Source organism: Astatotilapia calliptera, chromosome 16 (genome assembly GCF_900246225.1).
Source record: "Astatotilapia calliptera chromosome 16, fAstCal1.2, whole genome shotgun sequence".
NCBI lineage: Eukaryota > Metazoa > Chordata > Actinopteri > Cichliformes > Cichlidae > Astatotilapia > Astatotilapia calliptera.
This window is the reverse complement of record NC_039317.1, coordinates 9,688,311-9,832,032: the sequence shown is the minus strand read 5'-3', so window position 1 is coordinate 9,832,032 and position 143,722 is coordinate 9,688,311. Positions and strand designations below refer to the sequence as shown.

Here is a 143,722-nt window from a genome sequence, read left to right as displayed (position 1 = left end):
GATTTATGCATTGTGGTTTACAAAGATGTGTATCATTTGATTGAGAACTGACAATGCCATTCAGAGTGGACCATTAGGATTTCACTCCACTGTATTCAAGCTGGTGAGTATCAAAGAGAGGAAAAATGTCTCTCGGGGCATTTATTGTGGTAAGAAGGTCCCACAGCCAGCATGCAGGTATTTGGTTTCATCGTGTATTTGTAACTTTCCTTTTTTGTAAAGCTCAAAGTCAGGACTGTAAAACCTCCTTAGTTATGCATTTACATGCACTTTTTCTTTTTCACTGACCTCTTTTCACTCTATATGTGTTTATATGTCACTTCACCTTTAATCATTTGTTATTATTATTTTTGTCTGTCTTTAACAGTGTGTGTTTTGTCCTTTCTCCGCCAGCCTCAACAGATTGTGACAGACTGTAATTTTACACCCAAGTGCTTTCTGTCTAACATCTGCACAGTCATGAAAGTATTGGAGAGCAACTTGTGGTTCAGTATCTCAGTCAAGGATACTTTGGCGCGCAGACCGGAGCAGCCAGGAATCAAACTACCAACCTTCCAATTAGTAGATGACCTTGTCTACCTCCTGAGCTACAGCCACCCCAAGTTTACAGCAGCTAGTATTCCCAGGTGGTCTCGCATCAAAGCCTTCTCAAAGCCAGCTTGGCTTCCGAGATCAGACGAGATTGTGCGTGTTCTGGTTGGTAGGTTTTAAGCCTACAATAATTATTATTATTACAAAGTAAAGACCCTAGAGTAATACAAAGAAAACCCCAACAATCTGATACTCTCCTATTAGCAAGCGCTTGGTGACAGGGGGAAGAAAAAACTCCCTTTTAACAGAAAGAAATCTCCTGCAGGTTTAGGGAGGGGCAGCCATCTGGGGTGGTGGCAGGTGACCCCAAGTTGATCTCTGATGTGTTAACTGGAGTGTCAATGTTATATAGAAAGCACTAGGGTGTATAAGAAGTGCTTCTGTGCATGTGGGTGAAGTAGGGATGTTGTTTAAAGCACTATGTAAAAACCTGTCCTTTTACCATTAATATAAAGCACCACTGTTGCAGTGATTTGGTGATATGTATATAAAATAGAACTGAAAGTGAAATCAAATATATTAGGCCTACTATTACAGCTTTATGCTTTAATAGTAGTCAAAATAATAAATGTTACTAGGCAAATATTCAAATCCTCAAAATGCTCTAGGTTTCTAAAACTTCTTGGCTGTCCTTGATGTGGCTCTAAAGAAATGTATAAGAATTATTCCTAAATTGCTGTGAAAACACAATTCCAATTTTACTTCAGTGCCCATTGACTGAAGCTGTGCAAAACGAACATCTGGAAACCCCCACACAGGACTGTATGCTGTTACATCAAACTCCCCTCTGTGGCATGTGCTATTGAGCAACTTTCCTGACAGGACTGCAGAGAAACAGAACAAGAAATCCTTTTTCTATGTTGAATGAGTGAATATAAAAGATAGAGGCACCATCACGCAAGCCCGTGACACCACCCACTGGTTCTTGACACAGCATTTTAGGGGGAAAAAAAGCAGGTTTTGCTACACTCAGAAAACTAACTAAAATATGATGGGTCCTGATCGCTTTGAAAAACTGGTGAATGGCCTCATCAGCAATTCATCATCAGTGCATCACAGGTATATGAGTTATTTTAACGTGCATCGAATGTAAAGTATACTTTTACCATTTCATAGCAACAGAAAGAAACAGAGCTGTGGTTTTACTCAGAATTTTCTGAAAATTAGTCCAGATAACCAGGAAGTGATTCATACGTCATCAACTACTTTGACCGTCAGTTACTAGTAAATATTACAGGCTCCAGTTGCCTAGGTAACCCATAAACGTTTTTACTACCCTGTCATCAGTCAACCAACCATATGCTTTACTTTAAATTGTCAGTTGTATCTCAACTGCGCACTTTTCGAAAAAACAGTTTACCTCGGGACTTGACCACTTTGTGTTGTGCTGCTCCATCACGTCTTTGACTTGCTGCGGACTTGGTCACCATGCAGCTGTGAATCATCTTCATTGTGGACTCTCCGCTTTAGTAAAGTATCTTCAGGGTAAAATAATTAAATAAATAAAACAAGTCTGTCTTATTTTTTATTGTTTGCAATTTGTGCATATATTTAATGGATACCTCCTGGGTACTGGTGTTTCTTTAATAAGGGTTACACTCACAAATGTTTTGGAAACCTTCAAAGTAGGTTTGTGCTACTGTTAAACATAGTATTATACTTAAATTAAGCACTATATTTAACTCTGAGTGCTGATTTCATTGAATCCATTGGCCACTTTTTGTTAAAAAAACAAAATAAAGTACTTGTGGCCAGTGCAGTAATACTGAAGCTCCACAATGTGAGCCCAATGTGTCCTAAAACAATGTCTAATGTCACAGTGGCTACATGTTTTTGCAGGCTGGGACACCTACCAGTCAAGTAGTCACAACCTTAACATTAAGCCTTGCCACAACACAAATGTTTAAGTTATATACGTATGTAGTTATCCCCCACTGTGCAGTTGTCTTATAGGAGGAAATTAGCGTTAAAGATCCAAACAGATTTTTTTTGTTCTTGAATTCAACATGCTGTAAAGTTGTGTATTTCTCTCACAAACACAACACACACAAACACAGAGTTCAGTGGAGACTGACTCAATTTTGAACCAGCCTTCAGCGGTCATTAGAGGAACTCTAGTTTTTGGCACTAAGTGTTGGAATTGATCCTGTACGTGAGAGTTGGGCTAAAATCTAAAAACACAGCACACAACTTTTCACGAAACTCTCATCTTTATAATTTAAAACTTTATAATTAGTTATTTAGTTCACTGTTCAATGAGAATACAAACACGTAGCTAATGCTGATGACACTCACAGAGAAATATACAGTATAATGGAGCATGACAGCCACATTAATAAAAATTAAAGCAACAATGTTAAAAGTGTTATCAGTTTGAATGACTCCTACATGTTTTCTAAGGCAGTGTAAGTCTTTCTCATAATGAATTCTTATATACAGTAATGTACAGTATTTTATTTATAAATGACTTTTAAAACTCAACAACTGTTTTGTTTAAATCATTAAATATACTGCTCAAAAAATAAAAGGAACACAAATCTGGTCTTTGTGGATTAAAAATTCATGTAAACAGTCCTTACTGACACACAAACTTGTTTAGAACAAAATGATATAACAAAGGTGACTGCAAACCAAAATAATCAACCCACATCAAAAATCAAAGGTAAGATGGTTCAAGTGCTCTCTGACTTTTTATTATGCAGTGTGTAAATATAACTTTACACGCTCCTCTGTTGTTAAACACATTTCCACAAAGTCTAACCCTTTACAAAACCTCTGAATTGACTTGCTTTATTTTTAAGAAGGTCTTTTTCTGACAGCACAAACGTCTGTTGTAGTGAACAGACAAACAGTACTAACTCCAGCATTTATCCTTATTTGTGCTGGATACTGTAAAAGTAGTCACTGGCTGCAGTTAATTATCTCACACCAGACTACTTGATACCTCCCACCTCTCCTGGGAGGCACCAGCAGTCAGCGTTTGGTATATAAAGCCAGAAGCAGCAGAGGGGCATAGGAGAGAACTACTGGAAACATCTGGAGAGAACAGCTGTGCACTGAGGGCTGCAGGATGCGTGTCTTGGCTCTTCTTTGGTTACTCGGGTTTGTGCTAAAGGAGGTGGAGGCATGGAGCTACAGTAACGGAATTTTTCATAATTCAATTTGGCTAGGTAAGACCGAAAGATTCCTTTTTTTCGTGCTGTGGTAGCTAGAAACATTGAAATGTTTTTTCAGAAACTGTTATCCAGTTCAGATAAGAATAACTGCATCCCCTTAGAGCTGCGAAGTCAGTTTTTGGTTATTCATAAAAACTAGTTCAACCTCCAGCTACCTGTGATTATTAGAAAGTTTTCTCCTGTGTTAATCCACAGCAGAGGTTATTTTCACATAAAGGCTTGTTGTCAGGAGGATTAATAGGCTATACAGTAGTCCAGCTGCTTCCCTTGTGCCAAACTGCACGTTTATGACCTGGCAGGAGTGCTGCAGGAGGCCAGTAAACAGGAGGAAATGACTTCATCTCTGGGCTTTCCAAAATGTCCAGATCACAAGAAAGTTCAATACTGTTTCTGCTAATCTGGGAATGTGATTGCTTTCCATTATTGTGACATTAATAATGTTACTGAGGAGTTTTGAGGAGTCTGCAATAATGCTAATCAAACAAACTGCTGTTTTAATATACATACATATATATATGTGTGTGTGTGTGTGTGTGTGTGTGTGTGTGTGTGTGTGTGTGTGTGTGTGTGTGTGTGTATACCTGAACATTTGTTTGGAAAGAAAATATAGATTAATGAATTAAAAAAATTTAAATACATTAAATAGATTCAATATAATAAATGATAGATAAATGAATGATGAATTTGTATGCCATTTATTGTCTGTATATCTTCATAAAATAAAATCATAAAATTCTATTCATTTAAATACTCATTTATTTCCTATGTTTCCAACTTTACTTAGTTTTGATTTAGGCAGTTTCAGTCCTTCATACAGAAGCAAGACTGAAGAAAAAGAATTCATACAATATTTGTTACTTGGTTACATGTTTATATGAACTTTTAAGTCAGTCATTGTTACAGAACATACTGATAAATATATGCACAAAACATTACATTCATTAAAAAGATCAAAATATCAACTGTTGGCTAATTTAGAATGTTTTCTGCCAAGTTTTGCAGTCAAGCATGCGTAAAAGCACAGGATCAGCAGAAGACTCCCTGTTGATAGGACGAAATTGTTGGTGGCCTTCCAATTTCCAATTTGAAAAAGAAAGAGAGAAAGAATCACACAGTCTTTTTCATTCTCTCTCACAATAAAAACATGGTGTCCAAATTGGCTGTAACCACTGGGTCCTTTTAAACATGCCTCAGGCACAAAATGACTATGCTATGTAGATGACCTAGTCTTTATCTCTGTATGCAGAGAATCCCAAGGCTTAGACTTCCTTTTCTGTTCTCTGTCTTTGACAGAACAAGCAGCTGGAGTTTACCACCGGGAATCACGCAAAGGAAGATACCAGTTGACGTATAAAGAGGCCAAGGCTGTCTGCAAGTATGAGGGAGGGACGCTGGCCACTTACGAACAACTGGAGGCAGCTCGTCAAATAGGTCTGCAGCAGTTCATCCGCAAACACAACACACACACGGAGTTCCTTCCAGAGAAAGAAAGTGTGTGTGGACTGTAATTCATCAGAAGTGATTCACTCAAAACACATGCAGGTGCTTCCTTAATGTGTAGTCCATCAAACATCCTGATGTAACATCTTAACCGCCTGGAATGCTTTTAACTTGTAGGAAAAGTGGTGCATGTGCTGACATGGTAAAGGTCAAAAGGAAGAAGTGAGTGAAACAATTCTTTCCATGAGTGTTTCTATGGGTGCCTGTTGCCTTAATCCCATCTCCCATCTCGCCTAATTTTAAACACTCCCTGTATATTGTAAAAGTCTGTTAGCAACTTCTTTGGTGGGTAGTGTCACTGTTCCCACAGCACAGAAATGGACTCTGCCTCTGGCCTTACAATCAGCCTTACTGTCAGCTATTACAGCTGAGTTTCTCCACAGGAGTCTACCCAGGAGGCCATGTTTTATCTGGCCTGCTCTGGGGGGGCTGCTGATTGTGACTCTAACTTAAATTCCTCTGTGTGCGCACACATAGGAAAAACAGCCAAATCTTGGTCCCCAACAGGTTTTGACCAGCTGTTCTCTGGTTCTTAGCAGAGTTAAAAGACTTCTCATACTTTGTAGCATACAGTAGTTTCTTTGTGTCAGTTGGGGAAAAAAACATATTTCTTCTCATGTTCAGGCTTTCATGTCTGCGCTGCTGGATGGTTTGACAAAGGACGCGTTGGCTACCCAATCGTTAAATCCGGATCCAACTGTGGTTTTGGGAAGGTTGGCATAATTGACTACGGATACAGGCTGAACAAAAGTGAGAAATGGGATGTTTACTGCTACAACCCAAACTGTGAGTATGACGTTCCCTTTCTGTTGTGCACTGTTTAATATTTTAACATCATTCATTAATCAAATGACTATGTATAATTAGAAAGGGTGGCTCTCAGTCCCGCATAGAATTATCACCAGGTTATGAAGCAGCAGCAGAGCTGCCAAAAAGATACAAATGTGCCAAAAACAATTCCTCTGGAGATCACTTGAGGTTGGCTCCAGAAGTGAGACAGACTCCTGTTAAAATAGAAAAAGTTTACAGTAGAAATAAACATTTTTACAGCCTTTAACCAAAACCAGTTTTATCATCAATAGCTAATTTTAACCTTCATAACAACTGCACAGTTTATAATTTTACTTAAACTCATCCATTTGGATACTGGTAAAACTTGCACCATGTTCCAGTAACCTCAAAACATGGAACAGGGTTTGTATCACTACAGCACAATACTTGGTGCTTAAAAACACAGCTGCACATTCATGGATAGAGTCTGGTCAGTGCTCTGCATATTGTTTATTTAGTGAGTCAGTACAGATTAAAACCTTTACAGCTTTACCACTGTTTATCTTTAATGCTGTCATCTTGAGGTGCCTCAGATTTAGCACAGTTTTGTGTCAACCATGGAGGACCATAAAGGCAACTAGTGCAGATGAGACCATAGTGGGACCATTTTTTGTCTTGACTCACAACCATAATTTCAGTCATGGTCAGAAAATGAATAAACCTGGTGGATGCCAGTGGAGCTGATGAATAACAGATAACTAAAACACATTCTGGCTTATGAGCTCTAACAGCTCAATGTTGACCCTGAATAATGCTGCATCATTTTCTATTGAAAGTTTAGTTTCTCTCCAGTTTAATGTCTCATTGTACTCTGAAATAAAAGGATAGTACAAATAAGCAATCGGAAAAACCCAAAAAACCAAATAAATTTGCACACTAAAACTTTTGACTCATCAAAGTAGCCACCTTTGGCAGATGTAACAGCTGAACACACCCGTGGCATTCTTTCTACAATAGACATCAAATATTCTTCATAAAGTTTTTCCGGTATCTCTAACAGAAGTTCCCATAAATGTGGCACTTGTAGGTTGCTTTGCTTTCACCCTTCTGTCCAGTTAATCCCAAACCAGCTCGATGAGGTTTAAGTCTGGAGACTGCGGTGACTGTTTGTTTAAGCATGTTTTCAAGCTTACCCTCTTGTTCTTTTTTCCTGAGGTAGTTCTGGCTTGGACTTATGTTTTGGGTCATTATCTTGCTGTAGGATGAACCCCTGACCAACTAAACGCATATCAGAGAGCATGCCAATGCAGAATGCTGTAGTAGCCGTTTTGGTTGAGTCTTTCTCTCAATCTGTAAGTTCACCGACCCTCAATCCAGCAAAACAGTCCCAGACCATCACAGTTCCTCCTCCATGTTCGACAGTTGACGCCGCACACTGTGGAACCATCCTTTCGCCTACTTCACGGGGTACAGAGATCCTGCATGATGAAATGAAGATTTCAAATTTTGATCCATCAGTCCATAATACCTTCTTCCAGTCTGCAGTAGTCCAATGATGGTGTTTCATGGCCCGGGCAAGCCTCTTTGCCTTACGTCTTAGTAATGGCTTTCTTGCTGCAACTCGTCCTGTCAAACCTGCAGCTCAAAGTCTTCTCTTCACAGCTGAAACTGAGACTTGCTTACTACGACCACTATTAAGCTGTGCTTGAAGCTGTTGTCCTGTGAGCCCGCCAATCATGTAAGCTGTTAACTCTCAGAAACTTGTCCTCTGATTCAGTGGTGTCTTTGGGTCTGTCAGACCTCTTCCTGTCACAGTTTGTTTCTGAGTGCCTTTTGATGGTGAAGGAAACTGTACTCACTGACACCTTGACTTTCTTTGAAATTTCTCTATAGAAAAGACCTTTTTAAGTGTCATGATGGCCTGCCTCTTTTCCATTGTTAATTGCCTTTTTTCTTGCCATTTTTGTAGCAACACACTACTTTCTGCAGTGGAGTACTGTTCAACTGATACAAGGGTTTGGTACCATAGTGTGTTCTAACACTGCTTTTATGCAGGCAAAGGGGTTGTAACTAACCCAGAAACGTAGGAAAACTGTAGGAATTAGCTGCTTTCAAGGCTTGATCAACCTCCATATTTGAGGAAATGTTCAGTTGCTCCATAATATATCTCACCTACTTACAGGTGTCACGATCAAGGGATAATTAGCGTCATTCATTTCACCTCTTGGTGGTCATGATGCCTGTGTATGTGTGTGTATATACACACACATCAAAATTTGTATCCTTGGTGAAATTTTGTTCAAGTCACCACTAAATACGTAATGAAGAATTGGAATTGAGACAACCTTAGAAAGAAGCAACACTTAAGTGGCACTTTAGTAGAAAACAAACTGTTGCAGGACTGTCTCTTGCTCTCTTACTCCTAGCTAAGAACATGTTGTCTTATATAATGTATATGACAATACACACACTAATATGCAGAATAATAACATACTGATGGAATTTAATGTTTCTTTTAGAAAATATTAATTTCATTTAAACCAGTTTATGAAACTGGTTATAGTTCTCTCATCCCAAAATTTGGCAGTTTAGATCACCAGGTCAGCCAGCTGTGGAATCCCTCTCACCATGTCTGGATCAGACATTTTGGCTAAACTGTACCCTTTGATAGATGTTAGCTTACTGTTGCAAATCTGAACAAAAAACGAAAGATTCTGTAAGACATTAATTTTGTGTCGCTCAAAGCAGTGATTGTCACCGTCTCAACATGTGTGTTTGATTTTTGTCTTGCTCAACAACAGGATTCCTTTTCTCTGTTTTGAATTTATTCAGAGCTCACATGAAAGGGACATCCCAAACTTAAATGTTTCATATGCTGAGGCACAGTCCCAGCAACAGACTAAAAGAATAAATTGTTGACACTACATTCTTCCTCCCCATTGGGTTATATTACCCAGTTACCTTTTTGTAAAGTCAAATCCGTTTTTTTAAAGTAGGTAAAATCATATATTGCATGAGTATATTCTAGAATAGTCATGTGCTGCTTTTTACAGGTGTAAAATAAAGTATAGAAGGGAAATATGCAGCGAACATTGATTTTAATTTCAAAAGCCACCATATATCAATGTACTGCAAGAGCTCCTACCAGCCTTCTTCAGTGCTGGTGTACCCTACGATAACAGATGCTTGCCTTGCTATTAAAGTGATACAGAATTGCTATATTGAGGTTATGTTCTGTAGTGCCCAGCACAAGAATACCACCAAAGAACAGTTTTTACCAGTGGAACATTCAGCTGAGCTCGGTGAGCTGTGAAAGATGTTGACTTAAAGTATTAAACTAACTGTAACCATGTTTGAGTAAATTCTCAAAAAAGTAATGAGTATAATAAAGTATTACACATCGCTTCTTACCTACACAACAGTTGTAGACTACTCCACTATTTTCCTTCTACTGAAAATTAACTGAAATCATTTGATTGTAGCCAAAGTGCAGAAAGAAAAAGGCTGATTTGTTTGAATTTTATTTCAGTCCACCCAGGGTTAAGATAACTGAAGAACCATTGTGATGCGAGTAAGGACATTTGTGACTGTAATGTAATTACTGAATTAAGTACATGTACACATACATGTACTAAATACTGCATGCTGAAAAATATAATGTGATTAATGTTATGCATTACTTTAGAAAGCAAAGTGTAACTTTGTAACTAGCAAACATGGAGTGTTTAATAGTTTAGTCCCAGTTATAGTCAGCTAGCACTCTAAAGGTTCATGCAAAAAAAAAAAGAAAAAAGACAGTAATCTATTATGGTGAAGGTTGGGGGTGTTTATAGCTGCTGGTTCTCAGACTGATTAAACAGAAATAAAAAATTTAGAGTAATAGCTGAATTTTATTTCCTTTATATAAATATATTCTCATATTATATTTTCTGAAAACCTTGATCCACTCATGTCACTTCTTATAGCCAAGGAGTGTGGCGGGGTCCTGACAGAGCAGCAGAAGATCATCCAGTCTCCTGGGTTCCCTGAGGAGTATGAAGATGAACAGATCTGCTACTGGCACATCCGAGTCCGCCTGGGCCAGAAGATCCGCCTCCACTTCATGGAGTTTGATGTAGAGGATGATACAGAGTGTCTGGCAGATTACTTGGAGGTTTACGACAGCTACGATGACGTATCGGGCTTTGCTGGGAGGTGAGAAAAACTAGCTGGGTAGTTATTTAGCACAGAAGATGTCCGAATTTAGGAAAAATGTCAGTTAAATGTTTTAAGAACCCAAGGTAACATTTTCACAGCCTCAAATGCCAAATCTTTTAATTACAAGAAAAACAATGCAAGAAAGTGTCTGACTTTATAAAATCTATTTCCAGGTTCTGTGGTGATTATTTGCCAGATGATATAATCAGCACAGGTGAGAGCCCTCACATTTTCACATCAAAAGAACACAAAGAAACATTTGGATTTAAAGCAATACAAAACATTTGTTTGTGATGTTTTCCAGGGAACGTGATGACACTGAAGTTCCTCTCTGATGCTTCGGTTACAGCTGGGGGCTTCCAGTTACAGTATATTGCTTTTAATGCATCTCTCCCACATAAATAAAGCCCCTCCTTTGACTGATGGTTTAATACACTGATATAATCCTGTTGCTGTATTTATGATGTTACCTTATGTACTTGATTAAAAATTCTCTGTAGCTGATTAAAGGAATAATTATTTGAGAAAAATAAGGATACATTCTTTTTTTTTGTCAGAGCTGGTGAAAGACAGGAGAAGATAATAACATAAAGACAAGAAGGAGGAATTGAAAAAGTAAAGGGACAAAAAGAGAGAGAGAGAAAGACAAAAGTCGTTGATAGACCAAACAGATCTGTGTCAAACACACAATAAACAAACAGCACCTAAAAGACAAAACTGAGACAGGTACACAACCAAACAGAATTTAGCTGTTGCAGTGAGGAGGTGATTGAGACCGCAAGGTGAGGAAAAACAGACCCAGGACCCATGTCAACAGCCCCCACTGTCCCGACTGACGAGCCCAAATTGGGGGCCCAGCAGGACATGGGAACAGTAACCCACTCAATCAACAATGCTAAAATATTACATTTGCAGCATTCTTCATCTGTTCTAACCACTAATGGGTTCTGTGTTCATTCCAAGTTTAGTTTCAGGCATAAAATTTTATTCAAAAAACAAAAACAACACTGGCTGTTACATAGGGTGACTGTAACTCAGGTGGTAGAGCAGAAGGTTGCTGGTTTAAAACCTTGGCTACTCCAGACTGCATGCTTGGGCGAGACCCAATAAGCACAGATAAAGTGCTTTGAGTGCTCAGGAAGAATAAAAAAGCTCTATATAAGAACTACCTTAAAGTATAATGTTTTGTGCTGTCTGTTTTGTTTTTTTGTTTTTTGTTTTTGTCTGTATACTTAAATACAGCAACCCACCCCGGATAAGCAGAAGAAGATGGATGCATGGATAGTTAAATAAATATCTACCATATTAGCAAAACATTTTTATTATTAGCTGTCAATGTATTTTTTAGAACCATTCCTTAAAAAAAAAAGAACATAAAAGAATAAGCAATAAAACACTACACTTAAAACTGCCCATATGGAAAAGATATATATAAATCTTACAAAGTTTGTATCTGTCTTGTGTGAAACTTGTATGAAAAGCATACAAGAGTAAAAACAGATACAAGATCCCTTGAAAAATCATATCAATGAAACTTGTATGTTTTTGGATACTTACTAAAACAATATATAAAAATGTAATGAGAAAGTGGCCACTTTCATGAGTAAATCATATAAGTCTTATATGATTCACTATATGAAGTAGGCCTCATCTTATGTCAGTCTTTCATAAGTTTTTACTATTTCTTTTCCATATGGGTGTATTATTGGCAAAATGCACATAAATTATCAAAACTAAAAGGCTAAAACTATCACGTTTTTCCTTGATAATGTGCTAAAGGACTTATTAAGAGTTTCACACTGCACTCCAAATTGGTCAGGAAGGAAAAAACTGTCTATTTGCTAATGCTAGTTTTGTTCCACACAAAATGTGGTTTGTAACTGATCTCAGAACAGTGAAAACAGAGCCAGCTTTAGCTTTCCTAGCCTGCTAATCTCCCAACGTTTTCCTGTTAGACACTGATTTACAATGCACATGCTCAAACAAGGAAAAAGCTGCGAGCTGTTATCCTCTCGGCTTGACAAGCTGAAGTCATTGATTACAGGAGATGGACACTTTTATACAGTCACTGAGATGGAGATGCCCGTGAAATGGAGCCATGCTCCAGTTTCCAGTAAGAGCCAAGAGAAATATGCTTTCAGTGACAACAGTTAACTAAGGCAAAATAATAACAGTAATGTAAAGGACTGATAACGGACTCACACATTCCCACAGAGCTTAAAATATCAAACTGCTGTACAGAGCTTTTCCTCTCACACCACTTATTTATCTGCAGCAGCTGTCTTGCTTTCAAGCTGTGTGTGTAACGCTTCTATTTTTTTAAAATTCATTGTGCCAATGCAATTGCATTGAGGTGCACTACAATTATTTGTCAGACTTATTATTTGATTTATTATTATGGTCATTTTTTTATTATTCTCCTTCTTTGAAGGTTCTGGCTTTTCTGGATATAATGAACTCCTCGTGCATTCTGTGGACAATATGGCATCACACTCTGGAATGCGAGTGCGTGCCTGAGTAGTTCCTGTTGGCTATTTCCAGTTTAAGCATTACTGCACTGCTTATAGAAACATGTAAGGATGAGCAGATTTAGGGTTAGAGGAAGGCAACTGGCATTTCAGCAAGTTAAAAAAAAAAGTTGTTGTCACAGTCTGGCTGCGAAGCTGACTGTGTGAGGAGTGGAAGAGGACCAAATTGCAGTCACGCAAAACTAAACTTGATATTGACAAAAAACGCGCCGTTTATTGAGGCTGATAGAACAGCACAAAATAAAAGGGTGAAACAATGCAAAGCTAAACAAAACCTAAACTGGGAAAACTTAAAAGAAAACATGAAGCATCCTAAACATGAAAAACTTGATGAAGAGGAAATAAACATGAAAACCCTTAAACGTGGTAACTTGACATGAATAGAAGGAGGCGTGGCAAATTCCTCTCTCTATAATTTGGAGATTAGCGTTCATTAATTTCCTGTTGATACTGTTGTTAGAACACAGTGGCTAATCAACATCCACAAGGACAACTTTAGTACCACAAAAAATATCTGCGTATGTAGCAGGCACTTCAGTGAGGAGTCTTTGTTGTGACTGCTGGATGACTGAGGAAACTGAAAAAGGGAGCTCTATCACTCACTGTTTTCATGGGATGACTACAAAATACCCACAGTGAATGTTTGGGAGCAGCGATCACTTCAATGGAACTGAATGTCGACTCTGAGGCAGAGATGGAAAAAGCAGGGCCTGATCACGATTACTGGGTGCCACCAAAAACAGCAGCGATGGCAAAGGAGATGGCTAATTAGAAACAAAGCCTTACAAACACCAGATAGAGGTGCTACAGCTGCAATCCCATTTTTTCATACAGCATTCTGCAAGCTCAGACGAAGACATTTGTTTTTGCACCAGGTAGGTGGTGTAAATCTTTGGGACACCACATCAGAATTCAGTGGTTCTGTGGCTTCTGTAAATTTGTTTCATGAATTGGGGGCTTGTCCATTCTTTTTTGTTGTTTGTTCTTTTCGTCGTATGTTGAGTAAGTTGCTTATATTGTGTTGGGTAAGTTGCTTGTATTGACCTTTGTTCCCCACTACTTTTCTGGTTGGCAGTTTTTTCTTGTCTGTGAGGGTGTCATAATGGAGCTTAAGTTGGAAGACTTCACTTTAAATCCAACTTAAGTAAAGTTGAATAGATTTAAGAAGGGTGACTTACTTACACTTACTTACCCATCCCAGTTATTGAAGAGCCATTTCAGCATGTTTTTGTTGAATGTCTCGGACTACTTCTAAAAACAAAATCAGGAAACCAGTACGTTCTCACAATGATGTGTACTGCAAACCGGGAGTGTGACGAGGGGCTGCCTCTGCTGTTATTCGCTGTCAGAGAGACAAATCAGAAACCTTTAGGGTTCAGTCCCACTGACTGTTTTTGGCCACACTATACGTGGACCATTGCGTCTGTTAAAAGAAAAATTCCTCTTGGACAAGTTAAATTCCAAAGAGAAGATACTTGATTACATTAGCTTGAGGCAGAGATGGAGCGACTGCATAATACCCGCAGTCTTGATTGTAATGTTTTTCATTGACCTACATGTCATCAGGACACTGCTCCCCGGCACACGGTAACATAAATGGTTTTAAACTAGTTTTATGTTCAATGACAATATTTGTCCTCGGTTCTATGTCTGGAATATACCAGGTGTACCAAAAGCATTATTATAACCTGTCTGTTATTATTGCACATTAATTATTATTGCACCTTGTTATAAATATAAATATTATTGTTATCGTTTTAAACATTGTTACCTCCCCCTAAAAAGTCCAGGGAGGTATCCAGTCAGGTCAGCTATTTACATTGATCAGGGCTATTGCCCTGTTGTAAAAGCTGTCCTTGAGTCTATTTGTTCGGGACCTCAGCAGCCTGAACCTCCTGCCAGACGGCAGCAGCTTAAACACCCCGTGTCCTGGGTGTGTGCAGTCCCGTAGGATGCTGCGTGCCCTCTTGAGACAGCGAGTGCTGTACAGGTCCTTCAGGGAGGGAAGAGGATGTCCAATGATTTTTTGGGCCATGTTGATGACCCTCTGGAGTGCCTTTCTGTGTGCTGTGGTGCAGCTGGAGAACCACACACCGATGCAATATGTCAGCACACTTTCAATGGAGCAGCGGTAGAAGACGGTCAGCAGCTCCTTCTTCAGGTCCATTTTTCTGAGGATTCTCAGAAAGTGGAGACGCTGTTGGGCCTTCTTGAGAATCCTCAGAAAGCAGCAGATTGTGAGCAGGACTCATGATAGCCAGCCGAAGGGCCCACTAGAGGCCCACTTGCAAATATTACAAATGACATATAATACTTAGCAAACACTGAGAATTAAAAAGTCATTTCAGTCTAACCTATTATGTCAGACATACTCTAAATCTGCAAAGAATGAACATTTAATCATAGCTTGAAGAGAAAGATCAAGAAAGATCTTTCTTGATCCAAACTCAAGAAAGAGTTGGGATCAAAGCATCAAAGCATCAAAGCACGTCAGATGTACGTCCCAGTCATCTTGTAACAGTCACTACCACCCAGAGCTCCTTAACCCTATGCATCAGTCTTCCTTTTTTTAACTTCCACCATTTATTGCTTTGTTTTCCCTTTACTGGTTTTCTCTTCTTGATTTCCACAGGCATTCTAGAGACTACCATCCAATGCCATCCTCATATCAACTTTCAGCCTCCCATGTCTTTCAGATTGCGCACACAATCTTTGTGCACACAGTAGTCGACACAGGTCTCATACATCTCCCTGCTCCTCCCTCTTGCAATGTGTTCAAAAAAATCCATGTCCATTCTTTATGCAAAATCTACTAGTATCTGCACATCTCTCCTTAACACCATACCAACACCTCCCCATCACCTCTGTTCCTTCCATCTACATATGTGTTGAAGTCAGCTTCATTCAGCACTCTTCCCCCTGGGAACACTCTCTACCACTTTTAAAACGAGTCACAACTGTAAACAGCTATTCACAATAATAACTGTACGCTCTGTTGTCTCTCAGAGCCTTTTAAGCTGACGCTGTCAGCTCTGGGGCTCTCCTTATAAGTTCAAAGGGGCAGGCCGAGTGTGACGTAGCGGGGTCAAAGGTAATTTTGTACGTCGGCGTGGTGGTTTGGCGCCAGCAAATTTCGCGGGGTAACGGCACAAGACACAGAAAAGGAGGCTGAAATAGGAGCCATTAAAAGCTGCACTTCACAGAAAACAATCCAGACAGTGAAGCGTGGTGGCCGCTGAAGTGAAGCTTATTTGCTGCCGTCGGCGCTGTGTATGTGTCCCTTCTCATAACTCCGACCTAGGTGAGCAGTGAGTGTCAGCAGCGGGGACGTGCTGTGTGTGTTGGCTGAAACAAACAAACAAACAAGCAAGTGTAAACAGTCGTTTGGTTAGCCATGCAGGTTTGTGTTCTTGTTAGTGAGGCTAAATAAGGGCAGATGAGCAGGGACGTTTTAGCCGCAGCGTCGTCTGCCTGTGTGTGCGCCGGCGCGAAGGCAACTTTGCTAGCCGGAGACTCGACGTTTAGCCTGCTAGTGCTGCTAATTTGTTAAAGCTAGTTAGCAGGCTGCTAATTGTTCAGTCACGATTCAGAAAATGCGTCCAGAGGTTTTGATGTGTCATTTCAAAATAGTTGCTCTATTTGTGTAGAACCCAGCAATGGCATTAGTAGCGAGACACTGACAGACTGATTTGGGAGGCGTTTACATCGCCAGCTAAAACGAACATGTGTCGCAAGCCTGTATTTGAAGCCCATTCTTCACTGTGTTACAGCTGTATCTACAGTGGCGGGTGATCGCAGCTTCACCTACTTCTCACTGAGGTACGTAAATGCATCTTTTTACTTGTGTGATTATTTTGCAATGTGACAGTTCTGGGGTAGAAGCCCGCTGTTATAAACAGCTAGCTTATGCAGTGTGAAATAGTCAGACAAGGAAATTGCCCCCCCTTCAACCCCCCAGCACACATATAGACACACACAAACTAAATTCAAGTGGAAATCATCACTAGTACTAACAATGGAAAATTAGATAATTGGGATAAAAAAATATGTCAGAATATCAGTGATGCAAATATATGGTATTGACAAATATCTCCAGATATGGCGTCTGCCAGTGCTGTGTCACAACTGTGCCAGTTACAAATTTAACTTTGTATAATATTTATTAACACATCCAAACCCAATATCTGAATGAATGAGAGATGTGTTTACAGATGTGTTAGTAAAGAAACAGGAATTAAATGTGCGTTCTGAACAGAAATGTTTATTTTATGTATTTGTGTGTAGTTTTAAAAATTAAAAAACAAAAGCTAAAAACTAATCTCCATATAGCTGGAGGGCAAACGCAGTGTGTACGTACCCTCAGGTGGTAAATGAGAAACGTGGTTGAAGAGAGACACAGTGGACTGGATGTTGCTGTGGTTTAAAGACAGTGAATTTGATAAACTCCAGAGTCAAACAGAACAACAGACGTTTGGTTTAAATTAACTGCACTTTTGGGATTTTATTACAACTGTGAGTCTGATTTCTTCTTTTTCCGTTGAATTCTGACTTGAGCTGCCACTAGGCTGCACTTTTCAAGAAGATTCTGATCTAGGGTGCATAAACTCTGGACAGTCTATTACAGGGCAGTTCTATAAAAGTTTATTTTTATCCATTTTCCTCATGTTTCTCCTCCTTTTCTGCTCCTCCTCTTTAAGGGCGAGAAGGTGAGTAATAATGATGGCGACGGCAGGGCCTCTGAGCAACTCCAGCTTCCTCCCTCTCCTCGAGTCTCTGGAGGACAGCACTGCTGGACAGTCAGAGCAGACAGATGCCTACCTCACCATCGCCAAGTAAGTTACGAGCCCCAGTATGTCAGACTTTGACGTAAGTTAGGACTAGACCACAAGTGACAGAATATTCTATTGTTGCTGTACAGTCGGCTCAGTGGAGAGGAGGGGCGCCAGTTCCTCCCTGCAGTTGAAAAGCACTTTTCTCGTTTGGGTAAAGCCATCTTGGTGAGACTTCTGTGCGCAAAATTGTCGGAAACTTACATTTTCCATGCTTAGATTTAAATTTTAAGCCTTATTTTCTTATGCCACTTCCAGGCTCACATAACTAGTCCAAATGCTGAGCTGAGCCAAGCTGCCTTACAAGCCTTGGGGTTTTGCGTATACCATTCTCATGTTGTCTCTGGAGTGTCAGGTAACTTCATGTGTACATCAGACAGCATTTGTGTCTTGCACCGAGAAATGTTTTTCCTTCTTGTACATATGACCGTAAATGCTTTGAACCTTGACATCATCACTGCAGATCTGACTTGGCCAGATGGAACTGTTATTTTTGTTTGTTTTTTGCAGAAGTCTTTGCAGCGGAAATACTGTCAGCACTTTGCTTGCTGGTGTCGAAGGCGACTGATAAGAACACTTGCACCAGGGCATTGTGGGTGATTTCCAAACAGAGCTTTCCTGCAGAAGAAGTCTCTAAAAAAGTGAGCAGCACCTGAACCTTATGTGCTACAATTTCAGAAAGCATCATGGTGTACTGAAAATGTTGTCAGGTCAACACTGCTGAAAACGTAGCAGTGATTTCAGGAGCAGAGGCATTTCCAAAGCTGCTGTATTGATCCGTGTTGCTTCTTCTACACTCAGGTGCCGTCCATACTGGGAACACTGGAGAGCGTGTGGAAAAGGGAAGACATCCACTCTGTGGTAATGGAGCATGAAGCCTTGAATGTCATAATCAGGTAAGATTTATTTGAAGCCAGACTTCTGGATAACCAGAGTATTTTATTCTGCCCTGTTTTCCTTTAATCATGCTCTGTGGGACATTCTCACTTTGGGTCGAGGGAAATGTCACACAAAATGGAATATTAACACTCCCTGCGGCTTTCTACAATAAGTAATTTTACATGATGATGAGAAATGCATTACATATTTTATTTGAAACTCCCAGTATTGCTTTTTAGTCTGGATAAATAGAAGTTGCCAATGTCCTTTCTTTAGTTGTCACACCTCTTTCATGTTAGCCTCTGGTGGAAGAAAACACATCTGCTTTTAGTGCTATTGCTTAGTGTAATATGAGTTAGAATACTGAGCGTCTGTTTGTGAACAGATGTTGGGCAGGTAACTTGTGCATTTTGTTCCCCTGCTGTGCATGTCAGGGGCCTTTGGCATAGACCAAGAAACATTCTTTCTAATGGCCAGCAGAGGGCAAAAAGTCCAGCTGTGTAGAAGTGTGACAAAACAGTCATTATGAACACTTTATGGATTCAGTTGCTAGTTTGAATTCCTTATATGAATACACATACTTAGTCAATAAAGCTCATTCTGATTATTGATTACAACATGAAGGCAATTTTGGAACTTGTGGTCTTCATTATGGCCAGAAGGCCAGAAAAAGAGGAGTATAGCTAAGGTTGTTACTGCCATATGAGCAGTGTTCCTCACTTACTTAGTCAGAGCTACCCCTCACTCTTCACATCCAGTTTCAAAACGCTAATATGGCATTGGCCACACAAAGAAGCTTCACAGTGGGACTCTGTGGACCAGAGCTCTGACTGCAGCTGATTGGCTCTCGCTGAAGTGCTTCACAAACCTTCAGCCAACTCCAGCAGGGAGAGAAATTACACATTTTGGATAATGAATGTTCCCCCAAGTCCGATGTTACAGCAGTGGTGGTACTCTCATTGGTGCAGCTTTCATTTCAGATCTAAAATTCTAGATTGTGTCATTCCAGATTTTATTGGTCAGCTTGCCTTGTTTGAAAGTGTGGCCTCTTTTGTGTCATAAGTACTGCACATGGATAGCTAAAATATTTATATTGGAAAATGAGATGGGGCTCTCTTTCCTTGGTGTTTATAGGATGCTGGAGCAGGTGCCCACCCAGATGGGCGAAGGAGCAGTACAGTGGGCAAAGCTGGTAATCCCTCTGGTGGTCCACTCTGCATCAAAGGTGCGTCTGCGGGCCGCCGCAGCCATGGAGATGGGCATGCCCCTTCTACTGGAAAAGCAGAATGAGGTGTCTGCTGTTATTGAAACAATGATGTCCACAGTGAGTAGTCTAACGTCTCTATGGAGTTTGATGCTTGGTGTTGCTTGTGAAAAGGGAATTGTAATAATCTCTGCTCAACTGTCTTTGTGTCTTCATAGAAACTGATACCAGAACTGCAGAAACTTTTCATGTCCAAGAACGAAACCAATGTCCTGAAGCTGTGGCCTTTGTTTGTGAAACTGCTTGGGAAGGTAAAGTCTGTATATTTGGTCTCCGATATTTAAATAAATGAGTGTAACTTAGTAGTCATTGCGTCCAGAAATTCTGAGAAAGGCCTGTTGGGTTTGCTTAAAACTTTGGAATTCCTTGTTCTTTTTGAATGATAAGAATGGCCTGATCAGCCAGGTTAACTGTGTCTCCTGCTCAGCTGCTGCACAGAGGAGGTCCCTTCATCAACTCTCTCCTGCACCTGGAGGAGCTTGGTTTCCGCAGCTCGTCTCCTACCATTAAGAAGATCGCCTTTCTTGCCTGGAAGAGCCTCATTGATAACTTTGCTCTGAATCCAGGTGAGCCCCATTACACTCATCCTGTCTTTAATAGGAAGTTCAGTGGTCAAACTGAAATCTTAAACCTATACCCTTGGTGCTCCCGAAGACATCTTGTGCAGTGCCAAACGTATGAAGCTCCTGATGCAGCCGCTCACATCCATCAATGTCAGAACAGAAGCCCTGCTGCTCACCAAGGTGGAGGTGTGGTGGTACCTGGTGATCCAACTGGGGCCCAACCTGTCACCCAACTTTGATCAGGTTAGATTCCCGGTTTGTTTTTTCTAAAAACAAAAAACAAAACAAAGATTATTTTATAGAATTAATTTTCTTCCTTGCAGTTCTGCTTCTGTGGCAGAGTGGACTGGCTGCAGCGCCACACACTTGTCACACTGATTTGCTCTGTTCACAGTAAACTTGGTCATACATTATCCCTAATTCTCTGACTTTGTGCGACTTTTAGTGTGTGATTGCAGTCACTGGTGAAGCTATAGGGTAGTTTTTCTCAGTAATTAGTCATGTTTAAAAGGTACTGCAGACTTAAGCTAATTGACACTGCGGTAATAACTAGAGATCTGTTATAAGTGATTTTAAAGTGTTTAAGTGTGGGACAATTACAGTAAACAGTCAGACATCCTGCACTGTGCTTATTTATTTATTTATTTATTTAAATGCACCTTATTCCACATTCTTTTATCAGTTTAACTTTGACCAGTCTAAGATGAGCTAACCTTCAGTAGTACCACAGTTGGGAACTTAGCCCTCTTTCAGCAGTAGATACTAGTCCTACTTTAATACTTCATATGCATCATAGCTGTATAATAGTGTAATCAACTCTTTGGGTTACATGAGTCAATATTTAGACATCTTGGTAACAGAGTTTACTTCAACAGTGAACAGTCACGGAGGTCCTTTTTAATAATTTTATGTAACAGTACTGCATTCTTCTTACTTCTTAATTCATGCAGACACAACTTTATTTCCATCTACACAGAGTTTACTAGCTTGTCAGTTTTTCCTAACGTGTGATGAAGTGTGAAACTCTGGTGTGAGTGAAGTGTTTCTGTGTCTTTCAGGTTTCTGTACCTCTGCTCCAGTGCACAATCGGCTCCGACTTTTCCTCTTCTATACCAGGCACTCCTTCCAGAACTATCGCTCAAAATAGCGCTGCTGCTCCTGGTACACCCAAGACTGGTACGGTTACTCCTCCACATGTAATGCACTAATCCAGCTTACACAGACACTGATGTAGTGTTTGTTTCGGTCTGCAGCAAGTGCTCCAGGCTTCAACAGCCCAGCCAACACATCTCGGATGAGCCTGAACTCCAGCATCCAGCTCGCCTCCTCGATACCGTCGATTCAGCTGCTCGGACTAGAGATGCTGCTGCACTATTTTCGAGGTCCAGAGGTTGTTGCGACTGCAGCAAAACACAAACTCATCCTGAGTCTCGGTGGGTCAGAGTCACATGTTTTCTGCATTAGCCTGCTTTATAGTTGTTCCTTCGGGCTCCACACAAGGAGGTGCAGAGATAAACCCACTGTTTCTAAAGAATATGCCTTTTAAATTTCAAATACTTTTTCTGTTTCATTTTCTCCATTGCTCTGTCCAGTTCCATTTTGGTCTTTTTTTCTGGCAATGGGACCACAGGGAAGAGAAAGTGTTTTACTGTAGATGCGGAAATGTCCCAGAAATGCTCATGTTTCTGCAAATTTGTCTCCAAGTGCAAATTTTAAAAAATCATTCACAGGAACACAGACAAGAAGATCTCATTCAGTTTGGTGTTTAAAGAAGTACTTGAGTTTAGTGTGTCTCCTCTATACCTTTTATTGTTTTTCTTTGTAGAGCCCCTGAACCACCCGCTCCTCTCTGGTGCTTCCTCCTTTACTAAACATGCTGCTGTGCTCATCTCGAATACCAGAGATGGCTTCATCAACATCGGAAAAGATGCTCCAGGTAAACCTCACAGAAACATCCACCGACTGACATTCACCTCGACTTTGATTTGGAGATGAATTTTCAAAACTAAATATATTTGAATGCATTAGAAGAAAAATGGCATTTTGTCACCAGTGCTTATTCACACTGGTCCAAACAAAGCCATTGCTGCTTTCAGGCGTGATGCGGAAGTGATGCATCATTTTGGCTGTAAAAATTGAGCCTCGCCACTTGTAAATGAGTCAGAGGGCTTTTTTCCCCTTAATGTTGTCACTGGGAATCTTGATGTTAATGAGGAAATCTTTTTAAGATGAGGAGTTGGAGAAAGGAAGTAGTGTTAGGGCGACAGACTGCTAATCATGTAGGTCTGTGATAAGAGGTCTAAAAGTTCTTTGTCACAGACTGTTGAAGGATTTGTTGGAAAATAGGGTGACTGATTACTTAAACCTGAAACCTGCTCTCCTAAGTCCATATAAACATAAGCTTATAAGCTATTTTCTCCTGCAGAATCTCTTCTGACCCTCATATGGACAAGTCTTGTCCGGTTTGTTTCCCTGACCATAGAGTCCGGTAAGTAGTGAAGGTACCTGATTGATTTGACAGTGGAGCTAACTGGTTTGTGTGTAATGTTTATGGTGGGATAATCTAAAATGTTTAATTCGTTTGAATGTATTTATTTGTCTCGTTAACAAATGTAAGTTAGATTTTTGATAAAGAAGTAACAAAGCATGGAGAAAGCTGCGGGAGCCTTTATGCACACAGACTTTAGTAATCATTCATCTTTGCTGGCAAAACTGTGGCAGTGATTATCTGCAGAGAAACAGAAATGTCAGCAGTTTCCACTGCTCTTTGTTTTTGTTGTAGTTAAATAACTAATCATCGGTTAAATTTCTAGTTGTGTTGTGGCTGCTGCTCAGCAGGGTGGGCTCTTAAAGTCATGGGTCTGACCTCAAAGCGCCACATAGAGCACTCAGATTGGGTCTGAGCTTTGTTCCATGGGAGGACGAGCGAGACCTCACTGTCCTCTTCTGCCTGACCCTGTCACATCTCATCATCAGTTTAAGTTGGAGCGTTCAGGTCTTCAGTCTGGACTGCTGTGACAAGACTACAATTCTGAGGGGATCTGTCCCCAATGATGACTCATCTCAAGCAGAGCCTGAAAAGACGACAATATTGATGTTGGACTCGCTGCTGAATAATACTTGTGCTCTGTCGTTAGGCAATAAGAAGGAGCGACAGGGAAGCGAAGTACTGACACTGATGCTTCAAGCTCTGCAGAGTATCATCGCCTCAGAATCTCTGCCTGCAGACAGAGTCCTGGTAAGGTTATGCAGAAAGCTTTAAGACTGACTCACTTACTGAAAATTTAACTAGAATTAGTCTGTTCATAAGAAACGCAGAGCTTTACAGACTGTCACTTATAGAAATGATTTGAGAAGCAGCACCAAAGGATAGGTTTTTATGTCAGATTGTATCATTCCTTGAGTTGTTTCTGATATTGTTAGCGTTTTACCTGTTTTAATGAATCAGAATACTTTATTAATCCCGAAGTACATTATAGGTTACAGCAGGCAGCACGCTAATGGCGCATGCGCACTTACAAAGGAATCTTCTGACCAAACTTTACACAAACATCACATTGGGAAGTCATGTCAGAAAGGTAGGCTGATAGGAAAAAACAACGAAAATACATAACATGAGGTGAGAGGAGGAGAAAAAAAAACTCCACTCAGATTGAGCTCCTAATGGGAGAACAGTTTGAGAACAGAACAAAAAACGCCCCAGCACAAAAAGCACATGACTATCAATACACCATAGAAACACAAGACAAGCAACAGGGGCGGGTAAGGGTGAGAGAGAGCCGGTGTAGACAGCGCATCCGGTCCTGCAGCATGTCTGCGCTGGACATCTGCCCCGGGAGGGGACAAGCATCGAAGGCATTTGGAAAGGGAGGGGGGATGAGTGTGTGTGTGTGAGTGTGTGTGTGTCCAGAGTTCAGCTGAGACGGTGTCCTTCGCCCTGCCAGGCTAAGTAAACAGTCTTCCAGCCAACCCAGGTGGCCTTGCGTAGGATAGGAAGAAACAGTCTATGCACAGTCTGTTATCAGGGTGTTTTTGTTCGGCTACAGCCTTGAGACCACAGCTGGCTTCTCCAAGATGTTATCCAATTTTCGCTCAGCGGTCTTATTCTGAGTGTTCACGGTAGCCTCAAGCATCTCCAAGATCTTATCCGTGCTGCGTTCGATGAGCCCATTTTGAGAACTCACGACTTGTCCCATCGTTTCAATCACAGTGGGCAGCCTTGTGGGGTTTTGAACAGCTGATTCAGTTTTCTTTAATCTTCGATAAGCCAGGGCCAAGCCAGCTCCAATCAGCAAGAACCCTGTTATCATGGTTCCAAACAGGTACATGTCTTCGATAGACAGTCCCACCAGGCACTGGGCTGCTTCTTGAGGTGTTGGGTCTGATTCAGTGCTCAGAAGTTGTTACTGCACTGACTGTTTTTGTTTTTCTTCTTAACCTTAGGTTCTGTTTGAAGCCACAGTGAAAGGAATTCCTCAGAGAGTTCTCAGTTCTGCATCTTATCAAGTGGGCAAGATGGACGTGCTAAATGTGAGTGCTTCATGGTTCAACGATTAGCATAGCTCCATGGAAGTGCTTACACAGAATGTTGCTTAAATGTTGTTTAACTCCTCAGGGAACACCTGCTCTCTTCCTCATCCTCCTCCTCTACGACAGCAGCATGCTTCCAGCCTACGTTGAGGATGAGAGGTGGGTCTACTACTTAGTTTGATTCTCATTCCACAGGAACACAATAAAAGATACTGGTAACATCTTGTGCATTACTTCCAGTAATTTTACTGAAAACTGTATAAACTGGGGGGGGGGACAAGATAGTTGGTCACTTAGTCAAGACCTGCTACAAATGGTAAATGAACTGGTTCTTGCATAGTGCTTTTCTACTCTTCCTGAGGACCATACATACAAGCACTTTCTATGATTAAGTGCCTTCTATCTACCACGAGAGCTGAAACGGCTCACCTGGCTCCTTTCAGTGTTGAGGAGAAGAGGCTCTACTTTAAGTCTTGAGTCCCAGCCAACATTCGATGGAAGGGAAAAAAAAATAAATTCCTCCTCTTGAATCTGAGACCTCCATTCTTTTGCTCACCACTCAGAACTCGGGACCACAGGTGAGGGTAGGAACGTATTAGACTTCTAAATTGACTGGGGCGGCATCCGCATCACTGCTCCAGTCCGTCCGTCAATCTCACGCTCCATTCTCACCTCACTGGTATACTTAAAACCGCTCCACCTGGGGTAGTTACTAATCCCTGACTCAGAGTAGGCACGTCACCCTTTTCTGGTCTCAGCCTCGGGAGGCCCAACAGTCACTACAAACAAGTCCGACTTACTGGTGGCAATACAACACAAGCTCTCGCTATGGTTGAACAGGGATCTAATTACCATAATGGGCCAGACACCCCATACTCCTGAAGCACCCTCCACAATGTCCCATTGGATGCTCCTTTCCTGCTGTGTCCTCCTGTGGAGGCATCAGTACAAGTAATTATAACCACCTAAATTCAAATGAAGTGTACAATAATTTTTCAGCCTGTCAGCCATTTCCTCTATCTGCCGGTGGTACTTACCGTGCAGGCGCTTGTCCTTCCATGATGGTTCCTCCTCTTTCTTCAGTTTATGCTGCCTGAGTTATTCACTGAACGTGCAGCTGGTTGTGGCCATCTTCCTGATGTATTCGTGGCTGTTCATCGTCTCATCCTGGACCGTGGTACTGGCACTCACTAGTCCCTGGCCTCCTTCCTTCTGCTAAGCATACAGCCTCAGGGTGCTGGACTTGGGGGTGAAACCCTCCTTGCATGGTAAAGAGCTTCCTTGTCTTGATGTCAGTGGGTTCGATTTCCTCCTTTGGCCAGGTTATTATCCAAGCAGGCTTTGGGACAACACCATTAGTAGTTTCTTTGAGTGTACAGACCCATCTAGTAGACAGACATTTTTGACCCAGTTCTTTCACTTCATCAAACACACCATTACTTTGCCAGCTCTCAATCTCCTGCTGCTTATCAGAATCAAAGGAAATATCTTTTGTTATGAGTACATCTGCATCTCTGTTTTCACCTTCACTACCATCATGCTCAAGATATTGCACATTGTACCAGTTTTTGTATTGCCCTTTTGCTTTTCCCGCTCTGCCTAGCACTCTGGCTGTGTGTTGAACACCGTTGTCTCTGTTGGTAAAAGCAATCAGCTGTCCTGATCTTAATTTTACATTTGCAGAGACGTGATCAGTGGGTGTAGAGGGCTCATTTGCAGTTTGTGTGACAGACATGTTTTCTGTAGTGTTGGTTTCTCTGTCAATAGTGATGTCTTCTTCCTCACTAATACTCTGTTCACCATCGGGTGTGTCAGTGTCATCATTTTCAACTGCGTCTTTGTTGTCATCATCAGTAGTACTGTGTGGTATTTGTTTATCTCCAGTCTGTGAATCCACTTTAGTCAATCTTGACTGGTGTACTCTTACAAGAGTCCCCCCATGTCTTACAAATACAACAGTTCCATCCTGCCCAATAACTACACCTGGACCCTTCCCTCTGTACAGTCGACTCGTTGTAGTATACTTTATCTCCTGCCTCATATTGTCATCTGTTAGGCCTAAAGTTGTTTGCGTAGTGCTCTCCTGATCCTTTTCTGAACACTCTGCCTCAGTTAAATGCTTTCCTGGAAGCTACTCTTGCACTTACAGTTGTGCCCTCTAAGGCAGGTGGCTTATCCATCAACACAGAAGGAAGGTTGGGTTTTGCCAAACACAAGTTTGATGTGGACTATAACCATGTACATAAGCATACTGTTTTTTGGCCATAAGGGCCCAGTCTAGCGCAGTTGCCAGTCACATCCCGTTCCTTTTTACCTTCAGGAGGATTTCTGTAAGTGTCATGTTATGTCTCTCCAGTAGTCCGTTGCTCCAGGACTATACCCGCCGTTGTTTTTACCTCATGTTGAAGTTTTCAGCCATGTCCCGAATGTCTGTGTTGTTGAACTCTCCGCCGTTGTCTGTGAGAGCCGTCTGGGCGGCACCGTGAATGCTTATCCAGGTGTGAATGAAGGAGTTGATGATCTCTGCAGCTTCTTTGTCTTTACGATGCTGCCGGGCACTGAAGCGTGTGAAGTGGTCGATGATGTGAAGGTACCCACACATTGGGCTCCAGCTCATGTAGATCCATCGCTACTGTCTCATTATACTCAGAAGCCAGGGGTAGACCAACAGCAGGTCTCGGCTTGGTTTTGCAATATTTCTGACAAATGTCACAGTCATGAACTATCTCTGTAGAATAACTGCACATTGTTTATCGTATTGCCAGAGCTTTGGATGAGCCTCAATAACCTCTCTGCAGATGCATGACCAAACTGCTTATGAAGTTTCACAAGGACTTTCTGTTTCTCTTTTGTAGACATTCAGCAGTTTACCATGAGAACTTCATTTTCATGCAACTTTCGTAGTATTTCATCTCTAATGTCCACGCAATAGTGTCCCGAACTAGTGAGCTCTAGAGGAACAGGCTGCTTGAACATGACAACACTGTCATTCTCCATGTCTAGAACAGTCCCTGCTTTCTTGAGAGACGTTTTGCTCAGTAGTAGTGGAATGTCAACAGGAACTACTTCACTTTCAATGTCACATTTTGTTTGTCCAATTTTGGGCTGGAAGTTTCACTTTTCGCTGGAATACACTACAATACCATCCCCAAAGCGAAATGGTCTGGAGCTGGGGGGTTTCTGATTGCAACAGCTGTTTACTTGGCCTTGGCTGAGGTCACGCATGTAACTATCTAGCCAACTTCTGACCACAAACTGTACGTGTACATGCCAGTATCAATAATGGTTGACCCCAGTGCCTCAGTCAGGAAAATTTCGCGTCTGTCATGAGGCTTTAGTGTACAAAGTATGTTACACTCCTCCACTTTTCATCCGGTTATAACGCTGTTCAAAGTCTATAATGTAGTCTGCCATGGACACGCTGTGGTTCTTTGCAATGGAGTCAAAACACGAGTAGGCTTCATAAGCGTGGTCTTTCTCTTCTCTCTGAAACACCGCGTCAAGTTTTGCAAGGCAGTATTTCCATAACCGGTCATCTTTCTGCGGGTATCTCCATGGGCCGTTTCTCTGGCTCTTCCTCGAGGCCAGCACCACCGCGAGTGCCTGTTTCTTTTATCCAGCTCCGTAACTCGTCTCCAGATGTTGACTTCATTCTTCCAGCATTCGTATGGCCTGGCTTCATCAAGCTTTGGTGGTACTTTGTAATTGGAAACCATCCTCTGCTACCAATGTTAACTCAAAAGACACGACGTCGTACTCTCATTCACAGCGCTTTATTCATTCCGCCATTTTTCATACGGACAACAACAACAACCCTTCGCGGGCAACAGTACTCTCGCGATAAAAACAGAAAATAACAAGTTAACACAATATATTTACATAAGCAGACCTCAGTGCAAGAAAGAGTCTTTCCACCACTGAAGAAGCACAGAGGCCAACTTTGACATTAAAAGGTGTAAAAAACAAGTACAAGCATATTTGCAATAAGCAGACCTCGGTTCAAGAAAGAGTCTTTCTAACACTGATAAGCACAGAGGCCAACTTTGACATTGAAAAGGTGTAAAAACAAGTACAAGATATTTACAATAAGCAGACCTCAGTGCAAGAAAGCAAGGTGGGGAGGGGTACTCACCTTCCACTTCACTGACACGCATCAGCATCCAGTTCTTCATGAGAAGAGGGGGAGGATGAGAGGACGATGTACTCACCTTTACTGACACGCACGGTATCAGTGTCCCACGCTTCATCAGAAGAGATGGCGCTCAGGAGACTGTCATCAAGGATCCTGAATGACTTCAGAAAGGTCTCGTTCTTGGGACGTTCAACAATGTAGTCAAGACAGCCTGTAAGGAAACAAAGTTTAAAATAACAGTAGGAATGTAGTAAGCACCCAGTGCTAAAGCTACAGGCTACATTCATATCAGACTGAATGACACTTTACTTGTTCATGTGAGAAGAAAACAAGATTTCAACTATGTCCACAATCATTAAGTGAAGCATCCAAATCTCTGCCAAGGCAGCTCACTCTGTGCACACTACACTTTTAAGGTAACAGTATTGTATTTTGTATACATTCATTTTGTTTATTTGTTCTTTTTAAACCTTTATGCAAACACTACGTTGGACTAGGTCATGGATAATAGGTACTGATTTGTAAAGAACTGGACATGAATAGCATACTGCAGAAAATCCATAAATAATTTAGCAGCTCATTCTCATATTTTTTTTAATTCTTTCATTAACGATGTAAAATATAACGAAACATTTAATCTCCCCATGTACCAATTCCATGTCCTAAATATTGCTAATGCAAAAAAGGCAGTAGAACTCCACACACAATTTTAAAAATAAAACACATTTTTGTAAACAGTTTGACTTTATGATTATTTTTGACTATGATTGATGTTTTAATATTCTTTTTTATATTATTTCATTTTATTTTATTTATCATCGCATATGTAGCTGGGGAAAGTTATAGTTTATTCAAATGAAGCCTTTGAGAAGAAAATGATGTCAGGACCTACAGGGGACCTGGTGTGTTTACTCCTATATGTCCTAACATTGTGAGGAGATGCTGTTACCATAGAAACCGATATACACATATACATATGTATATTTGGGGAGGGGGGTATTTTACGAATTTTAAGCTAATTTTAACCATTTCATTGGAAAAAAGTGTCAAATTTGAAGGCTTCAAATCAAAGTAAAACCTTTTTTCACATTCATACACCAGTCGGTAATAAATTCTACACCTCTCCTGGAAAATTTAAAGCATAAAAGCGATTTGCCAGGAAAAGTCTTAGAACACACTTATTTTGATCACATTAAAACGTGATATTCACACTGGAACCTGTAAAATTACTATAGTCATCTAGTGATTCTTGAAATAATTGAAGAAATTTTGAAATGTACCTGGTGGCTGTCGACGAGTCGGGGTCCACGATCTTCAAGCTTTGCTGTTATGATGAAACACAAGTACAAAAGATCCAAAGATGCAGTAGTTGTTGTCGCTTTGTAGTAAAATCCGCTTTCTGTAGAAATATTCTCCAAAAGTTATCTTTCCACAAGCTGAGCTTGGAGCAGGTCAAGACAAATCCAAGAGCAAGTGTAAAGGAACAGCTGGAACCTTGCGCAGCATTCATATACCAACAGCCTGCATGGTTACGGTTGCTAACATGCGTGTGCACGTGATATAACTATATGAACTGAGCCCATCAGTGTAATTTACAGTAAAGTTATGGTCATTTATAGTTACTGCCTTTGTCACCCTTTATGTGGGATGTCTAATAACCATGTAGGTATATTCAGAAATAAACACAGATATTAGAAAGCAGTAAGTCAGTACCTGAGATGTTTGTTTCAGCGAATAACATTAGCATAGCTCATGCTAATATTACAGCTTCACATTTTTCTTTTCAAAGGTAACAAAAACTTTGCGTTCTCGCTACTTACCATGCTGTAATACAGGTATATGCTAGCAATGACAACATTTAACAGATGTTTTTTAAATGCTAGCCGTGCTAATTAGCCTTAGGATCGCTTGAGGTCTTGTTTCCAGCTCTAGTTGTCATAAGGGAACTTAGGCCTGTGCGAGCCTTTGGCACGAAAACGAGTCTCGTAAAGCTCACTATTAAACTGACAAAAAGCCTTAGAACCTAGAAAACTATTATTCTTACAACTGTGCTGTGTTTATGTTATAACATATAGCAAGAAACCTATAACGATAATTGACATTTGACCTCACTGTATGATTATAGCAGCTGTGTGTTATGTCATGGCATGTTTTTAAAATGCCACCTGAAATTTAGGAGGGGGGTTCTTGAGAGTTTTGTACTTTCATCTGATAACACATACTGTTTATGTATATTTAACACAACAGGCAAGGGATTGTGGTATAATTAGAATTAACACAGATTGTGTAGTCTTTAATAGACGAGCATTTTTAAAAGCACACATATTATTTGAACACTTCCGTAACTTATTTTTAGTTTTTGCTGCACATAAGTTGAATGCAATTAAATCTCATTACCTTTTATTATCCTTGAACTTATTTCATTACACGTAATATAAACACTGCATGTTTATTTAAAAATTAAGAATTAAAAACGCTCCTTGTAATGCGTTAAAATCAGCCCAACTTTTATTTTCAAATTTAAAGCATTTCAGCTAACATACTGGACACTGTTCTGCTGAACAACACACATATTACCATTATTGTAGCTGGTGTTTTTTAGTAATTTATTATTTTATTTCTCATACAATTTAAAACATTAATAACCTTTTCAATAAAACAAAGTATCAGATGTAATTATTCTGAAACTAAGTCTAAGCTTCCCATAACTTTTTATTGCAAGTTACATTACTGACATAATAAACATAAAATGTTTGTATTGTTCATCCACAAGTCCAGTCTCTGGCTCAAACAACACAGAAGCTTGGTGTGTTTGTTTCTCAGTCCAGGCATTACTGCTTGAATGCCTGTCATGAATTTAGGCTCATCCAAATGCAATTGCCTAAAGAAAGTCTTTTACATTGTCCCAACTTCCCTTAAGTACAGTGGCTGGAGATGTGGGCTGGAGATGCAATGACCTTGAACCTGCAGGTGACCACACCATCTGTGATGGAGGGCTCATCTCTCCTGGTGTCCTGCAAGGAAACAACAATATTCTTAGAACACCAAGTTATATTTGATCTACTTATTTTCACTTATCTGTGGCCGGGTTGTGGGGGCAGCAGCCTAAGCAGAGAACTCCAGACCTCCTTTTCCACACCCACCTCCTCCAGCTTATCTAGGGGAACTCCATCATGTCTTGGGTCTGATTCAGGGCCTCCTCCTGGTGGGAGCTCGTCCAGTACACCTCACCTGGGAGACGTCCAGGAGGAATCCTTGTCAGATGCCAGAACCACTTTAACCTGCTCCTTTTGATGTGGATCTTTGAAAAATACAGAAAAAACCCAATAATCATATGATTTCTGATGAGCATGCGCTTTGACAACAGTGGGAAGGAAAAACTCCATTTTAAAAGAAAGAATCCTCCAGTAGCACCAGGCTGAGGAAGGGACAGCCATCTGCCACAACCTGTTGGGATGAGCAGAGGAAGACAGGACAAAAGATAAAACTGAAGGCTCTGCCTCCCATTCTACTTTTAACAGGGAGCCATAGTCTGTCCCCCAGTGCATGTAGCAGGCATGGAGGAAATCCAGGCCCCAGACACCCAGAGGCCCCCAGAATGTGAGAGCCCAAGGAGGACCATCGGAGTTGCAGCCATGCCACCCTCCTGGGAAGCGCTGAGGAGAGCCCCAGATTAGAGGTCACCCAGCAGCCACGGAGCAGAAGCCACAGGGGGCCCGTGATGTGGCTGTGGGCTCTGCCGGCAGACAGCTGTGGCAGAGTGACCTGAGCCACAGGCCCAGAGGCCAGAGGACTGAGAGCCCCCCACCCCCCGGAAGTGGCCTGACGGAGCCACGGGTGCCAGACCTCGCCAAGCAGTCACTGGGAGTGAGCCGGTACATACCTGAGCGCCCAGCCCCGGACACCAGAACCACCAACACACCGACGCCTGAGGGCATCAACTAACGGCAAGGAGTGTGGTGAATCGAGATAGGCCTCCATACCTTGGAGGGCCTGAGATGTTCCCAGAGACGTGGAGTGTAACCGACCTGACATACAGACACAGTCGAACAGGCGCACGCAGCCACCAACGGGCATTCCCACCCTCATGCACACATATTCATACTCCACAATCACCCAACGTGGAGACAGACACAAATGGACACTGTACACAGTCCTCTTTTAAGGAAGAAAAATCATTGCAGATTCATGCATTACTGACTTTGAAACAGTTACAACAACATATCTAATAAAATGGACATTCTCAGTCACCCACACATGAAGTCCTACCCCACCACCCTCGGGAAAAAACATACGTTACTTATGTTGTTTCTTTTTATGTGTTTTACAACTGTGAAAGATTCACTGACTCTTACTAAATGACCTCACACAGTGCCTAATTTCTAAAAAGGATTTCACACTAATAGAAACACATCGACGTCTCTTTTTCTCAGAGAGAAACATGTAAACCTGCACTCACACTGTATTCTTTTTGTTAAACCGTCACTGGCTCCTTCACTGGCCTCCTCATGTTTGGGTGACACTTAACAGCTAATTACTGAAATGTTCTCATTGCATGTTTGTATATCAACTAACGCACGGTTGGATCACCCAGAGAACTTTCTACTCACACGAAACATTTTTGCAAATGCATCCTGACGCTAATTTGACCTGCAGGCTTTCAATTGCTCCTCTGTTGTAAACCCCACAGCAGCTTTTTCAGGCCAAAAGAAGGTTTTGCACTAGCACAGAATCTGACCCTGAATATCACCATGATAGCTCTGACCACTTGATTTCTCGTTCTTAACTTTATCAAATGAAACACTCTGAAGATGACAGCTGAATTCCAATCAATTAAACTAACTCTGCATATTGTATTCCTGTCTTGGGATCAAAGTGCTGGAGAGGTGATCCGGTGAGTTCCTGCAGGACAACATGATGTGAAAAATTCTTGTTTGGTTTGAACAACAAAACTGATGAGTTGCTGACTGTGAGCTGCAGCTAGTGTAAATCATGCTTTTGATGGATATTTCTCACTGACACACTTTTTGACCTCCTCTAATAACAAATGTTACCTGAGTTCAGTGTGCACTGCTTTCGTGTCAAGCAGATATGTGTCATATGTCATATGTGTTCTTGATTGAACCTCCTGCTCTGGTTGTTTCATGCAGGCTATACTTATGTTCTTGATCAAAACCGACCTCAAAAATAAATGATGTTTATCTTAAGATAGACACTCAGTGATGCTGCAATAGCAGGAACTGACCTACAAACCCTCATCCTGCCCCTGCACCAGTGGTCACAGTGGGAGATTGAAGTAGTTTAAGCAGTTTTGTCCTGTTGAAAATCATCTTTAGTGAACCCCTCTGATAAATATTTAGACTTTCACACATTTCAGGTTGTAGGAGTGGGCTGATTAAAGTGTCTACTTTCTTCACTTTACAAGCAGCTTAAATATTGTACAAGGACATTGCTCAAAATTTTATAACACATCTGTTCTGCTATCCCTCCTGTCAGCTAAGCACAGAAAGCTGAGGCTACAGTTCATATGGGTTTGGAAAATTGGGAAACAATGCTGAGTCTCAATTTCAATCTTGTTGTAACACAGATTATATTTTTCATGAATAGAGTCAGCCAGGACACAGCCTTCCCCTGCACCCATACCTACTCCTAATACCTAATACACAGAAGAGTAAACCACAGTCAGTAAGCTTGTCACTTACGGAACTCATCAGGAATCAGAAGACTGCAAATCCTGTAAAAGAGTTAAAGATGCAGCGTTAAGAGCATATGAGCTGGCATTATGGTTAGTTTATTGAAATTTAATTTTACACTTTTTTATTTAACAAGCAGACCTCAGTGCAAGAAAGAGTCTTTCCAACACTGATAAGCACAGAGGCCAACTTTGACATTAAAAGGTGTAAAAACAGTACAAGATAAAAATGTAGGAGACTCTCACCCACGCTTGACTGCAAAAGGTGGCTTGTGTAAAATCCTGTCCCTGCTGAGATTTCTTCTGCTATGATGGGTCATTGAAGTCTAACTGCCTAACAGTTACATTTATTTCTGTATCTCAATAAATCATGTTCGGTTTTACCACATGATCTCTCCTTATGAACTGCTTTTGTAGATAAGCTTCAAGCCAGAAATGAACTATACCTAAACCAAAAATATTAGTGAGAAAGTGTCTGGACAATCTCCAGCTGTGCTGCGTGTATTAAAGATAACTTCATACACTGTCTGGTTGTCATGTCTGAAACAGGCTGTACAGTCACACAGATAAAAGACAGCAGTCATGTTTCTAATGATATAAATCAACCAGAAAGATTTTAAAGATAAAACTGTGGAGCCTCACTAGAGAAAGGATGGCTTGTTATCATTACATGAAGTGATTTAGAAATAATATGTAAGCTTTCAGGGCAGCACTCACAGCTTCTTAAAAACTGATTACCTGATGGTAAGCTTACACAGATATGTAAACATACAGGTGAACTCTAAGAGGTTATAAAGAAGAGAGCTGTGCTGCTATTTTTACAGAACACAATTTATTTACATTTTTATATTTACAATCAGTTTTTATTTATTTAAACAAAATAAACACTACAAAACTAGAACAAAACTATCTTATGTACAATATCAACAGTTTCTCCCCTATTTCTTTTTCTTCCACCCATCTTTGTCTCTCTGCCTCGTAGAAAGGAGACTCCTGAAACTCCTTCCAGGTAATCTCCTTGGCCATGCCCTTGTGCCTGTGCAGAGATTGCACTTTTGAAGGGCAGTAGATATATTTCCCTGCCACTCCAGGGAAGCCCGTGCGAACATGTGGGCTATTTGGGCCCTGTTTCAGGTTCATTGTGGAGAACCTGCAGAGGCGGCCTGTTAGTTGGGTTTCTGGCCTTTTCCTCTTTTCCTCCATCCTTTCCTCTGACCTCTTCCTGGTAGCATCCAGTTGCCTTTGGAAAAAGTCTGTCTGGGCAATTCCTCAAAGGGCATTTTAATTCCATCACCAGGTTTTCTTGTTTTGTTTCCTCTCTCTACACCACAACCACCATTTATACTCTAATCCCTGAGTCATTTGGTAACCCTTCATTATTACCCAGAACCTGTCTCAGCTCCTCCCTGAATTCTTCGCAATATTCATACGTTTTCAGCTTCCATCATTTAAATCTGGCCTCTGTCTTCACTCGCTTCCTCTAATTGATTTCCAAAGTCACCTTGCAGTCTCCTATCTCTTTCAGATTTTTTTTTTAATTGTGTGCACCTTCCTCCACTGTTTTATATGTGTGTTACCCTGTGTTTATTCATCTGCTCTGTTGTGCAAAATCAAGTATTTGTACTTCTGTATTCTTCTCAATTCTCCTCTTCGTGCTTGAATTTTAGTGCACTAGAAAAACCTTGGTGCGGTTTGCAGCAGCAAAATGGTGTCATCAAAACTATGTGACTAAGTTTCCACTTGTGTTTTGCAAAATGTGCAACTTGTATAACGATCACATGAAGAATCTTCTAATTCCCACAGTGTTAGCTTTGTTCCCATCACTTTTGGTTTGTATTAGGGAACTGAAAGTTCCTCAGAAAAAAAATACTTTTGTTCTTTTCACATCGCCCAGCTATTACTGTGATAAGTTTAGTTCCCCTAAAGTTATTAAGAGAAGAAATTGAAACGAATGACGCATTCACAGTATTGCTGGCCTGTTCTGCAGAGCTGACCATCTCAGGAATATCTGGCATTCTAACAAATGATGGAGGAAATTTATATGAATACTGAGTATGACAAATTTGACAATGCAAAAAACTGCACAGGTAAGAAACAGAGTAGACATATTTTTATCATCAGTCATAACTATTTTCCACTTCATTAGTGTTTGTTTCTCTTTTCAGGTCCAAGGAACTATAAGAGGAGTTTCCACTCAGGTGTGATTCCTGTTTGGGCCTGCTGAGTTTTTTCCTGCTAATCGGACTCATCACCCTTGGTGTTTACTGTGAGTCTGATTCTAACACTCATGAGCCCACATATGAACAGAATAAAATGTTTGAACTTTGTATTTTGGATGGTTTCAGACCATGCTGAATGAACTGTGACACACACACACTATACTCTCCATAGAGTACACTATCATATAATATCAGTTTAAGAACATTTTCATTGCCTAAGGCAAATTTGAAATACTTTAGTTTTGGTCTAAAAACTATAAAAATTTATGCACAAGCTTTTTTCTGTGTCTCAAAAAACATGCATCTCCAATTATTTTTAGTTCATGATTCAGCTGCAGATGTCTCAGCTGTGAGTAGTAAACTTTCTTCCATGACTGAGGAGAGAGACCTTCTTAAGGCAAGTCTGTCCACTACCGGAAACAAACTTTCCTCCATGACTGAAGAGAGAGACCTTCTTAAGGCAAATCTGTCCAGTACCGAAACAAGCTTTCCTCCATGCTGAGGAAGAGACCTTCTGCAGGCCAACCTTGCTGAAAAGGCAAATGAGTTGGAACGGCTTTCAGAGTTTGTCAAGCAGAGTGAGTATGTGTATTTCCTGTTGAAATTACTTGTGTGTGTTTGTAAAAGTTAATAATGAAAAACAAGGATTCACTTTCCAGGTATTGTGAAAAGTCCTTGTCTCTTTGTGCCTTAATGAATAGAATTTTGGAATTTTTATTGAAATTCTGATGAATGAAGTTTAAATACTATTTCAATAATAAGGATGAAATGCCAAAATAACCTATCGTTTTTGTCAGGGAGTTTTTAATGTTTTATTTGATTATGCTTCAAATGTTATGTTATACTTATGTTCCACATATTTCACCAAGACACAGTTTTCTGTTGAAACAGGAAGCTGACCCTGTGACTCGTGACATTTACCGCAAGAGATGAGTACAGAAATACACATCCGCAGAAGTTGACTTGCATTATCTTATCTTAGAAATTTGACTTGTAGCACACACACTTTATACACACACACACACACACACACAGCTTACACACAGACAGCATCAGGACCTGCGTAACAGGAAATGTGATTATATTTGCATATTGACGATGTAACCTATAAAAGTAAACGAATACTGCAGTTCGGTGTGTCTCTCTGTCTGAGATTCACCCGTGCCGCCACATTATCAATCTCAAGTGTCTCAGTGTTGTCTTACTCACCTGACTGTTTGTTAACTGTAAATCTCTGACAGTTTTCAGTCAAACTGTTACTGCCTCTTCCTTACGGTGGTCATGCTGGAAAGTCTCGTTGCCTCGCACTGTTAATGCAGACCTCAGAACAGTTAAGGCATTGTTCATAAACACAGATCTCACACAAGACACTCAGATAATCAAAACTTTTTTTTCTTTTCAACATTAATTTAAGACGAATATCAAATAGTTTTTCTACTTTTATCAAAATCGTACTGACTTTGGAAAGAGTACTACACAAAAAGAAAAGACATCTAGTTTAAATCAAAACAACTACTAGCTAAGTATTTGAACAACTAGAAAAAGCACCTGCTATCACAACTAGAGATTTACAAGGTAAAACACAAACGCTATGGAGAGAGGGAACCGGGATTCAGGTCAGGATGGAGATATCATAATCCCACACTCCGAGACTGACACTCCAAGCCCCAAGAACAACTGGTGCATTCAAGGTGTGGAATAGAGAGACTGAAGGAGAAGAGTGTGTGTGTGGTTTGTGGCCCAGCTGCAGGGGAGGGGTGAAGCAATGTGTTTATGGCGTGGTGTCAGATCAGTGCAGGTCATGATGATGGTCTCCATCATCTAATCATGCCTTCCCTACTTGAGTAGGGTCGGCGGGACCTGACAAGAAGAACTGTGAGGTGTGTGCCGATCTGAAGTGGAAATCCATGCAGACGAAAGGAACAGAAAAACACTGCAAAGTAAACATTTGAAAAACTTGCAATGCTATGTGCGTCAGGTCCTTTTGTGTTACAAAGAAGATCAGGGCTATGGTGGAACCCTGGACCCTCAGTGCCTCAGTGGCTGATTACCATTAGTATGTGAAGTACTCTCCAAAAGTCTATTTGAAGATGTGAATTAGCATTATGCATAATGCCTACTGTAACCATCACTGAAACCACAGAGAGTTAGACAACAGAAGTTAGCCCACTATGAGAACAGCTGAAAGGAGTGATGAAGAGAGGGTTCCTAAGAAGTACAACTAGGGTCCATACCTGACTAAAAACTGCGTGCCAAGCAAAGACTCACAGTCTAGCTAACTGTTAGGAAAAAAAGCAGTAACTCAATACGGCAAGACCAGGCTGACCAACCTTTGCATCTCTTGGATTAACTGCAAGAAAGCCAATAAACTCAATGCCTCACAAATGGATCTATAATGCCCAGAACCACAGGACCCTAAGACCTTCATCAGGAATTCAGTGGAGATGTGGAGAACAACACTACAGGCCAACTTCAAGCAAACTGTACAAGTCATCATCAAGTGCGAGATTTACCAAGAGATGCTGTGACTCCACTGCTATTCTGCATAAGCCTATGTAGTCGGAAGGTAACAAGAAGAGGGAAGGTAGTTAGAAATGAGGGTATGCACTACCAGAAGTCCAGTGCTGCAGACATTGTGGACGCGCTACAAGTACCTGAGAATCCCACAGGAAAATGGGAAACACGAAGAGGCCTCTTGAAACCGCCCAAAATAACTGCAGAGAGTAAGGCTTGTCCTGAGGAGTCAGCTGAACAGGAAGAACAAGATATAAGCAATCAAGCCTATGCCCTGCTGGTTGTCAGATACCCTTCTTGGGATATAAACTGGCCACAGGAGGAGATGCAAATGGAGAGTCCTCTTTATACACAGGGTCAGTGCTAGGACCAATTCTGTTTACATTATACAAGCTTTCCTTAGGCAGTATCATTAGAAAGCATAGCATGGCATTTTCATGGCATGCATATGACACCTGACTTTATGCTATCCATGAAGCCAGATAACACACATCAATTAGTTAACCTGCAGGGATGTCTTAAGACATAAAGACCTGGATAAACTCTAATTTTTCTCCGTCTATATTGAGATAAAACTGAGGTTTATTGTCCTTGGCCCTAAAAAGATTAGAAATACGATAGCTAACTAAATGCTTACTCTGGATGGCATTATTTTGGTCTCCAGTAACACTGTGGGGAACTTGGAGTGATTTTTGACCTGGATATGTCCTTCAATCCACATATTAAATAAAATATGTAGACTGCTTTTTTCAAATGTGAGGCTGAAAAATATGTGAAAAGTGTGGTGTGTAACACTGGTAACTTAGATCTGTCACATCCTTCATCAAAATGAGCACACAAACAATTTGGTTCTAGTGCTTTCACAATTTTATTTTATGACACAATTGTTTTATCTGATTCTCCAGCAGGACATGTGATGTTTAGTTGATCTAACTGACAAAATATGTTTAATATAAACTAATTTATATTAACATAAAATAAGTAATGGTACTGTTAATAACTATTAAAAACTACTGTTGATGTTTCTTGTTGATGTTCTTCAGAAAAAACGTGTCCACAGGATGGAGCATATTCAGTGGTAGTTGTTATTTCCTCTCTGTAAGATCTGGTAACTGGGGTGAAGCTAGACAGGACTGTAGAGGCAAAGGGGCAGCCTGGTGTGATGAAGAACTCTGAAGAACAGGTACAGTATGTGTATATATAAAAAAAAAACACCCAGCACGCCCTGCGGGCGGTTTTATCCTTCAAGCTCGGGTCCTCTACCAGAGGCCTGGGAGCTTGAGGGTCCTGCGCAGTATCTTAGCTGTTCCCAGGACTGCGCTCTCTGGACAGAGATCTCCGATGTGTTCCCGGGATCTGCTGGAGCCACTCGCCTAGCTTGGGAGTCACCGCACTAGTGCTCCGATTACCACGGGGACACCGTTACCTTCACCCTCCACATCCTCTCGAGCTCTTCTCTGAGCCCTTGGTATTTCCTCCAGCTTCTCGTGTTCCTTCTTCCTGATATTGCTGTCATTGGGAACCGCTACATCGATCACTACGGCCGTCTTCTTCTGTTTGTCTACCACCACTATGTCCGGTTGGTTAGCCCACCACCATTTTGGTCGCCTGTATCTGGAAGTCCCACAGGATCTATGCTCGGTCATTCTCCACCCCCTTGGGGCATCTCCCATTTTGACCTCGGGACTTCTAGGTTATACTCGGCACAGATGTTCCTGTCACTATGCCGGCCACTTGTTATTGGCGTTCCTGTATGCCTTGCCTGCTAGCATCTTGCACCCTGCTGTTATGTGCTGGATAGTCTCTGGGGCATCTTTACACAGCTGCACCTGGGGTCTTGCCTGGTGTGATAGACCCCAGCCTCTATGGATCTTGTACTCAGAGCTTGTCTTGTGCTGCCATGATTAGTGCCTCTGTGCTGTCTTTCAGTCCAGCTTTGTCCAGCCACTGGTAGGATTTCTGGATATCAGCCACCTCCCTCTTTGTAAAAACAAGTACAAGATATTTACAATAAGCAGACCTCAGTGCAAGAAAGAGTCTTTCCAACACTGATAAGCACAGAGGCCAACTTTGACATTAAAAGGTGTTCAAACAAGTACAAGATATTTACAATAAGCAGACCTCAGTGCAAGAAAGAGTCTTTCCAACACTGATAAGCACAGAGGCCAACTTTGACATTAAAAGGTGTAAAACAAGTACAAGATATTTACAATAAGCAGACCTCAGTGCAAGAAAGAGTCTTTCCAACACTGATAAGCACAGAGGCCAACTTTGACATTAAAAGGTGTAAAACAAGTACAAGATATTTACAATAAGCAGACCTCAGTGCAAGAAAGAGTCTTTCCAACACTGATAAGCACAGAGGCCAACTTTGACATTAAAAGGTGTTCAAACAAGTACAAGATATTTACAATAAGCAGACCTCAGTGCAAGAAAGAGTCTTTCCAACACTGATAAGCACAGAGGCCAACTTTGACATTAAAAGGTGTTCAAACAAGTACAAGATATTTACAATAAGCAGACCTCAGTGCAAGAAAGAGTCTTTCCAACACTGATAAGCACAGAGGCCAACTTTGACATGAAAAGGTGTAAAAACAAGTACAAGATATTTACAATAAGCAGACCTCAGTGCAAGAAAGAGTCTTTCCAACACGGAAAAAGCACAGAGGCCAACTTTGACATTAAAAGGTGTTCAAACAAGTACAAGATATTTACAATAAGCAGACCTCAGTGCAAGAAAGAGTCTTTCCAACACTGAAAAAGCACAGAGGCCAACTTTGACATTAAAAGGTGTAAAAACAAGTACAAGTGTTAACTCAAAATACACGACGTCGTACTCTCAGTCACAGCGCTTTATTTGTTCCGCCATTTTTCATATGGACAACAACAACAACCCTTCGCGGGCTACAGTACTCTCGCGATAAAATAGAAAATAACAAGTTAACAATCTCCCTCTTTCTTAAAATAAAATAAAATAAAAGTATAAACACACCCCTGTAAACATTTGTATACATATATGTATATATTTATATAAACAAAAAAAAAATTTTCAAAAGTGCTTTGCTTTACTTAAAGCATACTATCATTGCACACAATAAACAATGGTACATTTGAATGCAAAGACAACTTTGTAAACAAAGGATTACAGTATCCAGAGTCCTTCATCTAGCGCCTTTAGAAGGGTTAAATGTGAAACTCCCTTTTTTGTCAGACAATCAGCAAGTTGAGATTTTGAATCTGACCAACAAACCTGTCTGATTTTCTTGCCTTGTATGAGCTCTTTAATGCTGCTCATTTCTAGCCCCAGTCTCTTCTCTGTAACCTGCTTAGTAGACTTGAGTGCATCAAACAAGGAATGATTATCAGTCACACAGATCAAAGGAAGAGCGTTTAGACCAGTGTTACCAGTTGTAAGCTCAGAAAAAAGTGTTGCCAGGAAGACTGCACTGTCTATTCCATCTGACATGGCAAGAGTTTCTCCTGCCAGTGTACTTCTGACCACGCGCCTGATTTTTTTAGACTGCCAGAAGAGAGGACAAAACTTTCCTCCTTTACCCATAAGGACGATTAATGCCCCTCCTTGAGTACCGCCATCAGGAAGGTTGCCAAATGAAGCATCACTGAAAACAACCAATGCCAGATCCTCACTGTTACCCAAGTGCTGAAACTTAAGAGTCCCTTTCTCTGCCTTAAGTTTACGGATTACTTTGTTCACTTCATGAATAGACTGTACAGTTGCATCTTTGATATTAGATCCAAGGCTACATGTGTCAAACATAACATCAGGCCTTGTTTGTTTGGCAACCCACAAAATCTGTCCTATTTTTGACCTGAGTTGCTCACGTTCTGTTTCACTTAAGGAAGCCTCCCTCTGTACAGCCCGTGCTGCTTGTAACTGAACCGGTTGTAGGTTGTCAATGTAAAGTTGTTGATGCACCTCTATTACATCATTAACTGTACAAATGTCCATACCAACATAAGAAAAGCTGTCATGTTCTTCACGGCCCACAAGGAAGGTAGATTTCAGTACAGGAATGATATGAGTTGCAAAGTGACTTGAACCAGCCCAAAGGAAATCATCAACGTGACATGCAAGCACTCCTGTAACCTCAGATTGTTCATTCTGCCAATAGAACACTGCAGGATCAACCTGTGATATTTTACCACCAGTTTTGAGCATAATGTCTTTGACCTTATTGTACCAATAAAGTGAAGCATCTGCAAGTCCATAAACACACTTTTTCAGTTTCCATTGAACATTGTCCTTGCCAGCTTCAGGTGGGGGACGAAGATAGATGCCTCTTGACAGTTCCATTCCCTGCAAGAAGGCAGATTTAATGTCCATTGAATTTACTCTCCACTTGTTTTGACATATCACAGCTAGCACCAGTCTGAGGGACTCAGACGCACATGTTGGAGAGTCTTTCTGTAGTTCTTTAGTATTTACCTCTTCAAACCCCCGTGCCACAAGTCGAGCCTTTGGGACAACACCATTAGTAGTTTCTTTGAGTGTACAGACCCATCTAGTAGACAGACATTTTTGACCCAGTTCTTTCACTTCATCAAACACACCATTACTTTGCCAGCTCTCAATCTCCTGCTGCTTAGCAGAATCAAAGGAAATATCTTTTGTTATGAGTACATCTGCATCTCTGTTTTCAGCTTCACTACCATCATGCTCAAGATATTGCACATTGTACCAGTTTTTGTATTGCCCTTTTGCTTTTCCCGCTCTGCCTAGCACTCTGGCTGTGTGTTGAACACCGTTGTCTCTGTTGGTAAAAGCAATCAGCTGTCCTGATCTTAATTTTACATTTGCAGAGACGTGATCAGTGGGTGTAGAGGGCTCATTTGCAGTTTGTGTGACAGACATGTTTTCTGTAGTGTTGGTTTCTCTGTCAATAGTGATGTCTTCTTCCTCACTAATACTCTGTTCACCATCGGGTGTGTCAGTGTCATCATTTTCAACTGCGTCTTTGTTGTCATCATCAGTAGTACTGTGTGGTATTTGTTTATCTCCAGTCTGTGAATCCACTTTAGTCAATCTTGACTGGTGTACTCTTACAAGAGTCCCCCCATGTCTTACAAATACAACAGTTCCATCCTGCCCAATAACTACACCTGGACCCTTCCACTCTGTACAGTCGACTCGTTTGTAGTATACTTTATCTCCTGCCTCATATTTGTCATCTGTAGGCCTAAGTTGTTTGCGTAGTGCTCTCCTGATCCTTTCTGAACACTCTGCCTCAGTAAATGCTTTCCTGGAAGCTACTCTTGCACTTACAGTTGTGCCCTCTAAGGCAGGTGGCTTATCCATCAACACAGAAGGAAGGTTGGGGTTTTGGCCAAACACAAGTTGATGTGGACTATAACCATGTACATTAAGCATACTGTTTTTGGCCATAAGGGCCCAGTCTAGCGCAGTGTGCCAGTCACATCCACGTTCCTTTTTTACCTTCAGGAGGATTTCTGTAAGTGTCATGTTATGTCTCTCCAGTAGTCCGTTGCTCCAGGGACTATACCCCGCCGTTGTTTTTACCTCAATGTTGAAGTTTTCAGCCATGTCCCGAATGTCTGTGTTGTTGAACTCTCCGCCGTTGTCTGTGTAGAGCCGTCTGGGGGCACCGTGAATGCTTATCCAGGTGTGAATGAAGGAGTTGATGATCTCTGCAGCTTTCTTTGTCTTTACGATGCTGCCGGCACTGAAGCGTGTGAAGTGGTCGATGATGTGAAGGTACCACACATTGGGCTCCAGCTCATGTAGATCCATCGCTACTGTCTCATTATACTCAGAAGCCAGGGGTAGACCAACAGCAGGTCTCGGCTTGGTTTTGCAATATTTCTGACAAATGTCACAGTCATGAACTATCTCTTGTAGAATAACTGCACATTGTTTATCTGTATTGCCAGAGCTTTGGATGAGCCTCAATAACCTCTCTGCAGATGCATGACCAAACTGCTTATGAAGTTTCACAAGGACTTTCTGTTTCTCTTTTGTAGACATTTCAGCAGTTACCATGAGAACTTCATTTTCATTGCAACTTTCTGTAGTATTTTCATCTCTAATGTCCACGCAATAGTGTCCCGAACTAGTGAGCTCTAGAGGAACAGGCCGCTTGAACATGACAACACTGTCATTCTCCATGTCTAGAACAGTCCCTGCTTTCTTGAGAGACGTTTTGCTCAGTAGTAGTGGAATGTCAACAGGAACTACTTCACTTTCAATGTCACATTTTGTTTGTCCAATTTTGGCTGGAAGTTTCACTTTTCTGCTGGAATACACTACAATACCATCCCCAAAGCGAAATGGTCTGGAGCTGGGGGTTTCTGATTGCAACAGCTTGTTTACTTGGCCTTGGCTGAGGTCACGCATGTAACTATCTAGCCACTTCTGACCACAAACTGTACGTGTACATGCAGTATCAATAATGGTTGACCCCAGTGCCTCAGTCAGGAAAATTTCAGCGTCTGTCATTGAGGCTTTAGTGTACAAAGTAATGTTACACTCCTCCACTTTTTCATCCGGTTATAACGCTGTTCAAAGTCTATAATGTAGTCTGCCATGGACACGCTGTGGTTCTTTGCAATGGAGTCAAAACACGAGTAGGCTTCATAAGCGCGGTCTTTCTCTTCTCTCTGAAACACCGCGTCAAGTTTTGCAAGCAGTATTTCCATACCGTCATCTTTGTCCAAATCTTCTGCGGGTATCTCCATGGCCGTTTCTCTGGCTCTTCCCTCGAGGCCCAGCACCACCGCGAGTGCCTGTTTCTTTTTATCCAGCTCCGTAACTCGTCTCCAGATGTTGACTTCATTCTTCCAGCATTCGTATGGCCTGGCTTCATCAAGCTTTGGTGGTACTTTGTAATTGGAAACCATCCTCTGCTACCAATGTTAACTCAAAAGACACGACGTCGTACTCTCATTCACAGCGCTTTATTCATTCCGCCATTTTTCATACGGACAACAACAACAACCCTTCGCGGGCAACAGTACTCTCGCGATAAAACAGAAAATAACAAGTTAACACAATATATTTACAATAAGCAGACCTCAGTGCAAGAAAGAGTCTTTCCACCAATGGAAAAGCACAAAGGCCAACTTTGAAATTCAAAGGTGTAAAAACAAGTACAAGCTATTTGCAATAAGCAGACCTCGGTTCAAGAAAGAGTCTTTCTAACACTGATAAGCACAGAGGCCAACTTTGACATGAAAAGGTGTAAAAACAAGTACAAGATATTTACAATAAGCAGACCTCAGTGCAAGAAAGCAAGGTGGGGAGGGGGTACTCACCTTCCACTTCACTGACACGCATCAGCATCCAGTTCTTCATGAGAAGAGGGGGAGGATGAGAGGGCGATGTACTCACCTTTACTGACACGCACGGTATCAGTGTCCCACGCTTCATCAGAAGAGATGGCGCTCAGGAGACTGTCATCAAGGATCCTGATGACTTCAGAAAGGTCTCGTTCTTGGGACGTTCAACAATGTAGTCAAGACAGCCTGTAAGGAAACAAAGTTTAAAATAACAGTAGGAATGTAGTAAGCACCCAGTGCTAAAGCTACAGGCTACATTCATATCAGACTGAATGACACTTTACTTGTTCATGTGAGAAGAAAACAAGATTTCAACTATGTCCACAATCATTAAGTGAAGCATCCAAATCTCTGCCAAGGCAGCTCACTCTGTGCACACTACACTTTTAAGGTAACAGTATTGTATTTTGTATACATTCATTTTGTTTATTTGTTCTTTTTAAACCTTTATGCAAACACTACATTGGACTAGGTCATGGATAATAGGTACTGATTTGTAAAGAACTGGACATGAATAGCATACTGCAGAAAATCCATAAATAATTTAGCAGCTCATTCTCATATTTTTTTTAATTCTTTCATTAACGATGTAAAATATAACGAAACATTTAATCTCCCCATGTACCAATTCCATGTCCTAAATATTGCTAATGCAAAAAAGGCAGTAGAACTCCACACACAATTTTAAAAATAAAACACATTTTTGTAACAGTTTGACTTTATGATTATTTTTGACTATGATTGATGTTTTAATATTCTTTTTTATATTATTTCATTTTATTTTATTTATCATCGCATATGTAGCTGGGGAAAAGTTATAGTTTATTCAAATGAAGCCTTTGAGAAGAAAATGATGTCAGGACCTACAGGGGATATGGTGTGTTTACTCCTATATGTCCTAACATTGTGAGGAGATGCTGTTACCATAGAAACCGATATACACATATACATATGTATATTTGGGGAGGGGGGTATTTTACGAATTTTAAGCTAATTTTAACCATTTCATTGGAAAAAAGTGTCAAATTTGAAGGCTTCAAATCAAAGTAAAACCTTTTTTCACATTCATACACCAGTCGGTAATAAATTCTACACCTCTCCTGGAAAATTTAAAGCATAAAAGCGATTTGCCAGGAAAAGTCTTGGAATACACTTATTTTGATCACATTAAAACTTGATATTCAAACTGGAACTTGTTAAATTATTATAGTCATCTAGTGACTCTTAAAATAACTGAAGAAATTTTGAAATGTACCTGGTGACTGTCGACGACTGGGGGTCCACGACGAGCCATCTTCAAGCTTTGCTGTTATGATGAAACACAAGTACAAAAGATCCAAAGATGCAGTAGTTGTTGTCGCTTTCTAGTAAAAATCCGCTTTCTGTAGAAATATTCTCCAAACGTTGTCTATCCACAAGCTGAGCTTGGAGCAGGTCAAGACAAATCCAAGAGCAAGTGTAAAGGAACAGCTGGAACCTTGCGCAGCATTCATATACCAACAGCCTGCATGGTTACGGTTGCTAACATGCGTGTGCACGTGATATAACTATATGAACTGAGCCCATCAGTGTAATTTACAGTAAAGTTATGGTCATTTATAGTTACTGCCTTTGTCACCCTTTATGTGGGATGTCTAATAACCATGTAGGTATATCCAGAAATAAACACAGATATTAGAAAGCAGTAAGTCAGTACCTGAGATGTTTGTTTCAGTGAATAACATTAGCATAGCTCATGCTAATATTATAGCTTCACATTTTTCTTTTCAAAGGTAACAAAAACGTTGCGTTCTCGCTACTTACCATGCTGTAATACAGGTATATGCTAGCAATGACAACATTTAACAGATGTTTTTTAAATGCTAGCCGTGCTAATTAGCCTTAGGATCGCTTGAGGTCTTGTTTCCAGCTCTAGTTGTCATAAGGGAACTTAGGCCTGTGCAAGCCTTTGGCACGAAAATGAGTCTCGTAAAGCTCACTATTAAACTGACAAAAAGCCTTAGAACCTAGAAACTATTATTCTTACAACTGTGCTGTGTTTATGTTATAACATATAGCAAGAACCTATAACGATAATTGACATTTGACCTCACTGTATGATTATAGCAGCTGTGTGTTATGTCATGGCATGTTTTTAAAATGCCACCTGAAATTTAGGAGGGGGGGTTCTTGAGAGTTTTGTACTTTCATCTGATAACACATACTGTTTATGTATATTTAACACAACAGGCAAGGGATTGTGGTATAATTAGAATTAACACAGATTGTGTAGTCTTTAAATAGACGAGCATTTTTAAAAGCACACATATTATTTGAACACTTCCGTAACTTATTTTTAGTTTTGCTGCACATAAGTTGAATGCAATTAAATCTCATTACCTTTTATTATCCTTGAACTTATTTCATTACACGTAATATAAACACTGCTTATTTAGAAAATAATAATTAAAACACTCCTTGTAATGCGTTAAAATCAGCCCAACTTTTATTTTCAAATTTAAAGCATTTCAGCCAACATACTGGACACTGTTCTGCTGAACAACACACATATTTCCAATATTGTAGCTGGTGTTACTTAATAATTTATTATTTTATTTGTCACACACTTTAAAACTTTAATAACTTTTCAATGAAACAAAGTCTCAGATTTAATTATTCTGAAACTAAGTTTAAGCTTCCCATAACTTTTTATTGCAAGTTACATTACTAATATAATAAATATAAAATGTTTTTATTGTTCATCCACAAGTGCAGTCTCTGGCTCAAACAACACAGAAGCTTGGTATGTTCGTTTGTCAGTCGAGGCATTACTGCTTGAGTGCCTGTCATGAATTTAGCTCATCCAAATGCAATTGTCTGACGAAAGTCTTTAACATTGTCCCAACTTCCCTTAAGTACAGTGGCAGTAGATGTGGGCTGGAGATGCAATGACCTTGAACCTGCAGGTGACCACACCATCTGTGATGGAGGGCTCATCTCTCCTGGTGTCCTGCAAGGAAATAACAATATTCTTTAGAACACCAAGTTATATTTGATCTACTTATTTCACTTATCTGTGGCCGGGTTGTGGGGGCAGCAGCCTAAGCAGAGAACTCCAGACCTCCTTTTCCACACCCACCTCCTCCAGCTTATCTAGGGGAACTCCATCATGTCTTGGGTCTGATTCAGGGCCTCCTCCTGGTGGGAGCTCGTCCAGTACACCTCACCTGGGAGACGCTCAGGAGGAATCCTTGTCAGATGCCAGAACCACTTTAACCTGCTCCTTTTGATGTGGATGAGAGAAAAATACAGAAAAAACCCAATAATCATATGATTTCTGATGAGCATGCGCTTTGACAACAGTGGGAAGGAAAAACTCCATTTTAAAAGAAAGAATCCTCCAGTAGCACCAGGCTGAGGAAGGGACAGCCATCTGCCACAACCTGTTGGGATGAGCAGAGGAAGACAGGACAAAAGATAAAACTGAAGGCTCTGCCTCCCATTCTACTTTTAAATACTCTAGGAACAACAAGTAAGCCTGCAGTGTGAGAGCGAAGTGCTCTAATAGGGTGATATGGTACTACAAGGTCATTAAGATAAGATGGGGCCTGATTATTTAAGACCTTGTATGTGAGGAGCAGGATTTTGAATTCAATTCTGGATTTAACAGGGAGCCATAGTCTATCCCCCAGTGCATGTAGCAGGCATGGAGGAGATCCAGGCCCCAGACACCCAGAGGCCCCCAGAATGTGAGAGCCCAAGGAGGACTATCGGAGTTGCAGCCATGCCACCCTCCTGGGAAGCGCTGAGGAGAGCCCCAGATTAGAGGTCACCCAGCAGCCACGGAGCAGAAGCCGCAGGGGGCCCGTGATGTGGCCGTGGGCTCTGCCGGCAGACAGCTGTGCCAGAGTGACCTGAGCCACAGGCCCAGAGGCCAGAGGACTGAGAGCCCCCCACCCCCCGGAAGTGGCCTGACGGAGCCACGGGTGCCAGACCCCGCCAAGCAGTCACTGGGAGTGAGCCGGTACATACCTGAGCGCCCAGCCCCGGACACCAGAACCACCAACACACCGACGCCTGAGGGCATCAGCTAACGGCAAGGAGTGTGGTGAATCGAGATAGGCCTCCATACCTTGGAGGGCCTGAGATGTTCCCAGAGACGTGGAGTGTAACCGACCTGACATACAGACACAGTCGAACAGGCGCACGCAGCCACCAACGGGCATTCCCACCCTCATGCACACATATTCAAATACTCCACAATCACCCAACGTGGAGACAGACACAAATGGACACTGTACACAGTCCTCTTTTAAGGAAGAAAAATCATTGCAGATTCATGCATTACTCACTTTGAAACAGTTACAACAACATATCTAATAAAATGGACATTCTCAGTCACCCACACATGAAGTCCTACCCCACCACCCTCGGGAAAAAACATACGTTACTTATGTTGTTTCTTTTTATGTGTTTTACAACTGTGAAAGATTCACTGACTCTTACTAAATGACCTCACACAGTGCCTAATTTCTAAAAAGGATTTCACACTAATAGAAACACATCGACGTCTCTTTTTCTCAGAGAGAAACATGTAAACCTGCACTCACACTGTATTCTTTTTGTTAAACCGTCACTGGCTCCTTCACTGGCCTCCTCATGTTTGGGTGACACTTAACAGCTAATTACTGAAATGTTCTCATTGCATGTTTGTATATCAACTAACGCACGGTTGGATCACCCAGAGAACTTTCTACTCACACGAAACATTTTTGCAAATGCATCCTGACGCTAATTTGACCTGCAGGCTTTCAATTGCTCCTCTGTTGTAAACCCCACAGCAGCTTTTTCAGGCCAAAAGAAGGTTTTGCACTAGCACAGAATCTGACCCTGAATATCACCATGATAGCTCTGACCACTTGATTTCTCGTTCTTAACTTTATCAAATGAAACACTCTGAAGATGACAGCTGAATTCCAATCAATTAAACTAACTCTGCATATTGTATTCCTGTCTTGGGATCAAAGTGCTGGAGAGGTGATCCGGTGAGTTCCTGCAGGACAACATGATGTGAAAAATTCTTATTTGGTTTGAACAACAAAACTGATGAGTTGCTGACTGTGAGCTGCAGCTAGTGTAAATCATGCTTTTGATGGATATTTCTCACTGACACACTTTTTGACCTCCTCTAATAACAAATGTTACCTGAGTTCAGTGTGCACTGCTTTCGTGTCAAGCAGATATGTGTCATATGTCATATGTGTTCTTGATTGAACCTCCTGCTCTGGTTGTTTCATGCAGGCTATACTTATGTTCTTGATCAAAACCGACCTCAAAAATAAATGATGTTTATCTTAAGATAGACACTCAGTGATGCTGCAATAGCAGGAACTGACCTACAAACCCTCATCCTGCCCTGCACCAGTGGTCACAGTGGGAGATTGAAGTAGTTTAAGCAGTTTTGTCCTGTTGAAATCATCTTTAGTGAGCCCCTCTGATAAATATTTAGACTTTCACACATTTCAGGTTGTAGGAGTGGGCTGATTAAAGTGTCTACTTTCTTCACTTTACAAGCAGCTTAAATATTGTACAAGGACATTGCTCAAAATTTTATAACACATCTGTTCTGCTATCCCTCCTGTCAGCTAAGCACAGAAAGCTGAGGCTACAGTTCATATGGGTTTGGAAAATTGGGAAACAATGCTGAGTCTCAATTTCAATCTTGTTGTAACACAGATTATATTTTTCATGAATAGAGTCAGCCAGGACACAGCCTTCCCCTGCACCCATACCTACTCCTAATACCTAATACACAGAAGAGTAAACACAGTCAGTAAGCTTGTCACTTACGGAACTCATCAGGAATCAGAAGACTGCAAATCCTGTAAAAGAGTTAAAGATGCAGCGTTAAGAGCATATGAGCTGGCATTATGGTTAGTTTATTGAAATTTAATTTTACACTTTTTTATTTAACAAGCAGACCTCAGTGCAAGAAAGAGTCTTTCCAACACTGATAAGCACAGAGGCCAACTTTGACATTAAAAGGTGTTCAAACAAGTACAAGATAAAAATGTAGGAGACTCTCACCCACGCTTGACTGCAAAAGGTGGCTTGTGTAAAATCCTGTCCCTGCTGAGATTTCTTCTGCTATGATGGGTCATTGAAGTCTAACTGCCTAACAGTTACATTTATTTCTGTATCTCAATAAATCATGTTCGGTTTTACCACATGATCTCTCCTTATTGAACTGCTTTTGTAGATAAGCTTCAAGCCAGAAATGAACTATACCTAAACCAAAAATATTAGTGAGAAAGTGTCTGGACAATCTCCAGCTGTGCTGCGTGTATTAAAGATAACTTCATACACTGTCTGGTTGTCATGTCTGAAACAGGCTGTACAGTCACACAGATAAAAGACAGCAGTCATGTTTCTAATGATATAAATCAACCAGAAAGATTTTAAAGATAAAAGCTGTGAGGCCTCACTAGAGAAAGGATGGCTTGTTATCATTACATGAAGTGATTTAGAAATAATATGTAAGCTTTCAGGGCAGCACTCACAGCTTCTTAAAACTGATTACCTGATGGTAAGCTTACACAGATATGTAAACATACAGGTGAACTCTAAGAGGTTATAAAGAAGAGAGCTGTGCTGCTATTTTTACAGAACACAATTTATTTACATTTTTATATTTACAATCAGTTTTTATTTATTTAAACAAAATAAACACTACAAAACTAGAACAAAACTATCTTATGTACAATATCAACAGTTTCTCCCCTATTTCCTTTTTTCTTCCACCCATCTTTGTCTCTCTGCCTCGTAGAAAGGAGACTCCTGAAACTCCTTCCAGGTAATCTCCTTGGCCATGCCCTTGTGCCTGTGCAGAGATTGCACTTTTGAAGGGCAGTAGATATATTTCCCTGCCACTCCAGGGAAGCCCGTGCGAACATGTGGGCTATTTGGGCCCTGTTTCAGGTTCATGTGGCAGAACCTGCAGAGGCGGCCTGTTAGTTGGGTTTCTGGCCTTTTCCTCTTTTCCTCCATCCTTTCCTCTGACCTCTTCCTGGTAGCATCCAGTTGCCTTTGGAAAAAGTCTGTCTGGGCAAATTCCTCAAAGGGCATTTTAATTCCATCACCAGGTTTTCTTGTTTTGTTTCCTCTCTCTACACCACAACCACCATTTATACTCTAATCCCTGAGTCATTTGGTAACCCTTCATTATTACCCAGAACCTGTCTCAGCTCCTCCCTGAATTCTTCGCAATATTCATACGTTTTCAGCTTCCATCATTTAAATCTGGCCTCTGTCTTCACTCGCTTCCTCTAATTGATTTCCAAAGTCACCTTGCAGTCTCCTATCTCTTTCAGATTTTTTTTTTAATTGTGTGCACCTTCCTCCACTGTTTTATATGTGTGTTACCCTGTGTTTATTCATCTGCTCTGTTGTGCAAAATCAAGTATTTGTACTTCTGTATTCTTCTCAATTCTCCCTTCGTGCTTGAATTTTAGTGCACTAGAAAAACCTTGGTGCGGTTTGCAGCAGCAAAAATGGTGTCATCAAAACTATGTGACTAAGTTTCCACTTGTGTTTTGCAAAATGTGCAACTTGTATAACGATTCACATGAAGAATCTTCTAATTCCCACAGTGTTAGCTTGTTTCCCATCACTTTTGGTTTGTATTAGGGAACTGAAAGTTCCTCAGAAAAAAAATACTTTTGTTTCTTTTCACATCGCCCAGCTATTACTGTGATAAGTTTAGTTCCCCTAAAGTTATTAAGAGAAGAAATTGAAACGAATGACGCATTCACAGTATTGCTGGCCTGTTCTGCAGAGCTGACCATCTCAGGAATATCTGGCATTCTAACAAATGATGGAGGAAATTTATATGAATACTGAGTATGACAAATTTGACAATGCAAAAAACTGCACAGGTAAGAAACAGAGTAGACATATTTTTATCATCAGTCATAACTATTTTCCACTTCATTAGTGTTTGTTTCTCTTTTCAGGTCCAAGGAACTATAAGAGGAGTTTCCACTCAGGTGTGATTCCCTGTTTGGGCCTGCTGAGTTTTTTCCTGCTAATCGGACTCATCACCCTTGGTGTTTACTGTGAGTCTGATTCTAACACTCATGAGCCCACATATGAACAGAATAAAATGTCTTGAACTTTGTATTTTGGATGGTTTCAGACCATGCTGAATGAACTGTGACACACACACACTCATACTCTCCCATAGAGTACACTATCATAAATATCAGTTTAAGAACATTTTTCATTGCCTACAGGCAAATTTGAAATACTTTAGTTTTGGTCTAAAAACTATAAAAATTTATGCACAAGCTTTTTTCTGTGTCTCAAAAACATGCATCTCCAATTATTTTAGTTCATGATTCAGCTGCAGATGTCTCAGCTGTGAGTAGTAAACTTTCTTCCATGACTGAGGAGAGAGACCTTCTTAAGGCAAGTCTGTCCACTACCGGAAACAAACTTTCCTCCATGACTGAAGAGAGAGACCTTCTTAAGGCAAATCTGTCCAGTACCGGAAACAAGCTTTCCTCCATGACTGAGGAGAGAGACCTTCTGCAGGCCAACCTTGCTGAAAAGGCAAATGAGTTGGAACGGCTTCAGAGTTTGTCAAAGCAGAGTGAGTATGTGTATTTCCTGTTGAAATTACTTGTGTGTGTTTGTAAAAGTTAATAATGAAAAACAAGGATTCACTTTCCAGGTATTGTGAAAAGTCCTTGTCTCTTTGTGCCTTAATGAATAGAATTTTTGAATTTTTATTGAAATTCTGATGAATGAAGTTTAAATACTATTTCAATAATAAGGATGAAATGCCAAAATAACCTATCGTTTTTGTCAGGGAGTTTTTAATGTTTTATTTGATTATGCTTCAAATGTTATGTTATACTTATGTTCACATATTTCACCAGACACAGTTTTCTGTTGAAACAGGAAGCTGACCCTGTGACTCTGTGACATTTACCGCAAGAGATGAGTACAGAAATACACATCCGCAGAAGTTGACTTGCATTATCTTATTCTTAGAAATTGACTTGTAGCACACACACTTTATGACACACACACACACACACACACAGCTTACACACAGACAGCATCAGGACCTGCGTAACAGGAAATGTGATTATATTTGCATATTGACGATGTAACCTATAAAAGTAAACGAATACTGCAGTTCGGTGTGTCTCTCTGTCTGAGATTCACCCGTGCCGCACATTATCAATCTCAAGTGTCTCAGTGTTGTTTACTCACCTGACTGTTTGTTAACTGTAAATCTCTGACAGTTTTCAGTCAAACTGTTACTGCCTCTTCCTTACGGTGGGTCATGCTGGAAAGTCTCGTTGCCTCGCCACTGTTAATGCAGACCTCAGAACAGTTAAGGCATTGTTCATAACACAGATTCACAACAAAGACACTCAGATAATCAAAACTTTTTTTTTCTTTTCAACATTAATTTAAGACGAATATCAAATAGTTTTCTACTTTTATCAAAATCGTACTGACTTTGGAAAGAGTACTACACAAAAAGAAAAGACATCTAGTTTAAAATCAAAACAACTACTAGCTAAGTATTTGAACAACTAGAAAAAGCACCTGCTATCACAACTAGAGATTTACAAGGTAAAACACAAACGCTATGGAGAGAGGGAACCGGGATGTCAGGTCAGGATGGAGATATCATAATCCCCACACTCCGAGACTGACACTCCAAGCCCCAAGAACAACTGGTGCATTCAAGGTGTGGAATATGAGAGCACCTGAAGGAGAAGAGTGTGTGTGTGGTTTGTGGCCCAGCTGCAGGGGAGGGGTGAAGCAATGTGTTTATGGCGTGGTGTCAGATCAGTGCAGGTCATGATGATGGTCTCCATCATCTAATCATGCCTTCCCTACTTGAGTAGGTCGGCGGGACCTGACAAGAGAACTGTGAGGTGTGTGCCGATCTGAAGCTGGAAATCCATGCAGACGAAAGGAACAAGAAAAACACTGCAAATAAACATTTGAAAACTTGCAATGCTATGTGCGTCAGGTCCTTTTGTGTTACAAGAAGATCAGGGCTATGGTGGAAACCTGGACCCTCAGTGCCTCAGTGGCTGATTACCATTAGTATGTGAAGTACTCTCCAAAAGTCTATTTGAAGATGTGAATTTAGCATTATGCATAATGCCTACTGTAACCATCACTGAAACCACAGAGAGTTAGACAGACAGAAGTTAGCCCACTATGAGAACAGCTGAAAGGAGTGATGAAGAGAGGGGTTCCTAAGAAGTACAACTAGGTGTCCATACCTGACTAAAAACTGCGTGCCAAGCAAAGACTCACAGTCTTAGCTAACTGTTAGGAAAAAAAGCAGTAACTCAATACGGCAAGACCAGGCTGACCAACCTTTGCATCTCTTGGATTAACTGCAAGAAAGCCAATAAACTCAATGCCTCACAAATGGATCTTATAATGCCCAGAACCACCAGGACCCTAAGAGCCTTCATCAGGAATTCAGTGGAGATGTGGAGAACAACACTACAGGCCAACTTCAAGCAAACTGTACAAGTCATCATCAAGTGCGAGATTTACCAAAGAGATGCTGTGACTCCACTGCTATTCTGCATAAGCCTATGTAGTCGGAAGGTAACAAAGAGAGGGAAGGTAGTTAGAAATGAGGGGATTGCACTACCAGAAGTCAGTGCTGCAGACATTGTGGACCGCTACAAGTACCTGAGAATCCCACAGGAAAATGGGAAACACGAAGAGGCCTCTTGGAAAACCGCAACCAAATAACTGCAGAGAGTAAGGCTTGTCCTGAGGAGTCAGCTGAACAGGAAGAACAAGATATAAGCAATCAAGCCTATGCCCTGCTGGTTGTCAGATACCCTTCTGGGATAATAAACTGGCCACAGGAGGAGATGCAAATGGAGAGTCCTCTTTATACACAGGGTTCAGTGCTAGGACCAATTCTGTTTACATTATACAAGCTTTCCTTAGGCAGTATCATTAGAAAGCATAGCATGCATTTTCATGGCTATGCATATGACACCTGACTTTATCTATCCATGAAGCCAGATAACACACATCAATTAGTTAACCTGCAGGGATGTCTTAAAGACATAAAGACCTGGATAAACTCTAATTTTTCTCCGTCTATATTGAGATAAAACTGAGGTTATTGTCCTTGGCCCTAAAAAGATTAGAAATACGATAGCTAACTAAATGCTTACTCTGGATGGCATTATTTTTGTCTCCAGTAACACTGTGGGGAACCTTGGAGTGATTTTTGACCTGGATATGTCCTTCAATCCACATATTAAATAAATATGTAGGACTGCTTTTTTTCAAATGTGAGGCTGAAAAATATGTGAAAAGTGTGGTGTGTAACACTGGTAACTTAGATCTGTCACATCCTTCATCAAAATGAGCACACAAACAATTTGGTTCTAGTGCTTTCACAATTTTATTTTATGACACAATTTGTTTTATCTTGATTCTCCAGCAGGACATGTGATGTTTAGTTGATCTAACTGACAAAATATGTTAATATAAAACTAATTTATATTAACATAATAAGTAATAGGTACTGTTAATAACTATTAAAACTACTGTTTGATGTTTCTTGTTTGATGTTTCTTCCAGAAAAAACGTGTCCCACAGGATGGAGCATATTCAGTGGTAGTTGTTATTTCCTCTCTGTAAGATCTGGTAACTGGGGTGAAGCTAGACAGGACTGTAGAGGCAAAGGGGCAGATCTGGTGGTGATGAAGAACTCTGAAGAACAGGTACAGTATGTGTATATATAAAAAAAAAAACACCCAGCACGCCCCTGCGGGCGGTTTATCCTTCAAGCTCGGGTCCTCTACCAGAGGCCTGGGAGCTTGAGGGTCCTGCGCAGTATCTTAGCTGTTCCCAGGACTGCGCTCTTCTGGACAGAGATCTCCGATGTTGTTCCCGGGATCTGCTGGAGCCACTCGCCTAGCTTGGGAGTCACCGCACCTAGTGCTCCGATTACCACGGGGACCACCGTTACCTTCACCCTCCACATCCTCTCGAGCTCTTCTCTGAGCCCTTGGTATTTCTCCAGCTTCTCGTGTTCCTTCTTCCTGATATTGCTGTCATTGGGAACCGCTACATCGATCACTACGGCCGTCTTCTTCTGTTTGTCTACCACCACTATGTCCGGTTGGTTAGCCACCACCATTTTGTCCGTCTGTATCTGGAAGTCCCACAGGATCTTAGCTCGGTCATTCTCCACCACCCTTGGGGGCATCTCCCATTTTGACCTCGGGACTTCTAGGTTATACTCGGCACAGATGTTCCTGTACACTATGCCGGCCACTTGGTTATGGCGTTCCATGTATGCCTTGCCTGCTAGCATCTTGCACCCTGCTGTTATGTGCTGGATAGTCTCTGGGGCATCTTTACACAGCCTGCACCTGGGGTCTTGCCTGGTGTGATAGACCCCAGCCTCTATGGATCTTGTACTCAGAGCTTGTTCTTGTGCTGCCATGATTAGTGCCTCTGTGCTGTCTTTCAGTCCAGCTTTGTCCAGCCACTGGTAGGATTTCTGGATATCAGCCACCTCCTCTATCTGCCGGTGGTACATACCATGCAGGGGCCTGTCCTTCCATGATGGTTCCTCGTCTCCCTCCTCTTTCTTGGGTTTCTGCTGCCTGAGGTATTCACTGAGCACTCGGTCAGTTGGGGCCATCTTCCCAATGTATTCTTGGATGTTCCTTGTCTCATCCTGGACTGTGGTGCTGACACTCACCAGTCCCCGGCCCCCTTCCTTCCGCTTAGCGTACAGCCTCAGGGTGCTGGACTTGGGGTGAAACCCTCCATGCATGGTCAGGAGCTTTCTTGTCTTTATGTCAGTGGCTTCTATCTCCTCCTTTGGCCAGCTTATTACCCCAGCAGGGTACCTGATCACGGGCAGGGCGTATGTGTTGATGGCCCGGATCTTGTTCTTACCATTCAGCTGACTCCTCAGGACTTGCCTGACCCTCTGCAGGTACTTGGTGGTTGCAGCCTTTCTAGCGGCCTCTTCATGGTTCCCATTTGCCTGCGGGATCCCCAGGTACTTGTAACTGTCCTCTATGTCTGCAATGTTGCCTTCTGGTAGTTCAATCCCCTCAGTTCTGACTACCTTCCCTCTCTTTGTTACCATCCGACTACACTTCTCCAGTCCGAACGACATTCCAATGTCATTGCTGTATAGCCTGGTAGTGTGGATCAGTGAATCGATGTCTCGTTCACTCTTGGCATACAGCTTGATGTCATCCATGTACAGGAGGTGGCTGACAACTGCTCCGTTCCGTAGTCGGTATCCGTAGCCAGTCTTGTTAATGATCTCACTGAGGGGGTTCAGGCCTATGCAGAACAGCAGTGGGGACAGAGCATCTCCTTGGTAGATCCCGCACTTGATGGTAACTTGTGCTATGGGCTTGGAGTTGGCCTCTAGTGTTGTACGCCACATCCCCATTGAGTTCCTGATGAAGGCTCTTAGGGTCCCATTGATCTTGTACAATTCTAGGCATTCCAGTATCCAGCTGTGGGGCATTGAGTCATAGGCCTTCTTGTAATCAATCCAGGCAGTGCACAGGTTGGTCAGTCTGGTCTTGCAGTCTCGGCTGATTGTTCTGTCTACCAGTAGCTGGTGTTTTGCACCTCTGGTATTCTTGCCAATTCCTTTCTGTGTCCCGCTCATGTATTGACCCATGTGCCTGTTCATCTTAGCCGATATGATGCCTGACAGGAGCTTCCATGTAGTACTGAGGCAGGTTATTGGTCGGTAGTTGGAGGGGACCGGTCCCTTCTTGGGGTCCTTGGGGATCAGGACCGTCCGGCCTTCAGTTAGCCATTCCGGGTGTCTTTCGTTAACTAGCAGCTGGTTCATTTGTGCTGCCAGACGCTCGTGGAGTGCAGTCAGCTTCTTCAGCCAGTAGGCGTGAACCATGTCGGGCCCTGGTGCTGTCCAACTCTTCATACTGGAGACCCTTTCTTGGATATCTGCCACTGTGATGGTTACTGGACCCTGTTCAGGGAGGTCGCTGTGGTCTGCCCTCAGATCCTCTAGCCACTGAGCATTGCCGTTATGGGTTGCATCCTTCTCCCATATGCTCTTCCAGTATTGCTCCGTCTCCAGCCTTGGTGGTGCTGTTCTCTTATTGTTCCCTTGCCACTGAGAGTACACCTTTGCTGGTTCTGTGGAGAACAGCTGGTTTATTCTCCTGCCTTCTATCTCTCTGGTGTACCTCCTCAAGCGGCTGGCCAAGGCTGTGAGTCTTTGCTTGGCAGTTTCCAAGGCCTCAGGTATGGACAACTTGCTGTATTTCTTAGGCACCTTATTTGTCGCACCTTTCTGCAACTCCGTTAGTTGGCTAACCTCCCTCCGTGCTACTTTGATCTTGCCCTCTAGCCTCCTTCTCCATGGAGGGTACTGCCCCTTGTGGCTGTTCAACTTGTAGCCAAGCATCTCACTGATCACTGCTGCCGTATTGTAGATCAGGGCCCTGTTTCAGGAAGCCGGTTTAGAAAACTCAGAGTGAAAAATGATACTCAGGGTTGAGTAACCCCGAACTGTCCAACTCGGAATATTCGGTTTCAGAAAGGCTGATAACAAGTAGTTCAGTCAACGCGGAGTTGCTTTAACCCCAAGTGAAGCGCGCGGACGAGGATACATAAAGCCCTGATCAGTGGAGCACAGATTAAGTGAGTCACCATGGAGACGGAGGGAAAGAAGGCGCGGTCAATGTATTTTACAGCGCTTGAGGCCGAAATTCTGATGGCAGCATATACCGATAACATGCAAATTCCGCGGAAAAAAGTAACACAGCGACAGCTGCAAAAGAAAGTGAGCATGCATGGCAAAACATAGCCGACAGAGTGTGAGTGTTAATTTAAACATTGATCTAGGGATTTCCACCCATTTAACACGTTATTTTATCATATGTTATTTTATTTGTTATTTTATACATTTTATTTTGTGACGTGATGTGAGCGCAGGTGCAACCCAACAGGCCCCAAACGTTCCTGGCAGCAAGTAAAAATGAAATATAAAAATATAGTCCAAACAGGTAAGGTGTAATTGTATTATGAGCCATAGTGCTTGGTCTGTTTGTCCCATGTAAATCAATTGCAGTTAGAGGTTACATTAATTTTCTGTCTGTAAGCACTTATTGAAATTATCTGAGCACATTACAAGTACATATTTGCTTACTCTGTATGCTCAAATGTGGCCCGTTATAGCCAACAGAAAAAAAGCGGAGGCCCGAAAAACAGGTGGGGGTCCTCCACCACCACCACTCACAGAGGCTGAGCAGTTGGCCCTCAGCCAAAACAGTGGGCGCCCTGTGGCCGAAGGCATCTCTGCGGGGACATCCTCTGAGGCAATAACCCCGCAAGACACAAGTGCCTACATAAGGGGTAAATTCAAAATAATACATGATGTGCATACATCCTTTCTTCACAGTCACCTTTGCAGTGCGACTCATTCATCTGATAAACTCTTTACCATAATGAATTATTTTGTAGTGAAGTTATTTTCCTACTGATTTTGCCTTGCCTCAGTCTTGGTTGTCTTTGAGAGCATAATGACAATGAAGTGTAAGGTGATTGGTATGTTTGTTAATTGCCATTTGGTCCCTTGTAAGTTATAAGTGACCTGTATAAACCTCATATTCTATCAGTTGATGGTGGTGGTGTACTGCATCTGGTGCAGCCTCCTGTTGAGCCAGACCAACATGCAGTTGTGAGTAATACTCCACAGATTATATGAGTTTACAGTAGAACAGCAATGTTGTTTATTTCTTTACTACAGGAAAATAATGAAGAAACATTGACAGCTGTTACAGAGGAGGAAGCAACAGAGACACTTTATGAGGTTTACATCTTTTAATACTTTGTGTACAGGAAATACAGGTGACCAATAAAGCCAGTTGAACAAAAAATCTGTTTATTCTTCTTTCAACATGTTGAGATGATGGGTCAAAAGAAATGATTGTGACATATGGTGTCTCTGACTGCGCTTCCATCTTGTATGTCCGTGGGAGGGTCAGGATGTTCATGGTTTGGATCACTGCTGTTTGGTTCAGAAGGACAGTGTTCTCCTCTAATTGTGGCAATGTTGTGAAGAATCACACATGCCACAATAATGTCACATGCCCTTTCTGGGGTGACCCTGAGCCTTTGCAGGCACTGGTACCGGGCCTTAAGCATTCCGATAGTCATTTCAATTCTGGCTCTTGTCCTGCAATTAGCCAGATTATATCGCTGCTGTGGGCCCGGTTCAGGGTCAGGGTAAGGGGTAAGCAAATAGGGTAAACATGGATACCCCCTATCACCAAGCAAGTAGCCAGTGAACTCTCCTAAGACAGAAGGATACACTTCAGTTCAAATGTCCCTGAAGCAATTGGTCTTTATATATTTTAAAGTATTTTCAACTCACCATGTCCAAATTTTGTGCTCAGTGTACATTCACGGAATATTTGTGAGTCATGGACAGAGCCTGGCTGCTTGGCTTCCACATTTGTGATAATGTTGGCAGCATCACATATGATCTTCACAGTGCAGAGAACACAAATTAGCATCCATTACTATGATGAAATAATTTGTTAGTTTGAAATGCTACAGGGAACTATGTACCTGTACATTAATGCTGTGGAAAGACTTCCTGTTCACATAGTCTCCTTCATTTACTGAAGGAGCAATGATTGGAATGTGAGTGCCATCTATACAGCCAATCACGCCTGGGAACCCTGAAAATAAATGTGCAATTTAAGTAGTAGTCCAAGTATCACCACATCATAAATTAAGTTTTGTTCATCCTGATACCTGCAATTTTGTGGCATCCCTCTTTGATGAATCTTGTGGGTCTATGACCGGGGAACACCACAGACGAGTACAGGAGACGTTTCAGTGCAACTGTAACAACCTGACTGCCCGACAGACGGTAGCCTTGGAAACGTGCTCAGCGTCACCAATATTATACAGAAAGCTCCCGTTTGCAAGAAACCGAAGTGCAATACAAATAATATGCAATGAACTGAGAGCATGTCCGCGATGTGTCACATGCGTAATATATGGCCTGAGGATGTTATCCAAATAAATTATAGATTGTGCTGAGAAACGGTAACGTTCACACAGAAAATCATCAGGAAATGATAAAATGTCCAAACGCGCTCTGATCACTCTCTCCCGGCGGAGAGCTCTGCGGAGAATTTGGGCTTCACGATCTACTGGCTCTTCAAGGAAGTGGCACGCCATGTCTGACACTTCCTACTGTCAGGTTTCCGACAAAGGGGCGGAGACAGTCAGGGTTAGTTGTAGTAAACCTGCTAGGGGGCAGGTTAGCTTCACGGCGTGTGTCGTCATAGTGACTCACTCAGGCTGCAGCTGAACTCGCTTTGTGAAACCGAAAACCCAGAGTTTTCGTTAACTCAGGGTATACTTACTCAGTTTTTCCACTAAACCGGCTTCCTGAAACAGGGCCCAGCTTGTTAGTGTCGGTAATCGTGGTTGTAGGTATTGCCCGTAGTGCTGCATTAACATCATCTAGCAGACCTTCTGAGGGTACTTCACGTAATCTTGGTAACCGGCTACGGGGGATCCAGGTTTCAAGCTTGGCCATGATCCTATTTTTCAGGTCAGTTCCTCTCGCACTCAACGATCCTTCTCCTATCGCACTTGGGGCTATGTACCCAATCTCGGGTGGGGGTGATGATATCTCCCCCCTGACCTGGCGTCCTGACTCCTCCTTGCCGTAGCATTTGTGTTGTACCTTGTCAATCTCTAGCTGTGTGTTTTCGTCCCTTGCCCACCGATGCCTTCTTGTTCCAGTAGCCCACTTTTCGTCAGGGTGCCCTGGTTCCTCAACACCTGACGCGGACCTTGTTGATCCGGGCGACGTCCGAGCCGGCATGCCTTCATATTTATCTGTCTCGCTCATGTCTGCGGTAGGCTTGCTTAGCATAGGGGGTCTAGCCTTAGGACCCTTACTGGATACAGACGCCCCAGGCAGGAATCGAACTTGCGATCCTCTGTTCCAAAGGCGTGTAGTTTAACCACTACGCTATCCAGCTGCTGGATATATATATATATACTACCAGTCAAACGTTTTAGAACACACATTTTTTCTAGTTGTTTATTAAAAATTATGCTATTTAATGTCTCATTGTAGTCTTAAATGAAAGCATAGCACAAATAAGCAATTGAGTGAAAAAAGAAATCACAGAATCAAAATGTATTCTAAACTCTAGACTCATCGAAGTAGCCTCATTTGGCAGATACAACAGTTGAACACACCCATGTAGGGCTGTACGATATGACCAAAATCTCATATCCCGATATAAGACATTTATCATCCAACGATATAAATCACAAAAATGTAACATTTTCTGTAAATTCTGTGAAGCTCGGGCAACCCGACTTGGGTGAAGTGTTTTCAGCTGGACTGACTGTTGCAAAAGTTGAAACGGCCGCAATTTTCTTTGTATTTATTACACAACGTGCTGCTGGCAAGAGCCTGTTCTAAGGTTTATTTTTTTAGCACCTGACGGCTCTTTTTAGCTTCTCGTCTGTAAACACTCTGCATACTATTTCATGTGATTCATTTTGAAAAATCTCAATAGGATCTTCAGCTTTATTGTGAAAGGTTTATGTGGAAAACAAACAAGCAGACGGCAGAGCCACGTGACGGTTTTACCCATGTTGTTGCTAACTACAACGCATAAAAACAGTCGGTTCTCCGTCCGTAGTGTGGTTAATTTAAATATAAGTGAAAGAGAGAACTTTAAGAAACCATCAAAATGATAAAATATTGCCGTTAACAGTTTATTTTGCAACACCACAAAACAAGCGATAGCATAATTTGAAACAATAGACGTTTTCATATTGCCATCCGATCCACATCGTTATATCAAACAGGCACTTGTAGGTGCTTTGCTTTCACTCTTCTGTCCAGTTCATCCCCAACCAGCTTTATGGAGTTTAAGTCTGCAGACTGTGCTGGCCACTCCATGTTTTTAAGTTTACCATCATGTTATTTTTTATTGAGGTAGTTCTGGGATAGCTTGGACTCATGTTTTGGATCGTTATCTTGCTTTAGGATGAACCCCTGACCAACTAGGTGCATACCAGAGGGTATTGCATGGCACTGCAGAATGCTGCAGTATCCGTTTTGGTTCAGGGTGCCTCTCAATCTGTACTTTTCTGTGAATGTACATATGACTTATTGAAACCTCAAGTCTGCTTAGATAAATATTTTATGCAGTCAGCCAGCTAACGACGGAACAATCAGAAACGTGATGTGTGGAGGCAGAAAAAGACAACAGAATGTAAAAAAGCAGAAGATGAATGTGATGTACACACTGGTTCTCCACCTTGATGTGACATGTGTTAGTTTTCAGGTTCCTGTTAGCTCATTGCACTGAAGGAAAAAATATTTACCTGATTGTGAGAAATGTGTCAAAGAAATTGAGAATTTTCTTCAAAAAAACAGCACACCCTAAATTCTGTTTAAAAAATAAACAAATTTTTTTTTTGCATGTTAAACAGAACTTTCTCGCTACAATCATCAACGATAACACTTGGATTGGTTTGACTGACTATGGAATGGAGGGACTGTGGAAATGGGTAGATGGAACTCCACTCACTCTGGCGTAAGTCTTTACTGTGGTTCAGTTTATTACTTTTACTGAATTTCTAGCAGATGTTTTCTCATGAACATAGAGCTTACATGTCAGTAGGTCTGTGAAGGTTCTCAGTCATCCAGGTCATCAGCATGTGCCCAAAAGAAGTCAGTACAATCCATCTTTAAAGTTCTGCTCTTATTTTGGCTCATCCTACTGACATGTAGTCTAAGGAAATTGGAAAGAAAAGTGTCTGGACTTCTTTGAGTTGCTTGAAGACATTTCACCTCTTATCCGAGAAGCTTCTTCAGTTCTAAGGTCAAATGGTGGAGAGTCCCAGATTTAAACCCAGTTGGAGTTTCCCCCCAAAGAGGGACAAAAGGACCTCCTGATGATCCTCTACCTAATCACATGAGCCAAGGTATGGAAATGGGTGTGGGTCACAATCAGCCAGGGTTTCGGGTGAGCTCATAGTGAAACCTGGCCCCACCCTATCATGTGATTTCCTGAGGTCAGATGGCCCAGGATGTGAGCGGGCGTTGAGGCGTCTGGGAAGAATCTCAAAACTGGATTATGAATGGCAGACAGTTGGTGTCGTAAACCCCCGCCTCTGTTCAAAGATGGTCGCTCACAGTGGACATAGATGCTTCTTTCACTCCTCTTTCAAACCATCTGTCCTCTCTGTCCAAAATGTGAACATTGGCATCCTCAAAAGTGTGACCTTTGACCTTTAGATGCAGATGGACTGCTGAGTCTTGTCCTGTGGAGGTGGCTCTTCTGTGTTGTGCCATGCGCTTGTGAAGTAGCTGTTTGGTCTCTCCAATGTAGTCCCCCAAAGCGCTTTACATATCCAGTCATCCACCCATTCACACACACATTCACACACTGGTGATGGCAAATCTGGGACTCTCCACCATTTGACCTTAGAACTGAAGAAGCTTCTCGGATAAGAGGTGAAACGTCTTCAAGCAACTCAAAGAAGTCCAGACGCTTTTCTTTCCAATTTCCTTAGACTACATGTCAGTAGGATGAGCCAAAATAAGAGCAGAACTTTAAAGATGGATTGTACTGACTTCTTTTAGGCACATGCTGACAGAAGAACTCAGTTATAATGTTTTAAATATTTCATGACATCTATCCATTTTCTCCTCTATTAAGATAGCACACATCTTTGGACTGTGGGAGGAAGTGACAGAGAACTCACATAGGCAGAGAAAATGCAAACTGCGCACAGAGAGGACTCTGGTAGCCAATAGATTTAAACCTAGGCAACAGTGCTAACCACCACATTAATACACTGCATTATTTTTATCTGGAATAGTGTGTTTGACTTTGCTGTACTCTGTGTAGGCTTATTTCTTCCATAACTATGTCCTAAGAAAAGCATTTGTTCACCTCAATTTTTCCTACAGCTAAAGAGCTGTAGAGTCAGGAGTGTCATATTTAATTTTTTATCCTCATTAAACACCTTTATTGTTAATTGTCCTATCAGGAACTGGGCAAAAAATGAACCCAATAATGGAGGCTCACGGCATGGTGAAGAAGACTGTGTGCATATAAGAGCTGCAGACCAGAGGACTTGGAATGATATTTCATGTACAGCTTCTATGAAATGGATCTGTAAAAAAATACCATAACACCATTTTACATCGAGACCATATATTTTTACATGCTTTGAAATTTTAGCTATGATTGTTATTCTATTCTGAATTTCATTTTAATGATGAATTCTATTCTCACTATAAATAAGTGCAACTTTTTAAATCTGCAATATTACATTAACGGAAAAATTAGCCAATGTTTGTATTTCTTGTTACAACATTTAATCAGCAGCCAGTTTTTAATTCAGAGAATCAAACACAGTCGTTTATTAGTAAACACACAAAGATTGTAGTTTCTAAAGTGCTGGGGGGGGGGGGGGGGGGGGGAGCCTGCAGACTACTTTACTTCAGTTACTTCAGTTTACTTCACTGGTGTCTGTCAAAAAGGCAACAATTTCAACAGAGAATATAAAAGAGTATGAGAGAATATATTTTAAAATAATGCTGACAAACTATTGCTTTGCTTTTAAACGGAAAATCTTTAAATCTGAAGTTGTTTGTTTTGGTTTTGTTTGTTTATTTTTGGTATAACATTGTCCACAATCTAGCGCCTCTTGAACAGTTTGAAATGACAAGCGCTTCCACTAGAGGGTGCTGTTGTGTTAAATGTTAGTGAACACCATTTGGAAGAATGTTGTTGTTGTTTTTTTTACTCTGTTATTTCTGATCATTTTTATGCACTTTTCATATGAGCAACATCATTCTCAAGTCTCTACTGTCAAAAAAGTTAAGGCTTTTCATATGACATAACACAGACTCACTTGTGCAAGAGATGATAAAATAATGAAAACCATCTCAATCATATGTCAGGATATAAAGTGAGTCAGCAGTCAATTTGACTCTGTGTTTAAAGAATTAAAACATTTCACCATCGTTTTAAGACTTAGACACAAATGCTTTTATAGTTTAACCAAAACATTACTGACTGGTAAGCATACTGCAAAAAAAAAAAAAAATGTAGGTCTAATGTAGAGCAAAAAAAAAAAATCAGACACAAAAATGTAATGTGCATTTATTTTTCATTTACAGTTTTTGCCCGTTGCCTGAACACATTTTGCAAAACTTTGCTCATTGTGCCAAAACCCTAAACACAAGTAAACATGACACAACACTGGGAAATATACCATTCACATCTGCACCAAATTGAAACTCTACTCTCAAAACCTAAACTCTGCTATCAAAACCTAACATTCCTTTGTCAAAATGTAACTCTGTTGACAAAATGACACATACTTGCATCATATGCAAACACTTACAGAGCAGGGGGAACACACTAGTCTACTTTATATAAAGCACTGCAGTCTTTGATTTCCATTGTTCATTCAGAAGGCATATTGGTACATATTCAGCTCGAAGTCCTTTGACCCTGTCACTGTTCCTCTCAAATGGGACTCTGTAGAGCTGCTTCATGGTGATGCTGTGTTTTCCCAAGATGCGTCTGATGGTGGTGATGCTCACATGGTTTATGTTGTTGAACACTTGCCTGTCTGCAAGTATTTGCTTTCGTAGCTGGTGGAGACGGATGGCATTGTCTGCCCTCACTAGGTCCACAACGGCAAGTTCCTGCCGTTGTGTGAACAGGCGTTGGCGTCCTCCCCCAGAAGGTCTTCGAGTCATTCTAGAGAAATACAACCACATATTGTCATCGGTTTGCTTATTTTTCTTACAGTACTTTACTGTATATACTGTATCATCCACTGTACAACACTGTACTTCAATATAAGTAATCATGGTATGTTTCACAGAAACTACCACTTTGGCTGCAAAAGGAGCATTAGCACCCTGCAGTACGCTGTACACTTGATATGGTGATATACTGTAGAACAGTACTATAAAACCATCTGAGTGGAGTAGAAGGCAGTGAGATGAAGACAGACCTGTTTTCTAGTTGGAATTTTCTTACAGTTTTTTCCAGTCGCTAACAAGTGTTTGTCCAAACAGTTGTCACATTTGCAAAACTCTAAACACAATTAGCACAGCATCGGTCTGTTGTGGCCATACCATTCACACATTTCATGTCGTGCTCACCCAATATGCAGTCAGTGAACACATTTCCACAATGCTTACATTTTCTTAACAGACAAGCTATACCTCCCAGCAAAATCATGAACTGTTTTTGTAGTATCTACGAATGTTAACACACAACATCCCACAATAGCAAAAACAATATTCCAAACCTTAGATACAGTATAAAAACCTCTGCTTCTGCAATGATATGTCGGTGGATCCGACATACCATGCGGTTTTATCCCAGGTGCATCGACTTGGATAACATCAGATGTGATGTTGATGAAAACATGTGGCCTAACCCTGAAGATCGCAGAGATTAGATGCAAATCTTTTGCCTTTTTTTAGCCCCCCTCCCCCCATTTTTATCTTGGCTTTTTGCTGTTGTTTTTTTGTTCAGAATGCTCTTGTGTGTTTCATGGATATTTTGTTCACTGTAAGCAATACTGTAAAACTTTCTCTGTCCTATCATACCGTGTTTCTACTGTACCTCCTGTGGTAAACAGTAAAGAAACAAAAACTTGTTTGCTTTTTACTGGAATGCTTTTGAATGTGAACATTACTGTACATGTGGACATACAGTTACCAACCAAGACATTTCTGGTGTCAATATGGTGGATTGCATGTTTCGCATGCAAATACCTGTGAAACTGAAACATAAAAGTCTATGCAGTTTTTGTAATGTCAATAATAGCCAGTATTTTGAAACCTGGTGTACTTTGATTGACTGCATGTACCTTGTGAAGTGAAAACAAGTGTTATTCTTTGACAGACTAATTTCATTTTGAGTCAGATTTATAGTGTTTTTGTACAGTTAGTGTGTGCAGAGAAAGATGTGTTCTAATTTTGAAATGAGGAGTTAGTATATATTTAACAAAGTGTATTTTTGGGAAGGATATTATCCATTTGGCCAATTGTGTTTTGTAGGTGTGGGTCTGTGTTAAGAGTTTAGAAAAAGTATCTGAAGTATGGGTAGGCGCTTGTTAGCGACTGTAAAAAACTGTATTACAGATGCCACTGTGAAGCGGCTTAGATGTGGGTGGACTCTCTGCCCAGCTTCCCTCATAGTCAGGCCGTGGTTGATGACATGGTCCACCAAAGTTGCTCTTATATCATCAGAAATATGGGTCCGTGCATGGCCTCTTTGACCTCCTCCTCCTCTTCCTCTTGCTCTCCCTCCATCCATGCTTGCAAAGTTCTTGAAATGGCTAAACTGAGGGCTTTTTGTGGTTGGCTAATTGGTGTTCAGTTTTGCAAGTAAGTGCCTTCAGGTGTATATTTGAGTGGTTGCAATTACCCGATGTGTTTTGTATTTTGGATACATGTGTTTTCCAAATGGCACCCTGAAATTTCATTTTTGAACGAAGTGTCTTATGTATGAAATAGAGTGTAGCATGCAGGACCATGTGTGTTGCATAAAGGAGTAAGTGTGTTGCATAATTGCAACCAGAGTGCAAAGCAGCACTTTTGTTTAAGGTATGGGTACATGTGTTTGAGGTATGGTAACAAAAGCTTCAAGTTGTGTTACTTTAGTCTAAGCATGGGTTTATAGTGTTCAAGCAACGAGCAAAAACTGTAACAGAAGGAAGACATCTCTACAGCTAATATCTCCCAAAACTGGGCAACTCACACCAAAACAATTTAAGCGGATAAACAGCAGGCCAAAAGAAAATGTGTGTTACGGCGGGGTACGCTAGACCCAAAAGCAGACAGTGAGAGAAACTGAACTTTAAACAAAAGCGAGCCTTTATTTGGGCTGATGGCAGGAGTAAAAACAAAAGCTAAGGCAAAACAATGACAATATGTACAGTTGATTTTGATGCGAGCTGTCCCTTTAATGCTAACCTCAAACCTGGTTTCAACAGAACTGAAACATGCAGTCATTTTCAAAGCATTTTAAAAAGTAAACAGTCCTTATGAAATCTGATGTAACAGACAACTAAACCATCAGAAAATTAACTTGATGACAGCTCACTATATCGATGAATGCATCAAATCCTTCAATGACAAATAAAAAAAGACAGAATATATGAACTCAGGGATAATTATAACATTTACATCTGTAACCATTAGTACTCCCATCAAGTTCAAATGATGTGCATTTCAAAGTAATTGCTGGAAAGGACAAACTCGGTGCAAAATTCAGGATAAGAACTGTCAGTGCATGGTACTTCAAGGGTAGCTCCACAGGTGTGAGCAACAGGCTTTCTGTTGAGGCCAGTTTCAGCATTAAAGCACGTGAGAATTTTGTCAACACAGATGACAGAAGACCCAGTGCAGAAGGGCAGGAGTTTTTCAGCTCTGGTTTCATCAGCATTTTTGACATAATGCTGAAGATGGTTAAAGGTTGTCTGTTCTCTCTGAGATAGCATCAATTTTGTTGTTTCGAATAGCTGATTCACTCTTTTTCCTGTGGCCTTCTTTGTCACAAACAGAGACTTTTTCTCTCTTGTCTGACAGTTTAAGCTGCAGACATGCCATGGTTGTGGAGAAGAAATCCATTATATACTATGGCAGTGTTGGGAAGTAACAGAATACATGCACCAAAGTTATGTATTTAAAATACAAAATATGAGTAACTTTTCTGTTACAGTTACCATTTAAAAAGGTGGCATTCAGAATACAGTTACTTTGTTGAAATAAATGGATTACACGGCGGTCTTTCCTGTTTCATATGTTCGGCTATGCCCTCTCTATTTTTGGTAATTCCACGCCGGTGGAAACGCAAACAAAACACGCATTAAGAGGTTCTGATACCTGTGTCTCAATCTCGCAGCCTATGTCACCTCTACTTGCATAAAACTCAATGAGAGTAACGTATTCTGAATTCTGAAGTGGCTGTTTAGTCTCTCCAATGTAGAGGTCTGAGCATTTCTCGCGACACTGTACATCATACACTACGTTGTCAAGTTTGTGTTTGGGGGTTTTGTCTTTGGGATGAACCAGTTTTTGTCTGAGTGTGTTGCTGGGTCTGAAGTAAGCTGGGATGTCGTGCTTGGAAAAAACTCTCCTGAGTTTCTCTGATAAACCTGCTACATAGGGGATGGCAATTTTGTTCCACTTGTTCTTCTTATCCTCCTTAGTTGGTGCCTGATCTTCTTTTCTGTGCATCTTTGCTGACTTGATAAAAGCCCAATTAAGATAACCACATGTTTTAAGAGCTTTCTTTACATGTGTGTGTTCCTTCTTTTTCTCTTCAGGCTTAGAAGGAATATTTTTGCCTGGTGTTGTAGGGTCCGGATTACTCCACGTTTGTGTTCCAGAGGGTGGTGGGAGTAAAAGAGGAGGTACTAGTCTATATGTGTCTGTGAATGTGTATGTGTGGGTTTCCGGTAAACTTTAATGTTGAGGTTTCCATTCCCTTCAATGTGCACGGCACAGTCCAGGATTGGCAAACAGTTATTCTTTGTGTCTTCCCTGGCGAACTTTATGTTTTTATCCACAGCGTTGATGTTTGCAGTGAAGGATACTTCTTGAGTTTTGATTTTGACCCAGGTGTCGTCCGCATATCTGTAGCAGTGGCTGGGCCAATTTGTTTCCCCTCTCTGATATGTTTTTATATACATTAGGGGTGGGCGATATAAACGATATACGATAAAAACGATATAAATTTGGCCAACGATAGAGATTTTGACTATACCGCTCTATCGCGATAGCGCATATTGATGATGTCATCAAGCTGCGCCTGTTTTGGTCGAAAGTAGTGATGGTAAATTTGATTCTTTTTACTGAATCGAGTTTTAATGAGTCACTCACCAAAGTGAATCTGGCTTTTTGAGTCATTTGATTCACTGAGTCAGTTGACCAGAGAGTGCAAAAATGTACATTTTCATGTATATCCTACTGCTAAGATGAGTGATTCTAAAACTAAAACTATTTTATAGAGCAAAAAACAGCAAAAACATTTCTAAAACTAAGCAATTTCCTATCAAAATTGCTTAATAAACATTTATTTTGTTTATTTTTATTTTATTAGTATTTTCGTTAAATGTGTCAAATATATATTTTCTCATCTAAATGTCCACTGAGCTGTGAGCCAGGGGGCGGTAATGCGCCTTAACATTGGTTGCCAACCAAGAAGAAGAAGAAGCTGTGAGCCAGGAGGGAGTGGGTTAGTGAGTCCTGAGTGATTCGTTCGCTCTATGGCTGTATCCCAATTCAGGGTCTGCAGCCTTAAAGGCTGCATTTTAAGGCCGATTACGTCACAGCGGCGCGCCGAAGGCTGTCCCAATTTGAAGGCTGCTCGAAATGCGGCCCTCAAATGCGTCCTTCATTTCCCTGAATTTTAAGGATGTTTTTTTTTATTTTTATTATTATTATTTGCACAGAAATGTACAACAATTATGGCAATCTCTACAAAGATTCTATTTTCCCAACATGAAATAGTATCAGAAAAGGCTGAATTCCAGCATATAGGCTGTATCCCAATTCAGGGTCTGCAGCCTTAAAGTACGCAGCCTCAACGATCCTCAAGGGCCGCGCACTCAAAGACCGCTAAGGCCGGAAGTGCGAGGCTTGTGAAATGGGATGGTCTAGCCTCCGTTGTGCTGCCCAGGTTGCCTAGCAACCATGATACTAACAGCTGGAAACGTGTCATACAACTTTGTGTGACAGAAATGAAGGAGAAAATCTTTTGTTCATTTGTTTGTTTGTTTCTACATGAGCTTTGATCATTCTCTGTAAGATTAAGGTCAGCTATTGAACGGCGTATATTTTAAAGTAAAGGCTTTAAAACAAAGTTAGTACAAACGTCACTAATGTCACATAACTTTGCCGACATGTGGCCAACAGTAATGTTTTAATGTTCTTCGTTATTAAACATTTGCACATAAATAAGTGACATAATATTTGTTAGATTTGTATTGTTCATTGTCATTTATGCTTAGAAATATTTAACCATATATGCTTAGAGGTGTATAATCATTTGTAGATTGAAAGAATGTCTCATCCTAGGAGGTCTGTAACAGCTCTGTGTAGCATGAAGGGGGAGTGCGTTCACTCCCTCTACAGAGTGTTCTGGCGTAGATCACACCTCCTAGGAGAGGTCGTATCTTCTCTTGTTGATATATGGTATAGCAAACACACGTATATCTGTTTAAGTATAAGAGCCTTTTGTTCAGATGGACCCGCTCCTGGCACCAGCGTTTGGGGAGTCTTCACAGGGTCACACCTTGACCTCACACACACACACACACACACACACACACACACACACACACAGTATTCTTTGTTCACATGTATGCCTATGTAGACGTCATATGTTAATGAACCTATGCATATTCATGTAACCTCAATAAAAAGAACAGTGGTACGGGAGAGCGGACGAGAGCAACTGGGGTCAGGCGAGGGAACGGCGCCTCTTCGGTTTTCTCCCGTGCACGAATAACATGAAGAACTTTGCCTACTCGTATCTTGCTTTGCAGTGTAATTATATTGTCTTCAATTTATTGTCACATCACATGTGCAGGCACACTGGCACAGCACATGCGAGTGAAATTCTTGTGTGCGAGCCCCACAAGCAACAGAGATGTGCAAACACAACAACACAAACGAGCAAAATACAAGAATGGCCAACCTGAAACTAATAAATATATGTACAATATATAATAGTGTATGCATTTCTGGATGTGTATACTAAATATTTTCCTACGTGTGTGTGTGTGTGTGTGTGTGTATACACATTTTTACAAATTAAATAGTAAAAAAATAAAATAATAATAATAATAATAATAATAAAATATATAAAATATACAGAGTTGAATATGTGCAAAACAAGTGGCATTTATATACAGTGTGGAGTGCATAATGTTAAAGTTCCAGTAGTGAAGCTGAGGTGTCTATGACGTGTTCAGCAGTCTGATGGCCTGATGGAAAAAGCTGTCTCTCAGTCTGCTGGTACGGGACCGGATGCTGCAGAACCTCCTTCCTGATGGAAGCAGTCTGAACAGTTTATGGCTGGGGTGACTGGAGTCCTTGATGATCCTCCCCGCTTTCCTCAGGCAGCGCTTCCTGTAGATGTCTTGGAGGGAGGGAAGCTCACCTCCAATTATCCGTTCAGAGCACCGCACTACTCGCTGGAGAGCTTTGCAGTTGTAAGCGGTGCTGTTGCCGTACCAGGTGGTGATGCATCCAGTGAGGATGCTCTCAATGGCACAGTGATAGAAGGTCCTGAGGATGCGGGGGCTCATGCCGAATCTTTTCAGTCTCCTGAGAAAGAAGAGGCGCTGCTGCGCCTTCTTCACTGTTTTGTTTGTGTGTACTGACCACGTAAGATCCTCAGCCAGATGTACTCCAAGGAACCGGAAGCTGCTCACTCTCTCCACAGCAGCGCCGTTGATGGTGATGGGGGTGTGTACTTCTCTGCACCTCCGGAAGTCCACTATCAACTCCTTTGTCTTTGCGACGTTGAGGGTGAGATGGTTGTCTTGACACCAGTGGGTCAGGGCGCTGACCTCCTCCCTGTAAGCCGTCTCATCACCGTTGGTGATAAGACCCACCACTGTAGTGTCGTCCGCAAACTTCACAATGATGTTGGAGCTGTTAGTGGCTGTGCAGTCGTAGGTGTAGAGTGAGTACAGGAGAGGGCTCAGTACACACCCCTGTGGAGCACCAGTGTTCAGTGTGATGGGGGATGAGGTGATGCTGCCCAGTCTGACCACCTGGCGTCTGTCAGACAGGAAGCTAAGGATCCAGCTGCAGAGGGAGCTGCTCAGTCCTAGATCCTGCAGTTTCCTGTCCAGCTTCGAGGGAACGATGGTATTGAATGCTGAGCTGTAATCCACAAAAAGCATCCTCACATACGTGTCTCTCTTCTCCAGGTGTGACAGGGCAGTATGTAGTGTCAGGGCTATGGCATCATCAGTGGACCTGTTGTGGCGGTATGCAAACTGTAGAGGGTCCAGTGAGTCGGGTAGTGCAGAGCAGATGAAGTCCCTGACCAGCTTCTCGAAGCATTTGCTTACGATGGGGGTCAGGGCTACAGGTCGCCAGTCGTTCAATGAGGAGATGGTGGAGGATTTGGGTACAGGGACGATGGTGGCCATTTTGAAGCAGGCTGGGACTACAGACAGAGAGAGGGAAAGGTTGAAGATGTGCGTGAACACTCCAGCCAGCTGAGCCGCGCATGACTTGAGGACGCGGCCGGGAATCCCGTCCGGACCAGTAGCTTTGCGCGCGTTCACCTTCCTGAAGCACTTCCGCACATCCTCCTCAGACACAGTGTGCGCACTGACGTCATCCGCGGTGCGCACACTGTCCGGTCTCATGGTGTTCGCTGCGTCGAATCTAGCGTAGAATACGTTTAGATCCTCACACAGGATGGTTTCCCTCTAAAGTCTGTGATCGTGTTTAGTCCCTGCCACATACTCCGAGGGTTGTCAAACTGTTGCTCCACCCTGTCCCTGTACTCACGTTTGGCTGCTTTGATCGTCTTCCGGAGTTGGTAATGTGCGTGTTTGTAGTCCGATGTGTTCGCGGAGGCAAAGGCGGTGTTCCGTGCCGCCAGTGCCGTGCGAACATCTCTGTTAATCCAGGGTTTTTGATTTGGGAAGGATTTAACTGTTCTGGATGGGACGACATCTTCCACGCATTTCCTGATAAATCCACAGACTGAGTCTGTGTACTCATCAATGTCTCTGGCGGCCACGTGAAACATTTCCCAGTCCGCGTGATCAAAACAGTCCCGCAGCGCAGACTCCGATTGGTCCGTCCAACAGTGCACCGCCCTCCGGGTTGGAGCTTCCTGTTTCAGCTTCTGCCTATAGGCGGGCAGGAGCAGGATGGAGCAGTGATCTGATTGGCCGAATGGGGCGCGGGGGAGGGCTTTGTACGCATCCCGGAAAGAGGTGTAACAGTGGTCGAGTAGCCGGTTTCCACGTGTGTTAAAAAGGATGTGTTGATGGAGTTTTGGTGAGACTTTCTTCAGGTTTCCCTTATTAAAGTCTCCGGCTGTGATAAACGCTGCCTCTGGGTGTGCGGTTTCCTCACTGCTGATCACGCTGTACAGTTCCCTGAGTGCACGGTCAGTGTCGGCTTGTGGGGGTATGTAAACAGCCGTAATAATCACTGCTGTAAATTCCCTCGGTAGCCAGAATGGCCGGCACTTAATCATCAGGTACTCCAGGTCCGGTGAGCAGAAGGATTTGACCGGGTGCACGTTCGCATAATCACACCAGCTGTTCGAGGCTGATATTACACGCTAAGCAACACCGAGTAAGTTTAGAGTCCAACTCTATAACTGTACGTCTTCGCCGCTCAGTGGGGCGTTGTCCGTGGCCGCTCAGTGGGGATAAAATTGTTTGTACGTCTTCGCCGCTCAGTGGGGAGTTGTCCGTGGCCGCTCAGTGGGGCTAAAATTTGCCGTCTAAGTGGGGCGATGTACAAAGCCGCTCAGTGGGGTTTTTTGTACAGAAGCATTAAGTCGCAGAGTTGCGCAGTTTGAACTTTTTTTTGTTCGCCGTCTTAGTGGGGCGAAATACAGACCGCTGTGTGGGGTACTGTAGTGAGTTCTCCACCGCTCAGTGGGGTGTTGAGAAGTTCCGCAGGGTCCAGATTGTGCTGGACAATAGGCCTATTTTGTGTTGTTGTCATTGTTGTCATCGTCGTTTTTGTTGTTGCTGTGTGTGAGTGTGTGCGGAGCAGAACACGTGGTCTGTGACACCGACTGTTGTTATTATCATGGGTTTCTAAGCAACCAAGAGTGAGTCGGAGGGAGACAGACGTTTGTGCTGGACTTTGCTCCTGGCAGCACAAAGTATTTAAACAAAGATGAGAGAGAAGTTTTCAGAAAACACACCAGCCTTGAAGAGCGTGTGGAGAAGGCCTGCCACATCAGCAGCACTTGAGATGTGCTGTGGTGAATGGCTTTCCCCCACCCCCTTGCTGACACAAAATGTTAACTCTTTAGCTTGCCCTGATTGACAACAGCCTGTGTGCCAGACCATAGACGTAATTGAGGTGGATAGTTGTTAAAAGTAATCTACATTAAGCTTGTGGTTGCTCAAATTCAGTACAATGACATATGAGGTGAAGTGATATAGGCAAATATTTGAACTAATGAAGTGCATAGAGGCACTTGTTCTGTGTGAAAGACTGTCGTCTTATTATGAGCCGTTGTTGAGATATACAGCACACCTGTGAAAACAACTAATATGCTGAACCCTGTATGGCACATCTAAAAGTACATGATGGAGAAGCTGTATTGAATATGAAAGTGTAAGACTTTGCCGCTGTGGGCAGAGCATGCAACTACTGCGTGATGTTGCGTTGCGGGGTTTTTTCCTCTGAGCTGATGAGCAAGCTACACATTATCAGATCAAGAGCTGTCTGAGAACTACTCAAAGAGAGGGAAACAGAGCTATGAGTGTGCAGCGTTTCCGTGAGCAGTTTTCCTGCACCTTGACTCGTGTGTGTGTAGCATCAGCATCATGTTTTTGTTTATTTGTTTTGTTGGGTTAAAAATAATTAAATAAACTGGTGATCATATTTATGGATCACCATGGTATCATCAGCCATGTGATTTATTTATGCAGATGAAAAAGAGAAAGAATTTATATTGTAGATGAAAAATAATCATAGGGAAAAGGTTTTGTGTTGATCAGCCAAAAACAACCACAATTTCATTTTCTGCTTTTAAGAAAGGATTGTTCACAAAAACACAGAGAGAGAGAGAGAGAGAGAGAGAGATGTGTGTTGGTTAAGCAGCGATGATAATAATGAAAATGTCTTCGTTTGTCACTTTCAGGTGAAAAGCAGACCTGAATCAATTTTCCACATGCAGCAGTCGGAAGAGAGTTATAGTTTAACATCATTGGAAACATGCAGGCCAAGTTTCTGGCTGACTTATTTAAAGCGCAATGTGTATGTGTCTCTCAACCTCACAAGCAAGTGCTCACTCCTCCCTGAAGATAACGAATGCAGCTCCAAAGAGCAATAACATGGCAGATAAAGAGACAGCAGCAAAGTCCTGAACAAAGAGTCCCAGCAAAAGCAGCAGTGCGGACAAACAGCATCAGAGAAGAAGAGCAAACCCATCATCCTGACTGATCGGATGAATGGCACTGTGTTTACAACAAGCTGAAACTTCACTGTGCATGTGACAAGAACATTTGAGGAGAACTGAGGAGACTGTTGGAGTTTGACATTTGCCACCTGTGGAGTAAAATGGCAAGAAGAGACAGTGAAACACAGGACAAAGCTGAAGGAGAACTGCCAGCTGTTGGACTGTTGAAGTGGGAGAGGACAACAGAGTGAGAGGACAACAGAGTGAGAAGACTAGGTGAGAACACATAGGAATTATTTAATGTGGGAAATGAGAGAGATATTTAGCCTCATTCCAATGCAATTGGTCTGAAGAAAGTCTTTTAACATTGTCCCAACTTCCCTTAAGTACAGTGGCAGTAGATGTGGGCTGGAGATGCAATGACCTTGAACCTGCAGGTGACCACACCATCTGTGATGGAGGGCTCATCTCTCCTGGTGTCCTGCAAGGAAACAACAATATTCTTTAGAACACCAAGTTATATTTGATCTACTTATTTCACTTATCTGTGGCCGGGTTGTGGGGGCAGCAGCCTAAGCAGAGAACTCCAGACCTCCTTTTCCACACCCACCTCCTCCAGCTTATCTAGGGGAACTCCATCATGTCTTGGGTCTGATTCAGGGCCTCCTCCTGGTGGGAGCTCGTCCAGTACACCTCACCTGGGAGACGTCCAGGAGGAATCCTTGTCAGATGCCAGAACCACTTTAACCTGCTCCTTTTGATGTGGATCTTTGAAAAATACAGAAAAAACCCAATAATCATATGATTTCTGATGAGCATGCGCTTTGACAACAGTGGGAAGGAAAAACTCCATTTTAAAAGAAAGAATCCTCCAGTAGCACCAGGCTGAGGAAGGGACAGCCATCTGCCACAACCTGTTGGGATGAGCAGAGGAAGACAGGACAAAAGATAAAACTGAAGGCTCTGCCTCCCATTCTACTTTTAAATACTCTAGGAACAACAAGTAAGCCTGCAGTGTGAGAGCGAAGTGCTCTAATAGGGTGATATGGTACTACAAGGTCATTAAGATAAGATGGGGCCTGATTATTTAAGACCTTGTATGTGAGGAGCAGGATTTTGAATTCAATTCTGGATTTAACAGGGAGCCATAGTCTGTCCCCCAGTGCATGTAGCAGGCATGGAGGAAATCCAGGCCCCAGACACCCAGAGGCCCCCAGAATGTGAGAGCCCAAGGAGGACCATCGGAGTTGCAGCCATGCCACCCTCCTGGGAAGCGCTGAGGAGAGCCCCAGATTAGAGGTCACCCAGCAGCCACGGAGCAGAAGCCACAGGGGGCCCGTGATGTGGCTGTGGGCTCTGCCGGCAGACAGCTGTGGCAGAGTGACCTGAGCCACAGGCCCAGAGGCCAGAGGACTGAGAGCCCCCCACCCCCCGGAAGTGGCCTGACGGAGCCACGGGTGCCAGACCTCGCCAAGCAGTCACTGGGAGTGAGCCGGTACATACCTGAGCGCCCAGCCCCGGACACCAGAACCACCAACACACCGACGCCTGAGGGCATCAACTAACGGCAAGGAGTGTGGTGAATCGAGATAGGCCTCCATACCTTGGAGGGCCTGAGATGTTCCCAGAGACGTGGAGTGTAACCGACCTGACATACAGACACAGTCGAACAGGCGCACGCAGCCACCAACGGGCATTCCCACCCTCATGCACACATATTCATACTCCACAATCACCCAACGTGGAGACAGACACAAATGGACACTGTACACAGTCCTCTTTTAAGGAAGAAAAATCATTGCAGATTCATGCATTACTCACTTTGAAACAGTTACAACAACATATCTAATAAAATGGACATTCTCAGTCACCCACACATGAAGTCCTACCCCACCACCCTCGGGAAAAAACATACGTTACTTATGTTGTTTCTTTTTATGTGTTTTACAACTGTGAAAGATTCACTGACTCTTACTAAATGACCTCACACAGTGCCTAATTTCTAAAAAGGATTTCACACTAATAGAAACACATCGACGTCTCTTTTTCTCAGAGAGAACCTACACTCACACTGTATTCTTTTTGTTAAACCGTCACTGGCTCCTTCACTGGCCTCCTCATGTTTGGGTGACACTTAACAGCTAATTACTGAAATGTTCTCATTGCATGTTTGTATATCAACTAACGCACGGTTGGATCACCCAGAGAACTTTCTACTCACACGAAACATTTTTGCAAATGCATCCTGACGCTAATTTGACCTGCAGGCTTTCAATTGCTCCTCTGTTGTAAACCCCACAGCAGCTTTTTCAGGCCAAAAGAAGGTTTTGCACTAGCACAGAATCTGACCCTGAATATCACCATGATAGCTCTGACCACTTGATTTCTCGTTATTAACTTTATCAAATGAAACACTCTGAAGATGACAGCTGAATTCCAATCAATTAAACTAACTCTGCATATTGTATTCCTGTCTTGGGATCAAAGTGCTGGAGAGGTGATCCGGTGAGTTCCTGCAGGACAACGTGATGTGAAAAATTCTTGTTTGGTTTGAACAACAAAACTGATGAGTTGCTGACTGTGAGCTGCAGCTAGTGTAAATCATGCTTTTGATGGATATTTCTCACTGACACACTTTTTGACCTCCTCTAATAACAAATGTTACCTGAGTTCAGTGTGCACTGCTTTCGTGTCAAGCAGATATGTGTCATATGTCATATGTGTTCTTGATTGAACCTCCTGGTCTGGTTGTTTCATGCAGGCTATACTTATGTTCTTGATCAAAACTGACCTCAAAAATAAATGATGTTTATCTTAAGCTAGACACTCAGTGATGCTGCAATAGCAGGAACTGACCTTCAAACCCTCATCCTGCTCTGCACCATTGGTCACAGTGGGAGATTGAAGTAGTTTAAGCAGTTTTGTCCTGTTGAAATCAGCTGATATTTAGTGAACCCCTCTGATAAATATTTAGACTTTCACACATTTCAGGTTGTAGGAGTGGGCTGATTAAAGTGTCTACTTTCTTCACTTTACAAGCAGCTTAAATATTGTACAAGGACATTGCTCAAAATTTTATAACACATCTGTTCTGCTATCCCTCCTGTCAGCTAAGCACAGAAAGCTGAGGCTACAGTTCATATGGGTTTGGAAAATTGGGAAACAATGCTGAGTTTCAATTTCAATCTTGTTGTAACACAGATTATATTTTTCATGAATAGAGTCAGCCAGGACACAGCCTTCCCCTGCACCCGTACCTACTCCTAATACCTAATACACAGAAGAGTAAACACAGTCAGTAAGCTTGTCACTTACGGAACTCATCAGGAATCAGAAGACTGCAAATCCTGTAAAAGAGTTAAAGATGCAGCGTTAAGAGCATATGAGCTGGCATTATGGTTAGTTTATTGAAATTTAATTTTACACTTTTTTATTTAACAAGCAGACCTCAGTGCAAGAAAGAGTCTTTCCAACACTGAAAAATCACAGAGACCAACTTTGACATTAAAAGGTGTAAAAACAAGTACAAGATAAAAATGTAGGAGACTCTCACCCACGCTTGACTGCAAAAGGTAGAGATAACTTAAACAACCAGAGGAGAAGTAGGGCAAGGTCGTAGCCTTGCTGGAGCTGAGTAAAGACGTTTAGCAGCTAATAGACAACAACCTATGAGTACGCTATGCAACGTGCCTACCGAATGCTTGTGTAACACTGTTGTTTAGACTAGAGTGGGAAAACTGTTAAGCACACACCGTCATTTCGAGATTGGCAGCAGAGTGCCATGCAGGACACATCTCCCTTTTGTAAGAAATAAAAGTGTAAAATAAAAGTGTAAAATGGTCTACTGAGTGGCTCAGTAGACCATGTGCTGTCTTCCATCAGATGCCTATGAGGAATTAAACGAAACACGAAGTGTTGATACTTAACAATATTTATGGCTGAATCTTATAGAATTCAACATCCCCATGTTGTGCAAATGTTTTTTGCAGCTGTTTGATTTAAGATTTTCAAGTTACTCACAAAATAAAAAACTATAATTTGTTTTGTTTGAGAATGCCAAATGCATGTAACAGTAAGCATTACATGCAATAAAGCGTTTTTCTACAACTTCATATAAATAGCTGTAACTTTTGATAGAAGACTCAGACACACATATTTATGGCTTTATCTTAAATAATTCAAAATCCACGTGTTGGGAAAACAGGTTTTGCAGCTGTTTGAGCTAAGATTTTCAAGTTATTCACAAGATGAAAACCTATACTTTGTTTCGTGCGAGAACTCCATTCAAATGCATGTAATAGTCAGAAACGCACTGTCTCGGCGAAATAAAGCCTTTTTGTACAACTTCATGAAGTTAACTGTACCTTTTGATCAAAAGACTCAGATATACGCATTCATGGTTTTATCTTATAGACTTCAATATCCCCGTGCTGAGCAAACAGGTTTTGCAGCTGTTTGAGCTAAGATGTTAAAGTTATTCACATAATGAAAAACTTTTTTTCGTGCAAGAAAAGCACTGGCCATGGTGTAATGTTGATGGAATCAGCCAGCAACGCAGGCCCTGGTGAAATGTGAATGGTATCAGCGAGCAGCACAGGCCCTGGTGTGGTGAATATGGCCTCACTGTCATGATCCTGGGTCTTTTGACCCAGCGTTTTAAGTTTGAGTTTATTTTGTTCATTAGGTTATCTAAGTTCATTTGGTTATTAGACTCCTTGTGTTTTCTTCCCCTGTATTTAAGTTTCCCCTCAACCTTCGTGTTTCATGCTGCGTGTCATTTGTTATCAAGTTTGTATTATCATGCCTAAGTGTTTCTAGTTATTATTTTCCCCTCGTGTTTCCAACCATGTTAAATCTCCCCTGCTCATCCATGTCTCATCTCCAGGTACCCATGTCAGTTCACTATGGTTAAGGTTTTTCATGTTTTGTTATTAGTTCACCCAGTTTAGGTTATTGTTTAGTTTTCACCGATGCCCTATTATTTTGTACCCTCGTTGCTAACCTCAATAAACGGCTTGTTTTGTTAATCCACACCACGTTTTGGTCTGCGTTTGAGTCCTCCTCTGCAACACATACGGTCTGCCCCAGCCAGACTGTGACAGAACGACCTGACCATGCTGGACCCAGCGGACATTTATTTCAGTGACTTTTTTGAATTTAAGATTCGTGTTACACAGCTTCGTGGACTTTGGATTATCTCCTGTGCAGGGAAGCAGGGGGAGGAGAAGGAGGCTATTCGGGCTCAGTTGACCCGGATAGCCACGGCTAACCCAGGTTTTATGGACTGCCTGCCTGCAGATTTAAAGAAGTTTGCTACAGCCACGATCTCCTCTGCCTCACCATCATCGTCTGAGCAGCAGAGAAGTGCTGCGTTTCCCTCACCTCAACCGGTGGCTGCTTCCAGTGCTACATTCACCTCAGCTGTAGCGGCGCCGGCCTCCACAACCACCGCTTCCAGGAGGAGGCAGCATCCAGGTCGTCACCACGGCTCACAGCAACATGAGGTGGGTGATTGTATCCTGAATCCACGCGTTTTTTCTAAAGACAATATTGGAACAAACACTGCCTTAAAGGTTCATGGGCATGTTTATGAAATGACTAAGACTGAAAAACCACCAGCCAAGTCTTCCACGGAATATCTTATCCCTCTGCACAACTACCTAGCATCCCAGTGTATTGATCATGCTATGAACTTTGCTTCCAAGAAGCCAAATTATAAGACATTTTGCACTGGAAGTGCTAGCCATGAGGCTCAGCTAAGCCACTGTGGGACCGAGATCCAGGCCAGGTTGGAGCCAGGGGCTGAGTTGGAGTTTGTGCAGCCTATGTCAGCGTCAGCTGGAGGGCCCGAGGAGCCCGTCCAGCCTCATGCCACGTCAGCTGGGGGGCCCGAGGAGCCCGTCCAGCCTCATGCCACGTCAGCTGGGGGGCCCGAGGAGCCCGTCCAGCACCACGCCACGTCAGCTGGCGGGCCCGAGGAGCCCGTCCAGCCTCATGCCACGTCAGCTGGGGGGCCCGAGGAGCCCGTCCAGCCTCATGCCACGTCAGCTGGGGGGCCCGAGGAGCCCGTCCAGCCTCATGCCACGTCAGCTGGCGGGCCCGAGGAGCCCGTCCAGCACCACGCCACGTCAGCTGGCGGGCCCGAGGAGCCCGTCCAGCACCACGCCACGTCAGCTGGCGGGCCTGAGGAGCCCGTCTGGCCACCTTCTGCTTCACCACCTGTGGCTGCCTCACTGTCACCTGGTTCTGCCTCTGCTACGCCAGGACCAGCTCCAGCCTGTGCTTCGTCAGCCGCAGCTCCAGCCTGTGCTTCGTCAGCTGCAGCCTCAGAGCCTTCATCCTCGCCCGGTCCGGCCTCTGCATCAGCTGCTCCTGCTCCACCTGGTCCGGCTCCGGCTTCAGCCTCAGAGTCTTCGCCCTCGTCCTCGTCTGGCCCAGCCTCAGGGTCTTCGCCCTCGTCTGGCCCGGCCTCAGGGTCTTCGCCCTCGTCTGGCCCAGCCTCAGGGTCTTCGTCCTCGTCTGGCCCGGCCTCGTCAGAGTCTTCAGCCTCGTCTGGCCCGGCCTCGTCAGAGTCTTCAGCCTCGTCTGGCCCGGCCTCGTCAGAGTCTTCAGCCTCGTCAGAGTCTTCAGCCTCGTCAGAGTCTTCAGCCTCGTCTGGCCCGGCCTCGTCAGAGTCTTCGGCCTCGTCAGAGTCTTCGGCCTCGTCAGAGTCTTCGGCCTCGTCTGGCCCGGCCTCTGCCTGTGCTTCTGCTACGCCTGGTCCGGCCTCTGCCTGTGCTTCTGCGTCACCTGGTCCTGTTGCGCCAGCTGGAGGTTCAGCCAAGCCAGTCCAGCATCCCTCCACGCCATCGCCTACAGCGCCATTATCTGGTCCAGCCACGCCTGTGCTCGTCCCGCCAGCCAAGCCACCCGACAGGTCTTGTCCACGTCACCGCCGGCCGCGAGCCAAGCCTCCCGAGTGTGGCCAGCCATGCTTGCTTCTCCACTGCCACCTTCCACATGGCCGGCCCCCTGAACCCTTGAACTATGGACTACTGTGCCATCGGCCTCCAGGTCGGCCACCTGAACTACTGTGCCATGAACTCCTTTTCTGCCAAGATCATGGTCGCCTTCCTGAAACAGGGTCTCGGACTCTTTAGCCCTTGTGTTTGGACTGAGTGCTTCGGTTTCTTTGTTTTGCAACACTGGCGGTTGCCCAGGGCGGCATCGTGGTGGGGGGCGGCATCACGGGCATCGGCAAAAAATTTTTTTAAAAAAATGCTCGTACTCGTGCTGCCCTGACGTCAGCCAGCGCATATTGGGAATGGCATAGGCACCGATCGGTTTTCTATCGCCCATTTCCTGGGAGTATAGGGCGCCCTTCGTTTGCGAGCTGCGCCTGCTGCTTGCGGCGCAGAGAGGAGAGGGCGGGGCGGCGGGGGATTCTCTGACCGGCTGGAGCAGCATCTAATAACCAACTCGCAAAATAAAACAAAATAAAAACAAAACAACAAACACGAAAACACCAGACATTATAATACAGACTTATAATTTGCACCGGTGTTTTTTCGAAATTCTATACATGAAAAGTGAGCGCGAGAGCCCTCGGTGCACCTGCTTGCTGCTGAAGTCAAAGTAAACTTTATTGTCATCTCCGCTACAGTCCAGTATATAGAGAGACGAGACGACGAGGCTCCAGTTACAGCAGTGCAAGTAAACAAACAATATATATAAGAAGAGTAAGAAAATAAAAATACACTTTAGGACTAGGGATAAAGGGATCAATAACAATTTAAAATTTACAGTTTGATGATTTAAAGTCTCACACACAAGCCGTCGAAAGGGGAGGGGGGCTTCCAAATAGAGCGCATTTCATTTATAATGTTGTAAATCCAAGCCTCACAGGGAGAAAATCTCAAATCTCAGAAATGCACCCTAGACAAAGTGAATCTGTGAACTAAGATGTAGGTGTGTTAGATCATGTTGGGTTGAGGGATGGGTGTTCATACTGGAGTGCAAAATTAAAACCAATGGAAGATGGACAAGAAAAGTTCAAAGCCATCAGGTCCTCAGTTTAGAAAAAAGAGAAAAGAAGAGGAAGAGAAACGAGCAAAAGATACAGGGAGGGAGTGTTCGCCCAGGGCGCCAAACAGGCTAGGACCGCCACTGAGAAGAACAGTACCAAAAAAGATGTGTCATAGTTTATGGATGATCCCTACATAAAATGCTGTTAGTATTTATGTCTCTTTTAATCATGTTACTCACGAAGCCGTGCTAAGTTTGCCCGTCACTATGGCAGTGGGTGGGCCTGGACTCCGCAGTGGATCTGCCCATTATCCCATTTCTTATTAAATAAACACTCTTTTCTACAGTCATGGGCGCTTCATTACTCCCCATAATTCTTTAGAATGTAACTGTGTTGATTTGACACATGGATGCAATGAACAAGAGGAGAGGTGATTAGAGATCTGTAAAGTTTAGGGCCAGGGAAGAACAGAAGGAGACTCTTTTCGAGAATAATTAATTAGCATAGAGTTGAACCGATTGTAATTAACTAGTGAACCTGAAGGAGGCAGTAATGCAACACTTAGGATGCTGATTGTCGTTAAACTGGAGAGAAGAAGAGAAGCTGACGCTGCAGCCAGCTGATGTGCGCTGTGAGCGGAAGTAGAAAGTGACAGGCTGACTGGGCTTTAGGTTTGGTAAGCCTAGCTGCTCATCCGTGTCTCCAAAGCAGAAACACAGAACTCAGCTTGCAATGATGCTTTGGTTTCAGGGTTCAATTCCCGATGCCATTAAATCGGCTAAACAACGGAGTTTGGTCTTTGTCGTTGTCATCACAGGTAACAGTGGAAAACATGCGAAAACTCTACATGGTGCTAGCCAGTTAGCGTTGGAAGCCATTGTAGCCATTAGCTAATTAGCATAGTCAGTGTGGTATGAAAGAAGTCGTCATATGTATTTGATGAATACCCATCGACAGCAAGAATACAGAAGTCTAGTAACGTATCTATGGTGTACACGGTGTGTCGGTGTAACGTCCTGTGCAACAGCACCTGCTGTCCTCACAGCTGAACCGGGCTGACGTAACGCTAGCGTTAGTTGTTTGCATTCCGCAGGCCAGTCCGAGGATTTCATAAATGACGGACCGTCCGTCCACTTCCAGAACAGTAGCCGAGTACACTCGTGTGGCCAGCCGCGGCGCCTTCGTCGTTACATCACAGTATGACAGGGCGCTCTGGAGCAAAAGGAGCTCCACATAGTCAGCATGGTTCACGATATGCCGCATATATCTCTGTGTTTTGTAATTAATCAGAAAGCGAAATGTAAAAAGAAACACATTTATGGAAAGGCCTACGATCATATGTATAATAAATAACGAATTATAAAGAACTAGACCCATGGCATGGTCTCCTTTAAACAGCTCTCTACAATAAGTCTCAGCATCACACTGGACCAGGTATAAACAGCCTGTGTTAGTAGTATACAACAGTTTATTGATTTTAATGTGACTTTTGATCTGAACAGATGTTGTCAAGCACAAAGCTGACACAAAGTGAAAAGCAGCTTCTGTTTTCTGTGGGGTAAAAAAAGGTTTTGTGTCTCCGTCCTGGCACAGTTGTGTTTCTGTAATACATCAGTGCATCACAGAAACACTGAGAACAGAAGAGAGAAAAGTGGATCCCAGAATACGCAGAGGGACGTTACTGTAAGAGTTGGAAAAGATGAGACTTGCACTCTTCTGCAGTTCCATCTGTGAAGCTGGACCCATAGTTTTGACCACATGTCTCATCAGTTTTCTGTCACTCTGTCCTTAGGAGAAGATGAACAGTCAGCACAGCTGATGTCCAGCTGGGAGGATGACAGGGTCTCAGAGGCAGCCCAGAAATGTTGCGTGGCCATCAAAGTGGAGGCCAAGAGGTAAAGAGTCATTTTAGTTGAAAGTAAACTGCTAAATGATGAACCAGGATTTAAAGTTACCTGTGTGGAATTAACTGTACATAAAATCAACAATAGATTGAGGTGTACTAGCAAAACTTGCTGTGGCGACTTTAAAATCATATGACAGGGTGCTTCATGGATGTTTGTAGATATGATCTGTTACACATCATTTTGTTTCAGCTTCTCAATATTGAATCAGTTGAACATGACCTAAGTCTGTGTGTACCCTGTCTCCTACTCACCGTGTCGGCCAATCTGAATGAAACTCTGCATAAACATTGTCATAGGTACGGCGATTATGAATATTGATTGACATCGCATGTCACAGCATGATTTATTGACATAAAAAAGTTATTGTATTTGGCGATTAGACCCCGATGATCCATCATAGCAGGATGAATCACAGCAGTGATGGGATTTGAGACAGGACGCCCTGGAGTCTAGACTCTGGTGGCGATGAAGATGAAGACTGAGGCTTGGATGGAGCTATGACTGAGGTGTCTGAGGTGGAGATGGGGAGGAGGTTGGTTGCATGGACGAGAGTCTTTTTAAACCAGAGGCTAATTGGCTCAAAGAAGGTGGACAGGAAGATGATTGGACTAGAGTAATGATGCAAGTATTGAGCTTGACAGTGTGAGAAAGTAGAAGAACAGAAAACCAGACCTTATTAAACTTATGCATAAACTTATTGTTTTTAAAAAGATGTGTTATAAAGTCTTCTGTTACCTGTTCGTAGCTTAACAGTCACCAAAAATTGTATGTGCTGTGGAATTTTGTGTGAGTCACCACTAAATGTCGAATGAAGAATTTAGAAAAGTATTGATCATTGTGGGTTTTTGCCTTTTGATGTAGATCTCGATCACTCTGTCAGTCTAACAAGCATTTGATGTAATACCTCTAAACAGATGTTAATGTACATGGAGTTAAACCATGAAATGTTTCAATTTTTTCTTCTTTCCCCACAGTGACACGTGTGCACAGTTCTCCCAGATTTGTATCCTTCTGTTGTGCGAGGTTTGAACTTATTAACTAAACTTATTACTGACTTGTCTTTGGGAACTGGGTGTCTTGCCGGAGCCTCACAGTAAGAAAGTTCTGACTTGATCTGATTTTAGAGCTTTCTGTGAGCACGTTTTGCTTGTGTGGCTTTTCTCCAGGCTGCTGTGGCTTATCCTCACAGTTCAACAAAGGAGTTTTTAGAATTGTTGCTCAAGACAACTTAAAAACTTTACACAGAAGTCTGCCTTCATAGAAGCAAAATCCAAGGAAATGAAGGCAGGCTTGAGATGCTTGCAAAGTACTGTAAATTGAGACAACAGATGCTGATGTTAGCCCATATTTCTTAGCTTGAAACTGAGGTCACAGTACATGTTGCCTCTGTTTAGATATTTTTCTTAACTTTTAACTCTTAGCATTGTTATATTTATACTATTATTTCTAAGTTCTCGTCTCTTTTTAATTTCTCAGCCTCTGCTGATGATAATGTTGGGCACCTAGTAAACTCTTTTAATGAACATTGCCTTGCCATTATGATCAGGTTGCTTCTTACAAATATATAAAGTAATTGCTTTAATTTTACCTAATAGGCTGAAGGCTTTGGCTGGTGTTTCTGTCTCAGCACTTGACTGATTTCCCCCCTGTTTATCTGGAAGGACGTTCTCCTTTAGGGCAGCTTCTCCTCCTACACTGCTTGTTTGACCTGCGGTGTCTCTCAGGGTTCCATCCTGGGTCTGTTGTTATTCTCCTTTTACATGCTTGCTTTAGCCGGTATCATTCAATCTTTCTCTGGTGTTTTGTTTTTTACCATTTTTAAGCCAATGACATTCGATTGTAAGTAGAGCAGGGCGATATGATCAAAAATATTTATCACGATATACATTTGAAAATTTGCGATAACGATATAACTGACGATATAACTGACGATATAATTGACACTAGACAAAATACTTTACAACTCCACAACTTTATTAGTGCAAAAAACCCCATTAATGTATTTTCACTTAAACAAGCAGCTGTTTTTTAAGTGCATTAAAGTTATATAAAAATGTAACAGTGCAAAGGCAAATTACTTGCTGACAGTTTAACCAAAAGGCATTTCCAGTGGAAACTGGCCGACATATCCTCAGCATAACCATGTATAATATCCACAAAACTTAAAAAGAGCTTATACACACACAAGATGTTGAAGCACATTACGTATCACTCCGCGAGGCTCCTGCCTACGATAGCTGTAATGCTCCGACAATCCATCAAGCGGTGCGGGTTCGTAGCTTAGCAAAGTCGTACTGAAACATTTGAGAGATTTTCGAGTGCCGTGTACATAAACTCGTTTCGAGGTCAGTAAACACAACCAGAGTTCATACATAAGGCACACGGGATTATAAGAGGCACTGTCGACTTTCAGAAAAATCAAAGGATTGATTTTAAGTGTGCCGTATTTTCCAAGCAACACGGTAATAACGACGGCCCGCTAGCATGCGCTACCAAAAATAGTGCTTTGTTGTGTATCTGAGGGACGAAAGCTAAACCACTTCCACACCACTGAAGCTGCAGCATTTTTACAAACCAGTTCTGGTTCATCCGTTTCATTTAACGATCTGCTTTCGCTCTTCTCATTCTGCGTCGCCGCCATGTGCGTATGTAAATATAGGCACTGCGCATGCGCGTTTTACCCATATTTTATCGCGATATTTCATTTTCCTATCGTTGCCCAAAATTACACCGGTATTACCGTGAACGGTATGATATGGCCCAGCCCTAATTGTAAGTGTCTTTTAAGCCTCACCAGCTGGATTGGCTGTCCACCCTAGTTGACTGTTAATCCCGCATTAGTGACCGGCTCACCGATAATTCCCTCATTTTAAACTCCAACAAGACTGAAGCCGTGATTATAACTCCTCCTCAGATACACTCAAGAATCAGTCAGACAATTGAAGTGTTAATGACGTGTGTGATATGAACTGAGATGGTAAGGTTTAAAGCCTTCAAAGAAAATAATGAGAGTAATGATGAGAACCTGCTACCAAGATCCATCTGCTTGTAACTAATGACTGGAATAAGTAACGTCGGGCTTGAATGAATGAGCACATTTTTTTTGCAGTTCTTAATGTCAGTTATCGTATTGTCATTTTTAGAAGGAAATGCAGTAAAGATTGTGCACATTCATGCTACCCTCACAAAGTCTCGTAGGTCAGCAGGCGTACTCAAATGTTTGGTGTTGTTTTGGTGTATTGTGTTTATTGGCAACCCTTTCTGCTCTGTATGCCTGTGGACTAGAATCCACTAGAAACCCTTTTAATGTAAATGATGTGTGCTATTTAAAGACTCAGTCAGTTCACATCACTCATGTGAGTTGCTTGAAACTTGGGCCTTAACAAAACCACCCTTAAGATCCAGTGGTGTGCGTACCATCGAGCTTCTTCATTGGAGAGAACGGGATTCCTTTGGAGGTCATCGCTGGAAGTGTGTCTGCTGAAGAACTGATAAAGAGAATCAACAGAGTTGATCAGGTACTGATGCAATGTGTGAATTATGTACAGTTACTTTTACAGCTACGGGCAACCCTACTGTTAATTATTTTTTTGAAATAACTGTTCCTGGAGTCGTGATTCTATTTTGCAGCTCAGCAATGTGATGTTTGTGTGTGTCTGTGTGCACATGACAAATTCTTTTAAATGAAGATGGCAGCAGAAATCAACCATACTTTGTCAGTACTTGGTATCCCGTTGGTAGAGAGATTGTGCTAGAGACCCTTTAAAGACTCACACTCTGGCCTTTGTAATGAGGTGACAGGTCATTTTTGTTTGCACAGTCATGCTGCACACTGTATCAGTGCAACATTATATTGATGTTAGTTAAAAGTTGCTGCTTTTGCAATGGAATTGAGGTTCTTTTATCTGCTCATGACGTTAAAGTTCCATATGTTGTGAGGTTGAGCACGTATGATTTTATAGCCCTTCCAGTAGTGAGTTTCATAATATACAGTGCTCATCAAATGTATTAGACCACCACCCAATGTTACACATGAATTATACTTCTGTGTCAGATCTACGTCGTAATTTACACCACAAGGAGAGCCCCACCAAACGCAGCAGCCTTGTACATAACCTGGTGTGTACCTCCTGAGAAATGTAACTACACGTAGCGTTGACAGATAGCACAATGACTTGGAAGGTTGTGCTGTAAGGATACCAGTTACTATGTAAGCTGGGACATGAATTTCCTGAAGAATGCCACAGCTGCTCTAAATTATCAGTATTGGTAATAACCAAATACATGTAATGTTTCTTGGTTAACACGAGATATTTAATTCAAATTATTTTTTTGTGTTATGATTTTTCTCCCTGCTTTCTGGTAGATGCACACTCAGGAGAGTGGAAGTGGGACAGTGTCATCAGAGGCAGATGATCCTGTAGCGACCAGCTCAGCCACAGAACCTGCCTCAGCTTCAGCAGTGCCTCTATCATCTACAGAAACCACAGAGCCTGTAGCAGAAGCAGCAGGAGGTGATTGAACCTGCGCCACATACTTAAAAAAAACAAAAAAAAAACATGTCAGAAAAAAAAGTCCACCCTAGATTTGGGGATCATGTGTGATCGCTGTTCAGATAGCAATACCTGCTGTTAATGAAGCTATACAGCAAACAATCGTTGTTAACTGAAGATCTGAAACGGTCACTTGTTCAGACCACTAGCTGTGGAGATTTTGATCCATTTCCATTTTTTGATGGATCAGGAATTTAACGAGGTTGTGTGGATGTAGGGAAAAGATTATGCTCAGACTGTGTTCATGCTGACAAGGTCTTAACTCTGTGCTTCTCTTCTGCGTCCCTGTTCTACATAGTGTCTCCCTCAAGTCCAGAGAATGCATCTTTAGATCATCCGACTCAGGGTGAAGAAAACTTGGATGCTAAGGTGGAACGGTGGGTACACAAATGCATGTCAGGCTGAGTGTGATCTAAACAGAGGATGTTCTTTGTGTTAAATTGCAAAAAATGGCAACTTTTACAGCAGAATAACAATCAAGTCTAATGTTTCACTGCAGTATTAATAAAAATGTGAGAGTAGCTTTGTGAAGCTGTGCTTTGATCTTTGTGTTTGTAAGCTTAACGTCTGAGACGCTGCTTTTTTGACCCCTCAGCTATAGAAGGCTGATATTGCCAAAACCCTACTGGGCGGGTGGGCAACGTGGACAGTTTGAAAATACGATAACTCGAGAACAAGGCAACATGTGATTTTTTTTTTATTTTATTTTATTTTTTTATTTTTTATTAAATTGATAGCAAAGGTGGAGCTACTAAAAATCTCTGATGAGTTTGCCTTCCAGTGACCTTAACCTCAAAGTCAGGTCGACTTTTCTGTAAATGTTCACATTTTCATCATAGATGGGTCTATTGGGAGGCCCAGGGGTAGCACTGGTGGCTGCCAGTATTCTCCAGGGTTCTAAGACACAAGCTTAGAACCCTGGAGAAATATTGGCAGCGTATTAAGGTGTGGCGTGATGGATGTCAACCAAACCTTCTGTGCCATAGCTCGATTAAAACATTACACGTAACCAGCAAAGAACAACAAAGACTCAGACTGCCAAGTTTAATCATAATTAATTTTGGCATTTCGGGACTGGGTTACGATTGACATGAGACTGCAAAGATAAAATACCAGCTCGATGTTTGATTGGATCATTTTCTTACTTTGTCAGATTGACCAAGAAGCTGGAGGAGAGACGAGAGCAAAGAAAGAAAGGAGAAGAAGAGGTAAGACATTTTGAACACTGAAAACTGTTTAACCAGAAAGAGCACAGTGTTTGTAGGCCCTGGTTTTTTGCAATGATGCTTACATAAAGTGAAAAGTGTAATATCAGAGAAACATAACAAATCCGATGCCTGGCCATAGCATAGCCCATTTATCTTTGTTTACGCTAAGGGAACAGTCAGACCACACTTGAAGGATTTTCACCATGTGATCCACTGGGGCATCTACAACAGCAATGTGTTGTTTCAACAGATATGAGTTAATTACCTTTGAGCTGAGGTCACATGAGGGCAAAGTGGGCTCTTCTGTGAAGGTGGCGTGGTGTTTTGATGCGCTCTGTTTATTCGTAAACTCTGCTTTGCATTCAACCAGAACTTCTTACACCAGAGATAAGCTGATGAACATAAGGGCTGCAACCCATTAAGACTTATTTCTATCATTCATCACCTCAACTGCCAACATTTGGACCGTTCTTATTCACAACGTGAGACACCGTAGGAGAGGAAAGCCAGACAGTGTGCTCGTGTGTCTCTTTCCTCTCCAGTGTGTCCTCACCAGTGTTGGTCAAGTTACTTGAAAAAAGTAATCAGTAACTAATTACTGATTACTTCCCCCAAAAAGTAATCCCATTACTTTACTGATTACTTATTTTCAAAAGTAATTAATTACTTAGTTACTTTTTTAAAACACGATTTACAACCTGAATAGGTGATAAAGTGATAGATCTTTCAGCCCAATTCTACTTTTTCTACATAATCCATCATACAAAATGTAATCAAATGGAAAAGTCCCTTTTTAAAACTTGTTTTATTAGTTTTAATCTTTTAACTTTATGCATCAAGCAAAAATTTAATTACATGCAACATTCTCTGACTGGAAGAAATTTGTTTAATATTTAAACCTATTTTCTGCACATTCCAGCACATAAAATAAAATATTTTTTTTGTGTGTTTACACTCACTAGATGCAAGTAAAACACAGCAGAAAATAAATAAAATCAAAGACTAGCGGTCCTTTTGCTCTATTTTCACCTGTAAAGCAGGAGTAGGGAAGGCGGAGGTTTACCCTGGTGCAGGTGTGCCGCAGCGGGCAGTGGAAGAATCCGCGAGTTTCTCTGTGAATTTCCCATTACGTCGTAGCGCACTCGGTGCTTGCTTGGAAGTTTAGGGTTTTTTTCGCTGTAAAAAGAAGTTTTCTTCCCACGCGCAATGGACGCTAATGTTTTTGCCACGTTTTATGTAATCAAACTCAAAGTAAGATCAGTACTTCCACACTTTAAACGCTGCACGCTCATACTCTCTCCCGCACTCGATATATGATCCATTGTTGATCTGCACACAGCTGTTGTCACGAACCTCGCACTCACTTACGTCACTGTCATGAGACAGTCTCGCCAAAAAATCACGGTTTTAGTAGCGCAGTAACGCAGCGTTCCTACGGGAAAGTAACGGTAATCTTATTACCGTTTTTGCAATAGTAATCCCTTACTTTACTCGTTACTTGAAAAAAGTAATCGGATTACAGTAACGTGTTACTGCCCATCTCTGGTCCTCACAATAAAACAGATGAACTCCAGCGATTGAGAGGGAAAAACAGAGACCCCTCTTCATCGGCTGTTTTGTGGAAATGTAGCTGTGCGGATCAATATTGGGCTCTGCGATGCAGCTGGCAGGATTCCACTTCTTCAGAGCAGATTGGCACACGGAGATCTGCAGCAAGACAAAAGCTGGAGGAATCTGTGTTTATATAGGCAGTGGTTGGTTTAACCATGTGACTGTTATTTAATAACATCGCTATCCTTACCTAGAAACTTGTTTCATCCACTGCAAACCTTTTTCCCCGTTTTGAGTATACTTCAATTATTTTGCTCAGCGTGATTATTCTTCCAAAGGCCAGCGTACAGGAGGCCCAGTGTGTGGAGTGAACAAACCCAGAATCCTCAGGTATTGTTCTTGGTGATTTTAACAAAGCAAACCTCAGACAGGAACTCCCCAAATACAGACAAGTTATTAAATGTCTGACCAGAGAAGACAACATTTTGTTACGTCATAGTAAACAATGCCTACAGCTGTATACCATCATGCACCAGGGTGAGTTATAATGATAAGTCCTGGTTCCCAGCTAAGGAGGCCAAAGCAAGAAAAGAGGAAGTGTTTCAGAGTTGAGACAGCGACTGTTTCAAGTCATCAAAGTAAAGGTTTAGCAAGGCAGTATGAGAGGCTAAACAGACAGAAGAAAATACAGTGGCCGTCAGCTTATGACTCTCCTTCTGTCTGGAAAGGGCTCGAGAAGTTAACCAATTACAAGCCTAATGCCACCCAGTCCACCAACAGATCACCAACAACCTGAACAGCTTTTTCTGTCACTGACAAACAGTGAAAGAGTGACCTGCCCACCCCCCGACTCCAATACAGGAAATGGATTACTTATTACTAGGGGCAAGAATCTGGCGATGTGATATATATCACAGTACAGGGGAGACGATACGATATATTGTGATACTAAAAACCAGACTATATTTGTGATATTTTAAGACTGAATTTAATTGTAGGAACTAACAGTAAACAGTCCAAACTGTTAAATGCTTAACATCTCAACCAAAATAAAGGGCTACATTTCACTAGAGGAAACAAAAACACTTGCTCTTTAAGTTCAAAAGAAATGGAGAAATTAACATCTTTATCAAAGTCATTTCAAATAAATAAAAAAAGGCAGTCACTGTAGTGTTACGTTCCCCTAAAAGGGTCCAGGCGATGAGAGAAAGTAACAAAAAAAGGAGACAGAGAAGCAAAATGGTTAAATTAAAGAGTTTTATTAAAGGTTCTATTAATAACTCAACTAACAGAGACTGACAAGCCGCTATCACCATTTAAAGAAACAAAACAAAACTGAAGCGTCGGTCAGTAAACTGAAAAGTAAGTCAGAAAAGGGTTAGTAACTAAGCCAAGCCACCAAGCAGGACCAAACAACCAGCTGCAACCACTCACATGGCACTCTGGCACCGGAGCTCACCTTTCTCTTGGCTGAAATACTTTTACTTGCTGATGGAAGGCAGCTGTACAAAAGAAAAAGGTGGCACCTAAGGCAGGAGAGCTGGTAGGACCACACAGGCAACTTCAGGAGGAGGCCCCGATAGGGCCGTAACAGTAGCAACACAAACACAACTACTTTCATCAAATATCAACTCTTTTGAATAACATGAAAAAATATGTGAACAAGGTAACATTGAGGTCTTTCTTATTAAGTACTTTGATTTTAAAATACTAACCCAAAAAATGCTCTCAGCAACATCAAAACAAAGCACTTTTATGTTACTTTAAGATACACGAATATAAATCAAAAATGAAACTGCCTGAAAAATTAACCAAGTAAATACTGACAAACAATATGTGCTATTACAATAAAGTACAGCCCTGCAATGTCCATCAGTAGAACACTTTTTGTGCAACCTGAAAAAGGAAATTTACTCGTCTTCCAATGTAAATAAGTGCCTATGAGATGGATGAGACCAAAATATCAAACTCAAACCTGACATTTTACATGTTCTAACTGATGCTCACGAGCGTTTGGTACCACAGTGTGTTCAAACACTGCAGACAGAGGGGGCTGTAAGTGACCCGGAAAAGTTTGAACACCTGTAGGAATTAGTAACACAAGCTTTCAAAGCTCGATCAACCCCCATTGGTGCAGAACAGCTTTAAACTGTGTTTAATCCTTGTTTTTATAGACAGCGGCACTTTTCATATCATGGGTATTGTCAGTAGTGCTTTGTTTTCATTTGGTGACTAATTTGTTTTGTAGTGTTCCTCTTAAACATGTTGTTACAGCTCTGACCTGTTAGTAGTGTGTTGGATGATGTCTTTTTAGAATATGAGCCACTCCACGCTTAACCTACCTGTGTTTTGTCTCTGATTCAGAATGAAATCAGAAAGGAAATGGAGAGACGGAAAGTGGGGAAAGACATGCAGGACTTCAAGAGGAAACAAGAAGAGGAGAAAACCAAGCGACTCTTAGAGGAAAGGAATAGAGAGAAGGCAGAGGAGAAGGCTGCCAGGGAACGGGTCAAACAGCAAATTGCTATGGTAACCTTATCTGCTCTGTTTGGAAGGAATACCAAAAACAATCATGTCCCCCTCAGAGAAATCTGTCCTTTGTGTTTTACATCATCAGACCTTTAGATAGTTGTTAAGTTAACTTATGCTCTATTTAGCATGTGTTGAGCTACTGTTGCTAAATCAGTTTTACCCCGGTTCTTTTATTCGTCGAGGCATCCAGAGACTGCACCGGAACTCAGTAGTTATTTCACAAAACCTTTATTCATCTTTATTCATCTTCATTTAAGCATGCATCTTCTAGAAGGGAAGCCTTGCCAGGCCGGTGCCCCCCTGCAAAATCTTCCCCCCTTTGTCTGTGAAACACAGTTTTGTAGGGGCGACCCTATCATAAAACCCCCACGGTGGGCTGTCTGTGTGTCTATGTGCACAAGCACATGAATGCCTACATGTGCGCGTTCCCGCATGTCTATGTGAGTGCTTGTGAGTGAGTGTGCGTGTGGATGTGTGTGCGTGACAGTTAAAACACTGTGGGTGTAGGTGACTCCCTAGAGGTCATAAAACCCATCTCCCTTCCAGACCACAGTTATCCAGTTACAAATGTTGAGACCCCCACCCAAACATTCTCTGGGGAATTTCCACTCAGCATTAACTCCTCTCTGTTTTACTTTCACAGTTCAACTGGGGAGGGTCTCCTATACTATACTCCTAAGTTCATGACACAGTCAGGCCTTTATTACATTGAGGGCAGTGTCAGTGTCTCTACAATAATTCTAGATTCTATGTTTACACATTTCTAAACTCTAAATCAGCTAAACATTTCTACACTACTTGCAGTATATATCTGTTTATCCCATTGTGGTCCCAGCTGTAATGGAGCGAGAGGTCAGTACACACTTGTACAGGCTGGAAGTCTGTGGAAGGGCTAACACAGAAAGTCCTGAAACACCCCTGCTGTGTCAGCTCTGTGACAGGAAAGAAAATGGATGGATGTGTTTTCATTTTGTTTTGGGTGAAACTTGAAAGAAAGGCATCAGAGCTCAAATGTGACATATTTAAAGTTTTTATACAGTATTTTCAACATGTTGACTACACACAAAGCACACTTGTAGGAATCCTAGTCTCTTCAGTTATAACAGTTTGTGTCACTGCTGAAAAAAATGTATCAGTAAGTTGAGCGTGAAGACTTCGGTGGATGTAAGGCACATTTTAATGGATCGTTTACATGACCCCATTGTTCACCCCTACAGAATTTTTTTCAAATTCATTCAAAACTTTTTCAGCTGTCTTGTTTACAGACAGAATGACACAAGCGTAGATGCAACCAAAAACATAACCTGGTAGAGGTGATTAAGTGTAGTCATGTGTTAGATTACTGGATTACAGACATCTTAACAGATTTTCTAACGTCTGTTTGAATTCCCATGCTAAGGACAGTTGTAGAGTTTACTGTGAAAGACCAAAGGTTTTGACAGTAAATTTTATTTCAGTTGTTGTAAACATCTTATAATCTGATATTTGAAATTTGCCCCACTCACATCCTGGGTGTAAAGGCGTCTGGGAAAGGATCTAAAAACTGGATTATAGATGGCAGACAGTTGGTGTCGTAAGCCCCGCCCTCTGTTCAAAGATGGTCGTTCACAGTGGACATAGATGGCTTCTTTCACTCCTCTTTCCATCTTCTCTGTCCAAAATGTGAACACTGGCATCCTCGAAAGAGTGACCTTTGTCCTTTAGATGCAGATGGACCGCCAGGTCCATGACCCTCTTGGGACGCTCCCATAGGGCTTAAAATCTGGGACTCTCCACCAGTTGCTCTTAGAACCAAAGAAGCTTCTCGAATGTGAGGTGAATCGTCTTCAAGGAAACTTAAAGAAATTCCAGACGCTTTTCTTTCCAAGCTTCTTAGACTACGATGACCTGGATCACTGAGGACATTCACAGACATTCTGTTTTGCGTTCTTCACTTTCTACCCCTCAGCTGTAAAAACCTGGTGGGGTGTTGTTGTCACCCTGAGTGAGCAATGTAGACACCCAAGTTTTTTAGATGCAGTAAGTTGAGAATGATGCGATCTAGGAACTTCAAATGAATACAATAGGTACATCTACTAAAAATCTTGGACGAGTTTGAATTTTGACCTCAACGTCAGAGTAAGTTTTCCAAAGATCTTGTGAATTTGATAACTTGAGAACAAGGTTACATAGGATTTTGAAATTAATACCATAGGTGTGTGTACTAGGGGCTGAGGGGTAGGACTGGTGACTGCCTGTATTTTTGTACTATTGGTTTTATTTAATTGGTGGCTGTAACAGAGTGATTTCCCAGTTTGGAGAGAAAATAGCATTTTTATTTTATCCTGTTTTTTATTTATTGCAAAAAGTAATTGTTACTACAGTATTGCATTACTTTGGAATGTGTTGTGCCCAACTCTGGCTGTATCTGCTTCCTGTCTTTGTGTTTTGCAGGACCGAGCTGACAGAGCAGCGCGCTACACCAAAACACGAGAGGACGAAAAGGCTGCTAAGCTGGCGCTGCTGCAGGCCAGGCAGGCAGAAGAGGAGGCCAGGAAGGAGGCATTAGTTAGGGAGAGGAGGTGAGTGGACCATTTAAATTTAAGAAGTAATGTACAGCAATCACATGCATTATTGAGTCAACTGATAGGTGAAGCGAACAATCTCTTCACATTTAGAGTCCGACTGATTTTTAAGACTGATGTAGATATTTGGTCAGTTAAAATTTGATATGTGAGCCAATATTTTTCCTTTCAAACTAATAAAACCTAAATATCTCCTCAACATTTGTTGTGTAGTTACATATGAGTCCTTAATAAGATGACAATGGTATTTAAAAATACGTTTCTTTTATTGTCACAAGTTACTTGACTGACTGTGGTTGGATCAGCTGCTTTTTGCGATTGTGGCGTTCAAAACCAACATGGAAGTTGCAAAGTGCCCTCTGGTTGACAAACTATACAGTATAATATGGTTGAAGGGTGTTTATCCAGTCCTTTTTTTACTTTAATTTTCTCATACCAATATATTTTCAAATAGCCAATATTGGCCTTGAGCTCTAATCACAATCTGAATGAGCATCCACAAAACCCACACAGAACCCAAAAGATCCACTGCCAGTTTGAGAATTGCAGGTTAAGTAAGGGCACTGAGAGGAGATCCAGCATTATATGGTAAATTGACTTCTTATATAGCACTTTTTCTGCTCTACCTGAGCACTCAAATCGCCTTGTTCACCCATTCAAATAAGCACTTTTTTTCTATACTTTTCTGTGTAAGTGTTCTCTAACAGTCACACACATTCATAGTGGTTTATACTCTAATGGATGCATCAGAGAGCAACTTGGGATTAGGCATGCAGACTGGAGTACCAGCCTTCTGATTGGTGGATGACCTGCTCATCTTCCTGAGCGACAGCCACCCCACATTTACATTTGATTTCCTGTTTGTTTCAAACTGGACTTATGACAAAAGGGACCCGAGGCGGCATCATCATCGATTTTGGTAAGTTTAATGTGTAATTTGTTATCTGTTCAGTAATGAGTCTCAGCTAGCTAGCGCACAGTCAGCTATCAGAGGAAAGCCAGGGTAGATAATGCATGCACAAAAATGAAGTTCCTTACCCCAACTAAGGAAATCACTCTGTTGTGCTTAAATGTTAATTAAATGTCAGTGCTGTTGTTTAGCTATTAGCTTTGCTGGTCATACTGTAGTCGACTGAAGGATGTGAAGATCTGCAGCAGGTGTTGAAACTGTTGACATGAGAAACTGAGAAGTTATTAAGCTTGCCCCAGTCAGTAACCATTACTGTGCGTTTATTGTAAGTGATAGCAAGCGGAACTTGCTATTAAATGTAATTATGAATTTGCTACTAATGACAGGGAAAACACAGCATTAACCAAAGATAAATTACTGAGAAATCTGAACACTTTCCCACAGTATTTTGGGCTGAATTCACACACTGTTGGTGATATTAATTGAAATATGGATTAAATACTGAAAACACAGCTGATAACCATAAAATAAACAGGGTTTAACTAAAGCTGTCTATGTGTGGCTGAGCTGTTACAGCTCAGTTTGTAATTCACATTAAAACTAGTTAGAGCCTGGTAAACTCAATCTGTGACTACTGGCGTTACATCAAGGCCTTATCACATCTAAAACTATATACAAAATTAAACTTTAACAAAGCAAATTGACCTCTCCTTTCATTTCATAGAGCACTATCATAAAGCTCCTCATCCGTTTGCATTGATCATTTACATTACTTACCGCAGTGAGGCTATTTTCACCACAAGCTGCGCTTGTTTCGCACTTATAGGAGATTGATGCTGTCTCCGTTTTACAGGTGTTTCTGTCTCCCATTTATAATAACTTGAGATAGGCAAGCTGAGAAGCCAGCAGCTATTTTCTCATGGTTTACACATTGTGGATACATTTTTGGCCTTTGACAGTAAACTGATCAGAGACTTTTGCTGGTCTGAGATCATTTCTGTGGAAAGCTGTGTTCTGTGGAAGCACAGCAAGCATTACCGTGTAACCAAGTTCAGTAATTTGTCATTGTATTAGATCAGAGTATAAGAGATTGTGTCCTGGGGATCTCCTCCTAATTCTGGACCAGGGCATCACTGAGCTCCTGGACAGGGCATCACTGAGCTCCTGGACAGTCAGGTGCAACCTGGCAGTGTCAGCAAAGCATCATTTCCCAGAGCTCTTCAATTAGATTTAAATCAAGCGAGCTTGGTGGCCACTCAATGGCATCAATTCCTTAATTCTTCAGGAACTGCCTGTATACTCTCACCACACGAGGCACCAGGAGGAACCCAGGACCCACTGTAGCAGTGCAGGGGTCTGACGATGGGTCTAAGAATTTAATTCTGTTACCTAATGGCAGTCAGGGTGCCATTGTGTAGGCTGCATGATTTAGGATGTTAGTGAGGCACTTTGAACTCTTCTTAGCAGAGTTCGAACCACATATGAGGAGGTAGAGAAATCATTTCAGAGAGCCAAGTGAGCTGGAGTATTGTTCAGCTGTGTGTCTGAGGTAAAACTGTATTTATTTTATTATTTTTATATCATTGCATATTCAGTACAATTGCGCAATTTGAGCCATGAGTGCAATTGTTGCCAAATGCAGTGATCTGATTGTCGGATCCGTTTATTCGGATCCCAAAATATTTTTACCCTTGAAATATTCACATGAATTTCACACATCCGGTGTGAAAGGGTCTTTACTCTGCTCAAAAAAAGTTAATCGGTACAGTGCTTAATCAGTCTTTTAAAAGGACAAAATTTTGAGAAATTTTTCAGCACCACATTTTAATATTTTTATTACAAAAATGTAGATACATACTGAACACATCAAATATATGAAGCAAGATATATGGAATTATGTATTAAAGAAGAAATTGATTTTAAAAAAAAAGTCTGATATTTTAGATTCCTGAAAGTAACCACCCTTTACTTTCCAAAAGTTGATTCTGTTCATCTGGACGTTTTCAGTGGGAGAAACGTTTCGTCACTCATCCAAGTGACTTCTTCAGTCTCAGATGACTGCAGGTTTCCAACTTTATAAACAGAACATTACCACAATGACTGAAACTAGCACCACTTAATGAACAACGGGCTGTGAGGTCAGTTCCTTCATCATAAATATGCAAATTGTCATGACCATTGATTAACAACTACTGATCACAGACCACTGATCAATGGCCATGAGTACCATTCACAGAGAGTTGGGGAATGGCTGCAATCACAGCATTGTAAGATGGTTAAAGATGTACCCTTAGGCCCCCTAATTGATTCAGAGAGGGTATTTCCCTTTTCACGTAAATGGCTCCTTGACTCCCCGCACAAACCAGTATTCTCTCCTGTCCAGGATGTGTACTTCCTCATCGTTGAAAGAGTGTCCACTGGCCTGAGCTGAGACTGAAGAAGTGACTTGGATGAGTGACCAAACGTTTCTCCCCCTGAAAACACTACGTCCCGAAGAACAGAATCAACCTTTTGTGACCAAGCTGTGTAAGGGCTATTTGACAAAAAAGAAGAGTGATGGAGTGCTGTGCCATACAGCCTGGCCTCCACAGTGACGTAAACCCAATCGAGATGGTTTTTTGATGAGGCGGACTGCACAGTGTAGGCAAGAAGGCCAACAAGTGCTTAGCATCGAGCAGGGATAGCTCTGTAGGTAGAGTGGTCGCCCCATGATTGGAAGGTCGTGGGTTCTAATGCACTGAATACAAGGCTACCCTGAGGCATCCTTGTGCAAGGTTTTGTCTCTACACATTGCTCCCCCTGGCGCTGGACTGGTAGCTGCCCACTGCTTTGCTGAGTGAATGGGTTAATGTAGAGGAGGGGTTTGAAATTAAAAATCTCTGGGAACTCCTTCAAGACTGTTGGAAAACCATTTCAGGTAACTACTTCATAAAGCTCATTGAGAGAATGCCAAGAGTGTGCAAAGCAGAGGGTGGCTGTTTGAAGAGTCTAAAATATAAAACGTTTTGAGGTATTTCTTACTTTTTTTGTTTACTACTGTGTCCATTCATAGTTTTAATGTCTTCAGTGAGAATCTACAATGTAAATAGTCACGAAAATAAAGAAAAATGGATAAATGAGAAAGTATGTCCAAACTTCTGACTGGTAGTGCATGTTGTCAACTTCTAGGGCAGCAGATTAATATAATTGTGTTAATACCTCTGTATGTTTTGCTCTGTTTTTTTTTGTTTTTTTTTTAATGTTGACAATGCTTGACTGGCCTGATCTTTGCTCAAAATAGGTAAAATAGTCTGCATTAGTAAAAATCTAAGAGCTGAGAAAATCAGGACCTGTTTCAGGACAGGGATGGACTTTATTTCAGCTTTGAGGGACAAACTGAACAGTTAACTATTTGTGATCATTGTTTTCTCTTTGTGATTTCAGGAGCTGCCCTCCGATTCAGAGCCCAGCAGCACACAGAGACGACATGGGCAAATCATTCTACGTGTCTAGTTCTTATACTGAACACACTTGTTTTTATATTGTAAATAAATCTAATTACCAAATACATCAAATGTATGTAATGTATGTATATATTAAAATTAAGTGATACCTTAAATATAAGTCATGACAAAAGCACGTTATGAGCTGTCAGTAGAAACTGTAGTTTCACCAACAAAATAAAAGAGAAAAAATTCAATAGGGATTAAATATGTTAATATCATCATTATATATCCACACGTACTCTGCTTCTCCTACTTTTGTATTTTAGGAGTATAAACTGTGATTTGGTGTTTAACAAAAAAAAGTCCACTGTTACAAGCCGAAAAGTTGCTAATCTAAATGGGCTTGTGTCTGATACAAGTATGTTTTGAGAAAAATTAAAGCTGCAGAATAGCTGACACATAAATGTTAAAATAATGATGAAAGCTCTTTTCTTATAGCCTTCTGTAGGAAATTAGTTGAAAAGGAAATTTTCCACTAATAAGTGTGATGGCTGAAACCCAGTGGTGTTTCCCACTTGAGTTGTCATTCTTTTAATATTTTATCTAATTCTTTTCTGTTGATGCCGCTTTCTCCTGTAAAATGCACCGTGAAACAGCACAAATGTCATGCAGTAGTGTGCAGTGAAACAAAATCTAAAATATCCACTGATTCTTTAGATGACTTGGTTTGGAAATCTTTGACTTGGCTAAGTTTGGCCACAATGAAAGCGAGGATGATCACCCTCTTCATGTAAAACAGAGTTTGGTGCTCATGACATTTGTATCCTGTTGGGACTAAATGATGTGAATTTGAAACTGTAAACATTACCTGATTGTGTTAGGAATAATTGCTGCTTTTTAATCACTGTGAGGGAGGGAGAGTGTACTTTATGTGTCTGAAAATGTGAGGAGTAGTTAGATAACAACTCACGCATTTCAGTTTGTGTAAATGTGAAGGTCTCGCCTCGTCACACCACCGCCACCGCTGAAAGCCTTCTATAAGTGATGTCACCAATGGATGGATGTTGCACGTATTACACAACAAAAGTGAATGAGACACGAGGCAATTACAGAAGATTTAAAAAAAATGTTAAGACTGAATCCAAAAAACTAATGTGAAAGTGGAGAAATTATGTGTTTTTGTTTTTAGTGCAACTATAAATTAGTATGAAAATGTATCAAGTTGAGTTTACTTTAGGTAACCACGTGGAGTTTCCACAGCTTGCATTATTTCAATAGATAAACTACTATTATAGCAATTTGCTAACTTGAATTGTTAAAAGTCAATATAATGCATATCGAAAACATGACTAATTCATACGTGTACAATACAAAGTTCCCAGGCTGTGGCCCTAAAAAGTGGTTTCCCATTCAGCAGGACTAACCTTTGCTTGACTGTAGCTTCTAGCAGTTCTGTGAACAGTCTGATGTGCATGTGTATATGCATATGCTGCTCAAATTTTATCCTCTCCTCGCTCTTCTTCAGTACCATAGCAAGGATCCAGTTCCGCCTCCCAGACGGCTCCTCCTTCACCAACCAGTTCCCCTCACAGAGTAGACTGCAGGAGGCTCGAAACTTCGCTGCTCAGGTCTGTCTTGATTCTTGAATTTCACATCCTCTCTGCTCTTGTTGAGCAGTCCAGATATCCTAATATATAAATATTAGGATCAGGTTATCTTTGTCACAATCGGCTCAAAGGATATGACAACTGGGAGACCACACACAGGCTTTTAAAGGCTGTAAGATATATTAATGAAATAAAGTAAAGAAACTCAAACACAGTTTAAATGTTACAAAGGCCATAACAGAACATAACCAAGGGATAATGAGCCACAGACGGGGAGAGACAGAGGTTCAGTCAAAGTGGCTTTATAATGCACCATGACTGGATTTCTCTGGTGTGCTGCATCTGTAATTGGGTCAGCTCCTGAGACTTAAAACATGCGGTTGAACTACTAAAAGCAGAAGACAAATCAATAGGTCTGGCAGGACACCTCTCTCTTTCCAAGTGTTTAAGGAGGAAGTTAAGATATGTAGCATCTTCCACTCCTCTGTGGGGCTTGTAAGCAAACCGTAGAGGATCCAACATAAAGTCTCTTGCCTGGATGACTGTGGGACAATTACAGCATCCTCCCAGACACTAAGGAGATGTTGTCATTTTAAGGACTGATTAAAGATGTTGTGAAACACTGGACTCGGCTCCTTCGCACACTGTTTAAGGAGCTGTCCACTTATATTGTCTGGTCCACGGCACGTTTTACCTGAATGTGAAGAAATTTCTCACAACTGTTATAAAAGCAGTTTAGAGCATTGACAAATTCTGTGTGAATTAATACCCTCTAAAATATCCTGAGCACTGGTCTTTGCATCCTGGATTCCTACAGTGTTTTTTTCTTTTCTTTTGCAATACCAAGCCAAGTCCAGGTTATTGCAGACATTTTATTTTCGAAGAGGAAAAAAAAAGTCTTTGTTCACAGCCAGCTGGATTTCTCCTCCTCAAATTTCTGCGGATCGATGAAAGGCTTGTCGGCTTGTTTAGCCTTTAGGATTTCTCCTTTCAGCTCTTTGGTAGCTGTCTGCAGCTCTGATGCCTCATTCTTTAAATTGTGGACAAAACTGCCCAGATTGCTTGAAGACATCCCATTCAGTGCATTGGAAACAGCCCCACAGGCAGAGCACTGCTTCCTCATTCCAGTTCTTAATGTACATGATTTGGACTTTTTCCCTCCTGACAACAGTTTTATAGCTAGGCAGATGTACACAGTTATGATGTGTCAATCCCAGAGGTGGGAATCTGAGGGATTTAAGAAAGACATGCTGATAAAGGTTAATGTTTTTGGGTGTTTTTTAAGACATACATGATTATAATCATCCAAAATAAAAATTCGGGGCACCAGGGATAGTGTTTGCACAGTGTTAACAACTAGAGACAGAGGCAGGCCTTCTGGTGAATGTACACTGTGGTACTAAATGTATCGCTTTCAGCTGTAGTGTGTAATGTATGTGTGGTTGCGCTGCATTTTTGCTAATTCAAGCATCAGGATGATTTTCTGCTTGCTGATTTTTGTAGCCTGTGTGTTAAACAAAGCTCTTCATTATTCAGAGTATGTTAAAGCATGTCACCCAGCACTGTATCACTTCATGCTAAGTCACTGTAAAATGTTTGTCCTGGTGTCCTCAGGAAGTTGGCAACCGCTATGGAAACTTTTCCCTCGCAACCATGTTCCCTCGGCGCGAGTTCACCAGTGAAGACCTAAACAAGACTCTGCTAGAACTGGACCTGGCTCCAAGTGCTTCTGTTGTTCTTTTGCCAGTGAGTAGTCTACTTTTTAGTAGTTAGTTACTAAGTTACTCAGAGAGTTTCATATTCAGCCTTGGCCTTAACAGGTTTCCTTGGCAACAATTGAAGTTTCACCTCAGCGGGTTTAGCAGAACGTGGAAATCCCTGCTAAACCTAAAAAAAAAAGTTTCTTTCTACAAACCTTGACTAAATTAAAAACTGCAGATTTCTTTTATGGTTGGCAAACATTTACGATACTCAAATGTCTTAAGTCACTTGTCATTGCTTTTCTGAAGGAATGTACTGTATTACCTTGTAACTTTTTACCCCTCAGCCATAAAAGGCTTGTATTGTCATCCTGGACGGACACAAACTTGGACGTCCAAGTTTGTGAATGTGATAACTAAGAACAAAGTGATTTAGTAGTTTCGAATTGATACTATAGGTGAAAAATCTCAGATAAGTTTAAATCTCAGGCCAAGGTTAGAGCTCAAATTTTCTGCAAGTCTTGTAAATGTCATAACTTGAGAACAATGGGACCATTGGCAGTATTTTTAAAGTGGTCTTGAACAGTAGTTCTCCAGGCTTAAGAAATTACTTTCAAGTCAAGTCATCTTTATTTATATAGCACATTTAAAAGACATCAAGTGTCGGCCAAAGTGCTGAACAGAGGGATAATATAATAAAATAATTAAAATAGAAAGAAAACATTTTAAAAAAATAATTGTAAGACATGTAAGAGTATATAGCATACAGTATAATGTACATGCAAATATGCACATACATATACAAAACTGTACACATTCACACACAAGCACACATATGTGAACATAACGTATATACACATACAACACCATCCAATAAGATAAGAGACCAAATAGACAGAATCAAAAAGATATCAAAGTCCCGTTTTTTCAGGGTTTGCTGTGGTGGTATTTTTATGTTAAGTATTCTATTATACTATACAGTACAGTGAGTGGATCTGGGCAGGTAAGCTGACCCTGAACCACTCTCGCCTCAAGGCACTTTATGTTGCAAGGTAGACCCTAAATAATACGCACAGAGAAAAAGCAAACAATCATGACCCCCTATGAGCAAGCACTTTGGCATCAGTGGGAAGGAAAAACTCGCTTCTAACAGAAAATAACCTCCAGCAGAACCAGGCTCAGGGAGGGGCGGGGCCATCTGCTGTGACGGTTGGGATGAGAGAAGAAAGACAGGATAAAGACATGCTGGTGAAGAGAAACGCAGATTAACATGTAGAGGGAGCCATGAAATTCTCTGAAATTTTCTTTGACTTATGCACAAACTCAGTTTAACATAGAAAAGTGTGGACACACACACACACACACACACACACACACACACACACACACGTGTGCATGTTTGAAAAGGTGAATCCTTTTTAAATGCACCTCCTGTGACAGTGTATGAACTCTTCTTCTCAGCAATCAGGCAGGCCTGCAAACACAGTGGTCCAGTCCTCTGGTGGTGGCATTTGGGCAGTTCTGGGTACACTCCTCTACCCTCTGCTGGCTGTATGGAGATTTCTCAGTTCCTTTGTGTTTGCAACACCACCCCCCTCTGCAGCATCTGTCCAGCCCAGGGGTCCCGCTCAACAGTCCAGCTCTTACAACAGCTCATCAGCCTCAAACAAGGCAAAGAGGTGAGGGCCATTTTGCAGTCTCCACACATGTAGAAGCACACATCATTAATGCGCATATAATGCGACTTTAATGAGGTTCTTCTTAGGGCTAACATTGAATCCCTGATTTTCTGTATTTTTTTCTTGCAGAAATTCACATTAAAGGCCTTTACACCTGTGTGTAACATTTGTGCAGATATTTCCTATTTTTAAAAATATTTTTTGTACTTAATTGTTCTTAACGCAGTCTTTCATATCCAGCGCTTAGTGTCATTAGACATATTTGCAGCATTTCTTTTTTTGACCCAAGCTTTTTTCCACAGTATTTCTGATCTGACCAATCAGACCACTGTATTTGACAACAAGTGTGCAGGTAGCACAAAACATGCGCTGCTACTGAATATACAAATAGTTTTAAGTCAGACACACAGTTACATGCTGCTCTGGGTCACTCAGCTTCGTGAAATTACTTCTCTGCCTCCTCAGATGTGCACTGAAATATATACAAAAGCTTCCATGATGTTCCTGCTGAAGCCTCCTGTTGGGAATCGGATGACCCAGAATCTCAGTTTTTTCTTTTCTTGTCTAAAAACATCAAGACCAACTCATTATCGCTTGATGTCGACTTCCTTTTTCTTTCTTCATTTTCAAGTTTGGATCGGGAAAATTCTAAATGTTGTTGTTTTTTCACAACGTGTGATGGCCTTAATATAATGACATTTTTAGACATCAGATGTATTGTTTCTTTTTCTTGATTTGGAGAGTTTATGTTCTGAATGTGGTAACTGGCTTACTGTCCTGTTATTTTCCATTTCAGGGGAAATCTCTCCAAACACACGTTGGAGAACCGTCCCAAGGAATTCAAGAAAGATGGTAAAGTCTGTAGGCTCAGGACTCAGGAGGACAGTGAGGATGACAACAACACTTGGAATGGAAACTCCACCCAGCAGATGTAGTACATTCAGTAACAGCAGCTTCTCCTTCCTCTCACTCTGTTGCTGTGAATTAGTTCAGTCTGACCAGTTCCAGATTTCTGCTGCACGTAGACCTGATCTCTTTTTCGTTTTCTCTTACTGTGTTCCAGCCCTATGCTCTGCACCATGGGTAGCTCGGTTATAATAATCCACAGAGCCTCCTTTGGGCTTAATCTCAGTGCTTTGTGTTAATTTTGACATGATTCTGACACTTAATTAGGCTCCGATTTTAGCAGGTTGAAACCCCTGCGACCATAAAAGACTACACCAGCACCACCTCTTTCAGTTACAGCTCCTATGTGATTACTGTTAAGTACATGAGGCGGTTAAACCAAACTGACTTTGTGGAGAAAATGACAGAAAAGAGTTGACCTACAGGTCTTGTAATCTGAGTCCAGCTTTATGTTTTGGAGTCACTGCGTTTTGAAAAGCGCGCACTGGTATGTCTGCTGCTGCAGTCAGAGTTCTACCAAGTGAGACGCAGCACACCTTCACAGGACTGTTGGGATTAGTTGGCAGTGGGTGACTGTTGTAGTTCTTCTAATTCAACATTAAAAATCAAAGCAGCTTGGTTTTGTTTTGTTTTGGGTTTTTTTTTTTTTTAAATAAAATCACTTAAACTGTGTCTGACTGCTTTAGTGATGTCATCTGAATTCAGACAAACTGGTTCAACAGACTCACTGTACTGTGGTTGCTTTTAAAACTGGAAGCGACCTGGTGACCAGAGACCACAGAATGAATATTTGCCTGTACGTAGTTTAGCATTTGTCGGCAATTTACCCAATTTAAGTGGATAAATTTTGGGACCCTTGCAAACTTAACTTTGCAGGAGCTGCAGTCTTTGAAGCTGACTTCTTGTGCCCCTCTTTGTTTAAAATTCAGTCATTTTCAAGTTGCACTCTTCCATTCACATTAAAATATGAAGAAGGGCATGAGAGAGTTAAAAAGTCAGCTTAATATGTATATAAAAACATATCAGAGAGGGGAAACAAATTGGCCCAGCCACTGCTACAGATATGCGGACGACACCTGGGTCAAAATCAAAACTCAAGAAGTATCCTTCACTGCAAACATGTGGATAAAAACAAAGTGGATAAAAGCTGTGGATAAAAACAAAGTTCACCAGGGAAGACATAAAGAATAACTGTTTGCCAATCCTGGACTGTGCCGTGCACATTGAAGGGAATGGAAACCTCAACATTAAAGTTTACTAGAAGCCCACACATACGGACTAGTACCTCCTCTTTTACTCCCACCACCCTCTGGAACACAAACGTGGAGTAATCCGGACCCTACAACACCAGGCAAAAATATTCCCTCTAAGCCTGAAGGGGAAAAGAGGTAACGCACACCTGTAAAGAAAGCTCTTAAAACGTGGTTATCTTAACTGGGCTTTTATCAAGTCAGCAAAGATGCACAGAAAAGAAGATCAGACACCAACTAAGGATAAGAAGAACAATTGGAACAAAATTGTCATCCCCTATGTAGCAGGTTTATCAGAGAAACTCAGGAGTTTTCTCCAAGCACGACATCCCAGCTTACTTCAGACCCATCCACAAACTCAGACAAAAACTGGTTCATCCCAAAGACAAAACTCCTAAACACAAACTTAACAACGTAGTGTATGATGTACAGTGCAGCAAGGAATGCCCAGACCCAGGGCTGGACTGGGACAAAAAATCAGCCTGGGCATTTTGACTAGAGACTGGTCCACCAGGTATTATAGGAAAAACCATAAAGCCTTTGAATGAAAACAAATGTCGTTGTGACAGTGATGTACACTGTCTTGTACACTGTCTCTAATATTAGGGGACTTTAATCATGTCTCGCTGGACTCCACACTGCCCACCTTCACCCAGTATGTGACCTGCCCCACCGTAGGCAATAAAACATTGTACTTAATGTATGCCAATGAAAAAGTGGCATACAGTTCATCACCTCCCCCTGCCCAGGGAAGATCCGATCGTAACCGAGTGCGTCTTGTCCCTGTGTGCAGCCCTTACTGTGCAGGGAGCCACTAATCACCCACGCAGTGCAGAGATGGTCCGCGGAGGGCATATAAATAAATAATAAAAGCAAGTAAATGACAGTATGCTCTTTCTGAAACAAACAAAAGGAGACCTTAACTTTTATGAAAATACCGCTTTACTCAGTTTAAAGTAATACCACTGTATAATAGCCTTCAAATTTAATGTTAACAGTATCTCAGGAATATTTTTCAAATCTCACCTTTTCCCCTTATTTTTCAGAGATTACAAGTTCATGTGTGACATTTATTTAAACCACCATGTAGCTAAAAGTAAAAACAAACACTGTAGAAGCACTTGTGGCTGTGTCCTTTGTGAACACACATTAGGGAAAATGAAAAACATTCATTTATAGAGTGTTTGATCTATAAACATGTACCACTGTGTAATCCTGTTTTTGGATGAACTGAGGCTTAAAAATATAGGCTAGAAAGCGACTGTTCATTTCAGGGATTTTGGTTCCTTATCAGCGGAGTCAGACAGCATGAATATGATGAGGCTTGTAGAGATGACAGTAGGCAAGCAGACAAGTTTCCTGAGGTTGGGCTGAATGAACCTAGAACACAGGAAGAAACCTAAACAAGCATAAGGAACTTTAGCTAAATATATTGTCACGTACAGCCAAATGACAGTAATAAAGAAGGTAAGCCGTGACCATAGAAAAAGCAAAGCAATCACTGGATTGACTGTCCAAATTGCTACACACTTTTTAAGCATCGTTCACCAACAAACTGAGTCTAACAAATCATTTTCTTTACTTTGGTAATTACAGTTATTGCCTTATGTATAAAATATAATTTTAATACCAGTGTTCATTATCTTGACATTATTTTTTTACAAAAAACACTAGCTTTACAGCCATCATCTCTTACATAATTCTACCACAATACTACCAAATTCTACCACATTTACATAATTGATTTTTAACCAGGTTATAGTAAAAGGCCAGGTGCCAATCTCAGAGTTAACGCCGGAGTTTAAAGTCAGTTTGTTAAAACTGCTTTGTTCTCGAAAGCAGTAAAATTAATTCATAACTTTTAATTCTGAGTTGAGATGGATTCTTCAGTTCTTGGTTTGAGAACAGATGAGGGTAAATTCATTTAACCTTTTACCTTGACTTAAGCACATAATTGTACTTCATAGCCCTCGTCAATGGAACCCAATACCAGTATTTGACAGTAACAGGTAAGCCTCAAATTTAATTTTTAAATAGACAAGACACCATGAGAACTGACATTACAATATTTTATTTTACAAAAGTCAGTGTCTTTTAGTTCAAAGTTTGTCTGGCATCTCTTGTACATCTTGAAAATAAATAAATAAATAAATAAAAAAACCCACACTCTATGCAGTGTACTATAATTGAACATAAACAACAATTTTCCAAAAGAATATTTCTAGATGAATTGTCATTTGAACTATTTCCTGGAAACTTTCTGAACACCACTTATTTTGCATGGCTTGATGCATGCATACCCTAGTTGTCTTAACTGGACTATAAATATAACTATATACACAATGAACAGTCATTTGTAAAAACACTTTTAAAATGTAAAATCTTTAAGAAGCCTGAGTGCCAGGAGCAATCCCCTTTAAGAACACTTACAATAACAACTTCATCCCAAAAGGCCACAGGTTTTAACCACAGCTTCCCAGCATCAGTTCATGTATGCAGCTACACCTTTCCAAATCCCAGGGATCCTTTTAATGCATCGTTCATAAGATCTTTGAATTGATCTTCATCTGCAACACCTCTTGGGAGATACAGGGATAAGCTGCACATTGATTTGTATGGGAAGCGCCGCATCCCTGACTCCTGATCGTAAAAGTCTATGTTGCAGGACTGTGGGAACCCCAGTGGTGGAAGTAAGTCAGCCCCAGTTATAAAGACCAGCAGCTCTTCAAATGTGTGGTCCACCTCTTGCTCTGTTAAAATACATACAAGTGTTAAATAAGGTGCAATGTGTAGATTTATAATCAGTTACACTGACTGCATAGTAGAGCAGTTGCGTTAATGACTATTTTGGAGTCAAAAACAGGTTTTTAGGCAAAACCATTATTGCAAAGCATTGTATTAAAAAAAAAAAAATACTCAAAGCAATCCTGCCCTCCTAAGACAGGAAATTAATTTTGGTCCTCCAAGTCAGACCTATATGTCAAGGACTGTTTATGCAATGTGTATTTTTTTTTTAAAGTTATTCATTCTGTCCTTGCAAGAGTACATTGGCTTTCTAGTGATGTCACATTTGCGCGGGTGTTGTCATTGCACCACTCGATTACCCTAGGACACTAATATACAGGAGGTTTCGTTATAGTCAATGGAATACCTGAAGGTTCTTCTAGTTAGGCAGTGCATCTAATTAACAAATGACACAAATAACACAATTTGAAACCTGTCTTAAACACTGCAAAAATACTGGGGGCGATCGTGGCTCAAGAGTTGGGAGTTCGTCTTGTATTCGGAAGGTTGCCGGTTCGAACCCCGGCTCGGACAGTCCCGGTTGTTGTGTCCTTAGGCAAGACACTTCACCCGTTGCCTACTGGTGGTGGTCAGAGGGCCCGGTGGCGCCAGTGTCCGGCAGCCTCGCCTCTGTCAGTGCGCCCCAGGGTGTCTGTGGCTACAATGTAGCTGCCATCACCATTGTGTGAATGGGAGAACGACTGACTCTAGTCCTTAGGGACTAGTAAAGCGCTATACAAATACAGGCCATTTACCATTTACTTAATTCTCAGATGTGCTAATACAATTGAATCTTAAATTTTACCATATTTTAAATACAAGTATGTAATATAACTATTTAATATTTTAGTGTTAGGAGATGTTTTCGGTCATGTAATAAAAATAATGTTTTACCAGAAATCACAATGAAAATCAAATTACATCCTATCAGTCTAAACAAGATCTGGTAGAGATGACAGAGGATAAAAGAAATAATCTTCAAAAAATATTTGTTGTAGGTGGTTTCCTTTCAAATACCTCACCTAAAAGGTAAAATAGTCAAAAACTTCCTCATATGCTCTAAGAAGGGGTGGATTTTGCAAAGTTCTAAGGTTTTATTGCACCCAAGTGTTGTTTCGATTTAGTTGTCTGTATTTTGTATTGTGGACACTGTATTTAACATGAAATGCCTGAAGCAATTCAAACAGAAACAAGACATGTGTTGTATTCTATGTACTCACCCTGAATGGCCATAAGCCACCATTCCCACTGAAAGATGGTGGCTTTTTCACGTCTGTCACTTCCAGCTGGACTCCATCCAATGGTGAAGAGATCCTGGAAGCTGTTTCTTGTAAGTTTATTTCCTGCAATTGTAAATACAGGAAGGAACTGCTTCCAGCATCTCTTCACCATTTGCCAGAACCGACCACACGAGTCCATACCGGCAACAAACTGCTGAATCATGCTGGCAACCCTGTTGACCACAGATTGTACTCTCAATTCATACAACATAGCAAAATTGTGAAACAAAACAAAAAGTTTTGTCAAAACAAAAAGTTTTGTTTTGTCAATTTAAACACCACCTTAACTGCAATACAGATATCAACTCAGCAGATTGATGATTTGTTTAAGTGTTAACTATTAGGGGGGAACACAATGGGAAGACGAGCCCTGACCAGGAAACTACTTTGGAATTTTCTAGCAAATTCTCACCTGTGAAATGCAAAATGAGATACAATCTTGCCCCTTATCCTCTTAACATCAAGTAGTGTGGCAGTGTAGATGTCAGGGATACCACAGCCTGCAATCCAGTCCCCAAGGTAACTTTTCAAGTCTGCCAGGTCTTCTAGGGTGCTGAAGTTGGAAACCTTGAAAATCAGGCACCTCCATAAATACATACGTTTAAAGCATTCACTAAGTGCACTTACATTTTGAGACGTTCCACTTATGAGTTAAGCTATGCATCGTTTCATTGAATTTAATTACACCTCAGCATGCACACAGCTTTACCTTTTCTATGTTCTGTTTGATGTCTTCGTCCATGAAGACCTCTACATCGAAGTCATCAAGAGATGTCTTCTGGCCACACATCATACAGAACAGGTGTCTGTTGATACACCGTGGCCCTGGCCCATTGTGTGCTATCGACCAAGCAATCAGTTTACCAGCCGTATAAAACTTGTTGCTTGACAGCAACTGCTGGCTATAGCTGAACAACAGACTGCCAGGCTTCCCCTCAAAAATCCCTAGGGAATTCTGAGTTTCGACCATAAGTAAGCTGCAGGAAAAGATAGTAAAAAATAAAAAAAATTGAGTCAAATTGTGATTTCATCTTTGCAACAACAAAAAACACATTCACACATTCTATTATTGTGTGGGAGAGATGGGAATGGGTTACCGAAAAAATTCCTGCCTTGGGCCTCCATAATCATCGGCCATTTCACCAACAAATTCAATATTTGGCAATTTATGCCAGGCAAAATATGACTTAGAAAGTGCCATGCAGGCACTATGTAGGATTTTCCTTCGTCTGGCTATTATTGTACAATAATTGCTGGTGTCAAGATGTGTTTCCTGGAAATCTTTCAACACAGTCGCAAGGTCCATCTCGTCCTGAAGAAAAGAGGGGGGGGGGGGGGGGGGGGGGGGGGGGGGGAGAGAGAAAGGTCATGACTACATGAAACACATACACAGCAGTTCTGGCAGTGTTGTTCATGAGACATACATGTGAATCATTTCGTTCAGGGGAAGCCAGGACAGCCTCATCCAGGTCTGATACTTCTGACTCTGCAGAGTCGATGTAAAACTCTTCCCTAAACAGAACAAATGCATTTGATTTTTTTAATATCATGTGTACATACTGAAATGGAATGACTCATATGATAAAAGAATCTGATTTCACATTCTTTTACTGTATAGATACAGGCACCTCCTATTAGGTCCTGCGTGTTGTACTAAAGTACATTTAAAACACGGGAGGGCATGGTGCTTCCTGCCAGAGAGCAGCAGGTGTCAGTACGGCCCCTCCCGAGAACACTCAGTGTCTACATGCATTTAAAATTGAGAGGTGGGCAGAGGTGAGGTGGAACACACAGACCGTCCTCTGGACGCCGTGTAATGTGCCCATCCCCAAGGCCCTATATGTATGAGAGTGTGAGTAATGTGGATGTCTAAGTTGTGGAGTAAAATTGAGGTACAGGTAGCCAGAAGGGAACAGAGGAGGAATGCCTCCCCTGCACCCTGGTGACACACCTGCACTCCAAGGCCCTGCATGTGTGGGTGGGTGTGGTGGAGCAGGAAGGGCGAGGGAGTTGGGGATGGGAAGGGAAGGGCAAGTAGCCCTTTCTGGGGTCTCCCCCGCTGACCCCAGTAGGAACCCCTGCCCTCTGGACCCCACCAAGGAAACGGGGCCCAGGCCCATCCAGACTGGGGCCCATGGCAGCAGCACCGCCAAGCCCCACAGGACCCAGGGCAGCCCAACTGACCCCACCGCAGAGGAAACTGTACCCACAATCAATCAATCATCAATTCAGTTATCTCCCAGGCTACACAAGACAATAGATATCCAGGTTAAGTCCATTCTCCACCTCTCCTATATCTCTCCCCCACCTACAGCGTGAACTCCTGCATGGATGAAACAACCTCCCTGCCAGCTGAAGAGACCCCCAGTTAGGCTGATGCACCAGAGGCCCCCTGTGACCCTTCCCATGAGTGATTTGGGTAGAGATTTCTATCTAGTCAGATCGCCTTGTACTTTCTTTAGAAGTGGGGTGTGGTTTAATTTAGTTAAATCTGCAAGCTTAGGAGAGACGGACGATCTGATATTCTCGTGTTGGCGTTGTTCCCACATCATCATAATTAATGTTGTTCCAGGGTCCACATTACAAGTAACCAATCACCTTCTTGTGACGTCATACTTTTGCGACTTCGAAAAATACCCACCTTAAAAAAACAAATGTTCTTCGAGAAACCACCTTTTGTCCGCCGATTCAGCAATTTCAATTCCTCTCAAGATACTTTTCTTTAATAAACGGTAAGCATAATACATATGTTTTCCTTGAAATGGATAGCTGTTTGTTTGCTAGTGATAGGCTACTTGCGAACCAGTGTTCTCCAGACAGAGAATTGCGTGTCAATGTATTATGATTAATTATGAAAGTACAGGTGAATATAGCTCTCCCGTCAATATATTATGATATATAATAAATGTACAGGTGAATATAGCTGTGATAACAATGTCAGGCAAAATTGCAGTAGCTTCCCTGATCACTTTACAAACATAAGTGAAGAGAATTTGAACTAAAAGGCCTAGACTAATGGTTGTGTGCTGAATCTATGAATCAAACTATCACCTGGAAACATAATTAACTGGTCCATAGCTGTGAAACTGGACATGAGTTCTTGATTCTATGGAGATTAACAGTAATCCAGAAATTTACAAATTTGTCCTGGGCCATCTTGTAAATGTTGTCCCTGGGACATCGTGTTAAAGTTGCCAGACACATACCATATGAAAGTTTAGCCTCTTTTAGCCCCTGCTTGTTTAATATTATATATATATATATATATATATATATATATTGTTTTAATATTATATTTAATATTTACATTGTATTGGAAAACAACCCAAAACAAGTTAAAATGAATTAATGAATATTGACTAATTAAACCTTTGTTATTTTACCACCAGAAATGCACGATATAATTAGAAGAAGTGTTCTGAATGACGAAAAAAAAAAGAACTGGAAAAGACACACAACTTTGTGTGCATGTGTCACAATGCCAGGAGGACCCATTCAGTGTCGTGTTAGAAAAACTGAACTCATTAACCCTTCATGGACATTATAAATGTTTAAATGTTGCCTCAGGTAAAGACAGGAAAAGAGACTATTACAAATTCAACTGCATCAGAGCTGGAAAAAAAAGTCGAAACAGCTACAGGGCAGTGGGCTGTAAGGCCTTTGTTTCATTTAAAGTACTCAAAGTACTTTGTTTTTTGCAGTACTCAAAAAACAGAGTAGGTGGATTTGCCTAAACCAGCTAAACCGGCACAGAGCATTCCTTTATAAAAGACGTGTGCAATTCCAATTTTTTTTTAAATAATACAGTCTTGATTTAAACTTTAAATTCCTTCAATTACAGTTACTAATCATTTCAAATAACTTTTTTTCAGATTTTTCCACCGCCTGAAATACCTTTTTTTTTTTTTTTTTTTTAATCTGGCTACAAGAATATGTGTCTGGATGATCTAATTGAAGTGCTCCTAGGGAAGGCCGACGACTGCTTCTCAGTCATAAAAACCCTGCAAGATGTGGGCCGCATGAAAAACCGGTTTGCTGACACCTTGTCTCAAATTTCAGACTCTGCTTCAAGACTGATGGAAAGTGGTTGGGCTCTTAAAATTACAGTCAAGAACAGCCATGGAGTTAATGCATATCAAGTCCCATTTGAGTCAAGAGAAGTGTATGATGTCTGCCCTGTTGAGTCCTACTACAACTGTACATATGGCTTACGAGGACTTCTTTGCAAGCATGTAGTGTTACTTGCAAAATTAGCAGAGGTTGACAATGACATCTATCCAAACATGGAAACAGACATTTCTACCTTGGCAAGAATTGCAGTGAAAGAAAGGCATTACTTTGTACACTGTGAGGACTTGAAAATGCCAAGTTTGTTTGGAAATCTGTGTTTTTTTGCATCGGCTGAAACACTTCAGTGCACTTGTTGTACGTTCTCTCACTATAACACATGTGCTTGCCTGAAGGTGGCTTGTAGCTAAGGATGCAACGATACCAATTTTTTCAAACCGATACAATACCGATACTTGGATCTGAGTACTTGCCGATACAGAGTTCAAAAACCGATACTTCTACCACACACACACAAATGCAATGAATTGGAAGACAGGTTTTATTTTATTCTCTGCCGATAATAAATATCTTAATAAAAATGACCACAAAAAATTTTCAAGTGAAAAATAAGCACTTCTGTTAAATTATTGCAATTGGTAAATGGCCTGCATTTGTATAGCGCTTTTCTAGTCCATAGGACCCCAAAGCGCTTTACACTACATTCAGTCATTCACCCATTCACACACTGGCGATAGCAAGCTACATTGTAGCCACAGCTGCCCTGGGGCGCACTGACAGAGGCGAGGCTGCCGGACACAGGACTAAAATGAGTCAGAGCCTCTGTTATTTTAACTGCGCGTGGATTTTCTCTTGACATTTTTCATCGCTTTTCCAAAACCTGAGTTAAAGTTGACTGTTCCGGTCCACTGCTGACATTTTGTTTAGCCTAGCTACAGCAGCCTCCAGTTTCTCTTTTTTTTTTATCTGGAGCTGCCAGTCTGACTCGTCTAACCCTGTACCTGTTTAGCGCGGGATGTCCCCTAGTGGCCAATCTAAAAAACTTCTACAAAAATGACAAGCCACCCTCTGATTAATGAAATAAGTTAGTATCGGTTCATAACTTTTACGAGTATGAGTACACACACATTTTACAGTATCGGCCCCGATACCAGTATCGGTATCGGTGCATCCCTACTTGTAGCCATTTTAAACAAATGAAAAACGTCCTTTATCAACTTTGAATGACACTCCTGTAGTTGAAAGCACAGACAAAAAATGCACAGAAGATGCGGTAGGAAAACTAAATGCTGTTTTAGACACAGTTAAACAGTGGGCATTCATTCCAGAGGGCATTACTGCAATGATAGATGAACTGCATACAAATGTCTTAAAAACAAAACAAGAAGTAGGCAAAGGTATATGTCAGTACGAAATAAAGACGACAGATAATGCACGCAAAATTAGGCCATTGCATTCTTGCAAGAAACGTTTGGCCAGCATCGATATTCCAACAGTCTGTGAAAATGAATGTGAACAGTCGATAACCACTGACAGAGAGACATCCTCTGGAGAAAATGAAAACATTTTGGAATACAAAACAAAAAAGAGAAGAGTTAAAGTTAAGTATATGCACAAGTAGACTTTTGTGTAAACATTTCAAAGGGACTGCATCCATTACTTCTGTTTATTGAAACCTAAAGCTGAATAGCTGTCTTAACTTTCTGCCAAGGAACAGATGAAAAGAAATTGTTTGGTCTCTCTCAAGCAGTTGTTTTTTATGTGTGTTATTCATTACTTTGGCTTGGTTGCTGTTTTTGATACAAATTCATCTGTGCCCATTGTAATATTTTCATATGTTACTATTTTTATATTGCTATGTATTATAAATAAAGGATTACTTATTACTATTAAAGGTCTGCATTTGTAATTGTTGGTATTATTTATAAAATATGCGCTCTTAAGTTTTTTGCTCCATAAAACGGTACCTGTCACTTTTTGGACATAGAGTATCAGCTTTTGAGGACCCCTGGCTCATACAAAATAGAAGTAAAAGGTTTCAACATCCAGCCTTTTTATGATTAAATACAAAGTGTAATAACAGAGTTATCAGGGTGTGATTTTGTTAATAGGTAATCATCCTTAATTGTAATTTAGAGTATGACTAAGTATAAGTTTAATAGTAATGATGAGTAAGAAAATATAGCCAGAGTAATGGAATGAGACTAATACCTGACCTCACACTGAGATTTGGTATGAAGTGGCATGTTTGTGCTAATGCTGACATTGGGGCTCAGAGTTCCTCTGTGTGTATATATTTGTGAACGTTAACTTGGCTAATGTCCAAGGGTCTAACTGCTTTCCTGTTGGATTGTATCACACAGCAAAAATGTAAACATTACTTATATAGGTTAAAGCTATAGTTTTCAGTACCATTATGACATGCACTCCACATGAGTTCCCATCCTGTTGATGTGGGTGGCTCACATGTGACAAAGTCCACTCTCCAGTGCAGCCTCTTGCTGAAGCAAATGAGCTGAGAGATCGCAGTTATTACAAATAAAAAGCATATAGAGAAATCAATAACCACGTTTGGTAATGATTTCAATTAAATTAAATATGTTAAATATGTTGATTAATTGCCTCCAGTTTTTCAACACCGCACTTTTTCTGACCTCCGACTCTCCAAATGAATTCATATAGACTATGGTCCTCTTGGGTATGTCACAAAACTGTTTTGTAAAAAGATGGATATGGTAGGCTTGTGCCTTGAGCTTTCCTAATGAGGGACACTGAAAAGTATCATGCACTAGAGAGAGTGCAAAATCTGTGCAACTTACAAACAAGGTCCAGTGGCTGCCGTTTTCCAGACAGGCTCCAATCAATTTCTCATACATCTGAAAGATGTTTTTCTGGAAATAAAAAGAATGTGGCAAGTATGTTTTTCTGTCAAGAATGACACTGCAAAATTGCGAAAGCTTGTCAGGTGAGACTTGTAATTAATTCCGCAGATACACAAACATATAGAAAGTGTCATTTTTTTGTTTACATTAATTAAGGTCTATAGTGTGCATGAAACAAATCAAGACCACAGACTCAAAACGCACCACTCAATTTTTGGTGTTCTTTATCAGATGGCCAAGACAGAAATGTTTTAATCTGTGTGCATTGCTTTTGAGTAAATCTTTACACAGAAAAGGTTTCAGAAAGGTATTTTTCAGATTCTTCTGACAAGGCTTCAATTTTGGAAAATGCTGTTTGTTTATAGTGGCAACTTATAAACCCTTTGTGATAAGAACATAGTTACCACAGTCCAAGTCATACCTTCAAAAAGTATGCACTTTGTGCTCTTGTGAATTTGAACTAAAAGTTCAAATTAAGTCCTAGGCTAATGGTTGTGTGCTGCATCCAGCACACAACCATTAGCCTAGGACTTTTAGTTCAAATTTTCTTCACTTATGTTTGTAAAATGATCAGGGAAGCTACTGCAATTTGGCCTGACCCAACCCCCGGGCCACGAAACACCAAAAAAGTTGGGGAACGCTGGTCTAGAGAACACTGGTTAGCTAATGCTGTCGTCAAGTAGCCTATCACTAGCAAACAAACAGCAAGCCAAGTGAGGAACATATGTATAATGCTTACCGTTTATTAAAGAAAAGTATCCTAAAAGGACTTCAAATTCGGCGGACAGTTTCTCGCAAGTGAAGAAAATTTGTTTTGAGGCGGGTATTTCGAAGTCGCAGAAGTATGACGTCACAAGAAGGTGATTGGTCACTTGCAATGTTGAACCTGGAACAACATTAATTATGATGATGTGGGAACAACGCCAACACGAGGATATCAGATCGTCCCTCCTAGGAGACACATTAATAACTAAATATTTAATATTTCCAGATTGTAGTGGGGTAGAAGAAGAATTATGGAAGGAGCAATTAATTGGAAGATATGTAAATTTTGAACAGTTAATTGAATAATCTGAAACCTCTTGAAAACGAGTTTATCAGTGTAATTACATTGTTGTAGCCTGTCTAATTGCTGCTGCTAGTGGTTCGTTAAGAAATTGCAAACAGTGAAGGGAAGAGAGGGGGCGTCCCTGCCATGGTGCCCCTCAGGAGACAGAAGCTGGAGGATGTCTGGTTATTTTTTCTGACACAAGCTGTTGGGGAATTATATAATATTTTTAGCCAGTTTATGAAAGAGGATCCAAAAACAAATTTGTGTAAAGTTGCAAATAAAAAATTCCAATTAACTCTGTCAAACTGTCAGGTTCGACGGTGCCCCGACCGGCGACCTGTGTGTGTGTGTGTGTGTGTGTGTGTGTGTTTGTTCTCCCGCTCTGTTTTTGTCTCCGTTGTAGTTGTTACGCGGTTGCGTAGCAACGGGAGATGTCCGACCCGGAAGTTCCGCCACTCTGAGTGGTCCCACCTGCAACTGATTCCTCGCCAGCTGCTGCCAATCATCCACCATTGTGACAGAACTATTTAATGGTGTGGCTGAGTGACAGACAACGCTGGAGTATTCCACCAAGCCGGGTAGTGACTCGAATTCAGCGAGTGTTAGACAAACGTTTGATAGCGGAGGGAGGCTAACCGCATCTGTTTGCCTTTTTTCCAGGCTACGAGTGAGACGGAGATACGAGAGGAGAGACGTCACTGTTTACGAAAGTCGTATGGACACACGAGGGGAGCACGGAAGGGACTTAGCACTATGGATTACTTTGGATTTGCTTCACTGTAAATAAAGACACTGTTCAATCTTAACGAGCGATCCGCGTCTGGGTTCTCTTACTCATCACTCCCGTAACACAAACGCTTCTTCTGCATCTAGAGACAATATTGTGGTTTCAATGTTTTTACTGTATGAGTAGTCTATTAAATTAGGTAATCTACTTGTATTTGTTGATGAGTGCCTACCTTTTATGAAACCAGTTTGGTCAGGATGAATTAGATGGGGGGGTTATCTTCTCTAATCTTTTTGAGAGAGCTTTGCAGATTAATTATTTTGCGGTCTACATTTATAAGGGATATTAGACGATAGCTTGAGGGAAATACAGGGTCTTCCTGGTTTTAGCAGGAGACTAATGTTGGCAGCATTCATAATCTGCCATTTTCCTTGATGTCCTTAAACATTCTGTGGAATACTGGTGCCAAAAATGTCCAGATTTCTTTGTAGAATTCTGCAGGAAAGCCACCTGGACCTGGAGCCTTATTATTGGGCTACTTATCAGGGTTTCCTGTAGTTTACCTGGCGTCAGTAACATTGCCTGACTGTCTAGTAATTTTGGAAGAGTTACGTTGTCAAGAAACTGATCAATTTCATTTTTAGACGGGTTTATTTGTGGTGAATATAAAGTTTCATAGTAATCCTTAAAAATGTTAATTCTTTCAGGGTCATATATTGTGTTCCCAGACAGCACATATAGTTGTTTTTTCTTCACTTATTTTTAACTGTTTAGCTAGAAATCGACTGGATTTGTTACTGTGTTCAAAATTCTGCAAGTGAAGTCTTTGTACAAGGAATTGAGGTTTTTTTTTATTAATAAATTCATTTCATTCTAATTTTGTTTTGCATATTTTGACTTGGTCCATAAGGATTTTATGTTTTTTTCTAGTTCCTGAATATTTTTGTTTTCTTCTATCTTTTTATTTGATGAGAAAGAAATTATTTTGCCTCTCATCACAGCTTTCCCTGCTTCCCAGAGAACAGATGCTGATGTTCCAGGAGTGTCATTATAGTCTAAACATAAAGTCCACTCTTTTTTACAGGAAAACGCTGGCAGCTGGGGTTACCAGGGACTTCCTGTAAAAAATATAGTAGATAAGATAAGATAAGATAACCTTTATTAGTCCCACACGTGGGAAATTTGTTTTGTCACAGCAGGAAGTGGACAGTGCAAAAGTTATGACGCAAAAATTAGAATACGATAAGAATAAATACAGTACACAACTGTACAGAATAGAATAAAATAATATACTATATACAGTAGAATAAAATAGAATAAAAATATACAATAAGATAAAAATAGAATACAAATGCTATATACAACTGAGTAAAAATACAACGATGCCAGAAAAGATTATTGCACTTAGTATTATTGCATATGTATGGATGTGTGTGTTTGCTCAGTTAAAGTCTTTGTTGTGGAGTCTGACAGCAGTGGGGAGGAAAGACCTGCGAAATCTCTCCGTCCCACACCGTGGGTGCCGCAGTCTCCCACTGAAGGAGCTGCTCAGTGCTGTCACAGTCTGCTGCATGGGGTGGGAGATGTTGTCCAACAGGGATGACAGCTTAGCCGCCATTCTCCTGTCACTCACCACCTCCACTGGGTCCAGAGGGCATCCTAGAACAGAGCTGGCCCTTCGGATCACCCTGTTCAGTCTCTTCCTGTCCCCAGCAGAGATGCTGCCGCCCCAGCAGACCACACCATAAAAGATAGCAGAAGCCACCACAGAGTCATAGAAGGTCTTCAGGAGTGGGCCCTCCACTCCAAACGACCTGAGTCTCCGCAGCAGGTACAGCCTGCTCTGCCCTTTCCTGTAGAGGGCGTCTGAGTTATGAGTCCAGTCCAGTCTATTGTTCAGATGAACACCAAGGTACCTGTAGCTGTCCACAGCCTCAATGTCCATACCTTGGATGTTCAGTGGTTGCAGTGGAGAATGCTTGTGCCTGCGGAAGTCTACCACCAGTTCCTTGGTTTTACTGGCGTTGATCTGGAGGTAGTTCAGCTGGCACCAGTCCACAAAGTCTTGAGTCAGTCCTCTGTACTCTTTGTCGTCCCCATCAGTGATGAGGCCGACTATTGCAGAGTCATCAGAGAACTTCTGCAGGAAGCACTGGGTGGAGTTGTGGGAGAAGTCTGCAGTGTAGATGGTGAAGAGGAACGGAGCCAGAACCGTTCCCTGTGGGGCCCCCGTACTGCAGACGACCCTGTCCGACACACAGCCCTGAGTCCTCACATACTGTGGTCGGTCGGTGAGGTAGTCCAGGATCCAGGTAGTGAGGTGATGGTCCACTCCAGAGTTCTCCAGCTTGTCCTTCAGAACCGAGGGAAGAATGGTGTTGAAGGCACTGGAGAAATCAAAGAACATGATTCTCACAGTGCTTCCAGCAGTCTCCAGGTGAGCGAGGGAACGATGTAGGAGGTGAATGATGGCATCATCTGCTCCAATGCCAGGCCGGTAGGCAAACTGAAGTGGGTCTAGTGATGAGCTTGTTAGGCGCCGAAGCTGAGCCAGGATAGCTTTACATACAAAATATGTAAACTGGTTTACAGTGAATGAAACTCACAACTGTTAAATCTACAAAAAAGAAGTTAATTTCACACAACAATTGTTGTATATTCATAGAATATTTCCTGTATTTTTTTTACATGTAATAATTGCTTATTGTGGATCCATAAATTGTAAAATTAACAGGGAAATATCAAACAAAAAACAAATTTGAACTGATAAAACAACTGTGAAACTGTGGATTTTAAGTGGAGCTGCTCTGTATATTATACATAAAATCTATTACTATGCTGTATTTTTATGTTTTAATGTAAAAGTTTAAATCATAAACCTGCAAACTTCTTACTGCTATGCCTACACCTAAACATGCAAAAATACATCTTCAGAAAAGACAAGTGAGGAAAATATCACTTTTGGGAAATTTATTTTGCAGCCATCATCAATAAAACAATTGACAACAATTGGATGCATTTTTTTCAACTTGCACAACAGTCACACAATTCAATCAAAATGCTATAAAACTGTGGAACATTCCCGCAAAGCAACAACCATCTTCATTAAACAAGCATGTGGCAGACCCTCTACCAGAAAAAGTTACATAGCAACCTGTTAAAACAAAAATGACATATTGTGCGAAAATTACTGTAATCACCATCCCGCGCAACACGCACTCTGCTGTCACCACAACCATGGCCCTGGTCATAGAAAACACATGTGTAGTTACCGTACCAAAACATCAGGAAACCACCTGTGGGGAAACAAACCTATGAACACTGCAGTAACAGAACTATAGAAAAACAAACAAACAAACAAAAAACTGTGGAACATTCCTTCAAAGCAAGGACATCTTCATGAAAAAAGCAGGTGGCGGACTCTTGACCAGAAAAAGTTTCAAAGTACACATTGTGGACAGTACAAAGTACAGATTGTAACAATGTAAAAGCTACCAGTCCATGAAGTGAGTCAATATTCAGGCTTAACGCCACTCGTGGTCGGAGAGATCCTGAATCAGGGTGAGGACTCGAGGGTTCTTGTTGGAAAGATGCTTCAAGTTTTTGTTCTCTTTTTTGGTTCCTTTTTCTGGGTTTATGGAGAAGAAACAACTGTAGAATAAAATCATATAGGAGCATATTAAGCATTTTAATTGGTCAGTTAAAAAATAGTTACAACCATATAAGTACACATACACAGTCATGGCCAAACTGCAACAACAGTTGGTTTCCCCAAATTCAAGACAAAATATAACCAAAATGCTTTGGGAAGTGAACACTGCATGGTCAAAAGTATTGGCACCCTTCACAACATGTGTCTTTTGCAGTGATAAATCACACTTTAGCATTTTAAAAATCCAGCCCAAAGGTTATAGGTAGTCAGACGTCAGCTGAGTCTTGGTCTGGCCCCGAGTCTTAGCCAGGCTTGTACCCAGATTCAGATCCCAGACTCTCAACCACAATTGTTGTAACGCAAGAGTCTCAGGTCTGAGAAATAAGAAAGACATATTTGCTCACCTTTGAAGAACTTCCAGAGTGGAAGCCAACTCAGATAATGGATGTTAAAATTGTAGTAGCTCCCGAACATGATGCACAATGCAGAAATAAATGAGGATATGTTTGTGCTGATGAGGTTCCGATCAAGACTCAGCATGTATCTTCTTAAGGAATAGCAGGACTGTCCTGTGAACAAATTATTTAACAAGTTATATTAATAAGCACTGCAGTACATGACATTCTATAAACAGTGCAATAAAAAGAGAGAGAGAGAGCTATAAAACAGACTTACCAAAGACAATAATAGTGGGTGTCAGAGACACTTGCTCCAGTTGCACCTCATCTGCCAGACATGTATCTTCTACATGGAAAAGCATGAACTCCTCCTCCTCTTCAAAGTAGCTGAACAGAAGCAGGACCACCTCTTTCACATCATCTGAGCAGCCACTCTGCGGTCCCCGTATCCTCTTAAGCCTTGCATCAGTCTGAAGGAACGTCTTGCTTTTGCTGACACCAACTGTGGTCATGCAGTCCAGAAGACCTTTTCCCCTTCAAATCCAAGTAGTCTGTATAAGCAGTTAGCAGCTGTCCTTGCAGTTTAAGGTAAAAGAGACACATGTTTCTGAGATAAGGCTGACTATCACTGGCTGAACTAGCAGATGACCCGCGCGGGAGCTTGGGATTGTTTACCTAAACGGCCCTAAACCGTTTCCCATTCATTCTCTATAGTAGTGCTAAACAACTACGGATGTAATCTATTTTTGGCCACTACGGTCTTCCGGCGCTGTTGCGAGTTTGAGATGCTGCAATTTTTAAAAATCTCCACTTTTAAATTCCGGGAGACAAAACAAGTAACTCACCGCTTGCAACACATCTCAACGATCCTCGTTCATTGATCAAAGGTAAGAAACGTCGTTTGCAATAAGAGTAAACCAACAGAATACATTTACAGGTGTATATTACAGGTAATAGACGTGTTGCGATTGCATTTACGAAGCATCCATCGCTCGGTTAAAGACAGTGGGAGTTTATCCGGTGTTGTAAAGTGGCACGGTAAAAAATGAATGAACCTGCTCCTTAAATAAATCGCGTGTTCCATTCACGTGTTTTACTGTTGAATAAACTTGGTAGGTTTCTGACTGCTGTGACACTGACATTACAATAATGTGGTATAATTAATGCTAAATGACTTAACCTGCATTTTTTTAAATTGGTATTGCATTCATGTTGTAATGGTCAGTAATGTTATCTATACGATAGTCTTGATATCTCACTAACATGAGCAATGCCCTCTAGTGTACGAATAAACACGATAGCTTAAATAGGTATGTCAATAATCTGCCTGCAGTTCTTATGTGCCATGACTACTAAGCAGTTGGCACAAATTTTGCATTAAACCATGAAAGGTTTTTATTTACAGACAGAACAGTTTGTAATGCCTGGAGAAAAAACACTTATATCGCAAATGTTTATTCAGATTTTGTCTCTTTATTGTTCTCCTGCATCCTGCTTGTCTAAACCCAGCCACAATGTGCAGCAAGATTATAACCTGAAATGTCTTTGTTTCTGTTTGGAATCAATTTTGTTTAATATAATTGTTTATTTTTTCACTGCATGTTAAGATGCACAAGAAAGTTGCGCCATATCCAGGGGAAATCTCTGTGGTGTTCCGCAAGGGGCCACTTGGATACCTTCTCCAGGACCTGTCAAAAGAAGCTCGACGGATTAAAAATGACCCCAAACGTCAGCACAAGTCTGCACCTGTGAGGGAGGACGTTGTACGTCAGAATGCTCTGACTGTCGTCTATCAGAGAGGAGGGGATGCGTCTGACATGAAGGAAGTGCAGGGACAGTACATCCTGCAGTTTGGAAAGTATAAAGGGAAATCTTTCTGGTGGCTTCTGGGGAATGATGTCGGATACACCATGTGCCTGATCAAAGATCTCCAGAAGCAAGAGGCTGCAGGGACCTCTGTGGAAGAAGGGCATAGCAAGGAGAGCTTGCATTCATTTGTACAGTATGCCCTCAGCTTTGCAGAGATAAAGACTCTTCTGAACTACGAGGCCAGCAGAGTGAGTGTTGCTGCAGAAGCCTCTGAGGATGATCAGCTGGTTGGCGTTGGCTCACGAGCCAAGAGCACCTGGAAGGAGATTTGGGACGGCAGAGGTGACAGCTATGCAGACTTTATCATGAGGAAGAGCTGCAGTCAAGGCACAGATGCATAAGCTGCAGCAGTACCTGCGGAAGAAGCAGCTTATGCATCTGCTTCCACAAATGCTCCAACTAAACCCCTGGGTAAGTTGTTTTAAGAATATTTTAATAATGTTGTTGATGTGACATAAGTTCAGTATATATTTATCTAATTGTTGCCTGCATCATAAGGATGGATGAGGATAAAGACCTGGAGGACGCAATGCTGAGCATCTCACCTGTAAAACTACAAATGCAGAGCTGTAAGTACTGCGTTATTACTAAATGTCAGAAGTCTGTTTCTGTCTCATATGCCTCTGTCCTCTGTCTCTGCATAACTAGTCACTGTGCCAGCAGCAGCAGGGTCCACACCCAGAGGATCTTCAGGAGCAAACACAGGTTTTCAAATGAAAGGTTTCAGAACTGGAGTACAATAGTTTTCCATGAATTGCTCTGCAAACTGAGCCTGAACTTGAACTTTTATATATTGTCTTGTTCTTGTTTTGTGTGTTCTGGCCATGTTCCTCTAATAGTATGGTTGTATGCTGGCATTATGCTAACTGTCCAAAGGACTATGAATTGATACCAACCACAAAGAGTATGTGTTCTTGTTCTCTATGAATGTGTTAAAAACAAATTAAGTAGCAGTAGTTACTAACACCTGAATGCATGTTGTTCACTGACTTATACCGCTCCTCCTGCTTTGATGTGAAGAGGTTAAAATGATTTGGTTTGGCATTTCTGTTGCATATAAATATATTACATTTGTTTTTCAATGAGAAACAGGAGTATGGATGTGTGAGTTCCTACTAACAGCAACACTCATATACAGTGTAAATTATGAAGTTGCTGACAAGTTTTCTTGTTGTAGTTCCATCTGCGGCGCTGTCCATACCACCGTCCAGTACAACTGCTGAACTTTAGGCCTCATCAGCCGATGGTACAAAACAACTATAATGTTTTTCACATAATTAAATGTTCTTTTTATTGTGTCTAGAGTAAAAAAAAGTTTTTTCTATTACTATACCTGTAGGTGCAGCCTCAGGTGTGAAGAGGAAGTCACCTGTGCCCCTCCCACAGGAGCTGGCATTTCTACTAAAGGAGACCACAGGTCAGTCAAACAGAAAGGCCTGAGTCAAATCCTGGTCCCTCTCTATTTTCATTTATAGTTGATGTTCAGTTAAACATCTGCTTAAAGCATAGATCATTAATGATAGCATATTATTCACGCTCACGTTACATTTTGTCATCTTGCTCATAATTTGCACAAATGAATTACAGAATGACTGCATTAATTTGTTTCAGGACCGAGTACAGATGCTGCTTCCACATCTGTGCGCAAAGTGCTGACTTTTGAAGACAGCAGCGAAGATGGTGAGCGTATACAGCATGTCTTTTTTTTCTGTGTATTCCAACAGCAACAATATAAGAGTAACACTGTTTTGTCAAATATTTATGTTTCAATCCCAGCTCCTTCAGCTCAGCCAGCTGTTCCAGTTCCAGTAAAGTAAAAGTAAAGTGTAAAGTAAAGTGTGCGTGTTAGTCCCCATAGGGAAATAGTTCCTCTGCATTTAACCCATTCACCCAGTGAAGCAGTGGGCAGCCACCAGTGCAGCGCCCGGGGAGCAGTGTGTAGGGACGGTACCTTGCTCAGGGGTACCTCAGGGTAGCCGTTCAGTGGAGTCGAACCCCCGACCTTCCGATCATGGGGACATCACTCTACCTACTGAGCTATCCCTGCCCAGTGGCTGGTTATGAGTATGACCTCAGGAGCTGGAATTGTTCTCCGCACCAGAAGCTGTGGATGAAGACTGAGCTTCAGGACGTTGGACTGTGGCCTGGGTCTCGACCAGTGCGTCACACAGGGAACGCGATTTCACTCTGGCGTCTCCCTCCACAGCCTGAGATCATAGATACAGTGGCTGACCTACCATTGCCAAATTTCTTCCAGCTCCACCCCTTCTTTATTTGGAAACCTGAGAGTGCTATCATGGTCAGGTTAAGAAACAATTATATCTTGCCATGTCTCCATGGTTGCTTTCGTTCACAAGTGGTCTCTGCTGGTGTGGGCAGGCCACGAGTAATTGTTTGCACCAGTGGTGAGTATTACATCCTGTCCTCACGACTCTGCTGCAGGGCTTGTCAGAGGAACTGGTTTGCTGACAATCCACGATGGCTGGAGAAACTGCCCAAAAGGTTTACCAATATTCTCCCTGCTTTACTTACATACAAAAAGGCCATCTGCAAGACTGTTATGAATGAGCTCAGGAGGACTGGCAAATCTCCAGCAGACATGGCAAACCAAATAAATGAACTCATGCACCTCAAGTACGAGCAAGCTCACCTGGCGTACCTCCATGCCACAGATTTGGTCTGAGATTCTGAGGCAGGAGCACGTGGACAGAGGACCATTGGGCAGTTCCTGAGGAAGGAAAATAAGCCACAGGAGTTCAGGTCTTATGAAGACCCACATGCCTGGTGTGGCGTCTCTGTGTCCAGCCATTACCTGACTGACTGCCTGCTCAATGAATTCCGATGTCAACATCCAGCCATATCTAAGGAGCTCGGAAAGAAAAGCGTCTGGACTTCTTTGAGTTGCTTGAAGATGTTTCACCTCTCATCCGAGAAGCTTCTTCAGTTCTAAGGTCAAATGGTGGAGAGTCCCAGATTTAAACCCAGTGGGAGTTTCCCCCCAAAGAGGGACAAAGGACCCCCTGATGATCCTCTACCTAATCACATGAGCCCAGGTGTGAAAGCGGGTGTGGGTCACAATCAGCCAGGGTTTCGGGGGAGCTCATTGTGAAACCTGGCCCCACCCTATCATGTGATTTCCTGAGGTCAGATGGCCCAGGAAGCCATTTACGTCCACTGTGAGTGACCATCTTTGAACAGAGGCGGTGGTTTACGGCACCAACTGTATGCCATCTATAATCCAGTTTTGAGATCCCTTCCCAGACGCCTTAACACCCACTCACATCCTGGGCCATCTGACCTCAGGAAATCACATGATAGGGTGGAAAATCTATCGTGGGATGCCTGGAAAACTACTTCTGCTGTTGTTGCTGCGGCCACATCTGGACCAGTGGCAAACAGCTGTGCCTCTCAAACCCACTAAAATGAGAACGTTATTGTAAAACTGGACCTGTTCCACTGCCTGAGGTGATTTTCGCGGGAGTGCACCTCTGAGCATCATCCTCTGTTCAGCACTTTCTGCCAGCTTCTCTCTGCTGCATTCTCAGTGGTTGATCAGGCGGACCGGAAGAGGCTCCAGGAAGCTTATAAGTTCTGTGGCATCCATCCTGCTAATCCCACAAAGCAACACATACGGGAGCACTGCAGGATCCAAATACCACAACCCACTGAGCTGCTGAACAGAGTGGAAAAGGTCCTGAACCATTTTCACCTGGCCACAGACCCCAACAACGTCCCACTCTTCAAGCCATCCATGCTGAAGGTGTGGCACATTCAAAGAGTGCACATTCTGCGTGGCTGCCTCAGTGACCCTGGATTCCTGTCCGAGGCACTTCACAGCAGGAGGGTTATCATTTCCACCAGGCCCAGTGGATTACCAGGACTCATGTATCCACTGAACTATTCCAGGCCCAGGGCATGACAGGGGTGGCACAATGGAACTACCAAAGACTGGTGGACCTTGAGCAGCCAGGTGTCAGTCTCCCTTCTGTTTTTGAGTCAGCTCTAGTGGTGGAGTTGAATGCAGCCTCCAGAAGAGTGACTGGTCAGGAGAAGTGCCCTGCACTTCACCTCTCTGACAGAGACACTGGAGAGCGATTTGGGCTTGAACACAGAGAGCCAGGCTGCCGTCCAGTCCCTCTGAACTGGGACAAACACAAAACCCTGAGAAAAGATGAATCGGCTGCCCTTTAGCCCCCATCCTCTGTTCCAAAACCTGTGGCTGCCCAACTTCAGGTTCCAGCAGCGGGACCCTCCTCCAGCCTGGCACCGCTAGGTGTGGCATCCCCTGCACCAGCACCACCTGTCACCCACCCTTTCTCTGGTGCACTTTTAAAGCAGGAGTTAGCATCAGAAGACACCCAGCAACCTACAACAGTCATGGGTAAGTTAACATAATGGTATTGTCAAACTGTAATTACTAGTATTATTATTATTAATATATACGTTATTATTATTAGTTCATTGCATGATATATGAGTAACTATTACTATTGTTTCCCAGAAATCTCTGAAGCTCTACCTCTGCCGATGCGGGCCTCACCAAGGAGTGCTCGCACTGGACCTATAAAGACAGGTGGACAGGTTTTTGTGCTGGACCACACACGCTGGACACGACCCATGAAAGAGGCAATAGATGATCTGTTGGAAAAGTACCATGGGAAGAAGGACAACCTGAAGCTTGTGGATCAAGATTATGCAGACATGGTCCATCGCTCGGCTACAGATCCCAACAGCCTGCTGCATCCCACATCCAAGGTGCACATATCCCCTGTATGTGAAGCACTTGGCTAAACTTCTCAACTAGGGCTGGGCCATATTATACCGTTCACGGTAATACCGGTATAATGTTAGGCAACGATAGGAAAATGAAATATCGCGATAGAATATGAGTAAAACACGTGCCTTTTTTTTCATACGCACATGGCCGATTGTTGAGTGAAACAGATAAACCAGAATTGGTTTGTAAAAATGGTGCAACTTCAGTGATGTGGAACTGGTTTGGTGTTTGTCCGTCAGATACACAACAAAGCACATTTTTTTGCAGAACATGCAAGCGGCCGTCGTTATTGTCGTATTTGTCGGACTAAGATGCTCTTAAATCTGGGAGTAATCTGGGTCCTAAACTCTGTATACTTCAGGTCAAACAACACTGCAGCATCACTGAGAGTTAAAAACTGTCTAAATTCTTTCATCTTTAATAAAACGATCAGCATTGCTGCTTTACCAGGTGTAACTATGAAGTTTAACTTCCAGGCATCCATGAAAACAAAATTTATTATATTTAACGGAGTTAGAAGTTAGCAGGAAGCTAGCGGAAGTTAGCTCGCTAGTTTCGCTAGTTACCTAAGCATGATATTGCATGTTCTGACTGAGAGATTTCTGAAAAAAATCAAACGTACAGCTCTGCTATCACTTCCAACATAAATGAAGACAGGAAACTAAACAGCAGTGACGTTTGTAGGGTTACTGAAGTTGGGCTAGCTGGTATATAATGATGTGCTACGTGATCGCTAGCGACACAGCTATGTTAGCATAACATAAACAGTGAAGCTGGAGGACGAACACTAACACTTTTCCACTTATAAAAGTTAACGTGAAGGTTCCTCATGGTTAGAGACAAATGCAATTGCATGGCAGGATGCTGTAAACGGACCACACTTCAGTCAGGAGAACAACTGAGATAATCCATCCACAATACGAGGTTAGTCATTAATATACTGCAACAACATGGGAATAGAGCAGCTGCCAGAGAATTCAACATTAATGAATCAATGGTACAGAAGTGGAGGAAGCAAGAAGAATGAGTTTAATAAAGTTTGATTTATCTGACTGCTTTGTTTTGCTTAATGTGCCTTATAATCCTGTGCACCTTATGGTCCGAAAAATACGTACTGCACACTGCAGTTTAATGTTGCAAAGCACCTCTTTTTAACTTCAGTGGATATTATACATAGTTATGCTCAGGATATGTCAGCCCATTTCTACTGGAAATGCCTTTTGGTTAAACTCTCAGCAAGGAATTTGCATTTGCACTGTTACATTTTTATAAAGCTTTAATGTACATAAAAACCAGCTTCTTGCTTAAGTGAAAATAAATAGAAGGTTGTCTTTTTGCGCTAGTAATGTTGTGGAGTTGTATTTTGTCTCGCATCAATTATATCGTCAGTTATATCGTTACCGCAAATTTTCAAATATATATCGTGATAAATATTTTTGGCCATAAATCCAGAGGAACTAAACTTTGTTGTTGTTTCTTTGGGCTCAATTTTGCCTGAGGCTGAAATTGATCTGATTTCTGACAAGGACACAAAATGTTTTCTTCTTTCAGAAGAAAACATTTTGCCAATAATCAGATAAAAAGATTGTTGAACCAGGTGGTATTCTCTGGAGTTTAAGACCAAAACTGAACTCAGTGAATTGACATTAGACTGGAATTCATAAGATGAATAGAAATACTGCTGAAGCTGAATGATATATATATGTGCGTGTGTGTGTGTGATCTTTGTTTTCTCCAATTCACCAGGTCTGTATAGTTCAGTATGACTGTGGTACATGATACAAAAGAATAAATACAGAAGAATAAAAACTTTATGTGAATAACTTTACTCTTCTTAAAAATAACTCATAAAACAAGTAAAAGTACAAATGTGTACAAGTTAGAGACTTCCTCAGTAAGTTTACACTCTTTTGGAGTGATTTTAATTGTGTGTTAAAGAAGAAAGAGATTAGAGGTAAAGTAGAGGATGAAAGAGTCCATCACTGAGGCCGTCTCTCCTGCATGAAGTCCAGGTGCTGGTTTTCCAGTGTGTGCGTCTGATGGCCCAAAGCTACCTCGGAGCTGTAACAACATCTTTCTCCAGTTTTACTTCTCATCGTGGTAACACAAGTGGTGTTCCTGTTTAAATTTAAAACATCTTTAAAAAGTAATCACATACTTTTTCGGTGATGTGATTTTTTTTTTCTACTTAGCGGGAATATATTGTCTGCTAAAGATTGTTGTGACTGTTAGTTAGGGTTAGGGTTTTTCTTTAAATAGCTTGGGGTCCCTCTAATCGGGAAGGACCCCCAGCTGTTGGGGGAGATCAAAAGATACTAGAAATGCACAGCATGGGTTATGGAACCAGTTTCCTGCAGTCATAACTGTATTTCAGTCAAAATGCTTTTCAAAAATGCATGTAGTTATTTTAATAAAATAAAATAAATGAGATTATTATATGAATAAAACAGTTAAAATAAGGCTGGCAGGACCATGTCCTTTTCTGCATCAGAAGGGAATTTAATTTATTCATTTAACTATTTATTTATTATTTATTTCTGTTATTCATTTGGCAGGGATAATGTCAAACACATTTATTGTATACAAAAAAACAAAACAAAAAAACCCACTGAAAATCAAACCAACCAGCTTCCAACCAGAATATAATAAACATTTAATTAATGCAGTAGAATTGCAACTGGAGGTGACACATTCATTATTGTGCTTAATAACTGCATACCTGAGAACCTTTCAGCCATGTTTTTAAACTATAATTAAAACTCTCCAAAAGTATTTGTGTAAAAAGTTCTAAATTTCCACTGACCGTGCTGAAACACAAATAATTAACTAAATTAATATAAAAAAACGTTGAATGAAATTTAACACAACAGCCCTCTGCAAATGAAGCTCTTGTTAAGCCTAACCATTGAACCAGCACTACAAGTTGATAAATGTTATTCATAAAAAAAGGATCTACAGACAATAAACCAACTTTAGCCATAGTGGATTTAGCTTAGATTTGATTGGATTTCTATAAGCTGGATACCTATCCTCAGTAGAATAACTCTAAAAATGTAAAAACAAAACAAAAACACAAAAAAACAAACAACAATGGTTGCTCAATTTGCAAAATATGTACACATATCTTCGTGTTTCTTATGACATTTTTTCACAGACCCAATGCAGAGAAGCTCCACATGAACGATCATTCCACAAAGTGTTAGCAGGAGTTCTGATATGAGCACAGTCCTCTTCACCCCACCGTGTGTCTCCAGCACCATTATCAGGTTGATTACTTTCCCAATATCTGGAAGGTCCGTAAACAACACATTTAGTATTGCTGAGAAAAGAAATGAATTAGATTAGAAAAATGTATACAAGCACAAAAGCCCGGAAGAAAAACACCTTTTAGATCAGGGAAGTGCCAAAAGTAGTGTCTATTTTTGTTACTTGTTTAGTTTCTACTGGTGTTGAGTAAAATGTTTAGGTGATAATATGCCATACAAAAATGCCACAACTCAATCTTTAAAATTATTTTTATTATTATTATTCAGTGATATCTTAAGTCCGTTAATGAGGTCATTTCTACATGTGCAGAAAATATGCTGCATGAGTGAAGACTTACTTTAGAGTCAGAGGAGTTCCGTCTATCCATTTCCACTTTCCTTCTTCTTCTTTGTCATTTAAACCAATCCAGGCTGGGTTCTGAGTGAGTGTAATGAGGTAGTTCTATTCAACAATAAGAAATTCTATTTAAATGACAATATAGTTCAGTATGTGGGTGGGGTTTTTCAGTTTTATCTGAGCACATAGAAAATGATCAAAGATTTCACTTGATACAACTTAAGCTTTTAATATATCATTTACAATGGTGTTATTACAACTTATACATCATTGCTAGGCTGCATTTTTATTTGCTTTCCCCTCCCAAGGGCAGGCTGTTGCCATCATGAAATGTTCACAAATTCTAACTCTGTTGCTCCACATTACATTAAACTTATTTTAGCAGGAAGTAATCTTCAAAGCAGCAGTTTTCTACGTAGTTATTTTGAAATCTAAATAATCACACAGATAGTAGTCCATATAATTGTTATAATCTGCTGATATATCCACATGGACATATCATGGGATTCCAGCAAACAAAGATTCTAAATATTTCAGATTACTCGGTGTACACCTCTATGTTATGCGTGTGAGTTTTCTTGTTTGCCTTCAGCTTAGTTCTGTTGGTATTTTGACCTCATTAGTTGGTGTCCCTTGTGTCTTCTTATTACTTTTAATTCTTGTCTGGTGATTGTCTTGATGTTGTTCAGCTGTGTCTCATTCCCTTTTGATTTCAACTTCCTTAGTTTGCCCTGAAGAATATATGATCCTGTCTCGCTTTCTCCCCTGTGTGCTGTCTGTTTGTTTTGGTTTGGTTTTAAATTTGCTTCATATTTTACATTTTTGTATCTTGGACCTTTACATTCAGCGTAAAAAATGTATTTATTTATTTAATTTTAATTTGGGTCTACTTTCTGCATAGACTGACACACATTTATAAATATGAAAGAAAAAACACCCACATGCACACAGACATTTTACCTGTTCTTCAGGGCTCTCTATCACCACTAGATCTGCTCCTTTGTTTCTGCAGTCCTTTCTACCTTCATCCCAGGAACCAGACCTTTCAGAGAGGAGATAACAGCTGCAGCTGAACATGCTCCATCTTGAAGGACACGTTTTCTCTGAAAGAAAGATTGAGCACAAAATACAGCACCAATTTACTCATACTAATAATGAAAGTAACCAAAATTTGTGTCACTCAACACACAACAACACAACAAAATGTTGGTCGTCGTTATAAACTGCTTGTTTTAGATACCTGGAACATCACTTCTCTGGTAGGGAAGGAGTCTGAGCATTTGCAGGAGGTTTACAAATACTTCCTGCAAATACACAGCACGGGTTATAATCAGTCTCTGGCAGAGACAGTCAGAACCTGTAGCTTGAGGTTTTCCCAAGCTTTAAAGTAGACTTTGACCTTAAGGCTGGGGAATGGATCCTTGCTACTGGTGAAGCTTATGAACCAAGCAGCAGCTCAGAGTCCTCAACTGTCTTGGAGTCCCTTGATGGGGTGCTCGAAGGACCATTTTCAGAAACTCCTTTGCAGGCAGCACCAACCTGCGACAGGAATGTGGTCATTTTCTTTTGTTGCGACAACCCCCAAACCAAAAGGTTTGCACATGAGGCCTGGGAAATTGTCACCCAAAGACTTGGGTGTGTGATGGCCTCATGGGAAAAAAAAATCTCTTTTTGGAAGTCTAAGAGAGAGGAAGCCATCTACCACTACCACGTGTGGGGGTGAGGGGAAGAGGAGAAGAGAAAGAGACTCAATAACTAAATATTAACAGCACATACAAAGACTTACTCTGTTTAGACATCATCTGAAGCCTTTCAAGTTCCTTGGTTTTCTCAGTGAGGTTTGCCTGGAGCAGGTCTCTCTCCTCAGTCACGAAGGAAAGGTTGTTACTGATGGCAGAGAACGCTGCTGCTGAATCACGTAAGGAGTTGCAGTCTGAAACAGATTGAGATGGATGCTTCTGAAACACAAAACATTGCTTCCTTCCATCATTCATTCATACTTACTGTGTCTGTAATTATGTGAATTAAAGTCAAAATATTTAAACTTTTTTAAAGTTGTTTCAGGATAGGCTGATAGAGTTTTGAGTCTCTTCAAATGAAGAACCAGACTCACAGCTGACACCAAGGATGATGAGTCCAATCAGCAGGAAAAAACTCAGCAGGCCCAGAGAAAGAATAATAACTAAATTGAAACCCCTCTTAGAGCTCCTTGGACCTGAAAAAAAGAAAAGATCAGTGAAGCAGTGCACTGTACAAAAGATTAAAGACCATCACAAATGATAAAATACATCCGTTTTGTTTTCTGCCACTTCTTTCTTACCTGTGTAATTTGTTGAATGTGTTGGGTAGGAAAGTTTGGCACAATCCACATTAGCGTAAATCTCCTCCATCGTTCCGAAGGCTGCAGACTGTTTCTGTCAGCTCTGCCGCACTGGTCATGTAAATTGTGAAAGTAATACTGATTTCAATCACTTGTTTTTCATCATTAGAGGAAGTGAAATGTTTCAGATGTTATTAATATCGTTACAAAACCATTGAAACTAGCTGTGATCCAGAGGTGTGGACTCGAGTCACATGACTTGGACTCGAGTCAGACTCGAGTCATTAATTTTATGACTTTAGACTTGACTTGAAAAAATGTTCTAAGACTTGTGACTTGACTTGGACTTTTACACCAATGACCTGGGACTTGAATTGGACTTGAACCGGTTTACTTGAAAAGACTTGATATTTCACCCCAAATATAAAATTTAACATGCATATTATATAGAGATTGAAAATGTGACGTCATTCAGGGGTAAACCGCAAAGGATTCTGGGAACTCATGGCAAGAAGTACTAGCGCACGCAGGCTTTCAATTGAAATCAGTCACACAGCGATAAAAAGAAACACAAAAATGGCAAGAAGCCGTT

General features: G+C 41.5%; 6 protein-coding genes and 2 long non-coding RNA genes across 12 annotated transcripts; 5 read left to right on the top strand and 3 right to left on the bottom strand.

The window, feature by feature from the left end:
* The first annotated feature begins 3,584 nt into the window (after positions 1–3,584).
* tnfaip6 (tumor necrosis factor, alpha-induced protein 6) lies at positions 3,585–10,729 on the top strand. Its single transcript, XM_026144942.1, has 6 exons — positions 3,585–3,761; positions 5,061–5,198; positions 5,892–6,053; positions 10,004–10,232; positions 10,409–10,449; positions 10,540–10,729. Exons 1-6 carry the CDS (start codon positions 3,662–3,664, stop codon positions 10,638–10,640), a joined length of 771 nt encoding a protein of 256 aa, XP_026000727.1. The 5' UTR covers positions 3,585–3,661; the 3' UTR covers positions 10,641–10,729.
* Positions 10,730–15,822: 5,093 nt separating this feature from the next.
* rif1 (replication timing regulatory factor 1) lies at positions 15,823–25,088 on the top strand. Of its 2 annotated transcripts, none has more exons than XM_026145662.1 (18): positions 15,823–16,033; positions 16,534–16,582; positions 17,461–17,595; positions 17,682–17,760; positions 17,851–17,947; positions 18,103–18,233; positions 18,394–18,488; positions 19,606–19,795; positions 19,894–19,986; positions 20,163–20,301; positions 20,390–20,541; positions 21,357–21,474; positions 21,552–21,731; positions 22,124–22,234; positions 22,724–22,786; positions 23,436–23,536; positions 24,742–24,828; positions 24,914–25,088. In XM_026145662.1, the coding sequence occupies exons 3-18, from the start codon at positions 17,480–17,482 to the stop codon at positions 25,007–25,009; spliced, it is 1,848 nt and encodes a 615-aa protein (XP_026001447.1). In that variant the 5' UTR covers positions 15,823–16,033; positions 16,534–16,582; positions 17,461–17,479; the 3' UTR covers positions 25,010–25,088. The 2 variants fall into 2 exon arrangements, with proteins under 2 accessions (XP_026001447.1, XP_026001446.1); XM_026145661.1 differs by having other exon boundaries at positions 15,823–16,064.
* A 29,430-nt stretch (positions 25,089–54,518) lies between these two features.
* Positions 54,519–67,963, top strand: LOC113008070 (CD209 antigen-like protein E). The gene is made up of 6 exons (XM_026145219.1): positions 54,519–54,612; positions 54,691–54,792; positions 55,068–55,328; positions 58,328–58,470; positions 66,242–66,345; positions 67,808–67,963. The coding sequence occupies exons 1-6, from the start codon at positions 54,549–54,551 to the stop codon at positions 67,950–67,952; spliced, it is 819 nt and encodes a 272-aa protein (XP_026001004.1). The 5' UTR covers positions 54,519–54,548; the 3' UTR covers positions 67,953–67,963.
* Positions 67,964–88,528: 20,565 nt separating this feature from the next.
* On the top strand, positions 88,529–113,088 carry ubxn4 (UBX domain protein 4). The gene is made up of 13 exons (XM_026144664.1): positions 88,529–88,745; positions 89,721–89,823; positions 90,810–90,838; positions 93,235–93,353; positions 94,202–94,349; positions 94,687–94,765; positions 95,542–95,596; positions 99,512–99,676; positions 102,113–102,240; positions 108,104–108,206; positions 109,800–109,931; positions 111,347–111,564; positions 112,361–113,088. Exons 1-13 carry the CDS (start codon positions 88,661–88,663, stop codon positions 112,497–112,499), a joined length of 1,503 nt encoding a protein of 500 aa, XP_026000449.1. The 5' UTR covers positions 88,529–88,660; the 3' UTR covers positions 112,500–113,088.
* A 5,104-nt stretch (positions 113,089–118,192) lies between these two features.
* Positions 118,193–119,292, bottom strand: LOC113007359 (G2/M phase-specific E3 ubiquitin-protein ligase-like). Its single transcript, XM_026143810.1, has 4 exons — positions 119,209–119,292; positions 118,882–119,096; positions 118,494–118,761; positions 118,193–118,351 (listed from the first exon to the last, which is right to left on the bottom strand). The coding sequence occupies exons 2-4, from the start codon at positions 119,088–119,090 to the stop codon at positions 118,193–118,195; spliced, it is 636 nt and encodes a 211-aa protein (XP_025999595.1). The 5' UTR covers positions 119,091–119,096; positions 119,209–119,292.
* Positions 119,293–124,478: 5,186 nt separating this feature from the next.
* On the bottom strand, positions 124,479–125,186 carry LOC113008513 (uncharacterized). The gene is made up of 3 exons (XR_003270028.1): positions 125,156–125,186; positions 124,672–124,743; positions 124,479–124,563 (listed from the first exon to the last, which is right to left on the bottom strand). It is a non-coding gene; the product is annotated as an uncharacterized LOC113008513 (long non-coding RNA).
* Positions 125,187–131,374: 6,188 nt separating this feature from the next.
* On the top strand, positions 131,375–134,279 carry LOC113007985 (uncharacterized). Of its 4 annotated transcripts, none has more exons than XR_003269972.1 (7): positions 131,375–131,449; positions 132,170–132,842; positions 132,930–133,000; positions 133,080–133,677; positions 133,771–133,848; positions 134,043–134,111; positions 134,208–134,279. It is a non-coding gene; the product is annotated as an uncharacterized LOC113007985 (long non-coding RNA). The 4 variants fall into 4 exon arrangements; XR_003269974.1 differs by having other exon boundaries at positions 132,930–133,136; positions 133,609–133,677; XR_003269973.1 differs by having other exon boundaries at positions 132,930–133,151; positions 133,609–133,677.
* Positions 134,280–139,068: 4,789 nt separating this feature from the next.
* LOC113007358 (CD209 antigen-like protein C) lies at positions 139,069–143,351 on the bottom strand. The gene is made up of 6 exons (XM_026143809.1): positions 143,131–143,351; positions 142,924–143,025; positions 142,597–142,743; positions 141,771–141,955; positions 140,812–140,915; positions 139,069–140,493 (listed from the first exon to the last, which is right to left on the bottom strand). The coding sequence occupies exons 1-6, from the start codon at positions 143,198–143,200 to the stop codon at positions 140,343–140,345; spliced, it is 759 nt and encodes a 252-aa protein (XP_025999594.1). The 5' UTR covers positions 143,201–143,351; the 3' UTR covers positions 139,069–140,342.
* Positions 143,352–143,722: the final 371 nt, after the last annotated feature.

Coding starts and splice junctions, on each gene's coding strand:
- LOC113007359 (XM_026143810.1), bottom strand. CDS start 119,090: ATGGACCTTGCGACTGTGTTGAAAGATTTCCAGGAAACACATCTTGAC. Junction 118,762..118,881: donor CCAAGGCAGGAATTTTTTCG/GTAACCCATTCC, acceptor CTTTTCCTGCAG/CTTACTTATGGTCGAAACTC. Junction 118,352..118,493: donor TCAAACAGAACATAGAAAAG/GTAAAGCTGTGT, acceptor CTGATTTTCAAG/GTTTCCAACTTCAGCACCCT.
- LOC113007358 (XM_026143809.1), bottom strand. CDS start 143,200: ATGGAGGAGATTTACGCTAATGTGGATTGTGCCAAACTTTCCTACCCA. Junction 142,744..142,923: donor CATCATCCTTGGTGTCAGCT/GTGAGTCTGGTT, acceptor AATCTGTTTCAG/ACTGCAACTCCTTACGTGAT. Junction 140,916..141,770: donor TAGAGAGCCCTGAAGAACAG/GTAAAATGTCTG, acceptor ATTGTTGAATAG/AACTACCTCATTACACTCAC.
- ubxn4 (XM_026144664.1), top strand. CDS start 88,661: ATGATGCTTTGGTTTCAGGGTTCAATTCCCGATGCCATTAAATCGGCT. Junction 95,597..99,511: donor GAAAGAAAGGAGAAGAAGAG/GTAAGACATTTT, acceptor TCTCTGATTCAG/AATGAAATCAGAAAGGAAAT. Junction 111,565..112,360: donor GCCTCAAACAAGGCAAAGAG/GTGAGGGCCATT, acceptor TTTCCATTTCAG/GGGAAATCTCTCCAAACACA.
- LOC113008070 (XM_026145219.1), top strand. CDS start 54,549: ATGATGGAGGAAATTTATATGAATACTGAGTATGACAAATTTGACAAT. Junction 55,329..58,327: donor TCAGAGTTTGTCAAAGCAGA/GTGAGTATGTGT, acceptor TGTTTCTTCCAG/AAAAAACGTGTCCCACAGGA. Junction 66,346..67,807: donor GGAACTCCACTCACTCTGGC/GTAAGTCTTTAC, acceptor TTGTCCTATCAG/GAACTGGGCAAAAAATGAAC.
- rif1 (XM_026145662.1), top strand. CDS start 17,480: ATGATGGCGACGGCAGGGCCTCTGAGCAACTCCAGCTTCCTCCCTCTC. Junction 17,761..17,850: donor GTTTGGGTAAAGCCATCTTG/GTGAGACTTCTG, acceptor TGCCACTTCCAG/GCTCACATAACTAGTCCAAA. Junction 22,787..23,435: donor TTCCCTGACCATAGAGTCCG/GTAAGTAGTGAA, acceptor CTCTGTCGTTAG/GCAATAAGAAGGAGCGACAG.
- tnfaip6 (XM_026144942.1), top strand. CDS start 3,662: ATGCGTGTCTTGGCTCTTCTTTGGTTACTCGGGTTTGTGCTAAAGGAG. Junction 3,762..5,060: donor TCATAATTCAATTTGGCTAG/GTAAGACCGAAA, acceptor TGTCTTTGACAG/AACAAGCAGCTGGAGTTTAC. Junction 5,199..5,891: donor GGAGGCAGCTCGTCAAATAG/GTCTGCAGCAGT, acceptor TCTCATGTTCAG/GCTTTCATGTCTGCGCTGCT.